General features: G+C 37.7%; 6 protein-coding genes across 7 annotated transcripts in view; 2 read left to right on the top strand and 4 right to left on the bottom strand.

Moving 5' to 3' along the window:
* LOC145772568 (ectonucleoside triphosphate diphosphohydrolase 5-like) overlaps window positions 1-10,135 on the top strand; it is a 12,092-nt gene extending 1,957 nt beyond the window's left edge. Inside the window, exons 3-5 of the mRNA XM_082584432.1 lie at window positions 5,485-5,738; window positions 6,196-6,442; window positions 7,018-10,135. Coding sequence (XP_082440558.1) covers window positions 5,485-5,738; window positions 6,196-6,442; window positions 7,018-7,423 — 907 coding nt within the window. The 3' untranslated portion in view covers window positions 7,424-10,135. The remainder of the gene's footprint in view (window positions 1-5,484; window positions 5,739-6,195; window positions 6,443-7,017) is intronic.
* A 14,783-nt stretch (window positions 10,136-24,918) lies between these two features.
* Window positions 24,919-25,611, bottom strand: LOC145764427 (baculoviral IAP repeat-containing protein 8-like). The gene has a single exon (XM_082576045.1). The coding sequence runs from the start codon at window positions 25,609-25,611 to the stop codon at window positions 24,919-24,921; it is 693 nt and encodes a 230-aa protein (XP_082432171.1).
* Window positions 25,612-25,691: 80 nt separating this feature from the next.
* Window positions 25,692-26,999, bottom strand: LOC145764421 (uncharacterized protein F54H12.2-like). The gene has a single exon (XM_082576038.1). It carries the CDS (start codon window positions 26,997-26,999, stop codon window positions 25,692-25,694), a length of 1,308 nt encoding a protein of 435 aa, XP_082432164.1.
* Window positions 27,000-29,841: 2,842 nt separating this feature from the next.
* Window positions 29,842-31,932, bottom strand: LOC145764411 (uncharacterized). The gene has a single exon (XM_082576030.1). The coding sequence runs from the start codon at window positions 31,930-31,932 to the stop codon at window positions 29,842-29,844; it is 2,091 nt and encodes a 696-aa protein (XP_082432156.1).
* Window positions 31,933-46,458: 14,526 nt separating this feature from the next.
* On the top strand, window positions 46,459-68,290 carry LOC145768708 (ATP-binding cassette subfamily G member 4-like). The gene is made up of 15 exons (XM_082580287.1): window positions 46,459-46,638; window positions 48,046-48,166; window positions 52,016-52,133; window positions 53,242-53,374; window positions 53,708-53,910; window positions 54,336-54,459; window positions 54,817-54,931; window positions 55,217-55,314; window positions 58,290-58,421; window positions 58,565-58,672; window positions 62,611-62,779; window positions 63,124-63,224; window positions 63,556-63,714; window positions 64,113-64,305; window positions 66,719-68,290. The coding sequence occupies exons 1-15, from the start codon at window positions 46,459-46,461 to the stop codon at window positions 66,877-66,879; spliced, it is 2,115 nt and encodes a 704-aa protein (XP_082436413.1). The 3' UTR covers window positions 66,880-68,290.
* A 4,020-nt stretch (window positions 68,291-72,310) lies between these two features.
* LOC145769972 (GPN-loop GTPase 1-like) lies at window positions 72,311-115,987 on the bottom strand. Of its 2 annotated transcripts, XM_082581542.1 has the most exons (9): window positions 115,786-115,987; window positions 90,863-91,063; window positions 87,864-87,980; window positions 76,455-76,595; window positions 76,087-76,233; window positions 75,726-75,808; window positions 75,436-75,530; window positions 73,717-73,797; window positions 72,311-73,401 (listed from the first exon to the last, which is right to left on the bottom strand). In XM_082581542.1, exons 1-9 carry the CDS (start codon window positions 115,882-115,884, stop codon window positions 73,334-73,336), a joined length of 1,032 nt encoding a protein of 343 aa, XP_082437668.1. In that variant the 5' UTR covers window positions 115,885-115,987; the 3' UTR covers window positions 72,311-73,333. The 2 variants fall into 2 exon arrangements, with proteins under 2 accessions (XP_082437668.1, XP_082437677.1); XM_082581551.1 differs by lacking the exon at window positions 90,863-91,063.
* Between the last annotated feature and the right edge of the window lie 28,192 nt (window positions 115,988-144,179).

Genomic DNA, 144,179 nt, shown 5'->3' with positions numbered 1-144,179 from the left:
AAGAAAAATAAATATATGCACTATGCAGTTGTACACTGTATCATACATTGTGTAGCCTACAACTTGTACATGTAATCTGTTGTCGCAAACAAACTATTGACTTTATTTTGCTTTATTTCCTATGGCAGAAATAATATTGAATTGGATTCAATGTAGGCCTAACTAGGCTACTTTAGCTGGCCTCTAAGCTCGTTTATTTTTCCGGAGACCAAGCATGGCCTACCAAAGCTTCAAGGTGGCAACTTTCCAAAAAGTACCGGTCCCATAAAAAAATTCATACTTTGAAATTGACCGGTTAGAGTCGCACTGATCAGTAGATCGTGATGTGTAGTTTCAGCTCATTTTCCAACTCAAATAGAGTAAGTAAAAGTGTTGCCAGATTGTTTGCTTTTTTGTTCTTGCATTACAAAGAATTTTGGCAATTATTTGGCATATTGATAAAACATATGGGGAGGATTTTTTAGAGATTATTTTAGAAAGAAAATAAAAAATTTATCATAGGTTTGCGGTTTTAAGAAGAGATAATATTTAGTTAAAACTAATTAAACATTTCAATTTTGTGTACTGTGTAGCAATTCTGTTTTTGCTTGACTTGTAACTAAGTTTGACTAAAGCTAAGGGTTGCCAGTTCCGTTTTTCTTTTGTTTTATTTCAAACCAAATTTCCTAGACTGCATGGAGTGCATGCCCTTATCACCAAGTTTTAATCTGTTTGTTTTGTCTACATTTTGTGCAAATTTGTCAAACTTTAGACTTTCAACACTTGTAGCAATTGGGTTACTTTTTAATGCGTAAAAACAAACTGATCTGAATAGCAATTGAGCCGAGAATTTTAAAAACATTCGGCAAACTTGTTAAAGCCTGATGACACTCAACAAATGAAACTTTCGACATGTTTTGTTAAAACACAAAGCAGTTTTTTGCTCATAATATAAAAAATAGGCTAACTTCTTTGAAACAAAATTTTGCTTAATACGGTAGAATTCGCCTATAATGGCACCTCTAGGGGATTGCAAAAACTGACGTTATAGCCGAATTGACGTTATAGACGAACTACCGCAAACTATTCCAAAACTGTCTTTTGATTAAAGAATGAGGTGTATAGTCCAGTCAGGTTTACTGTGTACCACCAAACTGACAAAAGTCACGCAGATAATACAGTAAACAAAGAAATTGTTTAAAAAAAATAACCTACAGCGAAAGGTACAGGAAATTTGCGCAATACAGCTCGTTACATACAGTAGTAGAAAAGTTCATTGTTTATTAGCAAAAAAGGCATAGGCATTGATCTTCAGCTGTTTCGGTTTTGACACAGATTTCTCTACCACATAGCGTTCAGCTTTTGCTAAATAATGTAGGATTTGCTCGCTATCGTCGTGACTTCTGAAGTATCGGTCTAGTTGTCTGATTGACTTCAGGGCTTCTACTGGGGTTGAAACGGCTTCTACAGGATCGTCGCCATCACCATCGGCCTCCTCTTGTACGACATCTTCTGCGGCAGTTTGTACATGTATGTCATGCAAAATGTCGCTCTCTGTTACTGTTTCACGAGTTATGACGTTTGCATCACTTTTGGAATACTGACCGTTCGTGGTGAAGGGGATGGCTTAAAGTGACTTTATAAACGAACAAAAGACGTCTGGGGACCAATAAAGGGTGCCGTTACATGCGAATTGACGTTATAGGCGATGCTGTTGTAGCCGAACTACAATGTACGTAAAAGATAGGAATTCTGCCGGGACCGAGCGAAATGTGACGTAATAGGCAAATTGACGTTAATAAACGAAGCCGTTATAGGCGAATTCTACTGTAGTTATCTTTTTCATTTAACCTACAAGCACATTTCAGACTAATTACTTATCACTTCATGAGTAGGGTCCGAAATTGTTACATGATGCTGTGCATATAACTTAAACGAGTGTTTTGCAATATTAAGTCTTAGTGCAAGCATCTCTTACATCTATTTTTCAACCAACTCATTCTCATTAAATAGACTAGGTCCAGCGTCCGCTTCAATCATCTACAGCAGGAAAACTTTTACTTTGCATTTGTTTCAAGCTAGAAAAATTGGGCTAGTAGGCTTACAGTATGTAAATATTTTATGTTGCATTAATTCAATGAAGTCTAATAAATTCAAAGAAGTAATCGTTCGAAGGCCTTCCCCTTTTCTTGCCAATCTAGTCGATCGTGTGTTTCTTATACCAGTTTGTGGTTCCACATTCCATAAAAACCAGGAAAAAGAATGAGGCAATGTTTGTCTTAAAAAAAGATACTGGGTTAAATGCAAAACAGCCCACTTCAACAAGGTAGTTAGCCCTCTCCTAAAAGTTTTTAAATTAAAAAAATCATCTCGAATTCAAAAGTATACCCTGGATAATCCCTGTCAACGCTTCTGGATGTCATTATTGAACATCTTTGTCGTTTGACGAGCATTTAATTTTGAACAAGTCTTATGCAATCAACCGTTGAAAGATTTTTCCAAGAAAGCGAGAGGATAGTATTTATTTCTTCAGTAAACTTCAACAAAATAGCATAGATTTACTAGTTTTGCCGATTTAAAATTTAGTCATTTCAAATGATTACCAAAAATATAAAACCTATTGATGCAGCCTTAGCTATAAAATGTCGAGTTTGAGTAGCAGTATTGTTACATTTTTTATTTAAAAGTGCGAAAAATTGCTGTACCAACTAAATATAAATATGGGTGTTCCTCTAAGCGGAGATGTGAGCATGGCCTAGTTGTTGTTATTAGCCGAAGTATATTTGTTTGAAGAAGTTAACTGTTCAAAGTTTCTGTCTATCCTACGATTTAAGGTCTCCTGTTTTCTGTATTGCGAGAGTTGAATGTCTGTTTTGTTTTTGATGGCGTTTTTCCATGCCTGGTCGACTTTCAAGCCCGTCTCGGTTAACCGAGACGAGATCTTCCAACAGAAAATCTTCTTCTGACGTTGTGAATCCAACACTTCTTAGGACGTCCTGGACCAGGGGTGACGAACCTTTTTGCTGTCGCGGGCCACTTTGTCAATTACACATGAGTTATCGGGCCACACAACTTTTTAATCGTCAAAATTCCATGACGTCATAGATTGGAATCGAACAAAATTGGTGAATAGTGTTTTCACACCTTTACACACCACACCTTTGTCCGGGAACATCGTGAATCTGGGGTGGTAAAAGGATAGACCCTCGGCCCCAGACGCTCACACGACGACGACGACACCTTTATCTTATAACTTTCCTATTTTTTAACTTTAAACCCTGAAAGTTAGTGTTTAGGGCAGTGGTTGCCAACCTTTTTTACCTGGTGGACCCTTTTGGTCGATATTCAAATCTAAATCCCCCCCCCCCCCTATAAATTTAGTTTGTTAAAAACTCGTTTACATTAATATTTTAATCTAAGTTTTGGAAGATAAACTAAACTTTCACTAGTAATAACCTTTTTAGCTGGTAATATTCCTTTTCAAACTAAAATAATTTAATTAAAGAAGAACGTAGCTGAAAAGTATTTTATTCAAAGAATAGGCATTCAAAATTCTAAGAGTCAATGCATTTAACAGTCTGTGTGAATCTTGTGATTTTTTTTCGATAACTCATGAATGTCGTGGAAGAGTACTGGAAAGAGCACAACGATTATCATTCTCCACGTCTAATATGTTTCTTTGTTTTGTTTTCATTTGCAAGAGTTGAAAAATCTGATTCGCATAGATAAGTGGAAGCAAATGGAAGGATACTTCGAGTAGCTTTCTCTGCCACTTTGGGATAGGAATTACACATCAATGGCCAAAATCCAGTGATTGATATCTTTCTGAATAAGTCTGTTGCGCAAGAATCCGTTTTGAGTTCTAAAACTTCATCCTGCAATTTATCGAGAAGTTTTTCCACCAGCAATGTGAATGAATTTTGTATTAAATCAAGCTCATCGTCATAAATTTTAGGAAAATATCGAATGAATTCCAGTTCTAATTCTAATGCTGTGAGATGTTGCAAAGTCAATTCTTTTTCCAACTCTGGAAGAACTTGTTCTTTGCCATCAACAACCAGCACCAATGATAATTCTTTAAACATGGGAACATGTTCAATTGTTCATTCTAACTTTTCTCTTTCAATTATTATCAAGCTTGCTGGTGAAAGCTTCCAAAAGCATCTTTAAATACTGAGCGGTACTGGTAGCTACTCCTGGAAGGGCCACCCAAACCAGCCTGGTCGAAATGTAGAGGCCAGACAAAACGTACTCCCCTCGCGAAGAAGACAGCAGAGCCTTCTAGTACCGACAATCTCCAAATGACGATGACATAAATCAATCACTCTCTTCCAACCTTCCTTGAACCATCATGGAAGCAGTAGCCTACAGTTTGTAAATTTCCATTGTATCAATATGTCAATGGCTCATGGATACAGATAACCCATGTTGATGAGCAATCTGCTTTAAACAGAGATGGCAATTGAATATATACCGTATATTGGTGTTTTCCCTTGCATTTTCAGATTTAGTTTATTCAATGGACCAAACATATCAACCAAATAAGAAAGGAATCTAATCCATCTGTCATCATTCAGCAATCCACAAACAAATTTCAATTTTATTTAAAAGTCAAAAAATAATTTAAGCTTGTCTATGAGCTCAAACACTCGTTTGGTTACGTTTCCTCATGAAAGCCATCCAGTATTTAAATGAAAAAGGAGTAGGCCTACGTGATGGATTGCATCCATGTCAGATTGTCAGTGCACTTAAATAATCGGGAGTTAATCTAATAATAATTTCCTCTTTAACGCTCTAATCTAGGCCAACTTACTAGGCTTAAAAGGTTTACAATCCTAAAACCAAATTCCCCCTGAAAATTTCCCCCCTAGTGGGGAATTCTCCCCCGGTTGGGAACCACTGGACTTTAGGGCAAGAAAATAGCAAAGGAAAGGTGTACCAGTGAAGGCATAAAACAGCTTTGAGATGTCTTTTGTCTTTAATGCATGAGCGATTGTCAAATTGTTTGCGAGCCGCACAAAATTCTTTGACGGGCTGCATGCGGCCCGCGGGCCGCAGGTTCGTCACCTCTGTCCTGGACGATTATATCAATGTGGATAATTGTTTATCTGTAGGAAGTGCTAGATCATTCGTCAGGCTTTCAAGGATTTCCGTTGAGTAGAACTACCATATTTGATTATTCAATTGATCGCTTAGCGTGTAATTCCATTACACTATGTCATTTTCCAAGGTTTCCTTTCGTGTTAGAGCTCGAGAGTGCGGTGACATGATGCAATTCTTGAAAAGTGACTGACTGGTATTGTGCCAATAGATGCTAGAAAACAATTTTTGGCAATCTTTAAAAAATGCCTGCAGAATCGATAACGTGGAACTTCATTTCATAAATTCAACTTCGTAATAAATTTCATTTTGTTTTGAATACAGTAATTGCATTGTAACTTATCCTATACGTTCTTGCCAACTGCATTTTTAGACACCACTAATATTGTATTATAAAATTCGCAGGTGGAGCAGTACAGTCCTTGCTCTAAAAGCCACAGCTGGGTTGCGCTTGCTCCCAAAAGAGCAAGCCGATGCTTTGTTGGATGAGGTTCGACTTCTTTTCAAAAAAAGTCCATTCAAACTTTTGCACAAACCTGTAGAGATCATGGATGGCAAAGATGAAGGAATATTTGGTTGGATGACACTTAACTACCTTCTTGGAAGGCTCGGCTCATCAGAGAATGATCAATTTACCATCGGAACGATTGATCTAGGAGGTTTGTGCCTATCGATGAGACATGTTATCTAGCTGTGTTGAATTTTCAGTAGGAAAAAAAGAAAAGAAAAAGGGTCTAGTTGTGTCAAAATGTTAAATGTCTCTCTGGTTTCTTACCCACATTATCCATCGCCAACCTAAAATACTGTACATATAAACACTATAAGCTCTTGTTTTGGAATTATTATGCTCAAGTGTTATCTCCTTAACTAGGCTATTCTACTAAATGAACTCTTGTAGTAAGCAAGATTTTTACTTATTCATTAGACATAAGTCTAAAAAAAAGAAATAAATAAAATAATAACATCTTTAGAAAATTTTAAACATGACCTTTTGCATGTTGTTGTGATGTCCCCATCGAAATCAATTAGTCTGAAATATGCTTGTAGGTTAAATGAAAAAGATAACTACTAAACAATGTGATGTCCCCAGTAAAATCACGTATCTTCCTGGATCAGGTGGATCTGTGCAACTCTCTTTTGCTCCTCATCAGAAAGAAACCGTGGATAATGCCCCTGATGGATTCACGAGTGAAATATCTGTCTTTGAAAAAAAGTTGACCCTTTACACACACAGCTATCTAGGCTTAGGTTTAATGTCGGCGAGAGAAGCCACTCTGCAAACTACGGAAGGTATAAGATCTGCTCTCCAGACTGCATGTCTACCGACAAACTACAATGGAGAATGGCAAAATGGAAAAAATAAGTGAGTTCTTGCGATTACCAGCTTGACGGTAATTTTATGCAACATTTCTTTGAAGAAAGCAATATCTTAATTTGTTTTTTTGATTTGTAACGTAGTGTACACAATACATCTATATTGCTACATGTTCTTTTTTAAAGTGATAGGCCATTTTCGAGTTCGCTATACTTACTTTCTAGCAAAACTGTGATTCACTCATTTTTAGTTGACCGATTTTGGTCAAACGGCTATATCAATTATCAAGAAAACATCTTGTATTAACTTTCAGTCTGCAAAATCCATCTGTAGAAATATTTTGTGATTTTTGATATGAATATAAAAATAAACTTAGTCAGCTGCATTATAGGCTACACGTGCAGGATGACGAAACAAAATTTTCAAATAGGCTATGCAACACAAACCTTAACGAGCAAGGCTTAATACGGATTACAAAATATGCCCTGAAGCTGAATAGCGAATACATTAGTAGTATAGACAAATTTGCGCTACAATAGGCATTATAAGATACGTATAATAAAACTAAACTTTTTAACTTGGGAGGACAAGCATCTACTTGGAAATTTGTAAACTATTTTTAGGTATGCTATTGAAGGAATTGGCGTCACTGGTTCGAGTTACGATCTTTGTCGAGAGGCAGCTCGAAGTGTCACTTCAAAGACGATGCAACATCCTTTGGAGATCAGGCACCAGAGTTTTTACATCTTTTCTTACTTTTTCGACCGTGCTGTCGATATGAAGATGATCGACAAGGAAAAAGGAGGAACTATAACTGTGCAAGATTACGTTGACGCCGCGAAGAGAGCTTGTTCTTTCAAGGATTTTGACGAAACTCAACCCTTTCTTTGCTTGGATATGTCAGTGATAACTTCTATCTTGCAAGACGGCTTTGAGTTTGCTGCGGACACTCGTCTAGTGACCAAACATACTATAAATAACAAAGAAACCAGTTGGACTTTGGGTGCGACATTTTTTTTGTTGGATTGAATCATATTACAATAAACTGTGCCTTCCCTTCAGCTGGTCACTGCGTTAGATTGTGAAGATTGGCGTGATGGTGGCATTATAGGGAAAGTTATGTTAGGTTTATTATCAAATACTCTTGATATCATCTGAGTGTAATTGATCTCCAAATGAGCTTGATTGAGAAACCACTGACGAAACAGTTTTTACGTCATCGTCGGTGCACTGTGTGCATTACTTTTGTGTTAGTCAAAGATATTCTAATTCCTAGTTCAGTGACTGGTGCAGTGCATGTAGCAGCCACACACTTAGGTTGCTCTAAAAGTAACTGTCACTGGAAATGATTTATCAGTTCTTGTGCTTCAGCTAGTAGATCTATTGTATGCCTCTAGTTATATGTCTAGTTTTTTTCATTTCAGCGTATTTTTTTGCCGATTTCACTCCAATTACTTTTTGTGTTGTTTTAACTTTGTATTATTAGGTGTTTGAGACAAACTACGTTTTTATAGTGAGATTGTAAAACATCGAAACAATCCAAGTTGTTGTTATTATTCAAGTATGATGTTATTTATAAAGATTAAAGAAATTAAACTTATACTAAACTTAATCATTTCTTGTGTGCCTGTTTTGTTTCAACTTTTAAATCGCGTTGCTGTTGGCTAAAGTCATACCAAAAAGATATCATCAACTATCGAGGAAACCCGGATGTAAACAACTTTCCACGGCATAAACTGTGTGATTTGGTATAAAATTATTGCTAGAAAAAAATATTTTTGTGGCAGGCTTTGCTTGGCACGTTGTCGTCTTAGATTAATCGTTTAGGCTACCATGTTATGTCATTAAACAATTAAACATCCAATAGTTTTGCAACTGTACTCTCTTTTGTTGAACCACTAAGCAAACTGTCCACTGTCCAGTCACTTAAGCTCGATCCCGTAATGCTGCACTTTATTTCTTCGTCGAGAACAAGTTATGTTAAACTGCCGGACGCTTCTCGCGAGGGAGCGATTTCTTGTTTTTCAATTAGTCAAACTGTCGACTGTCGTTTTTTCGCAAATGTGTGTTGCTAAATTCACCACTTCTTTAAGTTTATTCTTTTTATTTGTCTGTTCCGTGTAAGCGCAGTGGATTCCTCTTGTGCTATCTCATTTTCAACCTGACAAATCATACTGTTTTTTACGATTTGTACTGCACTTTATTCACTATTTAGTATCACACTTAGACATTTATTAACTGATTGATAACGTTTGATGATTTTATGATTATAGTCAATTTGTAAACTTTTTCCTTCATTGCAAAAGATTTTACCAGGTCAAAATATTGTATTACTTTTGTTGCAAGCTGTATGTTGTTTATATTTGGTGGATTGCCACAAGGTTTGTCTTCCAATCATGCCACCTTGGTTCGATACCACACAAATGCTACATGTTAAGAATGCTGCATGTTTCATAGAAACTATTCATCTTATCGGTATTTGCTGCACTTCTATGTTGTGTAAATCCCAAGTGTTCAGCATCCCACTAAAACACTTATTTTTACTTTTTTACGTCCATTTACCTGACATGGATTATAATCCATAATCTATGTTAGTTAAAGTAATGTCAATTATGATGACAAGGTATAGCGTTTTGTTAATTGGTGAACAGAACGTAAGTTTTTACATAAACTTACATGTCTTGTCTCATGTAAATAGTTGCACAATATTGTGTAAGAAATAGCAGTCTAATCTACACAAAATTTGCACTTGCTTTAGTGATGTTAGTTACTTAGGTTCAAGTTTCCCTTTTAATTTGTACAGAATAATACTCAATTTCTTCGTGAAACAGTCAAGGCGTCATGCACGAGAATCAAACAATGTGGTTAAAACTTAATGCCTTGCCCTGCGCTATCCGCCTGAGGCCATAACAGCAGTTTGCGCAGTGCTGACGTGGCTTTGTGCCGGTTTTCTGTACCATGGCGTTACCACTTGTTTTTATTTATACTTACCTCGTGAGGTGAATGATAGTCAATTTAATTACGACCCACTCATTTACTGTGTAATGAGCGACAATAACGATCATGACAGTTGTTCGTTTTGCGTCCCTTGCAACAGTAGCTTACAATTGCATACCCATTGTAGCTGGTGATGCAGCTGAAAACTATGGTCCGGAGCAGGATTTCCTGCTAAGGATTTTCGCTTGAACGTCCTGCTCAAAAATATCCCGGTAGTGTAGTTTATAATTACACTGGTCAACAAATTGAAACCAACTTTCTTGTGCATGAAACAAAATGATTGTTTTTAGGATAAATTTGGGTCGCTAAGTGCGAAAACGAAATCCGTTTTCGTATATCAAATCTGTTTTTGTTTTTCACTGCAGCCATCACACTCTAAAGTGTGATAGCTGTAGTGATAGAATTTTATGTTGTATTATCTTTTCAATGTGGGAAAACAATTTACATTCATCATTATAGCAAGAAATAGGCTAACACAACTTTTAAGATTTTATAGAAAAAGTAGTTAATAGCCTAATAGGCTTTGCCGACATTGCAGTAGCGAATCTAGTAGAAAGTTGGGGAAGGACTAGAGTTCAATGTAAAATTTATAAACATAAATGAACAATGCAAAACGTAATATCCGATAAATTAAAACGAAAAAGGGTGTGGGGGACTTGCCCCCCAGAAATTTTTGACAAATATAATCTTGTTTTGGTAATTTTTGATGCATTTTGAATTTTAACGGCAATAAACTTTTTTTAACAGAATGCACACTTTGTAGCCTGTATAACCAAATTCGTGAAATTAAAATTGGATTCGGGTAGAAGGTTTGATTTAAAATTTAAGTTGGCATACCATTTAAAAAAATTGGATTCGGGTAGAAGTTTTGATTTGAAATTTAAGTTGGCATATCATTCAAAAAAAAAATGTATTCACGACCATAGAAGGATTTTAATAATTTATTTCTTAAAACTTTGTATAGCCCAGTGTGGCGTAGCCTTTTAGCCGGCTAGAGCTTCGAAAATTTACCTGAGGTGCCCCCCATCACAAATAGCATTTCACTTCATAACGTATCTCGATTTACATTGGAATTTACCAATTTAATTAACTAGGTTATTTGAGTGAGCAGTGTTCACTTCGCAATATTACTTCATTTTGTTGGGTTTTTGTGGACACAAAAAACTTTTCACTTAATCACCAACTATGCTTGCCCAATATTGTCGAGATGAACGAAATATGGTTGAGCGACCAAATCGAGCGAAACAATTTTACAAAAATGGAAAATAAAGAAGTGAAATTACAAGCTGAAAAACGCTCCACGAACTAAATATGAGTGGGCCACTAGGTAGAGGTAGGCCCTCAGTCGGGAGTTTGGAAAGCAGTCACGGTCTTGCATGATTTAAGGTTTAAGATATTAATTATTATCGAGCTTCTGTAGTAATTTTTCTTAAACAGTCAAAAAACATTAGACAGACTACAATAAGTGGTCCTCCCCCAGCCGAGGGGTACGGGCGGCGGTTCACACGGCCCTGCAAGTCACCATCTGCTAAAATGCTTGAAATTGACAATTTATCTTTGTCAACCATAAAACAAAATTCATTCGTGTGACAACTGCTTGTTTTTTTAAGATACATTAAATGTTACCACACTTCCACAGTAGGCTACTCATTTTTCAATATTATGCCAAATTGAACTTTTAAAAAGTAGCAGTTAAAGGCCTACATTTTTTAAATGGTTGTCTTCGCTCTGTGGACAGAAGAAAACTTTAGTCTTGTAACAACTTTATTTAGGTAACTTATTATTACTGGCATTTCATATAATATAACTTAGATCTACAAATAACGTTAGAACCTTGGGTTTTGTGACGCGGGGTTTTATTAGGATGCCCCACTCTAGTACGGTAGTGAAATATTTCACAGAAGGAAATATGCTAGAAATGTGAAATTTCTTGACTTAGTTTTTATTTTTTGCAAATTTTCTAAGCCTAAACTGGTCATTTTTTCTACCTTCCTGTCCTTCACAATCAGCATTTCGTCTCATGTGGCTAGACATTTTTGTGCAATGCTAGTTATATATATGTTAATGTTAGTGCAATTACTTTGAAATGTAAAAACGCCTAAAAAAATCTTAATTTTATGAGCAAAAGTAATTTTTGTTAAGTTTAGCATTACTCTATGTTATAATTCAAAAATTTCAATTTTGAAGCTACCGTATTTTTGGGAAATTGAAATAAAAACCGACTTTCTGACGTTTTTTCCATCTCAAACAATTTATTTCAATAAATTTATTGGGTAAAAATTTAATTTCTTTACGTACAATACACATGGCTATTATCTTGTAAAATATTTTGGCTCTGTGGTTTTCGTAGCTCCCGTTATTAGCGATTAATTAGCACAGGGCTAAGATAGCCCGTGACGTGCTTTTTGCGTACGAAAACAGCTCGATAAAACTCTTCAGGGGCCTGGATCTTTTCAAATTGTTGCATGTTGATCAGTGCCGGATTAACCATTAGGCAAAGTAGGCACGTGCCTGCAGGCCAGTCAAAAATCCAGGCCACTTTAAAATCAGTAGAAATTTAGTCATGTTTTCAAAATAATTATTTTCTAAACTAATAAGTATTTATCTTAATAGCTCTGTTTTTCCAGATGAATTAAAGATTGCAAAAATCGTTAAAAAAAAAGACGAATCGAAACATGTTGCCACTTCAAAACAATATTTTGCAGCGCTTCAATACTAGTAGCAAATTGCTTCAAAGTTCCACTAATCCACTATCGAACTGACACCAGCCATTGGTCGGTTGAAGAGCTTGGATACATTCTCGGATGAGTGCAGAGAGAATTTTGACTGTTATGAGCAGCAGGCACGTGATCGCTGTGGCCAGAGATGGGCAAGATCACCAGTATTGGTGATCTTGAAGATCAAGATCACTTTTTGTGTACGGTACTTGAAAAAAAATGAAGTTTTTGATCAATGATGTTGCAAAAAATAATTGCTATAAGCAGCTTGGGTAAAGGTATATAGTTGGTATTGCTAACTCTTATTTTAACTACTCGATCACTGGCCTAAGAATTGTAATAAGTTAGTGACTGTTGCCAGTGTTGGGCGCGATAACTCATTTTTCAGTTAAGCGATAACGATAATCGATAAACAAAAAATGCCTAAAGCGATAACGATAAATCAAAAAAAAGTTAAGCGATAAACGATAAATTATCGCCGATGATGTCCGATAACGATAATTTTTTTTTTCTTGATTAGCGCTGCCCCATTCCATGCGGCACGAACTGTTTTCATCAACATGACGAAAAATCGAACATAATATAAGTTACTGTAGTGTAAAGGGACAAACTTTTTTAAAGTTATGCATGAATACAATCGCAACAGCGGCAGTAGGTATCGAATCTTCAACCTCTTGATCCAGAATCAAACCACTGAGTTATAAGTAACCGCCGTGCTTATAATTATACCTTCAGATACCAGTTGGATGCTTTTATCAATTGAGTTACACTGCCGCTAACGTGCAGTAGGCAAAATGAATAAATCAAATGAAAATACCATAAAAAATTTCAAACTTTGTATTTTGCTTTCTGCTCAAAGGGCTGTTTACAGCAAAGTCAGCAATAATTTAAAAAATTCCAAAAAACGCCAAATGCTTGAAAATTTATCAGTAATCTCAAGCGTTATTGGTAGTAAAAATGTGCATACTGTGAAATCCATCAAGCTTGTCAAATTAGTCGTGTTTGTTTAAGAACAATAACATAATTATTGTAATTTACTGATAATTTTTTTTTGTTTTCTTTGTGAACACCATCATTAAAGCAATGGCAGAACGTTGAGTTGTTGAGATAAGAATTACAATATAGGCACTGTATTAGTGGGAATAAAAATATTTGATTGAGGTAGGCTATGTCGCATTCGCATAAGTAAATGAGAAAGGTAATACTGTATTTAGCATAATTTTATCACGCAACTCGATGCGCCTATTGTCATGCAAAAACTACTACAAGATGCAAAAAATATGATGTCGGTCTGCATGTCAAATGCTTCAAGCAATATCATATTCCGCAATGACTTGTTTCAGTGATGTTGTGTTACTTTGCTAATTTTCATCTTCTTTGAACTTTCATTTCAATAAAATGCTCGATGACAATATTGACATGACAAAACATGAACAAGACATTTCCCATTTATCACTTTGAGCAATAAGTAAAATGTAATAACACTTAAGCATTACGCACAAGAAACTTGTGAAATTTGATAACGGATTTGCCTAGCGTCTTATATATAGGACGGCTTTTTTCTCAAAAAGTACAAACACAATTAGGAAAAAAATAATTGTGATATGTTTTTTAGGTCATAATTATGCAATATTTAAATTTTCCGAATTTATTTTTAAGTAGGCCTACTTTCACTTTCGGCACAAATGGGTTAACTTTTTAAGTTATATGGCACTTACACATTTGGTTATTATTTTTGGATTACAGTTATATCGCCAAGCTAGAAAAAAATCGATCTTACAGTCTATAACCGATCTTGTGTTGTTATTGTGTATGAATTTTGTCTTTTAAACTGAGTTTGTGACGTACACGTCTCAAGGCAAGTTCTTACGATTTTAGTTAATCTACTCATCTAAAGATTTCGTGCGCTTAAAACAGTAAGTTTCATGTTTTGACGCGAGAGATTTTATTTTTTTACGACAATTACTAAAAACTAACACTTTCAACGAAAAAAGAAAACACAAAAATAAAATAGTTGATCCTGAGGTGGCGCGAAAGACCATGTTTCCGATGTAAAAGCGGCCTCGTATTGCGACACTTTCACAAACCACTTGCCCATTTCTTTCGCTTCGCTTCAAAGGAATCTGTACCGCCATGCGCTTACATTTTAATTGTAAAATTCACTCGCGATTGCCGATTGCAGCAAAACAACAAGAGACTTGTTGCATGCATTTCATTGCATTGCAATTTGCAACCCTAAGAATTATTGTGTTGTCAGGGCCGTCGCTGCAGGGGGGCGTGTCTTCTCCCCTGACAACGACCTGTGCACACACACTTCAGGCACTGAAGAAGAACTGGTTTTAATTTTAGTATCATTAACTAGGTGGCTAGTAAAAATATTACTTTTCATGATCTTTCCACTTGTGTGTTGATCCGAAATAAAATTTATCGGCGATTAATTATCGGCGATAATCAAATATTGCCCTTGGCGATAACGATAAACGATAATTGAAAAAATAATTAAGCGATAACGATAAGCGATAAAAATTTATCGCCGATAATTATCGCCGATAATGCCCATCACTGACTGTTGCTATTAGGCCTATCAATTGCTGACGTAGTTTGCGTAGAACCGCAACGTCACACCTAAGGCCAAGGTTAATTACAGTAGTACGGTACTGAAAAAGTCGCAAAATTTGCAATAGCTTTATACTTTTTATTCATAATAAATAAAAAAAAGTTTGAACTGCATCATTTTTTACCAAATTTTTATCTGGTTCATGTGGGAGTTTTTATTCGTGTTTCTAAGTAGTTTTAAGTTTCACTTCATTATGTCAATGTTTATTGCACTATTTACTCATCTGGCAACATTGATACTGTTGTCTGCTTTCAAAAACGTTCAGAGGTTTGCGGTGAGACAAACCACTCCATACTCAGACCTTAAACAAGTCTTGGTCTAGTTAATTTGCTGCAATAAACCACTTTACATGCCAAAGTCGGCTAGAGTCCAGATTTTTTAACACCGCCATTCTAGACTTTTGAAACATCTAAAATTGAGTCAAAGAAAGCAAACATTTCTATAAAATTTACACATGGAACTTGTGAACAAAGTTAAATCATTTTTTATTATACGTCAACATAAAGTAGACTACACGAAAGTTGACTTCTTTATTATGACCAACACAGAAAACTTTTTCAATTTTGAAATGGTAACGCTGACCAGATTAGATGGTGATTTTAAATCGTCTTTTGTTGGACACATATTATATTAACAGTGGCTTAATGTTAATAGTTGCCACTAACTACTTTGCACAGTATGAGTTCTAAAAAAATGCCTCTATCTAGTAAGTAAACTTCAATTTTAAAGTGATCTTGATCTTATTGTTTTTCAAGATCAAGATCACACAAAAAAAAGTGATCTTAGATCAAAATCACCAAAAAAAAAGTGATCTTCAAGATCAAGATCACGCCCATCTCTGGCTGTGGCAACAGCATATATAAATCTCATAGTCGGCGAGCACCAAAGCGGCAGAAGCATGTCCGTGATGGATCTGCTACAGATGATGTGGAAGGAATGTCGGACCAGCAAAAATTCAAAATCAACACGTTTTATGTGATCATCGACCAACTGAACAGTGCACTACAGAAACGTATCGATGCATATTCCATGGTGCTGCAGAGGTTTGGGGTTTTCACTGAGTACGACTCCGTGTCTGTTAAAGACATCGATGTTGTTGTTGCAGGTCTGGTTGGTGTGTATTCAAAGGACCTTTCTTCCGACTTTCCATCAGAATTTCGTCAGGTTATGTGCTGGTATTAAGGACGGTACATTACGGGACGCGCAACTCCGTTGTTCCGCCAACATTAGAAGGTTCATTCGACATTTTTTCTACCCATTGCTGCTGGCTTGCTTTTAACTAAAAATCTTAAATTACTTTAAAACCAACTTCACTCTTCTTATGCAACCCATAAAAAGTACAATATTTTGCAAATTAGAAAAAATTGTAACCCTTCTAGTGTTGCGGATAAGCCAAAAGCGGATGCAGTTTCGCATCTCTGTAATCTGCAATCCCTAGCTGGTATAAAGAGCAAAGACGCGATGAAACAACAGCAACAGGAAGTGCCCAGAAGATGCTTAAAATGCTGCACACTACTGGTGTTTATAATGCATTTCCGAACACTGAAGTAGCACTTAGAATGTAGCCTACTTGTCTCTAATGGCTATGAATTGCTCGGGGAAACGCTCGTTTGCACAACTGAAACGAATTAAAGACGTTAAACGATCAACAATGTGTCAAGAACGTCTTGGTACACTGGCACTTTTGTGTATTGAAAGCGATCTACTCCGTAAGATTGACCTCCAAAAACTAGTTAACGCGTTTTCAACCGCAAAAATACGCAAAAGTTGTTATTAAGTTAGGCATATGGCCAAGTTTTTGCACGATACAGGTTGTGAGCAACAATAGACAATTGCTATTGTGAGCAACAAATACAAGTTTTACCGAATGTCTGCGACCGTGCCTGAAATTATCGTAATAATGATGTTAAACGGAAGGAGCAGATAAGAAAATTAATCTAATATGGTAACTATTCTTTTTGTTTTTCTTATTAGAATACTTTTTTAGGAATGCTGTTGGGCACACCTAGATAACCTCTGGGGCGCACCAGTGCGCCCGGGCACACCGTTTGAGAACCACTGTAGACTCTACAGTAGTATACAGGCTTTACCATGGACGATCCAGACAACATTGGGTATTGGTTGTTCCAGAAGCTCATTCGCCTTACGCGCTGAGGCAAATTGTTGTGCTCACGTCTAAGCATAATTTCTTGTAGGCCTATTCAGTTCACCCCTCACTTTATTGTTTTGCTTGGGGTTTTACCTACGTGAAAGGCGCCTTCCCAAAGGAAAAGCAAAGCTCTTTAATTTTCTTTCAGTTCAGTGTTATGTTGGATGCCATTCAGATGGCTGCAACTTGACATCAGTTTAATAATTTGATGTTCTATGACTATGTAAAACTCTAATTTTAATCTTAGTCTGGTGGCGAAAACAGAAATAAACAAGTTGGTGATGGTCTATAGGCTAGTCTTCCAAACATAATACTGGATAGGGACACTTATATGACAAGCTCCCTGAACTCAGCAAGCATCTTTCGACGACATTGATGGACGCTCCATTAGTATTAATTATGATATTTATGACGTACTTTTGACACAAAACTTCTGATAGTTCTCTAGCCTCTCCACGAATTAGTTCATGGTTAATAAGTCTACTTCTAGAATCAATGCTGTCGATAGGCACTGTTTTCAGACTTTTCCTGTTCTTGTAGTCTAAGCATTATGTTTGGGTTTTGATTCGCATCTCCAAAGATGTTCAAGAAAATGAAATATCTACTGACAGGTGTCAAACCCACAACAATGCTTGATATGAACGACTCGGTTACATGTCTTGTAATGCTTATGTATCTATTTGTATCTATATGTATCTATTTGTAATAGCTTCTTGTATCTATTTGAATAAGCTTAACTGAAGATGATCTATAGCTACTAGCTAATCGAAATCGATTTTTAGCTATTTATGATTGAACTGACTCGTGTGAGAATAAATTCTTTTGCTCCAAAGATGTTTCCTTTTTGTTACCGGAATGCTTTAACGATAGTTGGAAGAAAATTTGCAACATTTTTAAAGATTTCATAGCTTTCCTATGTAGCCTAATTGTTGTCACTTGTGCAACGCTTTGTTTTAGGCCTACACATATTTCTGGGCAGTATTTTACAACTGAAAGCGTTTAGCCTATAGGCTTATGACATAAGTTTGAATGCAGGGCTATCAAGATTAAACAAGTTTGTAAGATTCTTTAGCACTCCATGCAGTAGGTTACTAGTAAGTTACTTGGAATGCAGGTGTCAATTTAAAGTCAGCTTATGTGGTAGGCCTATCATCATCATCCATTTGTCTCTTCTTTAGTAGATGAAACCAAGCGTTTGTCCACGCAAGCAGGAGTCCGCCAGTTTTTGCAGCCCTTTGATCATGCTTTCCGGTGGTTGGAGTTAATCCTATCCAGATTCCTTGCAATGATGAGCCCCCTTAGCCCCATGCTGGATGCGCTACAGCATCAGACATAGCTTACGTTCTACACGCCCATACCATCGCAAAAGGTGGTTTTTAAGAAACTCACGGATGTTTTTTACTTGTGTCATCTCTCAAGTAGCCTACTTTTACTTCTAAGTTAATTTTATTTTTCAAGTTTTTTTTTACACATTATTCGGACCGTTCTCATTTCTGTTGCTTCCATCTAGTTCATATCTTCGATCCTCATAGCCCATCTTTCAGCTCCATAGCACATTGTACTACTTATGCATGTCTTATAAACGATGCCTCTCATTTTTCGGGAAACTACTCTTCCACACAGAATCCCGGACACATCATGGAATATTTGCCAACCAGCTCTTATTTTTGATATCATTGAATCTTGCACTCATCCATCCATACTCAGAACCAGTGGCGTATTTAGAAAGTTTGTTAGGGGGGTGGGGGGGGGGGCAAGACATTGTGTCAGTCAACACTTAGCGGCTGACTCGGCGGCTAGAGGCTAATGGGGGTTTGGGGGTAATACACACGGGTTAGTCTCAACGGTAGTACACAGAAAGCAGTGGCCGAGTGGTTAGCGCGTTGGGCTCGCAGTCGAGAGCCTGCATGTTCGACTCCAGCCACCCGCACTTGCTGTTGTTTCTCTGGGCAAGAAACTTTACGATAATTGCCTCTACCCAGTGATCGATTTCGAGTAATGGGTAGTACCAAATTTAAGTTATAAGTAGAGTAGACAACCGGAAACAGACATTGCAGTCGGCTGCAGCGTGGGTCAGGTGTACGTCGGAAGGCGTACACCTATGCATAGCGCTCAAGTCCGCTTTCCGCAATGCAGGATAAAGATAATAAAACAAAAAAAAAGCTCAAATTTGGTGAAAATGGCTGTTAATTGATTCAATTTTTTTTTATTGCTTTGATGCAAGTTGTTCTGCAACACGTATCTCAATCTTGAGATTTTGCTTGCGGCAGCTGTCATAAGGGCATCAATCTGCTCCCATAGACATACTGCAGTTCAGCGAGAGTCATTGTCAGCTACCTGTAGTCTCTTCAGGTCGTCTCAACATAAAAGGGCAACTATTTGGTCTTTATCTTCGAATGCAAAGAAGAGAGGACGTAGAGAGATCATTTTATATTCAGTGTAGTCATCATCGTCACAAAAACTTAAGATGAGACAAGGCCAATCACTGTCTATCTTACTTCTCTGTGTAGTATCAAAGTGTAGAGTTACTTTTGTTGTGGGCTTCTTATTTACAAGGGCATTTGCAGCTGCTACTTCCTGACAGAGTGCCTTTTTGTGTTTGAAGTTATTTATAGATTTAGCTGAAGGCAGAACAATTTCATACAGTTTGTAGTCTGTTGATGATCGAAATAAAAACCACCAAATAAGTTTAAAAAAGTGATTAATTTTTTCAAACTATATTATAACTCTACATGTAAAAGCTAAAGCCTATTTAGTATTGCTTAAACAGATTGCCTGATCCAGGGCCCGATTAACCATGAGGCACATGAGGCACAGGCCTCAGGCCCCCTGGTTTTGGGGGCCCCCAATTTTTTTTACATTAGTACCGGGGGCGTCAATACTTTTATAGGTTTCAAGCAGTGCCGTGTCAAAGGAGGCCCGGGCTCACCATCTCAGGGAGCCGGGCCCACCATCTCAGGACTCATCTCAGGGGGCAAATAATAGATTTTTGCGTTTCAGTAAAGTTTTTTTTGAGTTGCTAAAGTTCACTGCATGTACTTGTCCATTAATAAGATGATTTAGGCCCTTATTATACTAAAACATCTCAAATTTAGGCCCTATTATACAAATTTGGGCCCTAACTACACTGAAACATCTCTAAAAACACCGTTACTATCTGAAAGCAAAGTTAAAATGCGATAACGTTAGTAACATGATCTGCAGAAATGTATTTAACATATAACAGGTTGGATGCAATTGAATATATGAATTCAAAAAGGGCCCAATTGCCACAAAGTGTTTTTGGCACAACTATTTTAATTATCTTGGTCATTTACTTTTGTGGTGAAACTTCGATAATGATTATATGCTTAAACATACTGGTAAGAAGCATCATACCTAACAAGTTCACTCAGTGAGGATTCTGTGGAGAAACTATAGAGAAATTGAAGTGCAATTGCTCTAGTTGGGCCCATTTCAAAATCAATGGAAAAATTGATAGGATATTTTTATGTGTTTACCAATATCTTTGAAAAATTTGGCTGTTTTTTTTAAGTATCATTTAGAAGACATTGAAATAAATCGGAAAGCACAAATAGTAAAAGAAAAAAGACAAAACTGGAGGGCCCTTTTTGAATTCACATATTCAATTTCTTTTCATTGAAAGAAATCAGAAAGCACAAAAATTAAAATAAAAAAAAATGGAGTTGGGCCCTTTGTGAATTCACATATTCAATTTATTTTCATCAATAAAAGTGTTTTGTTTTAAAAAATTGTTAGCTGTAAGCAAAATAGCATTTCAGATAGTTTAACTATTATCATTTCATTTTTAACATTTACAATAGTACCGTAATTATAAATATCCTTGACTAGGCCTAGTGATGTTACGAGCAGGAAAAACCTGTCCTTTACTTTTAGCAGAAACGTTCTTCTGTATTTACTTTTTCTGAATATATGCACATGAAATTGCTCTTATCTTCAAATACCTAATAAGCCTGGCATATCACATGTTGTACGGTACAAAACAAAAATCATTCTTAACACAAGGGACCTGTTTATTCTTGCCACTAACCTAGGCTCTCTCTCTCTCTGTAGGTATCATGACTGATACAGCCCTCGATGTACAATGATGTTCCAGTTTGATCGATCTCGTGCGTCTTGCCAAATTTTAGTAGGGTTTTTGATTTGTGGTTAAAAATTGTGCAAAAATGTGAATCTTTGAGCTCCTCATGACCGTTTTCCTATTATTTTTCCACTTAAAGATAAATCTTCAAGTTCGCCTTTCCTTATGCTGTGACCCAAGAACTTCAGTTGCCGCATTTCTATAGATCTCATTATCTGCTGCTCCTGGCCCATCTGGCTCCTGAACCTAGGCTACCACACCCTAAAAACTTTAATTAACTTGAATGCCTACATAAACTTATGAAAAATTTGCCTTGGAATGAAATAATGTTGATTAAAAATAATTGAACACCTGATCCTCAAAATGCTTTACACTGCTTGTGTTTACAAATTACAGTTACAATGATTTTACCTTGGTTGACAGAACAAGTAATGTTGTCAGATAAAACATAAAAATGGTGAAAAACAATATTGTTACTAGATGACCAAATCTGAATGGAAATTAATAATTTCTAGTTTCTAGTTCTACAGTTTTGGTTTTATGCTCAGATTTTTTCTGCGCGGTACCGGGCGGCAAAGTTCAAACAGTCAAAATTTTTTACGATGGTATTACCGCGTCGTGACCGATATGTTTGATATGTTCCATTGCCAGTATTTTTTTTATTAGAAATTGTTAACACTTTTGGCTTTCATTCCGAGCAAAGGCGTAGCTAAGAAATGATAGACCTGTGTTTGCGGTTAGTAGTAAGGAAATGTAAGATCGAAGCATTGAATGTAATAACCCAATGTAGTGACGATAGCCAGAGCCAATTTTCGGCCGATTTGAGCAGGCGGTTGATTTGAATCAGGAAGTGACAAAGTGTAGTTCGGCACATATTTTCGGCTGATGACGCTATATCAAAGGTAACACATATTTTCGGCCGATTTGAGCGAGCATATTTTTGAAGTCCTCACACATTGGACATTTGAACTTCCTGCGCATTGTGAACGGATTTTTTTTTTGGGACAATATTGTGAGCACATATTTTTCGGCTGATGACGCTATATCAAAGGTAACACATATTCATAACGGTTGATTTGAACCAAGAAGTTGCAAAAACAAGTGTTCTGTATTATCGAAATGTACCACACACAAATTGTCAACAGTTTGTTTTATTGCACTGCACAAGCGAAGAAATTGTAAGCGAAGTTACACAGCAATTAAATCTTTTTTGTTGATCCAAGTGTTGAATTCAGGTGGATAACCCAACCATTTCACTTGTACTTGTTTATTCCTTCCTCGTTTTCGTTCTCCGACAATAGCTTCAATTAGATACTCATCATCATTCTTTATGATTTTTTGAAGTTCTTGAGGGTAAAAACGACCTTGGAGTTCTTCGTTGTTGTAGTCTTTTAGTGTGTAAAGAGTAGGATTTCCAATCAAGCGTTTCGAAACGGTAAAAATTTCTTCAGTAAAGTTAGGCATATAACCTTTCTCAAACAGTTGCTTCACCTTGCTGATGCGAACCTTATCTCCAACCAGAAATTTGGAACCTTTAAGGGATCGTTGCTTTCCATATAGAACCTGCCAAACTTCTTCTTGATTTTCCTTATTAACCGAGGCAGGAGTCCGTTTAATTGAGCGATGATAACTGTGATTGTAGCTCCACAATAAATCATCCAAGATATTAATGTAGGTTAGAGTGTTTTTCGCGGTGAAGTATCGCCACATCTTTGTTTTTAACGTTCTGTTGAATCTTTCTACAATGCTAGCTTTAGTCTCATTTCTTGTTGTGAAAAAATGTATGTTGTTCTCTTTTAGAAAAGCTTGAAATAGACGATTGGTGAATTCTTTCCCTTCATCGGTTTGTAGACTATCGCATTTTCGATCTTGGATGATGTGAGAGAAAGCTTCTACTAGGCTTTTTCCAGTTTTATCTTTCAAAGGGACAGCAAAGGCGTATTTTGAAAGCACATCAATACATGTTAACAAGTATTTATAATCTTTGTTGTATTTTTTCAGCTTTGATAAATCACACAGATCTGCTTGAAACTGTTGGTTGATGCTTCCAACAATCACTTGCCTTCTCTTGAATTTTCTCTTGATTGGTTTATGCAATGTGTAGGTGTCTTGTCCCATTAACCATTCTTTCACTTTCTTTATAGGCTTTTTTGAACTTTTTTGCAAAGCACTGACGCCACCAAAGCTCCCAGGGTTACGGGGATTGTAGTAAATTTCCTTTAAAGACATATTTTAATATGGTGACCAAACGAGTTGTTTCAATTTCTGTTCAGTTTTTTTTCTCCTTGATCGTCTAGGTGTTGTTTTAGGTTTGTTTTGCTTTTGTTCTCGTCCCAGAGAGCTGCTTGGCACAGAAGGGTGCATGTAGTCCCACCGTTCTTTATTTCCAACTAACGTTTGTGGGGTGTTGATCTGTTTTAAAGCGTTTCCAAATTCTCTCCAACCTATCGGTTCAAACTTTTTCTTTTTCTTAATACATCATTGATTAAATCTTGTACATTTGAACCAGAGAGTAATTTATCGTTTATTTTCACCTCGCCCAACTCATTCCAGCTTATGGTGTCAGAGCTTTTCATTAATTGAAGAAGATCTTGAGCTGATTTTCGTTTTGAATTTGGGACGCTATCCAATATTCTCAGCTCAATTGGAGGAGTGGTTGTATGGTTAGGTTTTGGTAGTTCTTCTTCAACTCGAATCCGGATTGGTTGATTTCTCTTTTCTTGGTAGGTTAAGTAACGTTGCAAAACTTGCTGATATAATTTCGCTTTTTCATCGTCCGGTGAATCACCGCTTAAGATGGCATTCATTTCCTCGTCTAAATTTGAAAGCATTTTTGAGGTGGGGCTGGAGGCAGGGTTGTTCAAAACTCGGGGATCAACCAAAACCATCTTTTTTGCATGCATCATCACTTCCTTGTGAAAAGGCTTGTTATAGCAGGAATGACAGCCCCAATGAGTGGTGCAATTAAACTTGCGAGAAAACCGCCGTTTTGTAAAATTTTCCTTTTTTTAGAAAGTGCAGTGCGTTTGCTTGCAAGAGTTCTCAAGCTGTTTCGATGACGATAGAGTTTTTGCTTCTGGTTTGGTGTGAGAGTCACGTTCCCTTTTAAAATATTGAGAGCGCACTCACAGAAAGTATTTACCAAGTCTTTGTCCGCGCTTTTGATGATTGCCTTCCGTAAACTGGGTTTCGCTTTTGTAAGAACGTGAAACGTTCCAGCGTGACGTCTAACCCTCGCTGACATCATGAGAAAATGAATCGAAAAGTGTTCACTCAGCTCTTTTTATCACTTTGGAACATAAACAGTTTGTTGCTCCCCAGAAAAAATAGACGTTCTTAATCGTAAATTATCCGGTGTGCCTTGCTTGAGGTCAACAAGTAAATATCCGTGTGGTGGAGCTGTTGCATCACAAAACGCTTCAACCATGAATTTCGACTTTGAAGGGTACATCTGGCTTGCTAAATGTCGAATCTGTGTGACATCGCGTGGGTTTTTGAAAAGAACCAAGTAATGAGCATTTAAGCTCACAGTCCTATGACCCCTTCCTTTATGAAATAAGTTTTGCACAATGTGGATTACGCTTAAGTTTTTATGGTGAGACTTCTTAGTAAAAATTTCAGAAATCGCTTCATCGTGGTTTCCCATCAAATCATCAATGATGAGCAGTGTTCTTTTAGAAGTATCAAGTCCGGACAGATCTGGAAGCCCCTCAACAAACTCCACATTCTTTATAGTTTCGTATAATGGTTGCCATTCTGAAAAGCACCATATCACTCTGTCTGGGGGAGGGTTGACTAAATGAGAAGATTCTTTAATAAATTTGCTTGTAAAGAAGGATTTTCCAGACCCACTTGGACCTGCTATTAAGCAACTGAACGGGTGCTTCCAGCGCGAATCCATTACTATAACTGTCAAAATTTTTCATAACAACACAATATAAATCACATTCGAAAGACTTTTATTTTGCGATCAATATCTTGTCTACAAATAGGACACGTTGTTAAAGCAGAACCACAAGACGTACAACAGCATAAATGAGCACATGGTAAAAATAACGTATCAACATGAGCAGTCAGACAGACACTACACTCTCCTCTGTCATGAACTTCTTCAATGTCTTCTCTCGGACTCTGTGCTCTGGAATCCGAAAGTCCCGTGGTTCTCTGTTGTGGTATGACTTGTCCTCTCATCAAAACCTCCCCAGCCGAAGTGTCCATGTGAATCAAATTCATGATTCTTCGTGTTAGATTAGAGATGTGTGGGTTTCGAATCCGCAATCGCTCTATAGAAGGAGTTTGAGAAACCACTTGGTAAACATATTCCGGGCCTTTACAGCATAGTACGTACTCGCATAAAGGAAAGTGCCTTGCATGCTCCTCCCAAGGGTTATCAGTCACAAGCCAATTCTTCAATCCTCCACTGCAATACCAACATTTTGTACGATCGCGATCTCCAGTGTAATATAAACCAGCTTCTGCGAGGGAGAGACAAGAAGGGCTAACGCCATGACTGAACCAAGCTCTTCCACCTCTATAAAATGTTTGCAAGCGATCTCCTACATGGCGCATAGACGGATAGCCGGGTTCTTGACATGCAAATACCTCTCGATTGTCGGTTTCACCAGTGCTCGTCATGATTTTATTTTTCTATACAGTTACTGCCTTTTATAGACTACCACCACCTTTTTTCTTTCATTTTATTTTTCAACACTTTATCAAGCGGAATAATCAAACATCACATTTCGATTTTTATCAACCTCCAACACATTATCAAACTCAGCATATACAATAACATTGATAGAATGGGCAAGGGCTTCAGCAAATTTAACATCCAAACGAAGTGCGCCGTGCTTCACAAGATCAAAGTGACCACCATCACTCAAATCTGGGCTTAAATCAAAAGCAAATAGAGAATAACCCTTGGCATAATCGGAGTAGTCAATACAATTGCCCAAATCTTTAAAAAAAGATCCTGTTCCAGTGAAAAGGGTGCTGTACGAACGAACATACTGTGGTGGGTCAGAGAATTTTGGAGTTAGAGGCTTTGAAGGAATCTGTTCTCCATTCAAATACAACGATAAAAAATTGATATTGAAATGTTCAAAATGAAATGGGTTTTGATCGTAAGCACCATTATAAGCCGTATTTTTAACAAACCCAATCACAACACGTTTCGGCATCTGACCCATGAAAACATTCTCATGCGTTGAACTCATATCTCCACGTGGAATACTAAACGTTTTAGTAACAACACGACGAATAGGATATTTGGCATTTGAAACTTGCAATGCTTTTGTATGTCCTGTGATGACAGCTGGGCTTAAATTCACTTGTCGAATAAAGAGAGATACTTCTTTTATGACAGTTTTAAACTCGGCATCAGCAGCTGCCATCAAATTGAAAGCATGTTTAGAACGAATGAGACGCAATTTCATATTAACACCGCTCAGTAAATATCGGTTTTGAAAGAAAACGTCCAAATGAAGTTTTCCCAGCATTCCGACTTGACGGCTAGTGGCAGTCAAGCCTTTTCTTTTTGTGAAACCGGTATTGTGCTGATCAAGATCTGACATGTGTGATGGGGTATCTTTACTCCACATTGATGCGGAGAGTTGAGAGTCTTTGGCAGCTGGTCCAAAGCTGAGTAATGTCTCGAGATAAGATCTATAGGGATAAGTGTTGTCTGAAGCTGTAATGAGTTTGTCATTGAGATAAAGATCCACTTGAGAAAACATTGAATGCATCCAATAATTTGTACCAGCCACAGCCGCCTGTGCGGCTATTTTCGTCCCATCTCCTTTAACGATTTGTGCTTTCACAAAAAGCATGGAATTGGACAAATCAAAATAAGTGTTTCCAGAGGAATTCACGTTAAGTTCAATAGAACCGCGTTCAGATATGTTGTTTAATGGTTGAAATTCTATCCATTTTCCATCTTCAACGCTTGTTTGCGTCGGATTCACACTGAAAAGATTCAACTCTGACTTCAAACACTCACAAGACAACGGATGAACTAACGCCATTTAAGAAAATATATCTCTTGCTTTCCTCTTTGCTTTCTTTGATTTGAATGTCTTTGAAGGTCGCTTGCGCTTTTTATTTGTGTGATTCATCATGGAGTGAAGAAGGCTAGAGCCAGCTTCTCTACTTCTTTTCACCACTGCCTGCTTTGCGTTTTTTCCTTCTAAAACATCTCCTAGAAACTCTGAGCCGGAACGGATTGCTTGATGGGCAATGGCTTTTCCTGTCTTTTTGAGGAAGGGCATCACCATTTTTGCAGCTGAAGAGAATATATTTGCAAGACCATGACCTCGTTGAAATTCGGCTCCATGAAACACCGGGAGACCGTTTCCCGCTTGATCAATGAAATATTTTTCATAAGATACTGGATCAGACTGATGCATCATGTTGTTTTCTGAGATGAACAATCACGACAACACGTCCTGGAAGGAATGGCATCTTTTCTCCAGTGTCTGTTCTTAAATCCAATTCTATGATATCAAAACTTTTGTGTTGTAATGGGTAGTACTGCGCTTTTTCATATTGTTGTGATGCATATTTTCCCCATTTTCGATCAAGTGGAATCACACGCAGAAGCGGGGCATAAACACCTCCAACCATGCTTGGTTTAAGCAAATCACAATAAACATACATTGAATAAAAACCCGACTTGAGGTTCACAGGGTTTTCCAGTGTGTGGTTTCCAGGTAAGAGAACATCTCCAGCGATGCCAAGTATGGTGCACAAGCGCGGAGAGAAACGAATGGTGGTTTGTTCCATGATTTCAATTGTGAGTTTTTTTGTTAATTTATCATAATGAGCTTGAAACACGTGACCTGGTTGGACGCAAAGAGCATCAATATCATCATGCGAAACGCCTCTGTCAATTGTTGACCGATAAACTTGTTGGCTTAACGCATTCAAAATCGAAACAAGCTGTTTAGGATCATAGTGTCCATCAGGGAGAGCGGGGTGAAACTGTTCACCCATGCAATTTATCACCATAGTACAGGATTTTGCAGAGATATTGTTGAAGTTGATTGGGAAGTGGATTTCTGATAAACCCATCTCCCATCCCCCCTCCGATCGCACTTGATGGGGAAGCTTTACTTTGAAGTTTGCGAGTGTGTTGTCTGGAAATTCATTCATGGAGGCATTCGAAGGGAGAGTAATATACATTTTCACTTGATGACTGGATTCGGTAATAAATAACCTAAGCAAGAGCTGAGCAGGGAAATCCAAAGATCTTTTTGTTCAACACTAGTCGAGAGATTATAAATGCTTGCTATGATGACAGCATACACAATGATAACTTGACAAATGAACACAATTTCGTTGCGTGGAACTTTTTTCCCAAACAGACCCCAAGATCTCTCAGAGGATGGACGTTCACTCTCCTCAGGATTCATTTTCTTTCTGAAGGATGAATGGTCGGGCGTTTGCTTATAAAACATGATTGAAACGTGAAGTGATAAACTTTTTTGCCAGTTCATCGTTCTTTGATAAATCATCAGAGTAAATTTTCAAGATCTCTTTCAACTTATATCCTCTTGCAGATAGCATACCGAACAGCAAAACGTGATGACCACAAGATGTCGCCATTAAACCTTGCACTGTCTGTTCATTAAACTCGGTTGAGATTGCGTTTATTCGGAGGAAGAGATAGATTTCTCGATACATTGGATGGAGTCCTAAAGGATCAAAATAAGTCGCTTTGTGGTTTTCATCAGTGAAAATCCCTACCCAATGTGAGCCAGGTTGATCGGATCTGTCAAGATTGATAACACAGAAGCTGGGGTTTTTAAAGTCAACTTCAATCAATTGATCTCTCGCGAAAACTCCTTTAAAGACTGTCCTTGCATATGGATCGGTCTGTAAAACATTTGCCAGTTGCTGAGTATCCATGATTCATTTATGATACTTACTCAAAAAAAAACACAACAACATTTCTCTTTATTAGCAAAAAAAAAAAAAAAATGAGGTTAGTCTTTTTTTCCTTTTCACTGTATAAAAAGGGAGGAATAAATGTTGTTTTTTTTAAATGCAATAGTTTGGAAAACATGGAGAAACAAATGTCACCAATCTATGTACCACAACCGTATGTGCGGGAACCACTCTATGAGGCTGAACAAGACTTAGCTAACGAATCAAACTTAAACGTGCTACAGCAAAAGTTGTTGACATCGCCAGGACTTTCAATGTGAAGCATGAAATTGGATTCAATCCTCACTTAAGACGAGCTTCATTATCTGTTCGCGTTGGAAGAAAAGCGTTTCATCCTGAACAACTATGCAAAGTCGCGAAAAAGCTAATTGTGAAACAACCGTTTTTTGCTTTCCCCTCCACCAAAAATATCTTACAAATTTTATACTGGAGCAAAGAAGAAGATTTAAATTATTGTCCTCATAGCGAGCATATCCAGCGTGTGAAAGAGGAGCTCCTACCTCAACAAATTGATTTGAATTTTACCAGTGGGAAAGTTTACGCGCCAGCTGCCTATCTCTCTTATATTATCGACGGTAAAGTGAATGTGAAGGTTTGTCATGAAGCGTATCCCTTGCCAACTCCAGAAGACCAACACCAACTAGCAGAAATTTTGAAATATTTAAAAGTCCTAAAGGATCAATCACCAAGTGCTTTTCGACCTCAAAAACGAATCAAATTAGATTCTATTCTGTGATTGTTTTGTACAATTTGTCAATAAAATATGATTGAAACTGCACTGTCTTGTTTCTTTTGTCAGTCAGCACATAAGTTTTATTAAACAACAAGATTTCCAGTAAAAAAAACACAGCAAAAAAAAAACTTAAAACACAGTAAAAAAAAATAAGTCGTAAAGCACGTACACAAAGAAACATACACAGATTATATAGATAACGGTAAAGTAGTGACATCATCACAACAAACGACACGTTTCGCATAAAAATACGCCAATCCTTTTTTAGTTTGATGATACGTGTAAATTTTGTTGTCTCTGACACGAAAGGAAACATTAACCCCTTGGCCACTTTCATGTGAACTCAATACATTTAGATAGGAATTTTTGTCAAACTTGTTTTTTGTAGTACTCAAACCTTTAGAGACTTGCTTGTCCACAGCACCAAAGCAATAATATGTTTTAGAACACAATCCCACAAAACCTGTACCGGCCCATTCTTCCTTAAACAAACCAGGAGTACGCTTATCAAATTTTTGTTGGGCAATACAACATTCCTGGGGAACAAATTCACTGCCATTACACTTCAATGAAACGAAATCTGCTCGATGTACAGGACAGGCAATAGATGGAAACCAAAGATGATAACAACTAAAAAACTCAAAACGCTTTTCGGGCTTCACGACTTGTTCCAATGATGAAGCAGATAAAGCGAAATACAACGAGTCAGTGTCCATTTCGAGACACTGAAAATCACTCCGATCAACAAATTTATCTAAGAAGTCGTAATAAAACTCTAGCATTCTGAGTTTGGCATAACCGTAGACAAAAAATCCAATTTGGAGGGGGAGGTCAAACTTGATGGATTTTTTAAAACTTTCTACTTCAAACAGATTTTCATGGACAGGGTTCAAATGGTGAAAAAAGGGTTTATTAATTTCTTTTGCCACTGTGTCACTATCACAAAACTTAATTTTCTTATGTTTTTGTTTGTTGGTGATTGTTTTACCATAAGCCGAGTTTCCCCACAATTTAAATGTATCAGCCAAGATTTTCTTGTCAGGATTAGAATCACCTCTTCGCCTTGCATCGGATACCTGGTCTGCAAATTTTTGAAAGTATTTGTTTGGTTGGAATTGAATGACTTCGTAGATTTTTTTAACAACAAGGCCGTGTTCTAAATACCATTTTACCAAGGGTGTGATCAATAAAATTTTCGAACCAAAATAACTTGAAATGAGCATGCGTCTTGGCTTGGATAAAATTTGATTTTTTTCTGCAAACTCCTGCATGTATTCGCCTATGTCTTCTCTAGAAACTTCAACGTTTTTAAAAATTGGGCAAAATTCAGAAAAATGTTTTTTTAGATTGTCAGGAGTCTCAATATCACATAAAACAAGACCGAATAATGTCCCATCTAAAATGGAAGAAAGAAATGTGTCCTGAGTCATATTGTACATCGGTTTAAGCACATTCAGAGTTTTCAAAAATTGTTTCACACTGCACACTTTTTTTTGCTCAAGCCACTCACATTCATAGATTTGCACCACACGATAACCTAGATCCTGCAAATATTTACAATTTTTTTCTGTATTTTCCCTGTGTTGTTCCATCGAAAGTCCATTACAAGAGTTTGTGTTCTTCAATAACCCAGTAGAACGATCGATGTTAAGCCGACACGAGTGTCCATGCCAAAAGCATCCTTGGAATTGGTACTCGGTTTGAGATTCTTTACAGAATCCATCCACAAAGAGTTTTCCAACTTTGATTTCCCCACCATTAAAATCATGCTGAATATGGCAACCTTCTTGAAAAGAAACAAATTCCAACCATTCCATGGCAAGGTAGCCGTACTTGTGAGAACAAATGGGTTTGAAATTCTCAACCTCCTTATAGCGGATGAATCGACCTGTTGGAGCTGGTTGAGCAATCGATCCCAAGTAAAGCGCGTTCGCATCCAGACCAAGAACACTTTGACATAATTTAGCATTGTCACCGAATTCATGCTCTCGAAGTCGCGTGACACCTTTCTCGTGGTGGCGATGAAAAATAATAGAAGGGCCACCAACAATATTACTCTTTAACAGTTCATGGAGATCCTTGTTCTTTTCGTCTATTAATGAAAAATTCACACCACGCTCGAGAGTAGAAAATAGATACTTTAGAGTTAACCCAGGAACAGAAAGTCCATCTTTAAAGAGATCTAAAGATTTTGATTTGTAAAATTGAAAGCACTTTTCAATGGCAATTAAAAACGGAACAACATCTAAATTATTATAATACACTAAAAAATCTTTCATCGTTTTCATTCCTTTTTCTTTCCAAGTTTTTTGACATAGTGAATAGTCTTCATCCGATATATTACAACCTTTCAGGTGACTGTAAAAACATTCGTGCTCTGGAAGAAACGTCTGATTTAATTGTGACAAGTCTGTTAATCACTCGTAGGGAAAAAAAAACTTGGTTTGCTCCACTCCATAAGCTTTAATAAATTTATCATAAGAAAATCCAGGCGCAATATAATTCATGATGTCAAGAAATTTAAAATTTTCAGTTTTGATACACATGTAATTATTGTTTCGCTTCACGACAAACTCAATGTCTTTCTGGATCTGGCTAAAAAATTCTCTCTTCACCAAATTCAAATCGTAGCGACCACTATTGAACCCAATAACTGGCATTTCTTTCAAGTACGAGTGAAAACGTGATGTTAATTCTTTGAAAGGTTTGTTTTTTGGGTCTTTTTCATCTGTTGAGCATCGATTTTCAAGTTCTTGAAACACATAACTAAATTTATCGACAAGAATCTGATATGCAGCAGCTGAAATTTCACCTAAATAGTCTAACTTTTTTCTCACAAGATCGTTCACATCACCTTCATCCACAAAACACACAGGATTTTCAAACCCACGTACATTACTGCACACACTCACAGAACAAGCTTTATGTTCCGCTTCCCAATGAATCGTGTCAGATTTGTTTGGTAATTGATCTTTTGAAAAAAGGCACTCGAAATCGTATGTAGCCCTATAGGGAAAATAACGTTGTGTTTTAGGAACAAAAATATTGACATCCTCTAAACGTTCAAAAATGGTTTTAGGAATGTTGTACACCCCACCTACAAATTTGTTTTTGACATTCATGTCGCATGTTTTCGCATGTCTCTCACATGAGAACCCATGGGCCCAAATTTTTTGACACTTTGGACACACAAATGTTTTGGAGTACAGCGATAAATTGCAAATATAACTAAAATGGTTATCATACAAGTTTAAATACATAGTTTCAGAAAAGCGATTGGCACTTCGTTGAACTAAAGAAGCAACAATTTGTTCTTTTTTTTCTAACTTGTATACGGAAATATTGATTTGAAATAATTTTTCGATTTTATCTAAATCAAATAATGACACACCTGAAAATTGAATCGGATCAACATTAAATTTCGAACAGTAAACATGAAACTTTTCTTTTGCTACTTTTTCTAAGTTATGAGGTAAACAACCAGCTTGCAAGGCCAAGCAACGAAACAGACACAAGTGATCAGAGTAATCCCGGCCAGACTGTTTACGTTTTACAAGTGCATTTAAACCAGAATTATTTAAAATAAAATCAGGTAATGCTAGCGAGTGACCAATGGGATGATTTGGTAACTTGTTAACATAAAAGCAAACATTGGTGACATTAACAACAGTCCAACTTGAATCAGGGCGTTGAAGTCGTGCAAATTCCAAAATATCTTGATTTATTTCGTTCTCTAGAAAATCATCGAAATCATGCGAGTTTGAAATTAAAGGAGAAATTTGTAGAACACGGTCCGCTCCGTGCGATGGGTGAAAAAACCGCAGACCACCATGAACACGGTGACGTAAAATAAACGCGAAACTATAATTAATTTTAAAAGCAGAGTTTTGTGATTGAAATATGACACGACGGAATTCGTCTCTTCGAGATAGCAAATCATTATTGTTTAATGCAAAATTAAACCGATCTTGTACTCTTTGGTGGGTGATGTGTTTGGCATGGATGCTTCCTGAATGTCGCCTCAAAAACTGTCTGTAATACAAACCCTCTTGAAAATGTTTGACAAAAAAATTAACAACTAGGCCAAGTGAAGCAGAATGTTAGACAGATTAAAATTTAACAGCAACTCACTGAATATCCTGTTCTGCAGGTGGTTGTTCAGCCCCATTTCGAGTTTCCAAATTCTGCGACCATTGTATATCTCTAAAAAATAATTTTGACTATAATTTTGACCAACATGTTGCTATTTTGTTAAAAAAAAATCATCACACAAATCAGTGAAAGAAAAGTTTTTAAAATGTCCGCTAAAACACTTATCATATTTCAACCCAATCAGACCATATAAAACAGAAAATGTTTGAAAGTCTCCCCAAACATTTGAAATGCTATTCAACCAATATGTTGCTTTTTTGTTCAAAAACATTGACAAAGATAATATGTTTTCAATCAACTTACCCCCATAAATCAGGGTTTTTCAAGTCTTGTTTGACTTCGTGTTGTGCTTCCCAATCAATGTCCCTACAAAGGAAAGTAAAGTTTCAAAAAAAAATCCTGTTTTGTAATCATTTTCACTAACTCCAAACTAAACAGTTTAGAAATAATTTTGCTTTGAATTTGTTCATTTTGTAACACTTTTAATTTACATTCTGAATTTAAAATGAGATTTTATTGCAGAATTCTTACCCCCATAAGTTTGGATTCATTAATTCCTCAATTTCATTCTCTCTGGGGACGTTTTCCCTTTCATTGTTATTGCCTTCGACCACTCTGAAATTGTAATCAGTCAGACAACTAAAATTAAACAATTACGTGATTCCCTTCAACCACTCTCAAATTATAATCAGTCAGACAACTAAAATTAACAATTTTACAATTACGTGAACAATCAAACTCACTTGTGAAACCTCCGCTCATGCCGATTTCTTGACACTACTTGCGAAAACGTCCTTGCACAAAACCTACAAGCAAAACGAGTGTCTCTGTGTTTTCGCATATGCTGACTTTTTCCATTTCTCGACTTGAATTGGGCATGACAGATTTCACAGTTATACATTTTAAAAAATATTATAACCTAATAACCTGAAACAAATAAACACAATTGAAAATGACATTACAAACAAACACCACTGTACAAATAAAAAAGAAATCACGCAAAACAAAAAAACAACAATGACGAAAAAACACAGTTAATTGACCCCCTTTGAAGTTGTCCAACTAGTTAGTGTCATACCACTGGGGTATAGACACAATTACAATTAAAAAACAAAATTGATCAGTCCAGCGTTTGCTAACGCCTCTCTCAACAGCTCCCCATACCCTAGTGGCATGACATTAACTAGTTGGACAAAGTCCACACTCCTCCACCCATCACATAAGTACAAAATAAATGTCTCTTAATGACCGCCAAGGTAGGCGGCCAGCAGCGGCGTGATTTCCCCTCGTCTTCTTGTTCTATTTTTGAAACGCTGACCTGATGGGATGAAGTTTCCTAGACAAGAAAATAAAAAACATATATAAAATTCTCGTTTAAGCTTTTTTCACGTGGTTTCAAAACATGGTTTACTTTTACAACATAGGCCTACTAAGCAAAAAATTTAACAAGTGATTTGAACAAAACAACTTCAAAGTGGTTGGAAAGAAAACTAACCAAAGTATGCCGCCATAAAAATTGGGGATACATCTATCTCCTTGAGTCTGTCCGCGGCCGCAGATAAACCCCACTCAACGTCGATGTGGTAGCTGTAAATATACATTACCTTTCATAAAAATAACCGAAAAGAATTGATAAATTTACTGTAAGCTCTAAATAAATCTATGCAGTAATATATACTTGAAAATAAAATTGAAATAATACTTACGTTGGAGCTTGACGTCTTGGTTGATGACTTTGGCTCAACTGAACTGAACTGGGACATTTTTTTTTTTTTGCTGATATAATTTAAAAATTTCTAATGAACTAAACATTAAACAGATATTAATAAACACAAAAAAATCTCATGATTTTTGTTAAAAAAAAAACATTGACAAAGATAATATGTTTCCATTCAACTTACCCCCATAAATCAGGGTTTTTCAAGTCTTGTTCGACTTCGTACTGTGCTTCCCAGTCAATGTCTCTACAAAGGAAAGTAAAGTTCCAAAAAAAATCCCTGTTTTGTAATCATTTTAACTAACTCCAAACTAAACAGTTTAGAAATAATTTTGCTTTGAATTTGTTCATTTTGTAACACTTTTAATTTACATTCTCAATTTTAAATGAGATCTCATTGCAGAATTCTTACCCCCATAAGTTTGGATTCATTAATTCCTCAATTTCATTCTCTCTGGGGACCTTTTCCCTTTCATTGTTATTACCTTCGACCACTCTGAAATTGTAATCAGTCAGATAACTAAAATTAAACAATTACGTGATTCCCTTCACCCACTCTCAAATTGTAATCAGTCAGACAACTAAAATTAACAATTTTACAATTACGTAAACAATCAAACTCACTTGTGAAACCTCCGCTCATGCCGATTTCTTGACAGTACTTGCGAAAACGTCCTTTCACAAAACCTACAAGCATAACGAATGTTTCTATGTTTTTTCATATGCAACCATCTCCCAGTCTTTGACTTGAATTGGGCATTACAGATTTCACAATTATACATTTTGCTATGTTTTTTTTTCTTATCAACCTGAAAAAATATTCAGCTCATAATCGAAATAGTAGACATAACTTTCTGCTAGTTCAAACATAAATCTCATAAATTTTCGTAAGAACTCTGACTAATCTGCAGTTAAAGCTCGTCTTGAAATACTTCACTTCTCTCAAGGCACCCAAACAGCCGGCATGAAATCTACTCGCTTTTTATAGAACTCTTTTCAAAGCTTCTTTTTGCAACTTCCTGATTCAAATCAACCGTTATGCATATGTGTTACCTTTGATATAGCGTCATCAGCCGAAATATATGTGATCACAATGCGCAGGAAGTTCAAATGCCCAATGTGTGAGGACTTCAAAAATATGCCCGCTCAAATAGGCAGAAAAATGTGCTCACAATATTGTCCTATTGCTGGTTAATACCGAGGGTTAATACATTTAAGGGTTGAGACATACTTAAGAGACTACTGCGGTTACTTACACTTGTGTTGTTTTCTAAACTGGTGAGAAAGTCTATTGAAATGAACCACATTTCCATGTCGGTTCAGTTAAAATATACATAATATTATAGGTCTGTTTGACGATAGAGGGCCCAAAATTATTCTGGCCCTGGGGCCCACAAAGGGTTTAACACAGCACTGGTTTCAAGGAACCATTAATAAACTCTGCTATAGTTCAAACTCAAGTGTAGCCATAGACATCTTATTATAACTAGACCGCGCATCGTCACTTCTCTCGTTTACGATTTTTGAAGAAAGCAGGTTCAGACGTCAGCCATTATTAGTGTACCTATTCCGCGCGTTTGCCAATGCTTTTGTAGGGACCCGTAATGAATTTTCATTGTTTTGAATTCAATTCAATTTATTTTTCCTTGTCAGAATGCAAAACAAATGATATTGTGAAAAAGAAATACAGGAACAAAACCAACAAAAGGAAAAGGTGGCAAAACTATTATGGTTTAAGACGTGCATGAACGGATTTAATATTGCGGTATATGAATCGATAAATATACAGTAGTTAAGCACGGCCACCAAACCTGATACTTTAAAACAAGTAGAAGTAGATGAATTAATTAGTTAAGAATCAGTCGCCTCCTCGTTCCTGAAACAACTGGAGCGCCAATTCTTAAAGCAATGAGAACACGACTGAACACAACTTAACTTTCTACAAAATGTAATTCTCCTATAATATTTGCGTTTCTTAAAAAACTCAGTTGTTGTGAACAAATAATTGACAAAACAAATAGTTTTCTATGCAACAACACAACCGCAGCTTTTACCAGGATTCTGTTCAATAGAGATTGATGGCTTTCGATTTTCTCCGTTGTAGCAAAACGTTGCATTATGACGTAAATTCGTGTGATTTCATCAACAATAACTTTTAAAGAAATAGCTTCAGTTTCAAGTTGCTGTGAAATAACAACTAATAAATATCTCCGCAATTCACCTAGTATGACGAAATCTTTATATGATTTCACCTTTGCTGTTCTACAATCGCAAACATATTGTTAGAATTTGTTAATTTATGCTGCCAAAATGTGCGCAAAGATAACGTTATGTGCAAGGTGCCGCTTTGAACTGAGTTCACACACTTTACCTGTTCAACCCAGCTTCTTATCATTTAAAGATAGAAGTGGACTTTTTAAACCTTCTTTCAGTGTTGTATATATTTGTGAAGAAACTGAATTATGCATTAAACGGTTACTAACTACCACAGCTGGGAGATTACCTCTTCATCCAGGCATTGTGGAAGCTATTGCGGTAGCTGTGCTTGGAAATATAAACCATTCCAAGATATTTACTAATCTCACGGATCTTGTGTTTGAATGCACCGTTACCGATAATCACATTTTTACGCTAGTCAAAACTGTGTCCAAATGTTATTTAAAAATTAGGTTTTACCACATTGGTAAGGAAACCTGCAAGCAAATACAAGGCAAATTGGTTCGTAAAACGCTTAACAAAACAGTACTTTTCAAACACCAATAAACTACTTCCTTTCGACATCACATCAGTATTGGTGAATATTTAATTTGTTTTGATTTTGTTGAGCTATAGGCCTACGTTATAGCCGCTATAATATAGCGTATCATTTGCTTAGGTTTGATGTAATACACTGTTTGTTGCTGTTTTTACAATAGGCTAATCATCAGCTCAGCTGTAACGCCAAATTGAATACGGTAAGAGTTCTGCTGAACTGCTGGAAATGATGCATTCAGTGTATCGTATACGTGCTCTCGCATCGCAGTGTTTTTGCTTTATATTATAGACTGTATGTATAATTCTGTGCAATTTAACACATGCTTTTATTCATTTCATAGATGAATAAAACCTCTATTACACCAAAGTTCTAAATTATAGTTAACAAGTTAGTTTTCTGCAGAAGCGCAACCAGCTCAGAAATGTTATCGTTAACAGCGCAGCTTTCACGCGAGTTTGAGACACTAACAATGGCCGCCGCCTTTTTTCAATTTCTTCAATCGAAATACGAGAAGCGCAGTCTAGTTATAATAAGATGTCTGTGAGTGTAGCCTATATTTTGCTAGTGTTTCCAATATTAAATTGAAATAAGCTCAATTTCCAATCTCTTAGAGAGATTTTTCATCCAATAATTTTTGTAACAAGTATAAGAGTGTTCATACTGTTAAAAAGTTGTAAGTGAATTGGCTAAATTAATATTTATAAAGTTATAGTTTTGCTTGAACTATTTGTTAGCCCATATTTCATCATTCACAGAGACTACATGGCATTGCATTGAAAGCGATTGCCAACAAGGGCCCCTAAACTTAGCCGTGCCTCGGGCTCCGTGAGCCTTAATCAGGCCCTGCTGATCTCACAAACATAAGGTAAGACACCACAACCAGGTAAAAATACCCAAAATGACCAAGTTATGTATAAAATCGTGATTTTTTGGAGAAAAAGGCGGCCATTTTGAGTTTTTGCCCTGCACACTTTTTTCTTGGAACTCAGACCAAAAATTTTTGTCATTTTATGTTGAGATAGGCTAAATGGAACACAAAAAGCTGTTCCTAAAGCAAAACAAAAAGTTGCTCATTTATAGCCAATTGCTAATCATCCTAATATTAAGTGAATTATTGTCATTATACTGTTTTGGCGGCCATCTTAAAAATGACAACTTTCCGGTGCTCTGATTCTCCTAGATTTTTAATATATTATTCTTGATGATAATACTACAAAAAAACGTTGGAAAACCTTTTGTAGGAATTTTTTGAGGTCAAACCATATATTGACCTGGCTATACTTTTTTCGCCTAGGATACGATTGTGAAATAAAATCATACACAGTTTTTAATTAAAGAAAAAAGTAGCCTATCGGCAGACAGGAACATTAAAAGAAAAAAGCCCAAAAATCCGTTGTTCAGTATCGCACTATAACAGCCACCTTTCTCATAAAGTCTTATAGATTTAATAACTTTCCTTCATGCGCTTTCCAGATGCTCAATTAGAACAAAGCGATCGCAGCGTGCAGCAAGATGAAACCAAAGCAAAGCCTGTTGAGTGTAGTAGACTGTAGCTCAGTTTTTAAGTTGGCAGAGAGGTAAAATCGATCGATTTTAACCTGACTTTCAGTCCCAGTGTTCGTCTTATTTTTAAAAGTTTGGATTCGGGGGTTTCCAGTTCGTGTTTGACAAATGATGCTTTTGAGATTAAATTTGCGGTAAGTGTTGGAAGCTGTTCGTAAATCTAAACAACAGAGTTCAAACAGTTTTGCAAGCGTCACAGTAACAAGCTGCTACAGAACTAAACTTTAAATTGAAAATTGATTCGTTTATTTCTGAGTTGAGCTAAAGTTTCAAATATGATGTTTTTCGAGTGCGGGTTTTGTTCGATGTCCCCGAAAGCACTTAATGATTTATGAAAACTTAAAGCGAACTTTAATAAACACATTTTCTTAAGTTTTGAAACTTTTATCATGCGAATTAGTTTGTTCAAGGAACCATAAAGTCCGAAAGGTTTTGTCATTTGTCATCTTGTGGAACATTCGACCTTCATGCAATTCAACATTACAGAGTTGATCAGCATGACTGTTCGCAATGAACTGCTTTGATGCCTACGAAAGTCGTCACAGAGAACCCAGACAATCACTTTATCTGATACATATCTTCACTAGATAGAGAACGAATCTGCAGATCTTCTAAAGATATGTAGCCCGCCAGATGAAGTGATTGTCAGAGAAACTTCAGTCGAAACAAAATGAATTCAAGCCAAATGATTTGGCATAGAAACAAAACAAAATCTGCCAAAATTTTAAAATAGTTTTGGCAACGTGGTATATTAACAAGTAAGCTAGCCACTTTAACAAGTAAAAGCAACTCAATTGGTTGAGCTGGCGAGCACAGCAGAGTAAAAAATAGTACCAGTGCTGTGATAGTAGGGGCAGAGAGTACACGCCTTCTGGGCCCACCATTTCAAGGGGCTGACAGATTTTAGACTTTTGTGTTTCAATATTAACTTGTTTATTTAGTTGCTGAAGTTCACTGCTTGCCTACACAACCGTGGAGAAGCACCAATGAGATAGACTACCGGGCTTACAAAACAATTACAAAATTGCCATATTTATTGGTTTAAGTGCAATAATTCTACGTAAGGCGAGTCACTGACAAATCTTAGCTAGAATTTAGACTAATAGTTCACAATTTACACCTTGCAGCAAAGCAAGCCCACATGTCACAATGAAACAAATCAACAGAAAATCGATAAACGTTAATTTAGTTTATTGTAACTGTATACTGACAAGTTTAGGTTTTTATCAGGAAAGTTATCGTTTCTAGCATTAGGTGCAACGTTCATCTGGTGAAAGTAAAAGCAAAAACATAAAAAGTTGATTTATTGCTTCACTGACGTTTCGCGCACCATCACATGCATCACAATGCGCATTCTCAAAGCGAATAGCATACAAAATAAAATTTACAAAGATATACACTGCAATGCGGTTGAAGGCAAGAGAAAAAAAATGAAAGTTTTTCTAATAATTTTTTTTTTTTCTATTAAGCCCACAGTGTCCCACACCATATGTTTCTTTAGTTTTGTTTGTTGTTTTGCAAAAAAATTTCTGTACAAAAAGTGTTCTATGACACAGAGAATATTGAAAAACACTGTTCTAGATTACAAAACAAAACGGGAGATAAACTTTAAGAAATATATCGTAAAAGAAAGGTCAACCAACTAATAAATTTTTTTCAGTTGAGACAACATAAAATAATATCATAATCATATAAACTTGTCAATATCATCCTCAACAGCATAGGCTACTTGTCAACAATAGGCTATCAACTCGCCAACAGTATAATAAAGTTATAAATTTGACTTTTCATAAAGATACTGTAATTTAAATGAATTTGAAAAACGAGAAGTCATTTCTTGAAAATGACGTTGACTTTGTCAGCTGGAAGGAAATGAACTATTGATGGCGGATGATAGGCTAGAAGAAAGTAGGCTATGGTGAAACTTTTAAAGAAAAACTGAGACCGAAGTGACCTAACAAGGATAGTGTATACAGGACTTCCAATCCTGTGTGTAGGGCAGTGTAGCCTACTATAGGTCGATAGTTGATTTTGAGTTTGAAGCATTGACCATATGAAACTAACCTGAAGTTTAATATAAGGAACTCTTCGTTTTAAAGAAATGTTTCTTGTCATTTCAGTAACCTAATTTTAATGGTATCAGCAATCATTACTGATAAGTATTAAACTACAAGGCGTAGGCAGTAGCGTTAACAGGGGATCCATAGATACTTTTGGGCTCAGCCCCGAATGATTTTAGGGGCCCGTAACATTTTCAAGGAGACCGGGAACAATGAAACCATCTTGTATTCTTTAGATATAGTGCGGTTTTTTTTAAAGTGTTTTTGTTTGGGGTCAGAAGATCTCATTGGTACCGGCCCAAAATTATCCTCTCTACGGCTCTGGGCGTAAGTAATATAATTATGTACGCTGCTTGGTAGAAAATAAGTTTTGTCATAATCGAAATATACAGTTTTTATTGCCATCACAGCATTAACTCTATACACAGCCAGCATGAGAGGATATAATTATTAGCTATAGGCTAGACCTAAATATAACAAGTAAAGCTACCTTTCATACCCTAAACCAGGGCTACTTAACTAATGTTAGCAAAGGTCCATTTTGCCAAGTTGAATATTTTTGTGGTCCGGTAAATGTTTCATATGCAACTATGAAAATTAAACAACCGCAGTAGCCTACGAGCACCGAAACACTTTACAGGTAGTATGTAACACGACTTGGATTTTTGTCTGATACAAACAAAGAAATAAAAAAGGAAAAAATCTATTGTGTTTCTTTGTAGTGTAGCTGTGTGGATCGCACATCAGAGAAGACGGCAAAGCGTTGGGGGGTCTGAGGGCGAAGCCCCCAGCTCCTTGGATAATCACAAAAAATTGCCTTTCCCTGGAAATCTGTTTAAAAAGGCCCTAAAATGTGCCAATGAGATTATTCTTCCAGAAGCCCGAGGTCCACCTTCAACACCCAGAAGGTACGGATTCGGACCGCGGTCCGCCAGTTGAGTAGCCCTGCCCTAAACAATATACATAGCAATCAAAATAATGTTTTGGATTGGACGCCACTATGCCACTGCTAATAGAATAACCGTAACGACAAGATTACCAAACACATAGCAATAGTTTATCTTTGGACAAAGTATAGTTCGAATTGGAAATAACTTGTGCCCAGGGACGTAGCCAGCACAAAATTTCGGGAGAAGGGGAGGAAAATAATTAATTAGCTTTGCGTATGTAAATGAGCCCTGCAACGAGTCACCGAAGGCGAAGCACTCGCAGGGAGTGTGGGGGACTCGTCGAGAAAAAAATTGAAAAATACCTTAAAATTGCGCGGTCTGAGAGTCCTTTCAGCCTAAATCAATAACAAAAATTTGTCAAGTGATGCTGTAACAGAGCACAGAGTGTAAAATTTTTGTATAAAATTGTTCGGAAGGGAGCAATCGCCTCTTTTGTCCCTCCTGACTACGCCTCTGCTTGTGCCATGCAATTTATTTGAAACAACAATTACACTTGCAGCCAGGGGCGGCTCGCTTGTGTGTGCTGCGGTGCTGCAGCACCCCCATAAAAGTTTTCAATAAAAGTTTCTCAAACATCTTATCTTTTTCTCAGCCCAAAATGTATTTTCTGTTTTCTGTTTACAGAATTGCTGACTGTTATAAGTGTAACTTACACTTAGAAACCCTGCGTGTAAGGAGATATTTTGCACAAGGTTACAATAAAAGAAACACTCGGTTGTGACGTCAAAGAGCCGCAAGTTTTCTTAAATTGCCTATACAAACGAATAGAAGGAACGCGAGTGTTACGTTGTGAAATTTAGGTATTACGAAATAAAGTTTGAGTGTTACGCAATAAACCAATTAGTAGTTCACACTTTCGTTGATTTGTATTACCATTGTCGCAAATAGAGAGACACTAGAAAATCTGATACTTTTTAAGATAGGTTTACTTTCCATCCTCAGAGAAAAGTGCTTGGAATTAATATGTCGTGCAATAAGCAACTTATCTACATCCGAAATATAAAGTGACATAAGCCACGGGACAATTTTTTGTCGAGTAGGTAATGAAAAAAAACAAGCGCTTTCTCTTTTACTTGTTAGAACGTGTTATTCACATTTGTTATTTGATCGTCTCCTTCAAAATATTGCACATTTGCGAAACTCAAAAATAAGCCAAGTTTTATCTTAAAGTTTTGTCACAATTTAGAGCTGAAACTACGCTCAGAATGGACCAAATCAAATGCAATTTTTCAAAAATTTTTTGGGGGAGACCTCCCAGACACCCCCGATACTGTTTTTGCTTTCGGCGAACACGCGCCCGGGCTTAGCCCGTCCGCAGCACCCCCATTTCTAGAACTCACCAGCCGCCACTTCTTGCAGTCACTGGATTGTAAAGTGTTTACCTGACAGCCTCAAGCAAAAATTTATGCAAATCTTAGGTTGCTGAGCGTAGATACAACGTTCCCCGCTTTAATAGTCCACGATAAAACTTCCTGTTGAACGGAGAGGAAGAATACAACATATGACACGAAATGAAGGTAGGCAGAAGCTTGATCCACTGTTGATATCAGTTCATGCGGAGAGAAATGTGCATTTATTGTAGAACGCAACTGTTGTTTAATTTAAATATAGCCTCATGTGAGCATGTAAATTCTAGGGAACAAGTTACTTCTTGTTTCTCGGCAGCTTGGCTTTCTGCATTTATTGTATTGGGTTAACTTAATAATGTCAGTAGGGAGTGAGGTATCTCGAAACCACTTTACAGTTTATTAAAGACGACCAGCTTCGAGTATTTAGGAAGAGTTTTGTATTAACGTTTAGAATAAATTTTATGTTTTTGATTAAACTAACAATGACTACAACCAATATTCAGAAAGCACAAGGCAATTTTTTCAGTGTTAGCAAAAAGTTGTCTAAATTTTGTCATTGGTGTGAGTATCCGTTTTATCAACGTCGTTAGACGTCAAAGCGATCTAAAAGTGGTAAATTTGGTTGGCCGAGAACGTTGTTTTCAAGGGCAGACGCGCATCGATCTGACACAAACAGCTTTCTATCAGTTTATCGCATTGACTTTTTAAAAACGCACTTGTCAGTTGCTGAGGTTGATAGCAGATAGACGAAGTTAAAAAGTGCGTTTGTTCTACACCAGCCTTTCAACTCCATTCCCAGGGCTTCAACAAAAGATACGACGTAAAAAGAAAATTGCTGCAGATTGAAAGCAGTAAAGTTGACCCAAGTTCAGTTGTATTTGTGACATTCTGGGACAGGAGAAAACATGGCAAAATCACCATTTATGTTTTCCAGGAAACGTTTAAAAGAGGCCTCGAGCTAAAAGCTTGCAAATTGTAATAATTTCTTTTATGCTGCGCAGTGCACACTGTATGTTTTGTTGATTGCTTACTGCTTAGATGTAAATATAATCAGGGTTGGAAGTAACGACTAGTTGTCACTATTCGATAGCGTTATTCGTTGCTTTCTGAATATCGAATGCTTATACCCATTCCTTTTAAAAATAAATATCGAATGCGCGTTATTCACTGCTTTTTTATGCAAGCAACGAAATCATTATTCGTTTTTCACTAGTCGATATTTAGGAGAACTGCTGAATCATTTTTTGTTGTTCACTTACTTTGTCGTCATAACGAATTTACGAAATTTGGTTTTCGGATTACTATCCGACCTAGTCCCCTTCCGGTTTTTGAACTTTAAAGGATTAAGGAAAATTTTTCGGCAACACAGTTCAGAAAAACCATGCCAGTGAGAGCCGTTAACAGTGTTGCAAACCTTGCGGTTTTCCCGCAAGTTTGGGATTGTTTTTTTTTCGAGTTTTGGTACCTTTTTTTGAGTTTGCGGGTTGCTTGTTTTTGGGCTTTTTTTTGGCCAGTCAATTTTTACTAATTGCTATTCGTTGCTTTTTTTAAGTATCGATAGCGGAAAGTCATTGCTTTTTTGGGCACTATCGAATAGTGAAATAGTCATTGCTTTTTGACTAACGACTTCCAACCCTGAATATAATTTGCTATAAAATTAAAAGTGGAGGTTTTTAAATTCTATTATTCCCAAGCATATGTGAAGCAATTACACACCACTCTATATCATTACTAAACCGTATGTTGGTGTCTTGTAGAGATGTGCATCTCTAGTATTTGGCTTGTCATGGGCTAATATCACTACGTCACTGCCGACAGCTGCTAACATTGTCAGGGCTGTTAAGAAGATATTTTGGGCCGGTACCAATGAAATCCTTGAGCCCCAAAGCTATATATTTATAAGAAAAACGCACTGCATCCAAAGAATACGCTGGGGTTTCTTCATGTTTCCGGCCTCCAATATTATCGATCCAAAAGTACCCCCTTGACCCCCCTGTCAACGTTACTGAACGTTGTAACAACCTTTAAAATGCCCTGTTGCAGACAACTTTAGGTTAGGTGGTAGCACCATGTTGAGCACTCTGTTGTAAAAGTAACATCTTAGGATTTTCTAAAAGCTTTTCTAAATAACAGACACTATTTACCTACACTTTTTGCATTGCGCAGGTATTTAAGGATTCCATTTTTGCACACAGTTTTAAGCAATTCCTTTGGTATGCTTAATTCAAGAACAACTTTTGAATGAGCAAAGTACTTAAAATGAATGATTCGAATGAACAACAAAGCCAGACCGATACGCTATCAGTTGTCGTTGCCATGACAACAAACGAAATTCCTGATGCAAAGGCAGTTGCTTTCCACAAGCACAGGGGTTCGAATCACGAGCAAGTTAACATTCCTCTGCTCAGTCAAAGAGCTCCAACAACGCTAATTAAAAAGGTATTTTTACTGCCTGTGACTTGTTTTGGGAAAGCATTGGAGAAGTAGCAAACTGGTATGCCAGATTATTGTTGTATTGTTTTAATATAGCTTTACTTCCGTGAAAATGTTATACTTTTACTTCGCCACGTAACCGGTGATGCATAACCTCAACTTATAGCCTGTACGAAAAAAAGTATAGCTTTCGTTTATAAATTGATAGGTATAACTAATGTTTACCTGTTGCATAAACATTAGAAAACTTTCAAAACACGTAAAAATAATTGTGTTATGCAACCCTTTGGCCAATAGGTCAAACTAAACTCCGTGTTGTCTTTCGATAATAATTTTCCCGGATCTCCCAATGCTTGGGTCATTCAAGCTACAGCGCTGGACCAGTTGGCAACTTACTTGTTCCATTTAGAGCTACTGGAAAATTTTTCCTTGAAACAAAACTGTTTCCAATATTTTTAGGATAAAACAAAATTTGCTTTTTACTTGTTTTAGAATTTAAGCAATTTTGCTGTAGCCTATCATACGCCTGAAACAACAACAAAACTTAAACATTGTCTTGGAACACGAAAAGTGCGTTATGGTTTAATAGGCATTACTTTGAGCCAAGCTGTTTGAAAATTTTGTAACTAAAGACTTCTGAGTGATCGAGGTCAAACTTTTGCGAAGTCATCTGTTATTCCACACAAAATTTTTTTGTCTTTATTATATGAAACTCCTTTGTTTACGTTTTACTTCGATTCATCTGGAAATAACTTTTTGATTCGATTAAATCAGCTTTGTTTCCAGCATTAGGCCCAGCTAACGTAGCCTATATTTCAGTAACTCCCAAAGATTTTCTATTTGCGTACCATTTAGCAGTTTTATACAATGTTCGCGCACCACCTATATCCAGAAAATGTCAAAAATATACAATAAAAGGCAAGAAAGTTTAACGAACATCAGCTCAGGGCTCCGAGATAAAAATATTGTTGATATTGGACTAAATATAATTAAGCTGTTTAGCTGTCGCATAATTAGATGACCAATAGGCCAAATAGGCTGCACTACTACTGCTAACCATCAGTAGCAACATTGAAAATGCTACTTGCAGATGTAGTCTAGCCACACACGTTCAACCGACAAAGTAGTGTCGATTGTTCTACTATTGTAAAGTTGTTGTGAAATAATGTTTTATATTAACTTGTTCATCATACTGCTTGACGATTGACGAGATGTCACTTTTATTGAAAGCTATCATCAAAAAGTCAGCTTTAGAAATCTCGTTAAATAGCAGCAGAAAAAAATGTTTGCCCACTCATACAAATTATTATATACTTCTTATCGTTGAAATACTCCATGCAACAATACTTCGTCCGATCTCAACAACCTGCATCAACGGCCCTGCAATGATTAATTATTTATGTTTTCTTTTAGGTTCAAAACAAACTGAGCGATAATCCCAAGTTTGGTCATTTGCCTCAAAGAAAACCGGTGGAGATCAAATTCAACAACCTCAGCTATTCGGTCCGTGAAGGTTCTATATTCAAAAACAGAGGTTGGTCCATAAGCCGACTTTTGATTGTACATTCGCAGCTACCAGCTACCACAGTTGCAATTTGAAGTATCTATTTAAAATCAAGTAATTTTTATCCCATATATTTTTACCCGTCATAACGGTTGAATGGTTGAATGCTGTTCTGAGTGTGAAAAACGCTTTCAGAAAAGAATCTTTGAATTTTGAAGTCTTGAAAATTTAACTTGTAAACAGATTTCCTAATTTTGATTTCAAAATAGAAATATCGACTGTTTAAGCTCATGCGGAAGGTTGCGAAGCACTTGGAGATTGTGAAGTAACAGTGCAGGCAGATGGAATCTCTTGTCTAGTGACCAGAGTGACGAAACGCAGCTGTTTTTTTAAAGATAGCCTGCTTATTTTTATGTCTGCAATGAGCAACTAGAAATCTAAAGCTTTGTGAGCTGCTGTGCAGACGACAATTTTTTGCATGCACAATTTCAACTTTGCAAACTGCGGTGAGGCTGAATAATCTTTTCAGGATTTTCGGATATTTGAACTTTGTACTGAAAGCTTGGTTTATTTTGAGGTAACTGTGCTCTCACGCACGAACAAACCGTTACTCTCGGTCAATGACCTAAAGTAACCTCCAGCAACGGCGGCGGTGGGATGCAACATGGGCAGATGATTTTGTTGTTTGATTTTTTTTGCTTAGTCTAATATGCATAGGCATGGCCACCTGGAGATGCGGCCTGATTTGTCACATTTTGCAGATTTTGATTACAGCTACTGCTAGTGCTTAACTGACATTTTTTGAGATGTTTTTACTTTTTGCGGTTTCCTAATGACAAAAAACTTTTTTGTTGCCTTGGGAAAGCAGTAGCAAATGAGAAAACGTAAGTTGAAAAACGCAAAATCAGACTGTTATTGAAAATTAACAGTCTGACGAAAATCTACAAAATCAAATTCTCTTTGTTTTTCAACATGTGAGGATGTTAAAACCTATTGTGTCATCTGGGGAAAAGAATAAAGAAAGCGTAAAAATCTAATTTTTAGAAAAATTTATTTAAACGTTCGCCCAAATTAGAAAAACCTGGAAATTTCTGCAAAATGTGACAAATCAGGCCGTATCTTTAGGTGGCCATGGCATAGGCTACATTTTAAAGTTCGATATAACGTAATTATAATAGCCTATACAATATTGCAAAACACCAGTTGTTGTGGAGAGCTTAATCAAACAAACATAATATGTGTTGCTCTCTAAGTATTATAGAGGCTGAAAAACATAGCAAACAGCGTGTGTTTCGTCATTGAACCAAAAAAATTTGGCATGATTGTTCCGTTCTATAAATTGCGCGTTTGTCTTATATGGTGTCCAACAGCTGTTTGGATTTTCAAAACAAAAATATTTTGCAAATGCGACGCAAAATTGTTTCTCTTGTCTTCCCACCTTTCCTTTCGACACCGAATTCATCGTCTTTGCTTTGTTTTGTTTCTTTTTGCATGAAATTCTTTGTAAATAGCTTTATTTATAATATTCAAGAAGTTTATGACGAATAGCCTACAAAATTCAAAAATACTTTTTTTAAAAACGAAACAAAATGATCACAATTTTTTTATACGAACATATGAATTTTTGGCAGACAAAATTTGTTTCGTTTCGAGCTTATTGCGCGATGAAATTTCTTGGATTTTGACATAGACAAACAACTTTTGCTTGAAATCGAAACGGAATTCCTTATAAAAAGAAGCGTTCAAAATGTTGATTGTTTATTGCACAAATTCCCATTCAAAAAAGTTGACAAAGAAAGTTTATCTTTATTGAAAACTTGCAAGACAAAAAGAGAAAAAAAATTGAAAATGGGTAGTTTAGCTTTTCAACCGGTGAAATCAGTCAACAAGACCTACTGTGGACAAATTATATAACAACTTCCATGCTCTTCTTTTATTTCCTGTTTTTTTTCGAATGTTACTTTGCAAACTTTGGAAACATTATCAGGATTCAGGATAAGTTGTTGTTTATTGTAAATTCTAAGTAAAGACATTAGTGCTCGAAAGGGCGTGAAATTTATAAAAAGCTGCTGTAACAACTGTCAACTGGGTGAGCTTGTATCAAGCAACAACGTTCCATGTCCGGGTTGAGGCATTCTGGCGATGGTGAAATCGATTTTTTCTCCATTTTCTGGTTACTTTGTGTCATGACCGATAGTAACCTACGGAACAGCTTGACTGTGTTTTGTAGACACAGGAAAGGTGTTTAATTAAGTTATTTATATATACAAATTTAAAAGGAAGTCATAAAAGAGTCATTCATTGAGTTCGCTCGGCAAAGAACGTCAATTCTTTGGATTTACTAACGATTTTCGACTGCAATGCAATGTAGCGTAAAAAAGTTAATAACTTAAGCATTGTTGTTTGTTTTTCCAGGAATTGAACACAAATTAAAACTTGAACTTTTAACTATGAATCAGTCAGTTAGGTCGGTTTTCAGTGTAAAATTTGACGATCTGTCATTTTAACATTTGTGTTACATTCCCAACATCCTGTTTGCATTCGTTTTTGGTTGGCGGCAATTGTTTGACAGATTTTAAGTGAATTTGTCACGAACCTAACGTTGTGTAATTTAAATCATTTGATGACAAATAAATCGAAAATAGAAAACTTATCCAAATGTTAAGAATATGTTATTTAACCTGGTGGAAGCCACGTTTTGCTGGGAATAAAGTTTTGATCGAAAATGCAAATTATGTTTGCATACTCTTGCAATAGAATAAGAAAATTGTTAACCAATGAGATTGCTTTTGATTGTTGGTTGGATCTTTTGGAGCAATTTCAAAATGTCAACTCTGTCATCACAGTGCGCAATTTTGGCATTTAAAGTTTTGCAACGGCGAATCAACAAAAAGATAATGTAAAGTAGGCGTCTATGCAAACTGAAACAATATTGTAGATGCATGCAAAAGTTTTGACTGAATGATACGTCATGGCCAGGTACGCCAATTTGATCAATCTCGTTGCCACCCGACTCCCATTTGCCTACCACTGTTAGTTACTTTGTCAGCGTCCTATACAAAGCTCCAACCAACTGTAGCTAGCAAAATAGTTGTTTTTACGTCATTTCAACGTCTAGCAACGCAACTTCAGCTGTCGTGAGCTGGGAAAGGGGCACTTAATTTCTCACGATCTTGCCATGTGAATAATTGATAACTTCATATATTATGCAAGGCCTGGTCTATGGTTTATTGAGGCGTTTGTCATTTGTGCGTTATCCAACGATCCAAAGAGAAATGGGGCGTACAAAGACGCAATTTTGAAAATGAAAACTGTAACAGGCTGAGCAATTTCCTCATGTGAACATAATTGGTGTTACTGTTAGTCCCTTCGTTACATAAAATGGGTTGAACATAAAACAACATTAATGCAACAGAATGTATTGCAAAATGTACCGTAGGTTGTTTAAGAGCATACAAAGCTAAAAGCAACCGTATTTCAACATAGACCCTTAACAGCTCCTCCAAACAATGTCAATTTAGTTCGTTTTTTTATGAGACAATTTTAGTGAAACAGTAGCGGCAAGTGCTATTGTTATGAAACTGTAAGTTTTTCAAAAAGGTTTCTAATGAATATTTGAAAACAACAGAACCAGAAACACATAGGCTACTGTAACTATTCCATGGGCGAAACCATAAATTGGTGATATTTAAATTCATAGTCAGGAAATTTTTTTGAGGACTTAACGAGGTTTGGTGTCAGAAAAAGATCTCATGTTAAAGTATTTGTCACGGCAACTGACATTCTTACAATATTGTGCGCAGTTAAACAGATCAAGGCTCAGCAACAATAAACAAAATATTTTCTAAATTTTAGTAAAATTATAATGTGTTGTTTCAGGTTTCAAATGCATTCTAAAATGTCTAAATGGGAAATTTTCAAGCTGCCACCTGACCGGGATTTTAGGACCATCCGGAGCAGGAAAGAGCTCACTCATGCATGTGCTGGCAGGTTACAGGTTTGTAACAGATCCTGGTCGCTTTTTGTTTGGCTGACATAACGAAGTTTTTAAAGTTAAACTTTCATAGAAATTTTTCGGTCAGCGGCACAAAAACATTAATATTGGTAAAATAAATTTCTTGCTTACATTTGTTTACATCTGCAGCAATTTCATTAATTTCTAAAAATTGAAATATTTTGTCCTCAAACTACCGTGGTAATAGAATGAGTTATTCTTGAGTCCGCCCACAGCGGCTGTTGGTTAAGCGCCCAGCTTTGTGTTTGAGGAAACTACAAAAGCTCTCGGAATGTGAGCTTGACCAAGGCATTTCACTGACTGCTTTCTAATCACCATTCCGCGACACCTAGTAAATGAAATAATTTACAGAAAACAACTCTCCAATAATCGAAACTTCTTTCTGTTAATCTCCATGACCGGGTCTGCATCAGTGGTTCAAAGTCTCAACAGCTCAATAAGCTGTGAAACTACCAAGATTAAGCTCATAAAAAAATCTTCTCAGTCCGAAGATACAGATTTCTTCTATCAATCAAACAAAACTTTACTTGCGCAAAGCTGAATCAATACCTGCCCAAGACAAAAGAGCTCATCTCCACCCGGGGTTTAATGTTACACTATCCTTCGGCAACCACAAAAAGCAGTCTGCGCAATTTCGATGATGAAACGTAATGTTGGTCACTCTATCGTAGACTCTTAATATAGTCCGAGCTAACATTGGTTTCCTGGGGGGGAGGGGCGGCAAACATGATAGACTCTTAGCCCCTTCTCTTGATACTCATGATACTTTCTGTTTAAGAGGTACAATTTTTCAGCTGTTTGTTGTTTTAGAGTGGTACTTGTTTTTAGGTGTGTACAGGGGCACAGGAGTGTTTTTGACACCGGACATTTTAACGGCCCTGAGTGTACCACAAAAATGATCAGCAAAAACAATTTAGCAATTCTAAACCTATTGATGATATCAACATATTGGGAACCATTAAAAGCATTTTTTTTTCTTACACTAAGCATGTTTTCTTGGATCATGGTCAATACATCACTGGAGGCATTCGAAACACAATTTACAACATGTGTCCACAATAACATGCTAAATAATATACATTCATTGCAGAGAATGGGGAATGAAAGGAGAAATTCTAGTAAACGGTAATCCTAGAGATTCAAGATCTTTCCGTAAGCTATCATGCTACATCATGCAAGATGACAGGCTTCTTCCTCACTTGACTGTTATGGAATCGATGATGGTAAGCTTTCCTATACTAAAATATTCAGATATAAATTTATGCTGATAATGATGACCTGCATGTTTTAGCCTACTTAGATAAACTACGTATGATAATTATCTCTGAGGCTAATACAAAACTTATTACTTGGGAAGAATAACTTTAAAATCACTGCAAAACAAAAAAGTTTTTGTTTTTTTTCACATTCCTTGCGGCTGACTTTCGACCCTTTTGTGATTACCAATGGACCGGTAGACTGGTTGAGCACACATACTTTACAACATCGAATCATGTGAGAACCTATTCAATGTTCGCATTGGTTTCGGGTGACATCTTTCATTTTAATATTTTCAGGTGTCAGCTAATTTAAAGTTAGATAGACACACTTCATCCTTGACAAAGCATGACATCGTGAACGAAATATTAAGAACATTAGGTCTGATGCCCTGCAAAAAGACAAGGACATCAAATTTATCAGGAGGTCAGAGGAAGAGACTTGCCATTGCTTTGGAGCTTGTAAATAATCCGCCAGTTATGTTCTTTGATGAACCTACAAGGTATATATGGTCGAGATGTTTTAAATGGAGTTTCTTTTTTAAGTATTAAAATGTTTTGATACTAATCACATAAAGAGGTTATCGCCTATTGATGACATTCTCTCGATACTAGCGCCGCGTGATCTTGAGTCGGGCGCGTAACTAGGCTACTAAGTTAATGGGGCTGACAAAGGGGTGGGGCTAACGAGGCGGGGCTAACACTCTCTCATACAACTAAGTAAACAATATTGTTTTACAGCCAGGATTTTAAATCTCAAGTGGAACTTTTAACTGTTGAACTTGAAGCGACATAACTGACATCAGAACAATTCTTTTTTAGTCCGAGAAAACATCTTATTATTGATCTTTGACTTATTAAGCAGGCTACCGGTACCATCAAGAGCCGCCTAAATACAATTTATTTTCATTCTTCAAATTTCTATCAGCGGCTTGGACAGTGTTTCCAGTTTTCAAGTATTGTCTTTGCTGAAGTCACTAGCAACAGGTGGAAGAACGGTGATCTGCTCAATACATCAACCTTCTGCCAAACTTTTCGAAATGTTCAACCGAGTAAGTACGTTCCGGATGCCCTGCACATACGTTTGGAAGAAATGTTACAAAAACGGAAAAAATAGTGTGTGTAAATCAAGACAACGAGCCATCAGTGCTATTAAGAAATTCACTATTGCAACAGCTTGCATAGACTAAAAGAATAGATCTGACATTGACTTTTGTGTTTTAAAGTCACATAATTTTCTCCATATTTTTAACGTCACATTATTATTTCACTTTGTTGCGCGCTCAATTTACTTGTTGATAAAAACTTGCTGCTTTTGTTTCATCCAATAACAAAACCATGCATATCACCTTCTAACCCTGGAAAGAGTAAACTGCAATATTTGATGTGATAAATACTATTGTCCTCAGTTGTATATTCTCGGTACTGGTCAATGTGTGTACCAAGGCACAGTTACCGGTCTTCTACCATTTCTACGAGACTGTGGCCTCCATTGTCCTCAATACCACAATCCAGCCGATTACAGTAAGTTTTGATTTTCATCATTTCCAGTACAACGTTTCCTTCAAACACAATTTTTTTAGAACCACTTGCTCCAAGACGTGTTTTTTTTTATGCCATTGGCTGCTACTTAGTTGAGGATTCAAGTATCTTACTTACTCCTTAAGAGTTTACTTGTCATAAACGTACCAGCGTCGCTTCTGAAAAAACATGAATGATTAAGTGTAAGTACATAAATTATATAAAAAAGCCAGCAAAGGTTTCACGAAAAGTTTTTGAGCTTTTACAAAAGATATTTTTGCTTTGCAGTAATCGAGGTAGCCTCCGGAGAATATGGTGAAGTTGTCCCTACTTTGGTTAAAGCTGTAGATTCTGGAAAGTGCGAACATTACATGGAAACGTATCAGGTAAAATAAACTCAGTTCAACCATGGCCTGGTTCAACATGCCACAAATCATCTGCTTGTTTTTCAAAAATTTGAAAACTTCAATTTGTACAGAAAAATTTCCTTCGAAAACGGTTTTTAATTTTTTTTTGTCAACCATATATGACAGCGACTTTGAAGCTGCATAACATGGCATCGAGATATGCTTCACTAGCTAATCGTAATGTCCATGCAGGATAGGACAATACCATTTCACTTTGAATTTTATCTTTGGTATTGCAGATTTATTTTAATAACTTTTGTCATCAGTAGCGATCCATGGTGAGTTGATGGTTAAATTTCCATGTTTCCCATTGAAGAAAGTTTTCCTTTCTGAGGCACCCGGTCAATGATAGTCTATGACAAAAAACACTGTGAGTGCACAGAACGGTGATAAACTGTTTTATTTTGATCAGAAACGCACGAGTAGGCTACAAAATAATTGACACGGCGAGAAGAACACAATTACCATAGACAGGCCAGAGACTTTAAAGAACCGGCTTTCACCACTCCGCGGAGGCGGGGAGCGGCATGATTTTTGGGTGGCAATGCAACCGGAAAGAAAGTCCACCAGCCTAGGTCGTGGGGGCCAAGCTGGAGAGTCTAGGTACCTGTGGAAGGAAAATGTGGATCGAAAATTTTATATGATTGGTCTGCAAAATTTAGAATGGCGAAGCGGGCTAAGGAGACAGGCTTAGCTTTTCGCAAACGCAATAACGTAGGACAAACCACCGGCCCGTCGTGTGGGGTGACTGGTACCGACAGTAGTTGTATATCGGGGAAGCGCCCATGTCGCCCATGACAAAAATTAAATTAAATCTGGACCGAAGGCTCATGTAAAAAAAAGTGGGTGGGAATATATTGTATACTTTACCTACTGGATAATCGTAGGCGTTGAACCAACGAGCACAGATGTGCACTGACCAGACGTTGGGGCAGATTCGCCCAGCTGGGTCGGGGAGACTATCGATCGAAGCGCAGACATGACAAGGCTACATTACCAAAAAATATATAGAATAGTGAGATGAACTTTGGAAGTTGCATCGAGTTAATTGGGGAATGAGCAGTGGTTCAGTGGGACGCAGTAATAGAGCAGTGGTTCAATATATGGGGACAATCTTTTCCGTTTTCCCACACGCACGACATGTGGCAGGCTTGTAAGGGCGGCCATGGCTTGGTTTGGATTTCAAGGGCAGTCGGTTTAGGCGGGCTTTGTAGGCAAATGCACGGTTTGCGTGATCCAGGAGCTCCGTGCGCCGAGTCCAAGAATTTGAAACTCCGGACATGCAATGGGCACTAATCGTCTTGCCTTGGTCAGGTTTTGATTCTCACTGTCTCTTCCACCACAAGTCATTGTGTTGGTAGAGGATCGGCACCACTTTTTTTCTTAGGGGAGAGGTGATTTTGGAGCTCCCCGTGGTCAACTCGAGACCGCCATCCGGGCGGGCGGACAAACGTACATTTAGACGACGGGTAGCCGCAGGGACGCGGCCCCACAAGCTTTCGCCTTTCGCTTTCAAGACCGGGAACCTTCAGGAGGAGAGTCCTTATTCAAGTAGCTTACCAGGTGGCTAGGCGTAAGATCTGGAATGCCCAGGCTCAGACTGGCATGACACTTAAGCTGCCCGAAAGCGACGGCAAAGACACGGTCGTCAGGAGACGTCAGCATCTTGAAGGCCTGGGGTATCGAAAGCGTATCGCTTTCACGACACAGATTCAATACACCAAACCCCCCAATGCAGGCTTACAGTAGAAGAAAGCGCTGAACTTCCACTTGAGAAGACGCCACCAACACTGCAAATATCCAACCAACACCAACCAAGCAGTCCTAACGGACTCCCCGCCCCACGAGGATACAATCGGTTTCATCGTTACCGCAGCGGACGGTGCAGGTGTTGCCGACGTATACAGTATGTCAGAGATGCACTCAATAAGATCTGTAGGAGCGTCGAAATGACTCAGGATTTCGGCTATGCATTCATGCAGGACACTGCCAAAAGCGTTTCGGATGTCCAGAAACGCAATCGACACAGGTTTTTTGCAACTGTGCATGCGAGAGAATGGTGTCGGGCATGAACATATGTTCATAGACGCCTTCTGTAGTCATGAATCCCTTTTGTTCTCGGCTGACAACATTCCCCTCCACCGCTGCAGGCACCGGACCAACACGGCGGCATAAATTTTATAAATACTTTGGCAGATGGGATGCCAGTTGCTGATGTCATGCAGATCACCATCAGGGTCTTTGCATATGAGTGCGATTCTGCTGGTCCCAATACGCGGAGTTTGATCAAGCAGGTCTCAAAAAAGCTGGTCAAGAGTCCGTCTTTTGAGTCCAGGGTCTTCCAGAAACCGTAGGACAAGCCGTAAAACCAGAGGCGGAACCGACATCTAGCGACTGGAGGACCGCCTCCACTTCCCGGGCCATAGTGATACCTCCACAGTCATTGACGAGGGGAAGGTTTACATTGCCATGCTCGTAACGATGGGTGATTATCCACTCTGGCATCTGCGAGCAACTCCCAGTGTGGCACGAAGCAGCCGAGAGTGGGAGCTCCCGATATTGGGTTGCTCAAAGAAGGCAAGTCGACCTGTGTTCTTTCAGAAACAACTTAGGTTTGTGGTAGGCTACGTACCGAAGTAAAGCAAAACCCTGAAAACAGATTTCGCTGTTTCGTGCCACAATAGGACATGTGCCACAGCATAAATCTCGAAGTCTCTACAAGAAGACTATCTATGCCTGATAAACGGTAGAAGGGATTTTCAGATTGCAGATAGCTGTAGCCTCAGTTGATCATTCTCGACACAGAAAAGAAACACAAACCAAAATTCGACAATTAGCTTTCTTTGAAACGTGATACATTTTGTCGATTGCATTGATTTATTGCATTCCATAGTTTGATTATAAAATTTATTTGCATGGATACCGTAATGTTTGGTATGATTTGTGTCTTCCAGAAAGAAACTAACAGCACGGCGGTGAGTAATTCGTCCTCTAAGGATGATGAAGAATGGATGAAACTGGAAAATGATAACGTTAATATCAACCTTCAGATTAATAAATCACCAGAGCTTGTTTGCATAAAAAATGTGAGTTATAAACACAACATTATACTAGCACTATTCATTGACATGTCATTGTATCTTCGTTAAAGTTTTAATGTATCAAATTTTGGAATATAGGCCTATGGTTTCAAATTTCAATTATAAATATTTCCTTTTTGTTATTTCAGCTCAACTCTGATCTTGAGATCAAACACTGTCGGTCCTTTGACACAAACTGCTTCACTCAGTTTGCTATTTTGTTCAAGAGAACTTTTTTGTCCATCATACGAGATCAGGTATATCAGATTGTATGGTAATATTTATAATGCTATTTTTTAGCTTCTTATGTGAAATAACGTGCAAACAGGGTTTAGTTATGAAACGTATAGGTGTAAACATCAAAAATGTGTAAATATTTAAATTGAAAATCGAAACCCGGAAAAGTGTTTCATGAAAATATTTTCTGACTTTTATTCTTAATTTCATCAACGCCTAGTAGTAAAGTCACTTGATTATTTGTAAATAATTCTTAAAAATTTGTCTCAAAGACGTTGAAAACAATATAACGGCATAACTATTAGGGCAGGTCGATTTTATACTTTTTTTGGAATATTAAAGTGAATAATGTACCGGTAGTTAGATTTAGCTGAAAAACTCACTTCTGTGAAATATCAGCCATACCGGATGAGAAACGGCTTGCGGAAATTCATTTGAATTTTTTTCGATTTTTGAAAGAAAAATACATTACCGCTAGATGGCGCAAAACCAACTTCGAAAATGGCTGCTTATTTTTCGTTTAAACTGCTTTGACTCAACCTTTCGGGAACTCAAAATGAAAACTTTTATGTTCAGGCGTACTCTTCGAAGTAAAAAATTAATAAAAATGAAACAAATATTCAGTATACGCGAACTACAGTAAGTGAAAGTTGGTTAGCTAAACCACAGCTTGGACTGCAATTCGTCGTAGGAGTGACGATAATGACCTTAAGACGGAAACGGCCGGCGCATATTTCTACTGAGAGCTTTGGCAACAATTGTTTTGTGACGATTTTCGAAACCGTAGAAAACTTGCGAAGCTTCCGAAACCAGTTTTACGCATCTCTCCACACTTTGCGAATGTGAGGTAGCCTACATCAGAAATGTTCAGTTTCCGATCGTTGTCAACAAATGATTGAAGGTCCTAATTTGAAACTTCCTGTGTCAATGGTGGGTTTGGGCTTTCAAGATCGCTGATATTTACTAACTCTTGCCACTCGTTTGCATTCCAGTTGACTAATGGAATCTTTGTTGCTGCCCTGTGCTCGCTAGAAAAATACAAAAATAAGTTAGCGACTGCTAACTTACAATTTTTACTATCTACGCCAAGAAAAAAACAGTTCAGATTTTGCTGCTGTCTGTAATTTTTCGCCGATAACTTTGGTTTTTGCTTTGGCTCGATCCAGTTTGGGCCTATTCATAATAATGTGACGGAGATCAATTTCCGGTCTCAAAAGATGTTTTATGTCATGTAATAATGCATTGCCAAGCGATGATACAGTCACTCCTCACAAGCTCTAAACGGAAAAAAAGGAAATTTTACGATGCTGTATTCGCTGGCCGGCACTCTTGCTTGTTCTAAAATAAAACATGATGACATTTAAAAAAAAGTAACTTACGGTAATAATAAATCTGTGATACAAATCAAATGTTACCGGCTTAAATTATAAACTTTCAAACATCAGAGGTTTATGGCAAACAAAGGTAGAATAGTTTCGGTATATAAACTTTTAGGTTACTTATACTCTTTGTGCACTGAGCTTATTAAATAACATCAATATGATGCACGTGTTGATTTTTTCATTGTGGTACCAATTCATATGTAGCCAATCACTTTCAATTGACTAAATAAATCGTGGTGCTTACCTTGTCTGACGCCGAACTTGACGTGCTTGAGCTACTTATCCATTCGGGTAATTCTGATGGTCCAGGTATGTCGCCTTCCTCCTCGTGGAAGTCATCGGGAAGTTTTTGTAGCCGTTTTTCATTATTTTGTGCTTTTGAAACTGCTGATCGATCAACCAATAACATTTGAAAGATACCTTTAGGACCAATTTTTAGCGTTTGATCCATCAGATACGCTCTTTCTTCCAATAGAATTTTGGCATTTGCAGAGAATACCCAGAGAATGTGCTCTTTCTTGCAATCCAAGAGCTTGCAGTTGACTCGAGTAACCCTGCATGCCACAACTTCCAGCGAACAAATACATGTCCAAATTAGCTTTTGCTCGGCCTTTTGCGTGTAGCCTATGCAGTTTATATTCTTAACTAATTTCAATAAATCTTTAATTTTTCTGTTGATTGCTTTGTCAGAAATCAAACGTAGGCGATGATTTAGCTTACTGCCTGCCAGATTGATTGATTGAATCTTTATCCTCGGACTGGGAAAGCTTCTTGCAGAGCTTATTGCAGATACTAATTAAATCCTCGCTGATGCGCAAAACAATAACCTACCCCAAATATTTTTATTAATTTTAGCATTGTTAAAGTGGTAATAATATTGATTGTAGTTGTTTAAAGTGCTAGGCTCCGTTTTGGCAAGCTCGCAAGAGCCTCCTCCATGATGCTGTTCACTTTGTCGTGTTAAACGCGGATTTTCTTTTGGCATGTTTCAATAAGAGTTTGTAAACAAGAAAGTTTATCACATACTAGCTGAAATTAAATAAGATTTAAAGACAAACTTTATTTAGATCAACTGATTCACTGGCTTGTCAAATCATTGCTCAAAACGATCTATTATATTCATAAGAAGCAGATCTCCAATGATGTAATGATAAGCTGATTAGGCTACTCAATCTAATGAATAGCCTAAGTATATAGAGACGCGTCAGGCTTATAACAAGCACTAGGCCTACAGTCTATCACTGAATTAAGTGCTTAATTTCCATTCGAGCTAAACAACAACTTTTTCACTGTTCAGGTCTCCTATTCTTATAAAATTCCGTTAACTTACTGTGATTAGGTAGGCCTACATTATCTATAAAGTATGGAGAAAGTCATCGCGCGTTTGCGGCTGTTATGACGACTTCCGCTAACGGCGCTACATATTCGCGCTTTTCAAAGAAAACGCGGGGAGCAACTTTTAAGAATTTAATCGTATTTCCGCAAGCGATCGTTGCACTTTACTTATTTTTTTTTACTTGCGAAGGATGTTTTTCACTTATTGGCAACTACCGGTACCTTATTCCATATCAAATTTTAAAATCGACCTGCCCTAATAACTATCTGTTACATATAGATTATACAGCAATAAACCGAACAAATATAAAAGTGAATAAAAAAATAACAGTTAACCTCTCAAGTACATGTAGCTCCACACAGAGTGGAATTTACATGCCTTTTGACTCTTTTTTATTTCTTTAAAAGTATTATTGACTCAAAAAGAATGTCTAAAAAGACATTACGAAAAGTAACTACGGACAAAGGCCAGTGTTTCGATCTTCCGATCTCTTCAGCGTAGTAAAGTGAAAGTAGAAAGTTGTCTTGAACTTGAAGCGTTGGTTGAGATGATGATTTGAAACTTGAGTGATTGTTGTGAGACAATAAGCCTGGATTTAAGTTTTAACTTTGGACCTCAGCGAAACGTAGTTTTACAGCCTATTAGAAGGTGTGATTTTTTAAGAGAATTTGTGCTAAGAAATGGCAGGAAACTGTTAAAAATAAAAACTAGAAAAAAAGACAAGAATTTGCAACTGAGCTAGGACAAAACAATCATCTGAGATGGATCTAAAATACAAGAAATTAGATTCTAGCGGCACATATAAGTATTAAAATTCAAAGAAAAATGAAGGGGTGTACCAGCAAACATCTATAGGATTGGCCCATGATACAAGAGAAGGATCCCCAGAGGATACAAACTGATATGAATGAATCAACAAGTGAATAAAAAAATAACAGTTAACCTCTCAAGTACATGTAGCTCCACACAGAGTGAAATTTACATGCCTTTTGACTCTTTTTTATTTCTTTAAAAGTATTATTGACTCAAAAAGAATGTCTAAAAAGACATTACGAAAGTAACTACGGACAAAGGCCAGTGTTTCGATCTTCCGATCTCTTCAGCGTAGTAAAGTGAAAGTAGAAAGTTGTCTTGAACTTGAAGCGTTGGTTGAGATGATGATTTGAAACTATAGATGTTTGCTGGTACACCCCTTCATTTTTCTTTGAAATATAAAAGTGTTTGATTTATAACTTTTCAGCTGTTGACTCACATCCGTTTCATGAGCCATGTTGTTATTGGGGTGATGATTGGACTTCTTTACCTGGACATTGGAAACGACGCACAAAAAGTCCTTAACAATGCTGGATTTCTCTTCTTTTCCATCCTCTTTATCATGTTTGCATCTCTAATGCCGACCGTACTCACCTGTAAGTCTCAGAAGATTTCTATGACTTCAAGCTACATTGTCTGATCATTTGTTTGTGGTCAAAACTTCAGACTATGGCTAATTACTGCAAAGGATGCATAATTATTATAAAAATATAATTACAACCACGTCAATAATTGGAAAGCATTAAGTTCCATTCTGTTCTGCAACGTTGTTAGACCTTTACTAAAAATTTTATAAGATCTTTCAAATCTAAAAAATGTGTAATTTGTTTGTAAACATGCTTCATTCTTTTAAAATTCTCTCCTACTCTGAAATTCCCTCTAAATCTTTAGAGTATCTCCTCCGAAAATGGCTTGAATGTTTTTTTTTGTAATTTTTCAGTTCCCATGGAGATGACAGTTTTCATGAGAGAGCACATGAACTACTGGTATTCTCTCAAGGCATACTACGTTGCAAAAACGTTAGCAGATATTCCTTTCCAGGTAACAGTTCTTGAAGAAAAAAGCCATAATTACTGACATGAGAGGCTTCGTCTCTTGGCACACCAGTATTATTTTCAAAATGTAAACGCATCAAATAATGACACTGCTGTGCATAACGTTAAGTCGTCCAAGCGTAGTGTAAAATTTTCACAATTTGATTTGTGTTTACAAAGTGTTAGACTGGCGATTACGCAACACGCATGACAGTAACATGAAACGTTGACACCGGTCAGGTCGTTGAAAGTTGTAGTAAATTATTGTTAAATTGTTTATTTAATGATGTTAATTATATTAGAAATTTACCAATCCAACTCAAATCGATATTTTGCAGGTGATATTTCCAATATTTTATTGCACTATTGTCTACTTCATGACGTCACAACCATATGACGTCACGAGATTCCTGCTGTTTCTATCTTGGTTTGTGATGACGTCCTTGGTTGCGCAATCGCTGGGTTTGTTGATTGGAGCAGCTTCCACTTCGCTGCAGGTTCAAAGTTTTTAATGTTGTTTGCAGCAATTTCTTTAATCATGAAATTCAAAATAAAGGAAGTTTTACCTTTTTACGAGCTTTTTAATACAGCATTGACACCGCTGCAACTTCACCCTGTTAATCTTTCATATGTGTCAGTTTTCTGAAGTCTTCAGACAATGGGTTTAAGCTTAAACAAAGACTTATCCAGTTTAGGAACTTAGCCTACAATTAGCTTACTACTATCTTGCACAGCAGTTACATCAAATGAAAGAAAGCCAATTTTGGCTGCAAGTCTAAAGAAGTTGTTACTTGTTTTCCATTAAATGGACGCACATTTTAATTTTACTTTATAAGGGCCTAAATTAGTTCGTTTCTTGTTGGAGCAAATGTTTTTTCAAACTTTACATTTCTAGGCAGCAACTTTTCTCGGACCAATCACTGCAATTCCGGTTCTCCTCTTCTCCGGATTCTTTGTTCGCTTGGAAACAATTCCTTGGTATCTGAAGTGGCTAAGCTACTCCTCATATGTTCGCTACGGCTTTGAAGGAATATTGATCTCGGTCTACGGATTGAACAGGACAGGATTGGAATGCAACAACAACAAAGGTACCGTAGGCTACTTTAAGTGTTGTACGTTAACGCCGTCAATTTACGGCGTCAACTTTTTGTTGACGCTGAAGCTAGCGCCGTCAGTTTATTTTTTAGTTGACGGAAGTGATAACGCTGTCATTTATTTTGTCGATTTTAAGCGTCACGAGTTATGCGTCATTTTTTTTTCATGGAAAATCTCGTTTCACAATGAGAGTTTTACAGTGTATTCTGGCCTGCGCGACTCATTCGAATTACCGACTTTCGCGTTGTTGGAATGGCTCCCTGGAATACAAGTGGAAGAAGTTCGCCGAACGGTGGTCACTCTACTCACTCATATCGTGAGCAGTACCGAAAACGAGGGATCAGAGAAAGAAAGCGAAAAATCAATGAATGTCATTGCGGAAGTTAAAGATACTTTATTTCAAGAGCTCTATGCCCCTGAAAAAAGCGATGTTGGTGCAGTGGACCTCGTTAAAAGATTTATAGCCTACTGTATATGCTAAACCAACACCGCACGCTTGGAACAGTGATACCTTTCCGAGTAAACGTTTTCACGGAACTGTATCCTTTAAATCTAGTACACAATCGCATCATTCGCTGTTTAAACTTCACCAAGATTAAGGACAGAATTCCCACCAAATCTCTTTTCAATAAAAGCAACTTGCTACAAATCGAAGACATGTTTTTAATAGAAGTATGCAAGTTTGTTTATAAAAGCAATAAAGGACATCTACCAGCAATTTTTTTTGAGTACTTTCGTCCTAGTAAGGAAACTCATAACTATAATACCAGAGGTGCTAAGAAAGATATGCTTTTCAAACCAAGAATGCGTACAAAGCTTGGTCAACGCTCAATTAAATTTCTTGGAACAAACACTTGGAACAAATTACCGGAACAGCTAAGAAAACTTCAAACAATTAGTATGTTTTCTAAAAAATTAAAACTGCACTTAATGTCTGAGTATAAGTAACTGATAGCCTATAGTACCATCAAACTGCTTCTACTTATTCTCACCGTATCTCGCTAATTACTGTATATTTGCTTTTGTCTTACCAGTATGCTGTGTTGTATGTATATTGTATATGCCATTTTGTATTTTTGCATCATTTCCAGTAGTTCTGTTTTTTTTTGTTTTTTTTGTATATTGCACTGCTAAATTTCGTATGTGTATTGTTTTTTTATATTGTATATAATATATATCTATCAATCAAATTAATCAATATATCAATCAATCAATATTTGCGTTCAACTTCGACACCGTTCCATTTTAAATAAGCCATGACACCACTCGGGTGTGGCAGACTCGATGACCAGTTCGGTCCTTCTGTCACTCCCATCGTCATCAGAAAACAACCTAGCTCACATTGTAATCTTGTATTGTTTTGTTTTTTCGCATGTGCTGATGATGCAAAATAAAAAAAAAAAGAACTTCTTCTTTCAAGACTTGTTTATGAAATACAACACACCAATACCATCCAGCGCTGGTGTGGAACGCATGTTTTCACTTGGAAAGGACATTATGCGTCCCAAATGCAGCAAATTGTCAGACAAACATTTTGAAATGCTTGCGTGTTTCCACAAGGAAATAACTAATAAGCAAAGCAGTTAATTACAATACAGTCTCAAAACATAATACCTGCTATTTATTTATAGCTATTGTTAGCCTAAACTTGGTAGGGCGAAATACTTCTGTTTTGTGAGACCCTGGCTAAAATAGCGCTAGAAATTAGCGCTGACGCTGACGCCTTCAATTTCTTTAAGAGCTGACGCAGTACTTTAGGCTACACGTAAAGTTTTGAGGCAATTTGCGCTGACGCCGTCAATTTATTTCATTGACGCGTACAACGCTGTGCCTACTTATGAAACTTAAGCAAACATGTAAGACAATTTATTTGAAAGATTAGTTCGTCTTCTGTGTGATCATCGTTGGCTGTATGTTACACTGCTGTTTATGCGTCGTATTTACTGAAATATGAGCGGTCAAACAATCTGTCAACTGATTCATATGGTTAATTCTAATCCTTGAAATTGGTAGCTTAGCCTATATTTAGTTTACGTGTAATGTTTGACTCTTATAGGATGTATGTTGAATACTTTGGTATTTCCACTTTTTTGCCCTGCTGGTAATATTTTATATTATTTTACTCATTGGTAAATCGGATTGGTTTAGCATTGCGGCCAATGAAGTTAATCGTACTTGAAAACAAAAAACATTGTGCCAGACTTGTTGGCCACCATGTGCCAATGTTATAGCCTAAATAAATTTTATTGTTGGTTATTGATCTTTAAACCTTTGAAGATACAGTAAGCTATGTGGATACAAATTTCTGTATGATTGTTCACACGAAGGAGGAACGACTGCCAAAAAGTTGTAAAAAGCAAAGTTATAAATTTGTTCGCTTAAATTCTTACTTTCCTTTTTTAACAGGAATAGGTTGCCAATTCCAAAATACCACCAGAGTTCTTCAAGAAATGGACGTAGCCGAAAATAACATGGGCTTGGACTTTGTCATATTGGGGATTTTCTTCTTTGGCTTGCGGTTCCTCGCGTATATTGTCCTTCGGATTCGTGTGAGGCTAGAAAAATAACTTAAACTGCAGAAGTTGAAAATTTTGGCTTGTTGGTTTCCACAAATATTTACTTCTCTCATTAACTAACTATCTATTCATTCTTACAGAGTTAATTAGAAATGGCTAGTTTCTTTAGTCATGTTGCCTCTAAAAGTAAAAGTATCAATAGCCTATATTTGCAGCATGGTTAGGTTTCGTTGCGTGTAGGTATGTTGCAGAATAAGCTTAGTAAGAACATTATTGCCGTCACTTCTCTTCATTACAACCTTGTAATCTCTTGTATTATATTGATGACTGTATGTTGCATTAGGCCTAAACAATCATCTTCATCTTATTAATTCATTTTTATTTTTTGTTGCAATTTGATGTAGACCGACATATTATTGCACAGATAAACAATATGATTATTGAAATCTTTGCTGCATTGTTGCAACGTCAGGCGACGAAACGATGTATAAATGGTAAATTTTGCTAGCTGGGGTAGGCCATAGTCCAAAGAGTCATCTGAGTAAGATTTCGGAAAGAATAAAAACAATCCAGTTCACAAAACAATCTTTCCAATTTTAATTTGTGGGTCAAAAAATGTTAAGAGCGTTTGAGAATAAAAAGTAAAAGTGTTTCATTTGCCTAAACAAATTTCCAGAAATGCTTTCAAAGAATGTTTTATTTAATACAGTACATCTAATCAATGTGAGTGTAACATCTGTTTTTTTGTGCAATAAGCTATGGCCGAATCAATGCAACGATTTGACATTATGTCTATAAATGTATTAATCGTACGCACTCTTCTACCTACAACTTGCTCATGTCAAGCCAAAAGAAAATTTAGTGACATCATTAATTTAGGTATTTGAAGAAGTGAAATTTTGGCAACAAAAATTAATTTCTTCAAATCTAAAATTTACATGTCTATTTAACGTTTGTCATGCTTGTCAAAGAAGACAAAAGCGACTGAAGATCCAAATCTGCAATTTTTGTTTCAAATATGCTTAAAATACTATATCAACGCTGATAAACGAAACTTCAATTCAGTTGTACAATAAATGTTTCTTTTGCCTTGTGTTGTTTGAGACTAAGGGAAGCATTGAAAATAATTGGTTAACTTTTACGAATGTTGATGTAGGGCGTAAGCTATTGTAAAATATACCATACGTATTGCTGTTGATGAATAATTTAATGAATTTTAATGCTTTTCACGTTCTTCTTGTTGAATACTTTTTATGCTGATTTAACAAAACACCAATAGAAAAAAAATTTTTAGTATTGATCTTGCTTTAACATTAACAAATTGTTAACACACAAGTCAGCAATGAAAACTTTTCAGCTGTGTAGACTACTTTCGAAAATGTCAAGAACGTTTGGCGGAAAAGAAAGTTGACAAGAGACTTTTTGACTGTCTCAGACTAAGAGCAGTGGTTCTCAACGTGTAGCGTCCTCAATTTTAACAAGGCATAAATGCTGAAGATATAATGAACCAATTTGTTGATTGATCTACCTCCGCTGTCTGATTACAAGCATTGCATTTCGTTCCAAATTAATGGAAAGCACAAAATATAAAGGCACTTGTTCATTACCAAACTTGTAGGTAGAAATGCAAAGTCTGTTCGCTTGTTTTCTGAAATATTTCCTTGTTTTTTTTTTTTACTTAATTTGCCGATAGATTATGTCGCAAACGCTGCGCTTACGTCTACTGCGCTTTTTCAACTTAACCGACTTGCCGAAGCAGCAGATCTAGGAGATCTGAGGCTGCAGAGATATGCTACGAGTGGTTGTTACGAAACCATGGGGTCCAAGAATGCAATCCTAGTTATTTTTTACTGAACATACACTTGGCCAGTGGCGTACGCAGGATTTTCTCAAGGGGGGGGGGGGGGGGGGGCATTGACAGTAGCGTAGCCAGGAATTTTGAAATGGGGGGTTTTGACGGCGTTTTCGCCGAAGACGACACCCAGCGGCGGGGGTTTGGGGGGCCTCCCCCAGAAAATTTTGAAAAATTACTTTGAATTTGGTGCATCCTGAGAGCATTTTTAACAAAAATGTGGGTATGAATATTCCTGTAAAATGGTGCTGTCAGATGGCATAGCAAAAGGATAAGATCATGTTTCCTTCGGCATTTTTCGGAAATAAAGCTAAGTCTCTATGTTTTCTTGTTGCTAATTCCTGGCTGAGATGTTTGAATGTTTGGTATTGGCAAAACTCAGTTTTGTTTAAAATTAGGCAAGTTTTTTTTAGACTGAAAGCATCATTCACAATATTGTGACATCACACGGGTGCTAAAAGGGGAGTTGTAACCCCCAAACCCCCCCTGGCTACGCCACTGGCCATTGATATCCCAGACGTCTTCATGATATCCCAGTATGGTTTTAGTTTAGACTTTATCCACTTTTTTCTCACTATAATAGGCTTACAGAACACTATGCTAGATTGGCATACCTGGGGTGGGGTAGGTAGATTGGGCCATGTATTTCGTATTGGCTTAGTCTATCAAACAACATTGTTAATTGCTTTGACAGTGCAATCCAAAACATATTAAATGCCTTAATCTACGTCGTTAACTACTAAAACATTTTTAAGGGGGGGAGCATGGCCCAATGCCCCCCCCCTGCGTACGCTAGTGCACTTGGCTAAGCCTTGTTGGTTTGTTTCTTGTTCAAATATGAGTTTAGTTTTTTCCTGCACAGTCTACGAATACATCAACCGGATGGGATATCAACCAGAAATTGTTCTGAGGCTGGCTGACTAAACCTCGATCGATTAAAACAAACTGGTAACCAGAATCAACCGCAGAGCTCCTAGTAAAAGAGCCATTAATACGCTATTAACAGAGAGTCGCGCATTTGACCAGATATCTGCATTGCATTTCACAAATTTAGGCAATAAATCTTTTAACTCTTGCCGGCGTTCAATCAGCTGACCTTTTCTGCAAAGAGTCATTCATTCAACTCCAAAACCTTCTTGCATTTTATAATCTACCTTTCCCGAACGGACATTGAAACCAAAACATTTTTATGGCTAGACGATAAACAAATCCCGTTAGTTGTGGCAGCCCAAGGATTGTTAAACGCAACCAGGCTACTTTCATTTGTCCCTGGCATAGCTCCACCGGGATAGCATTTTGCCAAGGCGCGGGTGTTGCAGCTTTTCCACTAGATCACGCACCATGTGGGAATTAATAGGTTTACCCTCCTCTTGTGTGGCGCCAAGAAACAAACTTTAAAAACAACAAAGTGTAGAAAATAAATTAAGAAAATTCTACGTGTTTTAAATTGCATTTCACAGTCAGCTGAAGTAGCACGGTAGCAGCAACTATGATAGGCTGTATGACGTGTAAAGTGGTTAGTGGGGCATTAATAACTTTTAAGGCGAAGTAACCCAGTCCTTGAATCAAAAACGTTGAGAACCACTGCTTGGGGACAACAATTATATTTTAAGCAATGTTTGTATCCTACAGTAGCTGTAGCCTACCTAGTTGTTGTCAATATTTTTTATCGTATTGTCTGCTTCAGTAATACACAAAAAGCTTCTTAGAACTGAGCGGCGTGATATATCCTGCTGCTACTGATTAAAGGTAGAGTAGCTTCGATCCCTTCCTCAGCGGAGGACATATGTCATTTGCTGATAAATGTGCAGCAGGCAACCAGCTTTCATCTCACTACACTATCATGATTTATAACCTAGGCTACATATAGCCTAGGGTAGGCTAAGGGATTAGGTAGGCCTACTGTCAGTAAAAGAACGGGTAACATTAATTAGGCTATCAATCAACTCATTTTGATTAGCCCAAGCAAAGACGTTTCAGCGCTTCCCGGAAACTACTCCATATTATAAATTCACGTTATCCTCTACGGTAATGAGATCTATTAAATTCAGAGGCGAAGTCTCCTTGCTCAACAGCCTCCATAGCCCTATTGCTTCCAGAATACCACATGACAAAGCTATTGATTATAAAGCATATTTACAGTGAACGTTTCTGTAGTCTCCTTACAGAATTCGATTTTGGAACTCTTTTTTCTCGGATTAAGAAAGCCTTTTAAGAAGCTTGATACTGGTGGTTTCGCATTCTTCCTGCAGATAACATGGCCTACCGAGTACCGATATCTTCGAAGTTAAAGTGGCCATGGCCGTTCTATAAAGTATTGGCCGTTCTATAATAATTGTATTGCTTGCGTGAGACTATAAATGGTTCGACTCTAGGGATGTGCGCTTGAGCAACGCATTCTAAGGAATACTGTCCATTCAGCGGCACCCAATGGATAGCATAATTTCCAGGCAACAAGACTTCAACAATTATAAACTTCTTTCTGTCAATCTCGGTAACCTGCTCTGCGTCAAAAGCCTCTACAAGTATGCGAAATTACCAAGAATAGGCTAACTTATCAGTCCTAGGATAAAGGTTCAAAATCCAAACCACATATAGGATACGGGACAATAATGTTTTTGCTGGTGTTACAAGGTCATATCTCTCTCATCGGACTACTACCTTAACGTGGTGAGAAAGTTTCCATGCCTCAGTGACCTTCAGAGCAGTAGCCTACTGGCGGGAGCTAACTGCTCCCAGAAGAGTCGCCCATGCCATGTTGGTGGAAATCCTCTCACACCAAACAAAACGTAGTCCAAAGTACCCAACGGCGGATAAAGTCAATCAAGCTCAACGACTGTGATGGCGGATGAAGGCTGCAGCATGTCACCAGCTCCAATCGTCTTGGCTTGCCTTTGGACAAAGCTGATGGCCAAGCCAAGACGAGTCAAGTTTATGTGTGCGCCATCAAGTCCACGTTAATCAACCCACGCACAGGCGTCTTCGCAAGACTTATTGCGAGGACCATCACCTCGAAAACGAGGGATAACCATCACCACAGGTCATATGGAATTTCTACTTTTGCCGAATATGACTAGTGTGAGTATAAAAACCATTGTCGTCGTGCGATTGAATCATTGAGTACTAAAAAGAAAGATCTTCCTCATACGACCTTCGCGACTTAGCAACGATTAAGATACGCGTCACTAGTGTCCTCTCACACTGATCGAACTTTCGCGCAAAAAGATTATTTAATTAGAGCTAGAACGCGGTGCAGCAGCGGCAAATATTTGGCGTATCTTATTCCAGTTCGGTTCCATAATTTGGATCTGATTCCAATTTGGAACTGGTTCTAAGCGATCCCTTGTTCTGAAATGGTCATCACTACTGGGCTACACTGCTGATTGTTGTGCGTGTCTGAACCGCTTCCTGGTTTCGCAATTAGACGCGAAACCTCGTTGTGGAATCAGTACAGGAACGTGAGGTCCGATGATTGGTAAGAAGATTTCGTAGTTTGTAACTAAAAAAGAATGGACGCATCCTAGGAACCTCTCTTCCCCTTTGTTAGCAATTGTAATCCCCCTTCCTTTGACTGCGGACGTCTTTTATGGACAGTCCCTAAACAAACTACTGACTGATTTGACAGCGGAAAGCTTCGTGGCATATATTGCATTACGGTACAATGGGTACAATGCTAAAGAGCGCTTCAGTTTTCAACCGCTTGCAATGTGGCCAAACTGAGCAGATTCATGAACTTGGTAAATGCATTTCTTCTTGCATCACAACTGCAACAATTACCACTCTTTAACTTAAGTCAAAGCAAGAAGAGTGGCAATGCCAACGAGGTGATCGCGGAATTATCAAACCCAGTTTTGATAACTAGCTCCCAGCATCTAAGGCTGAGCATCTCTCACATGAGCAGCACATGATTTCTTTCACTAATATTACTGAACATCAGCCTATCTTGTTTCAACGTAATTTGCCGATGCTTGACATTTGTCACATTAAGAACTGGGAAGCAGCTGACTCGATGACTGATATACTCTTTCGCTGCTTCCTGTCTGTTGTGGTATTTAGATAGCTATGGTACTATTTTATTCGTATTGTGTATAATTGTACCGTACTATTGTCGCAACAGACAAAATAAAAAGGTTTCTCTCTCTCTCTCTCTCTCTAAAACGAATGTAAACAGGAAAGTAATGAACAAGAAGAACACTCAGCTGGAACTGGTTTTGTATGTATGTGAGAACAAGATGCTAACGTCATCATAGACAAACGCACGATTTGAGATGTTGTGAAATGCTCTGAGCTGGGCAACCATTTCAGATGGCTTGCACCAGACTAGAAGTTATGGTTTCAATCAGATTTTAGACTTTAGTCCAAATACAAAAACTAGTGGTAAAAAGAACGTCTTGAATCAGAAATAGAATGGACAACTTTCAAGACTTAAAAACCCAACCAGCCATCGCTCAATTTGAGCAACAAGCAATCCTACAATGAAAAGCGTTTGTCTTGACAAGATTTAAATAAAGTCAAGTTGACTTGGCAGCAAACTTCGGTGTTGAGGGGCAGTGGCAAGAAATATCCCATCAGCTTCTTTGGCAATCTGAGTCTTCCTTATGGAAATTCTGTCTACGTCATATCTCCTCTGTGATGGAGGTCGTCTTGAGATCTTTAATTCTTTTGTTTCGCTTTCGTTAAAAACCTCTCGAAGGACTTTTCATCTTCGACTGTCTCTGACTCTATAAATAAACAATAAAGTAAGATCCAGAACACATTTTGCTTATACGAGTATATCACCTACTGCACTGCTTGCCAATGTACAGTTGTACACACACATGTTGAAAATGCAATATCAATAACCATGTGTAAACCGCTAAACCTACAAAACGTAAAATATATCAGCACTAAAAATATACGTGATTTGAGAATGTGGGACGAAAATTTAAAGCATAAAAATGTCGTTAATATTTTCTGCAAAAAATAATGAGTTCAGTTTAGTAAAGGTTTAAGGCCGGGGAGATTAACTACACTTTGAGATCACAGATAAGTTTCACCTTCGTCAATATCGCTGCTATCTTCTTCATCCGAATTGTGTGTACCTGGAGTCACCAACAGGTCGGCACCAGAAAGCAATTCTGTTCATGACAAACATTAAAAAACTTTCGTATAAAATTTAAGTGACAAAAGAAAAGGGAAAATACTTATCTATTTCGTATGTTATAAGAAGAGCAAAATTAATGCGAAATTACGAGCATCATAAAAGACTAAAATACTAGAGACTAGAGTAATAAACCCGAAGACATCTTTTGTCCGCCCCGATAGCTCAGTTGGTTAGCGCGTCACTTCTGGAACGAAAAGGTTCGACTCTCGGGGCGTGCGCTTGAGCAACGCACGTTAAGGACTGCTCTCCATTCAGCGGCATCTAATGGATGGAACAATTCCTCGGCAACAATACTTCAACAATCGGAAACTTCACTCTGTCAATTTCGGTGACCGGGCTGCGAAGTTTTTTCCCACAAACTTTTTGTTACGTCGCATAGAGTTTGTATTAATACCGTGTGAATGCAGACGTATTTCGTTGTTGTGTTTGGTTCAGTGGTTTCGTCCTTTGCCTTATGCTCGAGAGGACAACAGTTCGACGACCATCGAAGTTATTTTTATTTTTTTTAAATAATTTTTGCGGTGCACAAAATCTTTTCAAAAAAAGTAAGATTAATGGGTTAGGGTTAATTCTTAATCAATTCTGAGAATCTTACTTTTAGAGTAATCAGAATCAATTTTTTTTTCTCAACTTGACTAGACTAGGTGCGTCTCCAGGCTACGTTTTTTTTTCAAGTTTATTGTTTAGATTTGGACCTGGAGGGCATAAATTGGCTGCTGACTTTGAAAACCGCACGAAAACAATGAATCGGTAAAAACAGTTACGCGCGGTAACCAGTAATGGCTACACTTGCAGAAATATGCAAATGAGACAAAACGTTTGTGGGAAAAAAAATTTCGCGACCGGGCCTGCGTCAGTGTTTCAAAGCCTCTACTAGTATGCGAAACTGCCAGGATTAAGCTCTACAAGAAGCTTTCCCAGTCCGAAGATAAAGATTAAATCAATCAATGATGTATATTGTTTGCTATGATCATTTGGAGGCTACGGTTAGAGCCACTCTATGTATATGAAGACTGTTATTTGAGATGAAAGTTGCGTGGGCTGCATGCATTGAACCTGAAATATTTCGTAATACAAATATATCACAAGTAATCGAGATTGCCAATAATGCATTGTTGAAAGTATTATGCTAAAATTTCAAACACAATTAACCCAGCTATGGCTATCTTAAGACACAGCCTGGTTTGTCACATTTTGCAAAAACTTTCAGATTTTGCTAACTTTGGGCGAACGTTTAAATAAATTTTTCTAAAAATTATATTTTTACGCTTTTTCTACTGTTTTCTCCAGATGATACAAAAGGTTTTAACATCCTCAGATGTTGAAAAACAAAGAAAATTTGATTTCGAAGATTTAGTTAGACTGTTAATTTTTCAATAACAGTCTGATTCAGCGTTTTTCAACTTATTTTTTCTCATTTGCTACTGCTTCCCTAAGCCAACAAAAAGCTTTTATATCATTAGGAAACAGCAAAAAGTAAAAAAATCTCAGAAAATGTCAGTAAAACACTCACAGTTTAGCTGTAATCAAAATCTGCAAAATGTGACAAATCAGGCTGCATCTCCAAGTGGCCATGACCCAGCCTACAAATATCTTGCTCAGTACAAATTACCTAGGTCCTGTGGAGTGCCTTCAGCTCCACCTTTCTTCTTTTTTATTTCACGTAATTTCCGCTCTCGGAGCTTGTCGTATTGCGGCTTGTAGTCTCTGAAAAATATAACTGAAGTCATGCAATGATACTCCACATAGTTCATGTTTCAAAACATGGTTTGAAAATAATGACCTTGTGACAAACAGAGTTTTAAAGAAACAATACACTCTAAGAACGTGTAATGCTTGAACAGCGATAATCTTTAAGAAAATTTCCAAAAATTCATTTTAAAAATATTCAACATTCATTACATGAAATATTCCTCTCTAGCTTCTTCCAAAGCTTTAAAGAAATCGTCTGTCCCTTGTCCTGTGACCGCAGAAAATCCCACAAGCTGAAAAAGAAATACGTAAACTTACTTCAGCCAAGCCACCTTAGCAACGAAAATCGGTATAAGATGAAAATCAATTTCCTAAAAAAAATCTGCAAAAAAACAATCGTACATTTTTATTTATAATATTGTCAGTTGTAGTTGTGGCAAACAACACAAACACAACTGTTCCACTGCAATGCACAGCTTTAACCGTTATATATGATGCGTGCTTGTACATGTAAATGCTGAAACACAACATCTCAGAAGGTATTTCCAACAAATTCGACAATCCTGCTTACTTTTAAATTGTTGTAAAATTCGTCCAAAACAAGACTCATAGACCGCGACAGATTTGAAATGTAACTTGTTTCACCGTTCAGTGCTTCTTGGAAGGCCTCGAAGTCGCTCGTCCACTCCACAGCAAAAGTGTGATCTACAATGTCGGTCTGAAAACGAACGGAGCATTGTCAAATCTAAGGTCAGAGTAAAACGATGTTCACAAGAAAAATATTTTTAATGAATCTATTGGTATTGGTAAGACAAAATAACAACATTGTTATAAATATAACTGCATGCAATCATCAAACATTATAATGTTGCTGCATATGATAAACATTATAACTAATATAATATATCATACATCAAACACGTTCACAACAAAGTTCACCTTGTTCATGACAACAATGAACGGCAGCTTGGTTTTGTACAAAATACTGCAAGCGTACAACATGTTGGACATGAATGTGACTGGGTTAGTGCTGCGGGCTGTATCCATGACGTACACAACAACCGTAGGAAAGGAAGAAGCCTGGAATGAATTAAACGAGTCAAACATAACCGATCAAAAACTAATATCCAAAACGCAGAGGCCATACGAAGTCACTATCGGCTGGGGGTATGTCTAATGTATATAGTTTTTTTAACAGCAATGCACAATTATGCTTAAATTGTTCTCTAATTCAAGGATTCAACACTACTCCAAGTTTTACAAAGAACATTGTTACACGGCAAAAAGAAATACTTGTGTTGTTTCATCCATTTCAACGTTGTAGATTACTTGTGCCAATTACATCAATACAAACAGGGCTGCCATTTTTTCTTTCTTGTCGAACGACTAAAAATTCTGCGTTTGTTTGTCGAATAGAAATATGACATCTCAAGAGGTCAGATAAAGCGTTTGGCCGCGAATTACTGCACAAGTTGTGTGGGTGTACGTCAGAGTCACTTACTTAAGTTTTTAATCGCACGCTGGTTAAATAATTGCAAAGGAGTATCAAGAGTCCGTCCCGATAGCTCAATTGGTTAGTGCGTGACTTCTGGAACGAAGAAGCTTCAAGATCAAGCGGCGCTAGTTCGACTCTCGAGATGAGCGCTTGAGCAACGCATTCTAAGGACTGCTCTCCATTCAGCGGCATCTAATGGATGGAATAATTCCCCGGCAACAACACTTCAACAATCGGAAACTTCACTCTGTCAATCTCGGTGACCGGGCCGCGAATTTTTTTCCCACAAACTTTCTGTCTCATTTGCATATTTCTGTAAGTGTGGCCATTACTGGTTACCGCGCGGCGCGCGTAAGTGTTTTTACCGATTTTCGCCCCCATAGCAGCCGATTTTTCCCCTCCAGGTCCAAATCTAAACATTGAACTTGAAAAAAATACGTAGCCTGGAGACACACCTAGTCTAGTCAAGTTGAGAAAAGAAATTGATTGTGGTCACTAATCTCAAAGTAAGATTTTCCGAATTGATTAAGAATTTACCCTAACCCAGTGGTTCCCAACCTGGGGGTCGCAGAGCATTTTATAGGGGGTCGCGAAGCTGTTGCTAATGCAACAACAAAAGTGAATGTAAGTAGGACGAGGTACCGGTCCGCTAGTAGTATGTGCCAGGCTACGTTTACATGACGTTTCATTGCGCCCGAAATGAAAATTTTCCGTTTCGGTTAGTCTGCCAGACTCGTAGCCTACGGTAGTCTGTTTGCATGCGATGACCGAAATGAGATTCGTAGCGATCTGGATTTCATGTCGGTAGTTTCAACTGAAATGAAGCGGTTGCGGGTGATGTAAACACACCGCAATGAGATCCTAGTAACGAGATTAGCCCTAGTGCTAGTAGTTTGTGGTCTATTTAAGTATTTATTTGTAGTGTAGGAGGAAGAGAGAACTTGAGCATTACATCAGTGCAACAGCTTTGTGTTTTTGAAATCATAATGATAGATATTTTCAACTGGGACTGGAATGCTGGTTGTTTAATTTAAGTGACCAATTAGCAATTGCGAACCAGCAATACAAAGTCACTCTCTCAATTTTGGTGTGAAATGTATGATTCATACCCACAGATTTCTAAGCTGGCTTTTCAAGTATTACTGCCCTTCGCTACGACGTATCTAAGTGAGAGTGGTTTTTCCGCTCTTCTGCATATGAAAACAAAGGATAGAAATAGAATGGATGTGGAAGACGACATGAGACTGGCTCTGTCTAGCACGCAAATTCGAATTTCACGGTTAGCTGCAGACCTACAAGGTCAACCATCGCATTGATTTGTCGATAAATGCAAGAAAAACATTTTTAGTGCTACCTTTTGTTGTATTATTTGTTAATAGTATACTTGCATTTAGGAAAGAATATAAGTGGAGGTCGCGGTATCTACGAAAATTTTTAAAGGGGGTCACCAAGACAAAAAGGTTGGGAACCACTGCCCTAACCCATTAGCCCTAACCTTACTTTTTTTGAAAAGCTTTTGTGCATCGCAAAAATTGATGTAAGCCAAAAGAAAAAAAAATTGACTTTGATGGGCGTCGAACCGATGTCCTCACGATTATAAAGAAAAAGGGGAAACCACTGAACCAAACGCGCCAACTAAAAATGTTTTCATTCACACGGTATAAGTACAAGCTCTATGCGAAGTAGCAAAAAGTTCGTGGGAAAAAAAATTTCGCAACCGGGCCTGCGTCAGTGATTCAAAGCCTCTACAAGTAGGGGAAACCTGTGTAATTTGATACCATGTGTAATTTGGACCACATACGTTTTTTCGTTTCACTCTCTTTCAAATTGGTTTTTATTGGACAGCTGCAACAACCACATCACCTTACGTCATCACTAGCAACCGCTAATTTCTGAACAATGGCATTTGGCAGCAATTCAGAATTTTCAGTTTTCAGGTAGACTGATGTAATTTTCTACGGTCATGGCGCAAGAAATTGTGGAAAGGGTGTAAAATGTTTTTCAAAAAAAAAATGTGAGGATTTGTTACCCAAGGAATTGGCTACCTTGCTGTGTAAATTTTTTTTTTTTTTCATCTTAAAAGGTTTAAAAAGCGAAAATAGTAAGCCATGTGACATGTGTGCAATTTATAAATTGATTTGTGTTATATCTTTGTATCGAAAAGTAAAATTTATCTTGATTGAAATATCTACTCGAGCTGAAAGAAAAGCCAAAGGAAAATATTGCAAATGGACAGAAGAGGCGACGAAACTTGCTCTTTCTGATGTTTCAAATTAGTGCCCTCTTGTGTCAACTCTTCAGCCCTCGAAATTAGCTTCCATCTACGACGGCAAAAACATTGCCGTCGCCAAATTAACAAACCTTGGATTACGGCGGCAATTGCCGTATGCTTTAATCAAACAAAATTTTATGCGCTTCTTCTTCATCGTGTGTCACACGGCGGTAACCCAGAGCATCACAAAAGCTATTTTATGCGCTGACAATGCTCTTGTGAACTGTAAAAAGTTTGCAACCTTATAAATAGGCTACTGGCTTAATTGTTACGCAAAAGTTATTCTTTCATCGAATGCTTATTTTTTACCAGTGTCGTTGCGAATATAAAAAGTGGTACAAAATTAGATAAATGGTTTTTCGGCAGTAAAGTAATGCTTCCGATCATATGGCATCGTGCGTTCATGAACAGGCAGTTTTGCGTCTTCAAGTATTCCAGTGACGACGCGACAGCCTCTTCCTCCGGTACAGCATCCGATTTCGACTAGTTCTTTATCCAACAGACTTTGTGTTGCTCGCAGTATCCTAATTGTGCCGAAATTATGTTAGTGTATTGTATACGTAAATCGAGGCAATCTTCTATTGACTTGTTACCGGTTCCTGATTGAGCAATTAACGTTATTTCTATTAAATTAGGTTCATTTTACAAAGGGCATGTGTAATTTGGACCAGGGTACGAGTTTTTTTAAAAATCACCTTTGTGGCCATTGTGTTCAATTTCTTCCAATAATTTTTTTCATGTGTGTACCATGTCTTCAAGTTGTTAACATGTCAATTTCAAAAAAATAATTGTGTTGTAAAAAAGTGATGGCAAATCCTGCTTAAGGGGTTCAAATTACACAGGTTTCCCCTATGCGAAACTGCCAGGATTAAGCTCTACAAGAAGCTTTCCCAGTCCGAGGATAAAAATTCAATCAATCAAGCGCTAAGATGTGTACCTACCGGACGTGTATATTATTTCTTTTGCTCCAGGAAGAGAACTGTTGTAAACGCGCAACTGAGCATCGCAAAAAAAAAACCTTTAGTCCAGTGGTCTTCAACTTTTTTTTACAAAATCGCCCCTTTGTTGAAAGTGCGGGTCCAAATCGCCCCCTCAAACGAGGCCTCAAAATTAACGGCGGCCGTGGCCGCCGAAGGGTTCAGAAACGGCCACCGAAAGTAAGCTCTGCTCGGCCGCAGGTAACTCGAGAAGGATACAAGTAACTATCGAGGGCTTTGTATGCGTATTGCGAAAGCAAAACTCGTTTTCTTCTTATTACCATCGGAGATTCGGCTCGTTAACGCGAAGCGCTGAAGCAGAAAACTTACGTCAATCATAGACGTTTTTGTTGCTGGCCGCCGGAATCGCTTGCCGTTCGGCCATACTGGTTGCCGGGTGGAAAATTGTCGATTGTAGGGTGAGGCCATATTGTCCTTTGCTACCGATTGTCGAACGAAATTACCACGTGCTTGACCAGAGCACACTCAAAATCGCGCATGCACACACGCATTTGCATTGCAACAAACGACTCAAACCTGAGTTTCATGTTTGACCATGGTTTGACCTTTTTTTTACTCGTGCACAAGTCGAACAAACCAAAAAGTAGTTTAAGGATCCAGAACGATCTTGATCGATAATTGCACTCGGCCTTACCAATCGCCCCCCTAAACAGTAAAATCGCCCCCCAATTTCAAAAATTGTACAAATCGCCCCCTGGGGGGCGATATCGCCCCCGTTGAAGAACACTGCTTTAGTCTATTGTCGTCGGCGGCGGCTCTACCTCGTGTCCGAGCATTGGTTTCGCCTTCAAATCGAATTTGGCTTTGAATGGTGATGTCGTATGTGGCTTTAGAAGCCCAGTCTATGATGGGCGTGGGCAAAAGTCACATTGTATAGAGGGTGGGGGACGTGGTAGTTTTAGCTTTTCTAGTGTTTCGTTTTTCTTGGGCTTTTTGTATCCTGTTTCTTGTTTTTTCGAAAAATTTCCGCGCCTTCCCTGGTTCTTTTTCTCCAAAGTGATCTGTCACTAGCAAGTTGTTTCCAGGAATCCAGATCAATGTTTGCATGGCTGAGGGAGATTTTCAGCTGATCTTTGTATCCCATTTTTAGTTTTCCGGGGGGTCTTTTCCCTGTGTCTAGTTCATCATAAAGCATTATTTGCGGAAACCTCGTTGGGTCCACTCGAAAGACATGTCCTGTCCAGCAAAAGCAGTGTTGCAACCTGGCACGATCAAGGATTGCATCGTTGGTGAGACAATCTTCCCAACGAGTGCCTAGAATTTGGCCCAGTTTCCTCTGCTGGAAATTTTCAAGACGTTTGATGTCACGGCGATATAATGTTCAGGTTTCACAAGCATAGAGAAGGGTGGATAGAACGACTGCCCGGAAGACCATAATTTTTGCGCGGATAGATATAGCATGGTTGTTGAAAAAATGATGGTTGAGTCTTCCATAGGCACCATGCGCTGCTTTTATACGATGTTCAATATCCTTTGCACATGTTGGTGCTGTTGAAAGTATGCTATCAAGGTAGGAAAAGTAGTCCACTTAACCTAGAGGTCTTTCCTTAATATTGATCTCAGGGGAGGTGTGATCAGGTGGCGTTTGGTTGAGTATTCTAGTTTTATCAATGTTAACTTCCATTCCGAAATGCTCATAAGAGTTGTTGTATACTGCTAGTGTAACCTACTGCGAGATTTTTTCCTTTGGCATCTCTTTAGTCTCGCTTAGTACGTAAAGTCGTAAATGGTTATGCACGCACCCGCACGCAAACACAGTTAGGAACGAAATATGCTAGTTACCAAATGTTTGAGATGTGAAAAACTTTCCTAAAAAGCATCCAACAGAGTCATTTTAACAGTGCAATATTGTTAATTGGCTCATACGGCGAAATACAGACTGGCATAGACGATATCATACAACTAAAAGCAGCCTAAGTTATTTAATCTATAAAAGAAACCCATTGTGTCGAATAGCACGAAACGTGTATGGCGAAATGTTTGATGCCAGGCGTTAGAACTTTGATCAAAGCATTTTTCCGCAGAGTTCAAAATGGCGGCGCGGACGCTTTGGGAATTTCTCGCATGAAGCGTCGCTTTTAGGCCTTGCCTTGAAGTAAGTACCTGACGGAAGAAAATTTACGTAAGCCGGCACTCTTATGATTGCATCACATGATGCTCCCATCCCCCGATTGTACGTCGACCTGACTTGACGTCCTCTCTCAGCTTTTTTTCTTCTTCTTTTTAATTTTTTTTTCATAAGGCGCAGCGTTTGTCGAATAGTGACTGCGCGTGTCGAGCAAAATTGCCGCCAAGAAAGGCAAAAATCGCAGCCTTGAATATACAAATACAACAAATATGGATAATATTCTTCAACATAAATATTAAAATAAAAAGTAATAAAATAATCAAGGTTTTGTTATTGACCTAATACTAGCCGGGGTATATAAGTATATAGTAGGGTGGGTCGCGAAATTGACTTTTTCACCAAATCGAAAACCTCAAATGGTTATTTGAAAATAGGCCCAAAAAAACACTCCATGCCAAATCTGAGCTCATTTGGTCTAGGAATGGCTTGCGAAAATGCATTTGAAATTTCCCAAAAATCCTGATTTTTCGGGGAAAATGTCATTTACCATTTTTTCTCCAAAACTTGAAAAAAAAAATTCTGTCACACTATATTGATGAAATGCATGCCCTTATACAATTTAGATGTCATTGTACTCCTTTAAAGGCCAATTCAACTAGGATTATGTCTCAAAACTACTTGTTTAAAAATGTGAAAAAAACGCCAAATATGCATGATGACGAATACAATTGAAATAGCGTGTATTGTACACTGTAGTGTATTATACTGTATACTAGTGTGTATAAGCTAAAAGTAATTGATTAAATGCTTTATTGCAGCACACATTTAAAGCATTTTCTCAATTGTTCGAAGTTTTGTACCATTCAAGCTGAATTACATAGAAACATATTATGCAAAAGCATCTATGAAAGCAGTTCGGCTGCAGTCAGTCAATTCATTTATCAATCGTTGCTCCATCATAACTGCCACTTTGGTGCACAAATGAAATGAAATCCTTCTTCGAATCAGATATTGGATGAATGGCTCTTGAATTAAGCTTCGACAGAATTTGGCCCTCCCTGGTGCCTCAAGGTTGGCCTTCACATTACCAACACGACCATGTTCACTAACGTACAACCGGCAAACTCTGGAGGCCAAAGTCAACCATCGAGCATGGTTTAAGGGGCAGATATTGATGCTCTCTAGTCGGGCTGGTACAGATCCATTTCGAATAGCTGCACAAACATCATACAGTCCGATAAATCATAGACAATTTCTTGAGGTAGTTCTCGCATAGGTGGGGCATTCTTGATCGGTTGGAAATTGATATCGATAGGTAGGTATTCAGCAGACTTACAAAGTTGCCAATTAGGTCCTTTGAATGACCTATTGACCTATCACCGGTAGTTTCTCCATCAAGTTTGATAAAAAGATGCCGGAATGGCAACTCATTCAAGTGCAGCATGCATATCAGCCAGACAAGCTGATGGTCCAAAATCCAAATGCTTTTCTTATAATGCGATAACCCCGCCATGCATTCCAACGTTAACATTTGTTGAGTCACATCTGATGAACTTCAAACTGGTCGGCCAATTTTTTTCTTTTAGGACAGCCAATAAGAATTGCTGAATGTCCTTACTGTGTCCGCTTTGAGGAGTGAAGTGAGTTAGGTACCTGCCACCAGGCTGTTTCACTACAGAATAATGTTCTTCTTTGGCCACGTGCTTGCCGCTGGTTCCTGGTCGTGGAACAAGTGTTTGATCTTTACGGCCATCAAAATACACATCCTGGACCAAAGCCGGGCACACTGCGATGGAATTGCAATCCACATTTTCATTTCTAAGATATTTCTTATCTCTTTGGATTTTACTCATCAATTATTTGTGAAGTATCATCTTCCGTAACGATGCCGATATCAACTAAGAGAGCGGTACATATCACTGCTGTTGCTCGAATGGACACACCATATCTTTCACTTTCGCGTCCAGTATTTTCAAAAATCTTCTTTTGTGAAACCAATCGAGAAATTGATACGTTTTCGACATTGACAGTTCTGGCGTATCAGCAACAACATCCCTAAATAAAGACGTAACAGAGGAAACAATTGACGACGAGTCATCGGTATCATCAGTAATAGTAGAGTCTCCCTGAATGTCACTGGCAAATGTGCTGCAATGTGCAGCTGCGGATCTAGATCCTTTCTTTGCTTGTTTCCGTACTTGCTCTCTTAGTGCTGCTATCCAGTTGGATCGACACTTTGAATTTGAGAACTTGAGCGACCACTATCCCTTAACCACTGATCCCACACAAAATGCAGATCAATCAATGGTATTTGATCATCTTTTGGGCACTTGCATTTGATATGAGCTTTCATATCACATCCACAATTGTGTCCTTTTGAAGTAAAGTTAGTCCGTTTTTTCTTGGTGAGATGATTTCTTTTGAGATCTTCATATTCTTTAAGGAGCCTAATCAATTTGGTTTTCATAGTCTTGTCTGGAATTAGTGGAATATTGGTACAGATTTTGAGGTTAATTGATTTTACATCTGACATTATTTGTGAAAAGACAGCTTCTTCGTCCTCATCCCCCAGGCATCTTTCCCTAAGGAGATTCACTTTCTTCAAAATATCCTTAGATAATGGAAGTTGTGCCTAGGGTAGCTCTCTAGAAAGACCAACGATCGGGCATGCATTTTTTCTGGTTATTTTCAATTTTGACAGCATTGTAATCCGTCTACATTAACACTACCTCTCTCTTACAGTATAATTTTGTGAATGATGCAATATTGCATAATTTAGCATTTTTTTCACATTTTAAAGTAGTTTTTAACATAATCATGAGGTGAATTGTGACCTTGAAAAGGGTATAGTGGTATTTAAAATGTATAAGGAGATGGATTTCACCAATATTGGATCACAGAATAATTGTTTTTAAGTTCTGGATAAAAAAATAATAAATGCCATTTTTGCCCAAAAGTCTATATTTTTGGGAATTTCAAATGCATTTTCGCAATCTATTTCTGGTCCAAATCAGCTCAGATTTGGCATGGAGTATTTTTTCGGGCCTATTTTCACATATCCATTTGAGGTTTTCGAATTGGTGAAAAAGTCCATTTCGCGACCCACCCTAATATATAGCCCGTTTCGGTTCCGCCGAAACAGTAATCAAAACAGTAAAACAAACCAAAAAAATTACAATATTTAAAGAAAGCTTAAACATTTTTTTCTTCAAAGCACTCCCACTGCCAATGAATGCACTTTCCCATTTTACAACAGCACTGGTTGCCAGCACATGTCAACAACTTCATCAAATTAAATTGTGACAGTGAAATCATTGAACTTGAAAGTATTGTATGTGGTGTCAAAAGTTGTGACATAAAATGTTAAGGATTAGGTTTGGGAGAGTGAACTGATTGCCGATACATCTCTGTTTCTTTAAGGCGACAATACTAGGGCTAGCAACACTTTTTGATGGTGTGGATAAATAAGTCCAAATCATACAAGATGTTGTTACAACCCCAACAAGTTGTATATTTTTGAAAAGGTCTTGAAATGCTCTATAAGATAGAAACAAAAATTTCATGACATAATAACAAACAAGCTAGTCAGCTGGCTTTGAAGTCAAAAAAAAGCAAAATTAAGCAAAAATATTTAAAACCTAATGTTCACAATCAATGTGCGAGGTCTTGCGACGGGCTGCTTTGTATCCTAACGAACGTGCTGTTTTGATTGTGGAATCCTTGAGCGATGTGTTATTATCCGTTACTGACCTGTAGTGATCTCTGATTGCGAAGTCTTTATTATGTAATGTATTTCCAGAACATTCATTCAGAACAAACCTGGAATGTTCTTTTGTTTTTCACAATTGCCAAATGTCGTTTGTCATGACGTCATAAGGATGTTTATCAGTAGATCTGTCATTGCGAAATCTTTATTATGTAACATATTTTCTAGAACCTTCTACCCTACGTGAGAATCTGGAAGCTTCTTTAAACTTGCCTGTTTACGTTTAGTGCAACTTGACAGAACAATGAGTCCTTATGATGTAACATAACGTAACCTTCTCGAAGTTACTAGACCGAACAACCTTCTATAAATAGTGGTGTAATTTGCGTAATCGTTATTATTATGATGAGTTGATTATGAGAGTCGTGTTATGAGTTGTGAATTGGTAATAGGTGCAGAGATTATTGTTGATTGAGAGTTGAAGTAATTGAATACAAGTAGATGAGAATTGGTGCTGATATAAATTGTGTTTGAAATTAAAGTTATTTGAGAAGCCGTTCGTTAAAGTCCTTCAAGAATTTTCATTATCATTTCACTAGTAGAACTATTCGACATTTAATTGACTGCCTTTCGGTAATATCTCATTAAACTACGTCATTGAACCTTTCCAAGTCTCTTTCCTGGTAAAAGATAGAAAGAAATCATGACACCTAAAAACATAAATGAGGTGCACGCTATCGAGTTGAAACTTTTTTATATTGCCTTTTTTATAAACTTTTTTATATTGCCCTATTAACAAAAAAACAATGGGAGGATTTTTTCCTAACTGATCAATGACGAAAAATATTGTGTCACAAAGTATACCACTTCAAAACAAGGTATTTTTATTTGCTTTTTTTTCATTAAAGGGGTATTAGTTTGTATTTCAAAAAAAAACTGTTCCATTATTTGAATGTTCGTGCTGCTGTGAACATTTCCTGAAAATTTGAAGCAGATTGGACAAAAATTGAAGAAATAGATACATTTTTCGTTTAAAAGAACAACATTTTGAGAAAACACCACTTAAAGTTAGCAACATCATAACCAAAAATTTCCTCCTGAAATCCGCCACCTCGAAGTCTTCCATTGTATCTTCCTACTGCTAAGAGTGCTAAAAATGCCAACACTCAGCTCAAGTTAACATCTCTGACAAAGCTTGCAAAACTGATAAATCTCTAATCTAAATTGTATTTTAAAAATTGAATACTAGAAGGAACTTAGGCTACTTATCACAAGTCAATTCCACTTCAAAAATGCCAAATGATAGATTTTTTTAGAGTTCTGCAAGTGGTACTGAAGGTAAGAAAATTTTTTTTTGCACAAATGCGTTTAAAATTCAATAGAATTTTTACACATTCAAAATTTTCATTAAATTTCCTATCTTTTAGAGTTAAGAAAAAAAAAAATTATCACTAGTAATAGTATTAGTATTAAAATGATTCTGCAGACTCTAAACCTCAGTTCTGGCTTCTCGGTGTTTTGAGAATTGATAATCATGAATAATTGTAGGATCCAATTAGAAAGATTCAACCAAACGTATAATAATCAAAAAAAGACAAGCAGGTTTGGTAACTACAAAAATTTATTGGTAGAGCTTCTATTTGAATAAGAGTACTGATGAAGCCGCCTTTACGGCGGCGAAAGCTCTACCAATAAATTTTTGTAGTTACCAAACCTGCTTGTCTTTTTTTGATTAGTAATAGTATTGTCGCCTTAATGTCACAACTCACATGTTCCATTAGTATTATTTTTACATACAACTACATTTACCAAAGTTTCCGTGATGATAGCACCTGATGCAGACCAAGTGAAGACTTCAATCTGGCCTGGTGTGTCGATCAGTACGTTCTTAACATCAGCAGAGCGTTTTTGCAAAAATGACATCACCTGTAAAAAATTTAGGAGATTTATTAGTTCGGAATGGCCCGTTTCGGCTAGTTCCCTATTCAGCTACAGTCCGATTCGGCTAGTTCCCTATTCGGCTACAGTTTTAAATTGTATTTTGTATTTTATTCCACAATATCGTTTCTTTTGCATTCCGACAAAGAAAAATAAATTGAAATGAAATTTAGCGCAAAATGTTTGAACTATTAAATTGAAATGTTTGCTCACATAAAATCGACACGTATCCTATGTCACCATCTGTATGCAAACTTATAATGTATTAGAATCCTCAACTATTACAAAATTTCAAATCCAACGACGCCTTCTGTTTATTTAGAGAATTTTGTATTTTATTCCACAATATCGTTTCTAGGGTCCACGTCTTTTAGGCGCAGACAGTTAGGCGCTGGTCAAATAGGCGCGCACACTGTGGCGTCTGGATGTTTAGGTGCGGAGCACTGCGGCGCCCGTTCATTTAGGTGCTATTCCTAGTAAAGGCTGCAGATTGTATCAGCTTGACAGGTAGGGCAATGTTTTTCACATAAAGTGTTATATTGAACAGAAAAATATGTTGTTTTGTTAATGCGCGTGTGGAGATGAGGTGCGAGACAATTACGCTCTAATACTCTTGATATTAGCACATCTCCACAGGACATTTGCTATGCATCCTGAACACAGGTTGCAGCCAGATGGACCTTTACTTAATCTATTATCTTTCGCAATTACTTCTACTCGGGATGGAATGGTCGTGTGATGAGTTCGTATGAGACAACGCTCTACTACATGAATGCACTTCTATAGGGCATGTGAACCCTGGCTAGAAGTTGCAAGCATAATGGTGCGACTTTGCTCGTTGTTATACCTAGTCAGGGTTTTGACAGAAAACTAAGTTACTCTTCACTCAAGCCTACCACCCGCTTCAATATAGGCTACGGTATATTTTTTGCTGGTGTTTAGCGTACCATAGTTATTATTTGACTTAACTAAAAGTGAACTCAGTAATGTTCGGAAATTTGAATAATTTATTGATAAAACTTTTGCCGACGCAAACCTGGACTAACAACAAATAAATGCCGAACACGCGCAGTAAAATACAATATATTTTTCCGTTCAATATAACATTTTGTGTGAAAAGCATTGCCAGTTTAAGCAGCTTCACTCACGGAAGCCATGACATTTTTTTTTCAATATAACAATATAACATTTTTTTCAATATCACAAAAAGCATTGCCCTACCTGCCAAGCTGATACAATCTGCAGACTTTACTAGGAATAGCAACTAAATGGACGGGCGCCACAGTGCTCCGCACCTAAATATCCAGACGCCACAGTGTGCGCGCCTATTTGACGGGCGCCTAACTGTCTGCGCCTAAAAGACTTGCTCCTCGTTTCTATTGGATTCTTGCATTTTATCCAGTGTTTACCTTTGAGTGCCTTCCCAGACGAAAAAATCCGTCATTTTTACATTGATTCAACGTCTGCAGACTATTTGGCAACTGTCTTTTTTTCGTCAACTCGTTTTCGCTGAGACTTTGTCTCATTAACCTCTATTGTTAATCATGAAAAATGTTGTTTTGATGTAAAACACTTATTTTGAACAAACCCAGACAATAAAATTGACGGATCTTACCATCTGGGAAGGCACTCAAAGGTAAACAGTAAACACTGGATAAAACGCAAGAATGCAAAAGAAACGATATTGTGGAATAAAATACAAAATTCTCTAAATAAACAGAAGGCGTCGTTGGATTTAGAATATTTAGGTGTGGTGCCCAGTCATTTAGGTGCTATTCCCAGTAAAGTCCATTTCATTAGGTGCTTGATGGTAATATTGGAGATTATATCCACTTGGCAAATAGGGCAATGCTTTTCACACAAAATGTTATAATGAACAGAAAAATATATAGTTTGCGTCGGCGAAAGCTTTATCAACAAATTATTCCAGTTCCCAAACATGACTGAGTTAAGTTTAAGTCAAATAATAACCACACTAAACATCAGTAAAAAAACATACCGAATATTTAAGCAGTAATCAAACATTTCTGACAAATGATTATTAGTTTAATTTTACAAACCGAATAGCACCTACATGACCAGCGCCACAGTGCGCACCACCTATTTAGCAGGCACCTAACTGTCTGCACCTAAATAACGAGGATCTCTTTAGTTATGAAATTATTTTTCCTGAATCATAGAAAATGTAGGGACAGTACATTACCGGACGAGTAACTCCGTTGTTCCACCAACATTAGAAGAGTTAATTGCCAATTTGACATTTTTTACGCTTTGCAGCTGGCTTGCATTCAACTGAAAACTTGAAATTATATATATACTTTATAAACAATTTCACTCTTCTTAAAGTATATACCTTATTTTGTAAATCAAATAAAAACGTAACTAACCCTTCTAGTGTTGCGGATGCCAGATATACCAAAAACGGATGCAATTTCGTATCTCTATGAGCTACAATCCCTAAGAAAATCTTAGAATTCATGTAGTTATTTAGTGAGTGGTCTGAGACTATTTAGAGACTCCAATTCAGAGACAGCCTTTTTCGGAGATGAACAAGCGGTGCTTTCTTGAACATCCAGGAAAAAACTTTAAAAAAACACTGTTTAATGTTGCAGCAAGTGCTTGCAACAAATAAAAAACATTAAAACCTCAGAAAAAAAATAATGTAAAAATCATATCAGTTTAGAAGTTTAGCTTTTCAGAGAGCACCTTGTTTGATTAATACTGTAGATGAATGATTTAAACTTATATATAGCCTATTATTATAAATGCTATCAAATATCAAATATTATTATAAATGCAAGATAAGCTGTTATAAAGTTAGAATTTAATTTTGAAATAAACATTAAACAAGCTTAGTCATTTCAGGCTACCTGATCAAACTTGGTGGTAAATAGGTTAAGAGATGTCATTATAGCTCCATTTGGTCCCAAACCATACTGTTTCATTACTTCTTTGTATTTCACAGTGTCTTGGATGTCAATATTGACGGGAAAAGGGACTTCACTGACAGCAGGATCGAGATTGATTACATAGGGTGCACTTTCCTTGGCATGAAGATGTGCTGTCAATCTCTATAGAAAACGGGAATGGCCCGTTTCGGTGAGTCCGATTCGGTGAGTCCGATTTGGAGAGTCCGATTCGGAGAGTCCCCTATTCGGAGACAGCCTTTTTCGGAGAGTTCCCTATTCGGAGATTTTTTGAAATTTTTTTTGAAAATTATCCGGTACCGTAGCCTAATTATCATTGCCGCTTTTACATCGTTTTAACGTCGCTAAACGTTCAAATCGTGCAGAAAAAATATTTTTAAATAAAATGTTTGAACCATTAAATGAAAATTCGTCGGTATCGTAGCCTAATTATCATTGCCGCTGGTTACATCGTTTTAACGTCGCTAAACGTTCAAATCGTGCAGAAAAAATAGAAATAAAATGTTTGAATAATTAAATGAAAATTCGTCGGTACCGTAGCCTAATTATCATTGCCGCTTTTACATCGTTTTAACATCGCTAAGCGTTCAAATCGTGCAGAAAAAAATAGAAATAAAATGTTTGAACAATTAAATGAAAATTTGTCGGTACCGTAGCCTAATTATCATTGCCGCTGTTACATCGTTTTAACGTCGCTAAACGTTCAAATCAAGCAGAAAAAATAGAAATAAAATGTTTGAACAATTAAATGAAAATTTGTCGGTATCGTAGCCTAATTATCATTGCCGCTTTTACATCGTTTTAACGTTGCTAAAAGTTGAAATCGTGCAGAAAAAAATAGTCGAAGCTTTACATGAGTGGGGTTTAAACCTAACCATTGAGATCTTAAGACTAAAAAGCAAATTAAATTTATTTTTGAACTATTAATGTTTGCTCAGATAAAATTGACATGTATCCTGCGTCGCCTTCTGCATGCAAACTTAGAATAAATTATATTAGAATCCTCAACTATTACAAAATTCTAAATCCAACGACGCCTTCTGTTTATTTACAGTAGAGAATTTTGTATTTTATTCCACAATATCGTTTCTTTTATAGTTGAAATTCTCGAAGCTTTAGATAAGTGGGGTTTAGACCTAACCACTGAGATCTTAAATCATATTTATGCCACCGGAAAGACCCTAGTGATATGGTACGTTCCATATTCATAACTTTACCAAAGAAAACCGGAGCAACAGAATGCTCACTTCATATCTTAAATATCTTTGCTATGTTGACGTGTATTGTTTTTGATATGATGGTCACAAATAAAAACAATTCAACTGAACTGACATGACGAATTTTCATTTAATTGTTCAAACATTTTATTTCTATTTTTTTTCTGCACGATTTGAACGTTTAGCGACGTTAAAGCAATGTAAAAGCGGCAATGTTAATTAGGCTACGGTACCCGATAATTTTCAAAAAGAATTTCAAAAAATCTCCGAATAGGGAGCTCTCCGAAAAAGGCTGTCTCCGAATAGGGACTCTCCGAATCGGATTCTCCAAATCGGACTCACTGAAACAGGCCATTCCGACACCATACAGTAGTTGAGTAGCATAATTATTACAACAGTCAATAGTACTGTGATTGAACTGACTCGTGTGGAAATAAATTTCATTGTAATAGTCAATAGTATGTTAATTGAGTTTCAGGCAAAATTTAGGTAGGGGTCCGCAGAATTAATAATTTGTCTAAAGGGGTCTGTTACAACAAAAAGGTTGGGAGTCACTGTTCTAAAGGCATGCATGACTGGTTTTGAGTATGCTTTTACTGGCCGACGTTTATCGGCGAAAAATAGCCGATGAGTCATTCCATTATAATTCAACCAATGGTGAACAACCTCACCTCTCAGATTTTTCTTGTTTTTTGATATTTCAAAGACACAAGGAAATGATCGAGAATGTATTTTAAATTTTTTCTCTATCTTACTTGGTTTTTGAGTAATCGAATATTTAAAATTTGCATTTTTGCCACTAATGGCGCCATTGCGCAATTCAATGTTTTACAAAATTGGCCTAAAATCTACATTTCTGAGTCAAATTTTCTAAACAAAATGTCTAATTGTATGTTTTTGGGACCAAGGATCTCAAAAATGAGGTCAAAAACACCAAACAATGCTTAATTTTTTGTGTAAGGAGTCTTGAATATAAATTGGGGTACCCAACTTCAGATGCCCCCAATTTGCTCATGATTCAACATTTTTTTCCCTGGCAACTTGCAATAGTCTTATAAATGCCTGATCTCACTGGGGCTAAAATATCTTTTAAGGATGTTTTTTATACAATAAGGAATTTCACTTTTAACATTGCCCTGTAACACAGTCCAACAAAAAACAAAATTCTGATGCCGAAGATGTTTTCACCACTTCACTTTTCAGTTTTCACCAACTAGATTTTGGAATAAGTGCAACATGGAACTTCTTTGCTACTAACCACGGGAAGTCTGCTTGTGATGGAGAGGGTGGAACAGTAAAAAGAAAATTAGCAAACGAAAGTTTAACCAGAATTCGAGATAATCAAATTACAACAGCAAAAGAAGCATTTAATTTTTGTACATAATGAATCAATTCAAGGAATGAAGTTCTTCTTTTTGTCAACAAATGAGTTGGAACAAACTCGACAAATCTGCAAGCACGAAGCAGTTTTCATGTTTTTTACCCATTCGAGTTGGTGTAATTGCTTTCAAAGAACGGCTGAAGATGACGAAGCAAGTGGAAAACACCACTTCTTTCAAACAACATCACAGTTGTTGACACCAAAGCTTCAAGATTATATAGCTGCAATGTATGACAACCACTGGTGGATTGGCTTGGTAGTCGACAACACTCAAATTGGTGAAGTTAAAATTAAATTTATGGCTCCACATGGCCCTAGAACAACTTTCCACTAGCCGACAAGAGACAATGTTTGGTGGGTATCCACAAACAACATTATTCGAGTGCTGCAACCATTATCCTTGACATTGGGGTCAGGTCGAAGTTATAGTTTGGCAGCTGAAGATCTTATTGCATTGAGCAAACAATAATTTGTTTTCTGGAAAGCCTTTATTTTGATCTCCAAGTTAGAAACGCTGTTTTGATTAATGTACTTAATGCATTCCTTCTTTGAGTACCATGCCTGTTCCAAGCTTAAGCGTTCATGCACAGTTCTTTCCATTTATCCCGGTATTTAACTGAATTAACAGTAGTTGTGGTTTTAACGTGAAAGTGATTAATGATTATTGAGAAAAGTAAGGCGCTGTTTTCCACGTGCTCAATTATTGTTTATCATTGTGAACATCCCTTGGGAATTCCACCTGCTGACATTAGAGTTAGATTTTTAAGAAATCAACATCATTGTAGGCTACTAAGAAGTCTTACCCATATAATATTGTAATTGCAACATAAAATACAGCACCGGTAGTAAGGCAAACCGGGGCGTGTTGTCACAGGTTTGGGGTTTTTCGATTTGTGCTTTTGCTATATACAATGCAAGTGATTTGGTTATATCATTCGTATGCTGTCCACTTACACTTCCTTTTGCCACTAGTTAAACTTTTTAAATGCAAAAGGATTTCAAGAAAATCAAATTTTTGTAAAAAAAAAAATTGTGACAACACGCCCTGTGCTGGGGCGTGTTGTCACAACTTTTTTTTTACAACAATTTGATTTTCTTGAAATCCTTTTGCAGTTAAAAGTTTACCTAGTGGCAAAAGGAAGTGTAAGTGGACAGTGTGAGTGTACGAATGATATAACCAAATCAATTGCATTGTCCTAGCAAAAGCACAAATCGAAAAACCCCAATTACGTGGAATTTACAAGAAGTTTATTATGTGGAATTTACACATTCATAAATTCATAAACAAGTTGAAATTAATTCAACAACTGCTTTGAGTCTTGTTTCCTTGCCTTCACATATCGACCAAGGGTTTGGTAGTTTATGCCAAATTTTGCTTCTGCCTCTCGTAAGCTGTGACCATCATCACAATTGTGACAACTCGCCCCGACGTACGCAATCGGACAAAAGTTTTAATGGCGGCTAGAAAAGGCACGCTATTAATTTCTAAAGTGTCAGCTAAACTTCTAACATAATAAGCTATAAAACTGATTTCATACTTGCGGTCAGACGAAAGCGTCACACAATTTTGAAAAGTTAGTAAAATTTACATTGATGACCCAATTTTTGATAATAATTTAATTTAAGCTAAACCTGCTGTATTTTCTTGACTTTGCTAACTTCATAATGAAGATGACTCTTAAGGAAGCACGTGCTACAAAAATAGACTCGAAGCAGTCAGTGCAAGTACAAAAAAATTGCTGTGACAACACGCCCCTTGTGACAACACGCTCTGGTATGCCTTATTAAGAGCGCGAAAAGTAGCAATAAAAAAGCAATTTTTAAAGGTGTAAAATAATATTTTAGATTCATGCATTTGTTACCATGAATATATAAGTGATAGATTTATAATTGCTGGAATTTTCTCAATGTTGGCTGCAATCTTTTCAGTTTTTTGCAGTGCTTTGCTCAATATTTTGTTATTGTATTCACTGGTGTTTTCAACTATTATCATCCATCTTGTTCTATACATGTATAGTATTGTATACTGTAACAAACTAACAATATATTGTCATCCAAACTCATTATAATCATCAAAGTACAGATGCAATGCATACATAACAAGTGGCACTTTGAAAGTGATGTGACTGATATGCACAATTATTTAAAAGTATCAAAGGAGCAATGTTAAAAGTGAAATTCCTCATCGTACAAAAAACATTCTTGAAAGATATTTTAGTTCCAGTGAGATCAGGCATTTATAAGACTATTGCAAGTTGCCAGAGAAAAAAATGTTGAATCATGAGCAAATTGGGGGCATCTGAAGTTGGGTACCGCAATTTATATTCAAAACCCCTAACACAGAAAACTAAGCATTGTTTGGTGTTTTTGACCTCATTTTTGAAATCCTTGGCCCCAAAAACATACTATTAGACAATTAGACATTTTGTTTAGACAATTTGAGTCAGAAATGTAGATTTTAGGCCAATTTTATAAAACACTGAATTTGCACAATGGCGCCACTAGTGGTGAAACTGCAAATTTTAAATACGCGATTACTCAAAAATTAAACGAGATAGAGAAAAAATCTGAATTATGTCATCAATCATTTCTTTGTGTTTTCAAAGTATCCAAAAATAAAAAAAATCTGAGAGGTGAGGGTTTTCAATTTTCCTAAAATTGGTTGAATTATAATGGAATGACCCCGATACAATATATCGACTACCCCTGATATCGGATGACCGATATATCGGTCAAGCTCTATAACTTTTGATATTTTGGCATGTTTTTAATTCAATGGCAAAATCATTGCCGAGGTAAAATTACGGATTGTAAAATGGCGTCGGCAATTGCCGAAATAAAATCAAGAGACAAAATATGGTAACTGCTATTTGGAAATAATGCTTTTCCAATAAAAATAAAATCAAATTAAAAAAACGCCCATTTGTTAATTATAACTAGCAAGTTATATTGTTGTTCCAGAGGCTCATTTGTTTATTGTTTCTATGCACGCGTCATCTGATTTGTTAGCGCTTTACCTGCGAGAAGGCGCCTTCTCAAAGGTAGAGCCAGCACTGTTCACTTTACTTTCAATCATTCCAGTTTTCTGTTATTTGCCGTCCGGATGGCTAAAATCTTTTGGTGTTACTGCTTGGTATTTGTGAAAGACTATTTTTAATCCTTCAATAAGAAAATCAAATCAACTTCAAAAATTGTGTGTTAAAAGAAGTCTTAGAAAGGATAGGGAAACTTATGTTACAAGCTCTCTAAATTTAAGTCTCTGTAAACAACTTAGAGGGACGAACCAAATTAAAAATAGTAGTTCAAAGACCATCAAATTAATCTAACTTTGCAACATCAGAAGAAAGAAGAAAAGAAACCGAATGTGAAAGAATTCAATCATAAAGGGAATATATAAAGAAGCTTCAGAAGAAACAAAGAACATCCAAACAAACGAACTCTTGGCATGAAAGGTAGTTCCGAACTTTTCTCAATTGAGTAATTAATCGTAGTGTTGTATTATATTGTATTTCTTTAGCCGGTAATTAATTGTAATATTGTACTGTAATTCTTTAACCAGTAATTGTTAGGCGAATGTCTTCGTCGCCCATATCTAGTTGTATCTTTGAAGGCCTAAATGTTGGAATTGGTGATCATGGTGATGTGTTGAGGGCCACCCACCCACCGATCGTTAACTTGACTAAAGAGTGTGATGAGACAGTTCCTGAGGTTAACTACACATATAAAAAGGAGTCTCATCCCATGACAACTCGGCTTAAAGCTAAGATCGAAACTCAATCCCATCCCGCTGCTTACGAATCCCGACTTAAACTACAGCCTCGAAACTTTGACCCCGATGCAGGGCACTCTGATGCCCTTATAGAATTTAATAAACAAAGAGAAATTAATGCGCTGATAGCTAGGAATGAATTGAAAAAGGAAGAGATAAGATCTAACCTAGCCATTCAAAACTTAAGTGCCGAGTCTGAAATCAAGAAACAGCAAATTAAATTAAATGTCACTACTGGCTTGGGTGAAGATCACCGATCGTTTCCCGAGTCTAGCACTAATCTGAATACTAACGTTCCCTTTGATGACCCCACGTATCCGGAATTTAAGAGACGTGGAAGCTTTGGGGCCGCTAGAGATGACCCCACGTACCCGGAATTTAAAAGACATGTAAGCTTTGGGGCCGCTAGAGATGACCCCACCGATTCGAATTTAAATAGGAACGATAATTTAACCTGGGAAGCCTTACTTCTTGACGAAACCCCAGCGGTCTCTCGATCCCCGGAGCCTTATGTGCCCGAGTCTAAGTTTAGGGACACGTATGGGCGCCAGACGACAGGAACTCAGAACTTTGGTACGAACCATTCTCACAACCCACAAGTAATCCCAAGGCACGTAAGTACTGGTCGTTCTAACATCTATGATTCTCGGCCACCCAGGGAGTCTGAAATTAATTGTACACAACAAGATTCATTTTTTCAATATCAAAACTGTAGGGCCTATCTCGATAGAGCTACTTTGATTGCTTATAATGGGGAGAATATGCCCTTCATATTTTTCAAAAGTCGCATCAATGCTTTAATGAAAAGCTGCCCCTTCCAAGAATCTTGCCTAACTTTACTGCAAGCTGCGTGTGTCGGAACGGCTGCGCAAACTATAGCTAATCTTGTTTCTGATACCCCAGGTTTGCCTCCTGAGGCTAGGATTAAAATGTCTCTAGAACGGCTATCACAATGCTTTGGAGTACGTGGTGGCTTTTATGCAGAACCGGAAGTCAGGAAGTATCGTTACGGACTTAAGTGGCCATCGGTGTCGGCTTCTATGTGGAAAGATTACAAAGATCAATTATCACAATGTTTGCTGTACGCTCAGGCACATGACCAACGCGACAAGTTGGAAGGACGGTTTGTATTAGACTTAGCGAAACGACTGCCACTAGCAACACGATCGAAATTTTTAGACTTTCTGTTTGAGCAACATGGCAGTACTAACGAACCTGAGTTTCACAATTTACTTGATTTTGTAGTACGGGAAGAAACATGTCTATCTTCCGACTTCGCCATATTGTTGCTAGGTGATTCTGACCCTTCGGGAGCCAAAATGACGTACAGGAAATCATCTGCATGCCCAGTGAGGCAAACTTCAGCAAAGGTATTTAGTAACAGTAAATATTCCTCTACAACACGCCCTTGTCTTTGTTGTTCGGTGAATGGTGCTGAAGAACATCACCGTTTATCACAATGTACTAGATTCTTAAACATGTCTCTTGTAGAACGAAAAAACCTGATCATTAAGGCTAAAAGATGTTTGAATTGCTTGAGTAGTAACCATATTGTTGATGACTGTACCTACCGTAATACTTGTCGTGAATGCAGAGATGATCGAGTTGAAAAGCATCATTTCCTCTTACATCAACTTTATAAGTTGGTACCTCAGTGTAATTCTTCTACAAAAGTACACTACAACGGCAATAGAAATCAGGCACCTGGACGCAACAACAACTTAGAGGTACCGGTACGTAGCGTCTGTATCCGGAATGCCAAGGCGGCCTGGAATCGCGTGACTGCCGCCCGGATTGTCAATCCTATCAACGGACAGTCGAAGTTAGTTTACTGTCAACATGACCCAGGATCTCAACTAACCTTTGTGTCAAGTAAATTAGTCCGAGACCTGGGTTTATCTCCTTTCGACAATGTATCGTTTAATATGGATACAATGATTGGGAAGAAAGCAACCAATGCCGATTTAGTAGAGTTTAGCATCCAGTCATTAAGCACTGGAGAATTGTTTAACAGCATTACATCAGTAGTCAACCCCCCTTGGGGTGATGATGTTCACGCACTGCCACACAGACAGAACGTGAGTGACTATTGGAATTTTGATGATGTAGAGATTTTTTCCTTAGACAAAATGGACACGGTCGACGTACTTATACGTAACGACAATGCTCATCTCATGTTGGTCCACGAGGAGCGCCCAGGAGGAAATGTTACTGACCCACACGCAATTCTTACTCCTCTTGGTTGGCTGGCCTGTGGTGGAAGATCACCCATAGAGGCGAGCGTTACAAAAGTTGGTAAAACCAGTCTGGCTTTAGAATGTGATGTGATATCTTACCTCAAATCTCAAGTTAAAACTAAAAATCAAGAAATTAATGACCTGAAAGAGGTGATTAGAGAAATCTCGATAAATGACGAATTACCTCAGTTATCTCGTAATGATGTGATTGCAACTCCACAAGTCGAACCAAATATTAAGTTAGAAGGGGAACAATTTGAAATCCCCGTCCCTTTGATGAGTAACATCAACTTACCTAACAATTATAAGCTGGCGGTAGACAGGGCCGCGGCACTTCGGAAAAAGGCTTTGAAACAACCCGACCTTTATGAATATCTAACCGATGCGATGAAAGACTTGCAGTCGAATGGCTATATCGAGCGTATCGATGACGACTTGAGTGCAACTCATGCTACGGGTTGTACATGGTATCTGCCATATTTTGTCACTTCGCAATCTAAGAAGCGCATTGTATATGATGGGAAGTCCAAATTTAACGGCGTGTGTGTAAATGACGTAATTATGTCTGGCCCGGATCTTTTGAATCCGTTGCTACATGTGCTAACTAGGTTCAGGTTAGGGAAATTTGCCTTGATGGCCGATGTTACGAAATGTTTCTTTCAGATAAGACTGCCTGCGAGGCAGAGGAATCTCTTTCGAATACTCTGGTTTGACCAAGATGACATAGAAAACGGCAAACTAGTCCCATTTCGTTTTTGTGTCCACTAGGGTGCATCAAGCCTATATTAAAGTTGTGCTACCTCTGGAAAAAATCAATTGTGTAAAATATTACCAAATTTGGATGAACTCTACCGGGTCCACATCGAGCTTGAAAAAACGAGAAATAGGGTCATTTCACATGAAAACAGGCAATATAAAGATACCTCGAATATGATACCTCTCAGATTTGGTGAAAAGTTGTCATAACTCCATTCCCGCCTCAAAGAACATCTCAGCTCGGATAAAAGTTCAGTATTTGATCACCAACAACAATGCCAAGCAGACTTTGAATTTAAAGTTATTGGAAGAGAAAATGACGCGGTACAATTACGTTTCAAAGAGGCCATATTCATTAGCAAACAAAATCCTAAAATCAACAACCGCGCCGAAAGGGAAGAACTACGTCACCTAATCTACTAATCAACTGATCCAACAAAACCTCACAGCAATAACGCCTAACAGCACAGAAACTCAACAGTGACAAGGATGAAAATGTCCATGATCGTCCAGCAGTGAATAAAATACTTTAGTTTTGTGTTACTCTACAACAAGCAGCTGGACGACCATATGACTATAAAATGCCCACATGGTTATTTAGAGCTCTAAAAAGGGCCATTTCTGCCTGATAGGGTTTTCAGATCCTCAAAAGATCTCTGTTAATGGCACCACAACCACAACCCTCAAACTTGATTTGACAGAAACAAAGTTTCCAAGTATTACAAATAATCATGTTTTATAAAAATATTCTGATTGGTTTGGATGTCAGAAGCATTCAAAAATTGAAAAAAACACCTTTACGGGGCAAAATATTAGGATTTTAGTGACCCACCTAATAGGCCTACCCATGCATCCAGAAATGTTGTTTTTTATTGTTGAATTGTATAGTAGCCTATAGTCTATAATGACTTAGCATAGCATTATTGGTTTTCCAAATTACATTTTGCAATAGAAGTTGTGATGCACTGAAAACAGCAAAATTTGCTATATTATATGCTACCCCCACAAGTCAAAAATGAGGGTGGTTCTCGAAATTTAAATGACCGCCATGGACAAACCCTTTGAGATATTGATCTAAAACTTGGGATTCTTTCATTTGGTAGTCTAAGGCATATTATGACAACTTTTTACCAAATCTGAGAGGTATCATATTCGAGATATCTTTATATTGCCTGTTTTCATGTGAAATGACCCTATTTCTCGTTTTTTCAAGCTCGATGTGGACCTGGTAGAGTTCATCCAAATTTGGTAATATTTTACACAATTGATTTTTTCTAGAGGTAGCACAACTTTAATATACTGCCATGAGAAAATTTTTTCATGAGGGGGGCTTGATGCACCCTAGTGTCCACCATTGGCGTAATTTTTTTTTAAATTTGACGAAATTAGGGGTGCTCTAAGTTATCTTATGAAAATTGTCAATATAGGCTAATCAATTGAAAACCTGACCGATGGAAAATGTTAAAACAAATGACTCAATCTAATAGTAAATTCAACCATGTTTAGCCTACGTCATGAAACGTCGAATCAACATAAAAGAAGATAATTTTGTCGTATGTGTAATCGAATAGACTGCAGCGGTATGTCAAACGATCAGATAGAAATGATAACAAGTACCATATTTACTTGATTGTAAGCCGCGCTTGATTGTAAGCCACCCTTGATTGTAAGCCGCATGTGATAGTGTTAAAAATTTAATGTAAGCCGCAAATACTGTTATATATATGATCCATGGCCACCTGGAGATGCGGCCTGATTTGTCACATTTTGCAGATTTTGGTTACAGCTACTGCTAGTGCTTGACTGACATTTTTTGAGATGTTTTTACTTTTTGCGGTTTCCTAATGACATAAAACTTTTTCGTTGCCTTGGGGAAGCAGTAGCAAATGAGAAAAAGTAAGTTGAAAAACGCAAATTCAGACAGTGTTATTGAAAATTAACAGTCTGACTAAAATCTTCGAAATCAAATTTTCTTTGTTTTTCAACATGTGAGGATGTTAAAACCTTTTGTGTCATCTGGGGAAAAGAATAAAGAAAGCGTAAAAATCTAATTTTTAGAAAAATTTCTATAAACGTTTGCCCAAAGTTAGAAAAACCTGGAAATTTCTGCAAAATGTGACTAATCAGGCCATATCTTCAGGTGGCTATGTATGATCTTATAATTTTACAATATAATTTTGAAAACCGCAAGGTTGGCAACCCTGACCATAAATAAAACTGACAACTCCTTTTTTCTTTCGAATGTACGTCATAAATCCATGTGACAATTTAAAATGCACGTCACAACTTCACAATTGTCGGCATCAGACAACGCAGTAGGGCAAAACATCTATGGCAAAGTCGACAAGGAAAAAGAAAAAATGTAAGCCGCCCTTGAATTTAAGCCACAAACATGATGGAAAAAAAACTTTATAAGCCGCGGCTTACAATCAAGTAAATACGGTATTGCATGCAAGGCGAAAGTGATCTTACATTGAATATTGAAATATATTCGACTTTAATTTGTTCACGTCTGCCTTATAATGCGGCTTGCTATAAATTAATCACATCCAAATTTGTTTCTGCGGGTCGTTGTCTTGGAAACAACTCCGTGACAAGTTCTTCCATGTTTAATTTCTCCGCCAATTCGCGATGACTACCTATAACGGCCAAATTGTTCAGTGGTTGTTGCGTTTGAATGCTGCGAAGGTAGGTCTTCAAGCGTCGTAATAACGAAAAGGAACGTTCGGCTTCACAGGAAGAAGTCGGCATAGCAATGTAAGTTACCAAAGCTGCATATATATTTGGCATTATATCGATCATTGACGGCTGTGCAATGAATTTCTGAAGTAGCGTATTCACTGTCACAACATCACCGTCACGTTTGCAACAAGCGAACCACTGTTTGCGTTGCTGTTTGTGACGTCACAGACATCGGTGAGATTAAAAGAAGTCCGATTGCCGCAGTTTGCAGAAAAACGCTTTGATCGTACAATTTGCTCTCCCAGTCAGCAAAGCTGGTCTTTTTTACATTGATTCAACGTCTGCAGACGATAAATCAATGTAAAAAGGACCAGTTTTGCTGGCTGGAACATACTGCATAGTGTTATGTAACACAGAACTAGTAAACTCTTTAAAGTTTAACCCAGTGGTTCTAAACCTTTTTTCTATCAAGCCCCATTTCAATAATGGTCATGAGCCTCGCGCCCCCCTAGATTTTAATTAAGTATATATCATACCAAAAAAATTGCATTTTTGTCTGTTTATTGTACACATCAGTGAGATATTTGACACTGCTTCTTAGCAACTAGATTTTTAATGCGAGGTTTAACTCCAAAGAGTGAACAACGTAAGTCTCCTTCAACTCTCAACCTGTTTCTGTACTTGGTCTTGATAGCAACGAGAGCTGAAAATGCAGCTTCACAAAGATACGTGGATCCAAACATTGTTAGAATTCAAAGAACCCGAGTTGCGATAAGAGGGTAAACAGGAAGGTAATTGGCCCAGAACGTATCAAGTTCCAGTTGTTTGAAGTCTTCTTTAGCTGTGGAGTGAAATTTCATCAAAAACGCTAACAACAAAAACCCGAAAAAAGCTTGAAGCTGCAGAAATGTGGTTTTACCGAAGAATTCTCAAAATTCCATGGACAGCTTTTCGAACCAACAGAGCAGTTCTCCAACAGATGGGCCAGGAGCAGCAGATAATGAGATCTATAGAAAGGCAGCAACTGAAGTTCTTGGGTCACAGCATAAGGAAAGGCGAACTTGAAGATTTATCTTTAAGTGAAAAAACAATAGGAAAACGGTCAAGAGGAGCTCAAAGATTCACATTTTTGCACAATTTTCAACCACAAATCAAAAACCCTACTAAAATTTGGCAAGACGCACGAGATCGATCAAACTGGAACATCATTGTACATCGAGGGCTGTATCAGCCATGATACCTACAGAGAGAGAGAAATTTCATCTCAAGAAACTCCTCTTGTCCTTCTTCGAAAATATCAACTACTTCGCATTGAAACTGGTTTCTGATGAACTTCCAGGTTTCACGCTTCTCAATCCAGATCTGGAAAGTATTTGATGAACTCTGCTTTCAATTCATTAAGGTGGATTTCTATTTGTTTCTTCAACTCAGACTCAAAGTTACCATCTTTGAGAGCAGAATCCAAGTTACTGAAGCTCGCTGGATTTCCTTGTTCAATTCGACTCTTCCAGAGGTCAAGTTTGGCTATAAAAGTTAGAATGATGTCATGATGCCTAAGTAATGATGTTGATGTTTTTCCCTTGAAGCTAACGGTTGAGAGTATTCAATGCTTCGCAAATAAATACAATAAAATACAAAATATGACAAACAGCCATAGGTCCTAGGACATTAAAATAATTAAAAAAAATTGAAATTGTTGTAGAGCTCGCACCCCCCCTCAGAGAGGCTTCACGCCCACTGGGGGGGCGCGCCTCCCCGGTTAAGAACCACTGGTTTAACCAGAATTGTAAACAGTTGTAGGAAGTATCAGTTGTAATGTGCGTTGCAGCCTAGTCAGCACAGACATCTTCCCAATAATTACGCCCATTCACAAAAAACTTTTTTTTTGTAAATTGGTTAAACGAATAAATCGTATAATCCTATCAAAACGTCTGGCAAATAGGTGATTCGCTTAACCGATTTCGTCTGTAGTACAATCATGTCTGCCTTTGATGTGTGTGGCGCTGCGTGCCACACACACACATTTTGATATGCGTGCGCTACGCAAATGTAAAACACTGAAAATATTGCGCTTTGGTGAAACGACTTTCAAGAAAGAAAAAAAAACGTTATTTAGCAATGCAAATTTCCATTTGAATCGGTGTATTTTGTATGCAAATCAGGGCCCAGGGGTGCTCTCGCATTTATGTTGTTACCTCAGATTTTCATTTTGGGGTGCTCAAGCACCCTTCGCACCCCTGAAATGACGCCTATGGTGTCCACCCTTGGGGTGTGAAAAGCAGCCCGTAAGCAGCCCGCCTGTTTAGCCTTCAAGAAGATGGCTGAGCAGAATTCCAATGAGGCATGTAAGTTGACTTTAAGTAACGTTCTGCAGAATATGTACATGGATGACTTTATCTTTTCGGTTAATTGCTTGGAAGACGCAAAGAAAATCGCAGATGAATCAACTGAATTATTTCATAGTCGTGGCTTTAAACTAGTAAAGTGGAGTGCTAACAGAAGCGCTATGGATATTTTAGCTGGACTGACCAGTGAGTCCCTGGCGCCTGCTATCCGTGACCTTGATTTACATGCGGACGGGACGTATTTACCGTCTGCCAAGACTTTGGGCTGTGTGTGGCAAACAGAGTCTGATGAGTTACTCATTAAATGCTCTCTAGAACCCCTGGTTAAGTACACACGTAGAACTATGCTTAGTCAACTGGGACAAAACTTCGACCCACTTGGGTTTTGTGCCCCATTTGATCCTTCAACAACTAGCCATCGATAAACTGGATTGGGACGATGAGATCCCTGATAGCGTTGTTAAGGATTGGACCGTTTGGCTCCAGTCCTTGTCGCTCTTAAAGGAATTTTCGTTACCGAGGTGGTACTTTGTGGATGGCATAACGCCAGGCCCAACTGACGTTGTGACGTATCAGTTGCACGGGTTTTGCGACGCTTCTAATCAAGCATTCTCGTCCGTGGTATATTTACGCAGAGTCGTGAATGATATGCCGAGTGTCTCGTTTGTACTCGGAAAGTGCACAATCGTGCTAAAAAATCAGTTCTCCTGGCCTATTGCCAGAAAGGAATTAGTGGCAGCGGTAAACACGTTGGAACTTGTTAAGCAAGCAGATGCGGCTTTAGGATCTTTAAATTGTGAGAAACATTTTCGGTGTGACTCTCGTACTGTTCTGCAATGGATAAAAAATCCTGACTTGCGACTCGCTAAATTTATTGTAAGAAGGATCGATAAGATCTTGTTATGGTCCAAAGCCGGTGACTGGCGATTCTGCCCAAGCAACATGAACGCGGCGGACGTAGGCTCTCGCCCCAACCTTGTGTTGAAAAAAGAGTCGCGGTCGCTTTGGCTAAACGGCCCACTTTTCCTTCAACAGGCGGGTAAACTGACACCCGGACAAGAGACTACTGCAGTCCATGCCATTAAAGCAGATCTATCAAACACGCAGTATGGTGGAGGTTTAGATCGGCTCATAGAGAGCGCACCAACGCTATATCTGTTACAAAAAAGAACCTCTTACCTTACTGCCTTTGTTGAGTATGTTCGCGCTAAGGCCTTGAAGAGTGAATTTGCCATACCAAAGTTGAACGCCCCTTATCTTGACAACGCACTTAATAACATTGTACGGTATGTTCAGAAATCAGTGTACGGTGATGTAATACAACAGACCAAGGAGGAATCTCCAGAATCCTTTCAACATGTATTAAAGCACTGCATTGCGAATGCCGCTACTAATAAACAAGCAAACCTAAAAGAAATTACCTTTTTAAAGAAATACAGACCCTGAGTGGACAACTTAGGGGGACTCCGCATCGAGGGCCGCTTAAGCAAATCCCCTGCCATCTCATTGGAGACAAAACATCCCTTGATCCTGCCCTCCAGGCATCCGTTAACAAGACTTGTCGTGCTATTTTACCATAACCGAAATTCGCACAGCGGTTCTCAACACACATTACTTTCCTCCAGACAAAGATTTTGGATAGCCAATGGCAATGCTGCTATGCGGAAATACTTACACGCCTGCGCTGTGTGTGCTATAAATAAGGTACAACCCATCAGACAACTTATGTCTGACTTGCCACAATCTCGTACCACGGCTAACAACAAGCCCTTTTTCAATTGCGGCATCGATTATTTTGGCCCTTTGCTTTACGCAGAGGGAAGAAGTTACAAGAAAGCTTGGGGTCTCCTCTTTACATGTATGGCCTCTAAAGCGGTTCACGTAGAATTAGTGACTTCACTGGCGCTCAATGATCTTTTACTTGCATTCTCAAGGTTTTGTGATTTACGTGGGCCGGTTAAGACAGTTTACTCCGACAATGGGAGTACCTTCCAAGCTGCCCAAAAAAGTTTACCTGAAACCCTCCAGTCCAAACCATTTCAAAACTCCTTGAGAAAGGAAGGGATTGACTTTGGTTTTTATTCCACCTTATGCTCCAGCCCAAGGTGGTGCTTGGGAATCAATGGTTAAACAAATCAAGAATGTGCTATATCACATCTTGGATACGAACTCACGTAAACCAAACCTTATCGAACTAATTACTTACATAAGTAATGCTGTCCGCATCGTTAATGAACGCCCTTTGATCCCAATCAGTGATGACCCCAAAGATTTCACTGCTATCACACCTGCAACTCTTTTAACTCCATTTTTTTCTCCACTCTCCATATTAGGTCAACCCGCTGAGCGAGATCACCTTAGAAGGGACTATCGCTTCAACGTATCCTTGTCCAAACAATTTTGGGACAAATGGGTAGAATTCTACTTACCATGGCTGCAAGGCAGAAAAAAAAATGGATTAAATTACGCGAAAACTTAAAACCTGGCCAATTAGTTGTGTTGGGATCTCCAGAAGATATTGCGAAAAGAGGCAATTATCAAATGGGTAGAGTAGAGGAAGTCATTCCTCAAATGAGGAATGGTAAGCCTATTGTAAGAAGAGCTAAAATTGCCATCTCTCAATGTGATGAACATACAGGTGAAACCAAAGTGAAATTGGTCTTAAGAGACATCTCGTGCATTGCCCCAGTTGAGATGCCGTAACTTGGGCCGTAACTGGGCTCGTAACCTTGGGCCGTAACTTGGCTCGTAACCTTGGGCCCTAACTTGGCTCGTAACCTTGGGCCGTAAACTTGACTGGTAACCTTAGGCCGTAACTTTGAACCGTAACTTTGTACTTTACTGTAGCCCTTAAACCGAAGCCCCTTGACCTGCTCATCCCATAGTTCGGTAAGGCACTCGGGATCCTTGGTAATTTAGGTAGTTTACTCGATCGGTGGGTGGTGGACAACCCTGCTTCTAACGTAATTTAATATGTCTGCTAACTCTATATGTGTTGTACCTTTTGTATGTTTAACATAGCCTACGTGATGCTCTCTGTAGTGGTTTTCTTACGTATGCATTGCGTCAATTTGTGTAGCCTACCCTTACTTTGATACCCTGTGTATTAATCTCTACTTACGTGTACCATTTGCAACGCTTTGCTTTTTTTTTTGTTTTTTTTTGTTTTGTTATCTGTGCGCATCACGCCAATTTATGTCGAGTGAAAGTTGGCTTCATGTTATTCCTTGCCATTTGCGCCAGTTTGTGTAACTAAACTTCATAGTCGACGTTGTCCGGCAACTCATCACTTTGCGTTATTGTGTTAAATCCTGTGTGATTAGTGTTCGATTCAATGTATATGTATACTTACTAAATGTACTTGTATCGACTCAATGTATATGTATAGCTTACTTCTAATTGTTCTCTCCAGTCTGCTGCAGCAGGCAAGTAATAACGTACATGTTAGTAAATATTTATGTGTAGGCCTGGCAATGAACCTCTTCTTTAATCGCTTGTAATTATGTGCCATAATTAGGGGCCGCAATGTTCCAGAGGCTCATTTGTTTATTGTTTCTATGCACGCGTCATCTGATTTGTTAGCGCTTTACCTGCGAGAAGGCGCCTTCTCAAAGGTAGAGCCAGCACTGTTCACTTTACTTTCAATCATTCCAGTTTTCTGTTATTTGCCGTCCGGATGGCTAAAATCTTTTGGTGTTACTGCTTGGTATTTGTGAAAGACTATTTTTAATCCTTCAATAAGAAAATCAAATCAACTTCAAAAATTGTGTGTTAAAAGAAGTCTTAGAAAGGATAGGGAAACTTATGTTACAAGCTCTCTAAATTTAAGTCTCTGTAAACAACTTAGAGGGACGAACCAATTGTATAAGATTAGCCTACCATACTCAGCTTGCATTGACGATATTTTGTTAGTTTACACTGTTTACAGCTAGGTTACTCATCACCACACACCGATACGTTTCAAACTGATATTCACTTTGTAACATAGAAGGGAGAACTTAGAAGGGAGAACTATCACATAATCAAGTATTTCTGATCAACGATTATGAACTTAATTTGACTCACCAAATAGCACCTAATAGTCCGGGAGCGGGGATGGTTGACCCTGCATTGTTGTATTAAGTTTTTTTTACTGTTGATTTTGGTAGCCAAGGGTCTCTATTTTCAGAAACTGCTTGATGACATGTTGTCACCTTTGGGCAATTTGAGAAATTCAAGATGGCGTCCAAGATGGCCGCCATTACCTATAAATGACCATAACTCCCTATCCATTCACCTTAGAAAGGTGATTTTTGTCTCTAAACTTAGGTTGTAGGGGTCAAGCTATCCATAGAACGAAGTATTATCTTAATATTGTATTACATACAAAATGGTTATTTCCAAGATGGCGTCCAAGATGGCCGCCATTACCTATAAATGACCATAACTTCCTATCCATTCACCTTAGGAAGGTGATTTTTGTCTATACCTAGGTTTTAGGGGTCAAGCTATCCATTAGAACTAAGTATTATCTTAATATCGTATTACATACATAATGGTGATTTCCAAGATGGCGTTCAAGATGGCCGCCATTACCTATAAATGACCATAATTCCCTATCCATTCACCTTAGGAAGGTGATTTTTGTCTCTATACCTAGGTTGTAGGGGTCAAGCTATCCATTAAAACTAAGAATTATCTTAATATCGTATTACATACATAATGGTAATTTCCAAGATGGCCGCCATTACCTATAAATGAGCATAGCATAACTCCCTGTAGCCTAAATCCCATGTAACTATCATATTGTAGTAGACGGGCACTAATAATTCACTATTGTCTTTTTAGGTGCTGCCCGTCAGGGCCCGATTAACCATGATGCACAAGAGGCACAGGCCTCAGGCCCCCTGGTTTTAGGGCCCCCCATTTTTTTACATTAGTACCGTATGCGTAGGTAGTGAAAGTTGTTGTGCCAGTGTGTCCACAGTTGTTATTTTTGAGTAACAATTTCAAATTGTGTAACGATTTTGCCGTAACAGTTGAGCACTCCTGCTCTGCATTGAAAGCGATTGCCAATAGGGGCCCCTAAACTTAGTTGTGCCTCGGGCCCCCATCAGCCTTAATCAAGCCCTGCTGCCCATACCCTATAATATAGTATGACGATCACCAATAGTGAAACATGAATGGAGAACAGTGCTTTTTCGTGTCCAAATTTGGATGTGAGAATAAGGCTGAACCGTTGAAAGACACTGTTGAAAGTCCGTTGAAAGAACCGTTGAAAGTCCGTCCGTTGAAAGAACCGTTGAAAGTCCGCCCCGATAGCTCAGTGGTTACGCGCCGGGCTCAAGATCACACGGCGCTGGTTCGACTCTCGGGGTGTGCGTTTGAGCAACGCATTTCAGGACTGCTCTCCATTCAGCGGCACCTAGTGAATGGAATACAGGCCTCGAAATTCATTTTTGTTGACGGCGGACAAACGTGTCCGGTCTGAGCAGCTAGCTCGGCGGACAAATTAAGTTTCACGGCGGACACACCAATTTCAGCGTCGATCGTCATGCTTAATCACTTTATCTTGATAATTCTTCGCCATGAGCTATGGCTACAGTTTGGAAGCTTTTTAAAATTTCAGTGAAGGTTTTCATCAAACCAACGAGGTGCGCTTGGAGAGTCAAAGCGCCGCGTAGCTGCAATACGCCGCATAACTGATTAACTTCTACCAAACGAGGTCGTGTGGATTTTTGCGTCACAATGCTCTGGGCACGAGTCGGAAAACTTCTACACTGCCGCTACTATTTTCTGCTGTGCAAAGTTTCACTGGGCATTTTTCTTTAGGTATATTTTTGCGTGTTATGTGAGCGAAAATAAATTTTCCATGGGCCTTTTCTTTCTTACTGTAATACCAAAACAACAAAATTTGCTTTATCTTGCTGTAATAGCCTACTTGTATGATCTAATTTTGTAAACAACCTTGCCTTATCAATAAAACTCGGAGATCAAAGCCAGACATTGTGACGTAAGACTTGAACTAAGTTGCGCGTGCTCCCATCGATTCTTAGCAAAGAATTCGCCTTTGTTACGCTGATTCAATGTCATCAATCGTTAAAGCAACGTAAAAATTGAAAGTTTTACAGCTTGAATGGGAGCTAAGGGATACAACATTTTCTAGATGCGCGCTAGAATGCGCAGGAAGTTATATTCTCGCAATCGCAACAATAATTGTTCGTGCTACGCAATGACGATTTGTATCGCTAGTTCTTGTGTTATTTTTCGGCGGACAAATATGACCGATCTAGATGGTACTTCCCGCGGACATCACATGCTGTGACGGCGGACATGTCCGCGGTGTCCGCCGTGAATTTCGAGGCCTGGGAATAATTTCTCGGCAACAAGACTTCAACAATCGGAAAACTTCACTCTGCCAATCTCGGTAACCGGCCCTGCGTCAAGTGCCTCTACAAGTATGCGAACAAGTACCAGGAATAACCTATCAAGTCTTTGTCAGTCCGAGGATAAAGATTCAAAACCAACCAACCAACCACTGGTCCTGTCAGTATTCAAAACTTTATCAAGCATAGCAAAATCTATGGGGACAGGTATCATGAACTTCTTGAAGAAAAAGTTAGTGAAAATCCTGAATGCACAGTTAAATGTCACAAAAACTGTGCTTCAACATACACTTCAAGCCTCCAGGTTCAAAGGCATAAAAGGAAGAATCCAGAAAGTTACTCGTTTTACATTCCGCCTAAGACCAGGAGACGGTCATCACTGCCAGGGTTTATCTTCAAAGTACATTGTTTGTTTTGTGGTGAAACTTGTGTGCTTGAAAAACATCCTAAACGTTGGCGACCAGCATATTCATGTCGGGAAATAGGCAGCGCAGGTGGCAAGAAGTCACTCAAGCAAACTATACGTGAAGCCTGCGAACGGCGTCAAGATGAGCTATCAGAAGTTGTGCGACAAAGGGTAGATATCACTGTAAGTGACCTTCACGCAGCTGATGCAAGGTATCATGTGGATTGCCGAAATAGCTTCTTGTCAGAAAAAATGTGGCTTCAGCTGCAACCAAGTCTGATAGCCAAACTAACATTGATTGTGCCTTTAAACCACTTGTTGTAATGATCAAAGACTCGTCCGGCTTCCTGAATTCAGTTGAGTTGCATGAAGCATAGGCTACAAAGAATTCGGGAGTGATAGTCTCACACGTCGTTTAATTGTCCCAAACCAGATTTACGCAAAGGTGATTTGCCTGCAGGTTATTGGGCGGGACAAGGTTGTGCTTGGTCATGAACTTGCGTCAGTTTCAACATCCATGTTTGATGATACTGGAGATATGAGGGTTGTGAAATCTAAATGTACCTTAAAGAAAATTCTCCAAGTTGAGGTGTCTGATAGAGTTGCTGGCAGCGCAGAAGGTTCTACTAACCTCTTTCAAAATCAAGAAGCAACTGATAGTTGATGATTTTGTCCAGGATAAGAAGTTTCATGAGGACAACACACAACATCATAAGTTAGTGGTAACAGGAGCAGATCCGGTGCCAATCAAAATCAGTGAAGGTGGAATTGTCATCTCACGGGCAGATCTGTTAACTTCACACGAAGAAGCAGATAACGTCATTGTTCAACAGGTCTTGAGTGGTGCCTCGCAAAATGCAGAAAGCAAAATCACTGTCGTTGCCGATGACACTGACATCTTTGTACTGTTGCTGCATTATCATCACATGGCAAATCTCAAGAATGTTGTATTGATGGAGTCCCCAATCAAAGGAAGCGCGGTGCTTGATATAGGAAAAAAACTGTAGGCTACAGTCTACAGAAGCATTGTCAGGTAGTCAAATGACTACTCACGGTACATGCACTTTCTGGCTGTGACATCGTCGCCTCCTATTTCAAAATTGGGAAGGCTACTGCATTCGTAACACTTCAATAGATCAAACGAAATATGGTTGGGTAAAGGATGACCAAAACAAGTCCCTTCAACCAGTCACCCTACCTGATGAAGTCGAACTAGCCCCAGAGATGGTATACGACGTCTAATAAAATATGGATGCCACAGTACTACTCCATGCAGTTCACGTGCTTGTAGGTGCAACTCTGCTAACATGAAATGCACAATATTTTGCGCCTGCTATAATCGGGTTGCTATAACCTGACATCATAGAATAGTATGTAAGATAATTTAGTGTTACTACGGCCATGAATTTCACACAAATTGCGGTGGGATGGCGCAACGTTGTTGGCTTTCCAATTATGCAAACCTGGTTCGACTTCCGGCTTCAGCTGGTTGTTGAAAAACACCGCTCAACTCTACCCAGGGTGTAATAAATTGGGTGGGCGTAGTTGCTGAAGTAAAGGCGGCCGAGAGAAAGGAACTGGCTACCCTACTCTCCTCAGTGCCGAAGGCTTAGTACAATGAGAACCTTATCTTCTCATACCCGACACTTGAATCAAGTATGGGACCCCCCTTTACCTTTTACGGCCATCTTGGAAATTACCATTATGTATGTAATACGATATTAAGATAATACTTAGTTCTAGTGGATAGCTTGACCCCTACAACCTAGGTATAGATAAAAATCACTTTCCTTAGGTGAATGGATAGGAAGTTAAGGTCATTTATAGGTAATGGCGGCCATCTTGGACGCCATCTTGGAAATTACCATTATGTATGTAATACGATATTAAGATAATACTTCGTTCTATGGATAGCTTGACCCCTACAACCTAAGTTTAGAGACAAAAATCATCTTTCTAAGGTGAATGGATAGGGAGTTATGGTCATTTATAGGTAATGGCGGCCATCTTGGACGCCATCTTGGAAATTACCATTATGTGATACGATATTAACGTAATACTTAGTTCTAATGGATAGCTTGATCCCTACAACCTAGGTATAGAGACAAAAATCACCTTCCTAAGGTGAATGGGTAGGGAGTTATGGTCATTTATAGGTAATGGCGGCCATCTTGAACGCCATCTTGGAAATCACCATTATGTATGTAATACGATATTAAGATAATACTTAGTTCTAATGGATAGCTTGACCCCTAAAACCTAGGTATAGACAAAAATCACCTTCCTAAGGTGAATGGATAGGAAGTTATGGTCATTTATAGGTAATGGCGGCCATCTTGGACGCCATCTTGGAAATAACCATTTTGTATGTAATACGATATTAAGATAATACTTCGTTCTATGGATAGCTTGACCCCTACAACCTAAGTTTAGAGACAAAAATCACCTTTCTAAGGTGAATGGATAGGGAGTTATGGTCATTTATAGGTAATGGCGGCCATCTTGGACGCCATCTTGAATTTCTCAAATTGCCCAAAGGTGACAACATGTCATCAAGCAGTTTCTGAAAATAGAGACCCTTGGCTACCAAAATCACCAGTAAAAAAAACTTAATACCGCAATGCAAGGTTAAGGGAAAAAATGGCGTTTGGCTCCCAGACTATAAATAACCAAGCGCCACAGTGCGCTGCACCTAAATATTCTGTTGCCACAGTGAGTGCACCTATAATTTAAGTTATATAACATTTAAACTAAAATCAATGCAAAGAGCACATGAACGAATTAGGATGGGTTTAACATGGCGATACAAAAAACTAGTTTTTTTAATTACCGCACAATTAGAGTTATAATTGGGGGTCAATGTCAAGATTATGGTCTGGCAAACCTTTAAAATGTCTGCCAATCCCTGGAAATACAGACAATGCCTGGCATCGCTCAACAATTCATGGGTTACCACAGAGGTGGGCAAGCTACGGCCCGCAAGCCGCATGCGGCCCGTGACAACTTTCTGTGCGGCCCGCAAAGGCACAAACCAAATATACAATATCGTAATCCTAAAATTGCTTGAAAATTTTAATTACTACAATGACTTAATTAAACTTTTTTCGTATATTTCATCTTGATAAAGATAAATTATAGCCTTTTTGCCGCATTACTGTATATAAAATCTCCGTTTCTTTCGTCACTTTAAAAATAAATAAAAGCTGGTGTTTTGATTATTTTAGATTTGATGTTTTGGCTTATAATCTTAATTATACTATACTGCTGCCCTCGAACAAATTCAGATTCTGAATGCAGCCCTCGAAATAAAAAGTTTGCCCATCCCTGGGTTACCAGATCCGCAAAAACTTGGGTCACTTTTGTTTCTCAGCTGCGAATAATTTTTAACAGTTATGAAGTATATCATATATTGTATATCCTATATAGTTGCATCCTTTAATTTTCTATCAATTCCAATTTGGTTCAATAGAATAAATATTACTTTTAGTTAAAAACATCTGACAACACTGAAAATGTCTGACAATGGGTATTTAGAGGTACCCGTTGCAGAATACTGACCTACAGCATCATATATAATAACACAGATGCAAGGATAGCCTACCAATAAGACAATTAAAAATTATAACAGCCTGTCATACTAAAGATCACAAAAAAGTTGATCATTAAAAGGGCAGCAAAAGTAAATTATTAAGTGTGATAAAAACTTACCTGGACAAAAGTAGTTTTACCAGATCCTGCCATTCCCAACACTATCATGACAGTAGGTTGTTTCTCTGATACACTGTTAGCCGAAGTTGAAGCTGCCATTCTTTTAGGACGCTTCTTGAATGGAAAGCAGACTAGCAGATTATAAGCTAAACAGTTTTTACAAACAGTTTTTGTATATCTAAGCACTCAGTAATTATATCGCAGCAGTCTAAACAAAAACACTGAAGGTAACATCTCTGTTAGTGCCGAGGCCTGAGAGGGCCATGACCAAACAAACAGTCAGGGAAAAAATTAAACTATCAAAGTTTGAATAGGCATCTTTAAATGTCGCAAACACAAACAGTTGATTTGATTGCTATGAGGTTTTCTCACCCTACAGGCCTACCTACATGCAATAAATAAACTAAGCTGCATTGGTGATTGTGAAAGGCACATACAGGGCTACGATTTTTCTTTCTTGTCGAACAACCAAAAGTTCAGTTCAGCTTATTTTTTTGGAAGAGGCTGCATTTATGGCGCCGTAAATACAGCCGTTCAATGCCTTTTTTTTAATCTTTACATCGCTTTTACTGCGCATGCGCGCTGTTGCTGAAAAAAAAGTGCGTATATAACTTCTAAATTCAACTGTTTTTGCCAAGTGAATCAGAGGAGCATGTGATCTTTGTCTGGCTCATACTCGCAAGGACATGAGTTCGATTCCACCAAAAGGTAATTTTTTTTTAAACTCAATTCTAACCCGAAGTGACTCAATCGTTAGGCTACGTATTTTTGTGGCCGTTTAGTTTAGTTTGTTTTTAGTTCTGACCATCACAACAAAAAAACAGTGTAATAATGACAAACATAACAGAGGTATAGAAAAAGGTAGAAGCATAAAAACGCGGACGTCATAGCGTGTATGATAGCAAAACAGGACAATCAGTTTAAAATATGGCACGGCCATAACACCTAAAAATTTTGTAATCCATGTCTTTTTAGAAAAAAGTAGAAGCGACAAAACGCGGTGGTTATAGCGTGCATGATACCAAAGCAGGACAATCAGTTTGAAATATGGCACGGTCGGTCGTAACCGTGGCGTCGTCGTAACACCTTAGCAATTTTTTTTTAAATTTAAAACAGAGAAAAAAGGCTAGTGAGTTTTTTTTCTTTAACAATTAAAATGAGTAAAAAAAAAATTCTAAACCTATAAAATTTTTAGGTGTTACGACCGTGCCATATTTTAAACTGATTGTCCTGCTTTGCTATCATACACGCCATAACGTCTGCGTTTTGTCGCTTCTACCTTTTTCTATACCTCTGTTATATTTGTCATATATTGTTTTTTTGTTGTGATGGTCAGAACTAAAAACAAACTAAACTAAACCAGTGTTGCCAGATTTTTTTAAAAAAAAGAGCCCAAAAATGCGCCAAAGCAACTTAAAAGTAGCCCAATTTGCCGTCATGACGTCGGCGGTTGAGCAACGAAGGCGCAGGCTTTCTAGGGGGGTTTTTGGGCATGCCCTCAAGAGTCATGGACAAAGCAACATCTTTGTCCATTATGCTGATTGTGTAGATACAAAATACATACATTAATAGTAATACAACATACAATAAGTACAATGTTCAATATTGAATCAAGCATTGTTCAATAGAAAAAAACTTCGCTTTTTGAATAGGTACAATGTTCAATATTGAATCAAGCATTGTTCAATAGAAAAAAACTTAGACGAGCCAATGCTATACAGACTTCATACAAATTCCTATTTTCAAATTCAAGATACAAATGGTTCCATAGTAGATGCTAATGCATAGCATAAGCCCGTCAACTCAGATGAACTACCAAGCACCAACACCCAACAAAATTCTATAATCAACTGCTGAAGCTTCATTTTCATATATAGAGCTGTCATGCTTCCGCATTGATGACCGGGGATCAAACAGCATTTTTCCAATTGTTGCAGCAAAGTTCTGATCCTCACAATCGCTGACAAAAGTTGAAGTCCGATACGATTTCGCAGTTTGGTTTTGATTGCAGAAACTCTCGAAAAGGCTCGCTCAACTACCGTAATGCATTGCTGATTGGTATAGGCTACATTTTTAGTGCCAATTGAGCAACTTCTCTAAATTTATACTCCCCTGCAGCATTTCTAAACTCGTACACCTTGGTACAAAAAATACAAGAATCTATCATTGTTTTTTAATCATACAAGGAAGACCAGTTTACATTCAGTAAGTTTCTCCACTGACATTCAATTTTTCCCACTTTAATTTATAGCTTAGACACCAATAAAAGCTTCAAAAATTATGGTACGGTACTAAACCAAGATCATAACTACCCTATAATTTCCGATATTCGATACAAGTGCAATTTCGCTTTCGCCACTCGCCAGTCAGTCCTTCCATTCTCCCGGATGAAAATGAATACAGCATTGCTGTAACAACAGTCAAAGCTGCTAATGGTCAGCAGTAAAATCAATCCTTATGCCGAATCAAAAAAATAACGTCATTTTTTCCGTAATAAACCGAAACTTTACCAACATTTTCAAAGGCTGGTCGGATTCTACCAATTATTCAGTTCTGCCAACTCAAAATTCACTGTCAAACAACTTAAAATTCTGCCAAATTTAAGCGCCGTCTTGCGCCAAATCAGAGACTGAAAGTAGCCCAAAAAAGCGCAAGTCGCAAACCAACATTTTTTGGCGCCAAGCCCAACTAAAAGTAGCCCAATTGCAGATAAATCGCCCAATCTGACAACACTGAACTAAACGGCCACAAAAACATGTAGCCTAACGATTGCTAGTGAGTTTTTTTTCTTTAACAATTAAAATAGGTAGTGGCTATTTGACCGGCGCCGGTCTTTGAATCTGAAACACTGTTTGACCGGTCATGACGTCACTATATAGGCATTTTTTTCTTTTTCTCTTTCAAAGCAAAAAACGAGAAGAGTGCCTATCATTCCAGCCCAACTCAACCAACATTAATAAAAGTTCCATGGGCACCGTCTCAGATTTTGCTCAAAATTGCACCAAATGTACCTCTATGGGAGCAATGAAAAATCCCCAAGTTTCAGATGAAAATCCCAAGCAGCTTAGATTTTACGGCCGTTTAAACTTTAAGGGCCTCATCCCTTTTTCGTAACAGTGGACCGCCGCGTTCATTTTCAATGGTTTTTGAAGGCACATATCTTCATTTCTGTGCATGCAATATGCCTGAAAATTGGTATTATGGGTATTTCTGGGCTGCTCTTTCAGAATCTGCTGTCATAATTGGACTAGGGTGTGTTGATAAAAAGTTACAGGCATCTCAAAACTGGATTTTTTGAAAATAATTAGGTACTGTGCTTACTGATCATAAACATAATGCTGACACTGTTTACCATTAATATATATATGTTCAAAATGATGCTTTTTTATCTAAATTTTATCTCTACATCATAGCTTATTGATAGCAGGTGGGTACTTTTACATGGGTGAGAAGGGGTGAAAGCATCATTTTGAACATAATTTAATGGTAAACAATGTCAGCATTCCAATGTTTATGATCAGTAAGCATAGTACCTAATTATTTTCACTGTCTTCATGATAAATTATTGTTGAATTTTCTCTGACCTACATTACGGACTTCAGATTATTTGCCAAAAATTACCAAAATGTTACATTTTAAAGACATAAAATTTATAGTTAAGGAGTTTGATAATCAAAGATTTTATTTCATGAAATGAAAGAATAAATGTATGTGTTTGTCTGGTATAACTTTCAGTATGACTATAAAATGCCCATGTGGTCATTTGGGGCTCTAAACATAGGGGTAAAAAGGGCCATTTCTGCCTGATAGGGTTTTCAAACCCCCATAACATTTCTGTTAATGGCACCACAACTCTCAAATTCAAGTTGGCAGAAGAAAAGTTTCCCAATATTACAAATAATTAAGTTTTAGAGAAATACTTTGATTGGTTTGGGTAGTACAAGCATTTGAAAATTGAAAAAAGCACTTAAACGAGGCAAAAAAGCAGGATTTTGATGACCTACCCAACACTTATGCATCAAGAGATGTTGTTTTCTACTATTTAATTGTGTAGTATAGTTTATGATGAACTAGCACAGCAATTTTTAGTCTTCTACTACAATTACAATAAAAGTTATAGGGCTCTGAAAATGGCTGAAATTGCTATTCGCACCTGGTCAAAATGTGAAATTGCTATTCGCTGATGGTCAAAATGTGAAAAATTTACATTTTGACCAACAAAAATCCAGTTTTGAGATGCCTGTAACTTTTTATCAACACATCCTAGTCCAATTATGACAGCAGATTCTGAAAGAGCAGCCCAGAAATACCCATAATACCAATTTTCAGGCATATTGCATGCATAGAAATGAAGATATGTGCCTTCAAAAACCACTGAAAATGAACGCCGCGGTCCACTGTTACGAAAAAGGGATGAGGCCCTTAAAGTTTAAACGGCCGTAAAATCTAAGCTGCTTGGAATTTTCATCTGAAACTTGGGGATTTTTCATTGCTCCCATAGGGGTACATTTGATGCAATTTTGAGCAAAATCTGAGACGGTACCCATGGAAGCACTGGTTGAGTTGGGCTGGAATGACATAAGTTCTAAATTCAACACTTATGTTCAACTGATTCTGTGGCGCGTAGGATACGTATCGGGCTGATGCTCCAGAGGGAATGAGTTCGATACTACGCGGAAGCGTTCTTTTATTTTTAATTAAATTTTGACCTGAAGTGACTCTTGAAATCGTTAGGCTTCTGCATTTTTGTGGTCAATTTTTAATTTGAGTAACCTACAGCCCAATTTTTTATGTCTTCAAATATGAGTAATAAAGTTAAAGTTTTTTAATTTTCTTGCATTTAAGAATTTCTCTGGATAATTTTCCGTTTGTCATAAGAGGATCTGACCGTGTTTGCCGAACGACGCAAAAATGTAATGACGAACGGAAAATTATGACGAACGGAAAATTACCCAGATAAATTCTTAAATGCAAGAAAATTAAAAAATAAAATTCAGTAATAAAGTTAGAGGGAGAGAGAGAGAGAGAGAGAAACCTTTTATTTTGTCTGTTGCGACAATAGTAGACCTACGGTACAATTATACACAATACGAATAAAATAGTACCATAGCTATCTAAATACCACAACAGACAGGAAGCAGCGAAAGACTATATCAGTCATCGAGTCAGCTGCTTCCCAGTTCTTAATGTGACAAATGTCAAGCATCGGCAAATTACGTTGAAACAAGATAGGCTGATGTTCAGTAATATTAATGAAAGAAAAGAAATCATGTGCTGCTGCGATCCTCAAGTAAAGTCCTGTGGTTTTATTCAAATATAAACTTTATTCCAGGTGACTAAAAATAGGAAAAACTTTTGAAATCAATAAACTCTTGTAGCAAAGGCGTTTAAACTTCAGTGCAACCAAGAAAAGTTCAAGCCAATAAAATAAATAGTACAAGGCTACGAGAAAAAAAAAATTTCAGTAACAGTATTACAAAAACAAAAATAATCACAATTTAAAAAAAGGTATAGGCCTATTGTTCAATAGGCCTATAGGTCAACACAATAGGTCAATAATGTTTTCTTCAGACGAAATTTAACAAATCAAATCCAGGCAACGTATCATTACAAAGTTTGAGCCCAAAATAACAATTTATGACAATTTTTATCACTTTTCCACCGACATAAAGCAACAAAATTTAAATTCAATTAAAAAAAATCAAACACTTCGCATTGAAATAAAAGCAAGAAAAAAAAGCATTTTTGTCGATTTAAGTACAATTGATCCAAACTTGTCTGGCAGCCCTGCTTAAAAACTGACTAGGCTTGATTGCTGGCCAACGTTCGATTTTTATGTCAAAAACTAAGTAATTTATCATTAAAAACTCTTGCGCTGGTTTAATTAAATTGATTTATACAGATACAACACACACTAATCCAGAAAAGTTTAAAAAACAACTGAATTTAAAACAAAAAATTTTAGGACAAACTTTGAACCGATTTGATAATGGGCAGCAAACAAGATGTTACACAATAGAATGTAAAACAATTAATCCACATTGCTTAGCCTACTAATCGTTGTTTGATAAATTTTCTACCGTACTGTACTTCATTTGCTTCACTGGATAATAATTTACTTTCCTCATCCCTATTCTTTCAAAGCTGAGGCTGGCTATCAAGGCTTAGAGTTTTTATGTTTTTGGAATTTAAAAATTTCTCTGGGTAATTTTTTGTTTGTCATAATTTTCCGTTCGTCATTACATTTTTGCGTCGTTTGTTCAAATTAAAAATTGACCACAAAAATGCAGAAGCCTAACGATTGAGTCACTTCGGGTCAAAATTTAGTTAAAAATTTTAAAAAAAAACGCTTCCGCGTAGTATCGAACTCATTCCCTCTGGATCACCAGCCCGATACGTATCCTACGCGCCACAGAATCAGTTGAACATAAGTGTTGAATTTAGAACTTATATAAGCACTCTTCTCGTCTTTTGCTTTGAAAGAGAAAATGAAAAAAATGCCTATATAGTGACGTCATGACCGGTCAAATAGTGTTTCAGATTCAAAGACCGGCGCCGGTCAAATAGCCACTGCCATTGAAATGAGTAAAAAAAAAATTCTGAACTTATAAAATTTTTAGGTGTTACGACCGTGCCATATTTTAAACTGATTGTCCTGCTTTGCTATCATACACGCTATAACATCCGCATTTTGTCGCTTCTACCTTTTTCTATATCTCTTTTTCTATTACCTTTCGGCGGAATCAAACTCATCAGGTCTCGAAACTTAAGGCGGCCATCGCAGCCATGGCCGCGATTGACCTACAAAAACCGAAATTTTGTCCGCCAGGTCTCGCTCTTTCGTCGGCCGCAATTGTCCGCCATGAAGTTCCAAGAAAATTTTAAGCAAGCGGCCTTGTGAATAAAGTACTTTGCCACTTATAATCACAAAGGATTAGAAAGCAGTCAAAGCACCCAAACAAAATCACAATACACACTATCTATGTTTGAATTGTTAACATAATTGATTGACCAAGCAGCTGATGTCTGACATAAGCAGGATGCAAGTGACATCACAATACATATTATTAATGCGATATATTCAGTCCTCGATATTAGCGTCGGCAATTCCGGACGCAGATGCATGAATGGCGCATTAGCGTCGGCAATAAAAATGCCGAGGCCACACGAGCGCTGATAAGGTTAGGGTTAGACATTCCTCCCAGTTATTATGGCACAGCCATTAAATTTGTTCCTTAGTCAACACCCTAATGGAGCTCTACGAAACAGAAAGAGGCGTGTAGATTGGTATCAAAGCCCGAAAGCCGCAAAACGTGGACGCTTCATTGCGAACGGCGAAAACGGTGTAGATTTATAGCCAAGCGATGAGCCTCTTGATGTGTCTGATTCCAGTGATGACGCGACAACGTGCTCCGATACAGCATCTGATGATTCCGATTCTGACGGCTAGTTCTTTATTAAACAGACTTCGTGTTGTTCGCAGTATCCCAATTGTGCCGAAATTATGTTGGTGTATACGTAAATCGAGGCAATCTTCTCGCAGGAAGCTATTAATTTGTTACCGGTACCTGGTTGAGCAATTAACGTTATTTTACGATAATTCAACGTCGCTAGATGTCGATTTAATGTACAACAAACGTAAATTTCGTATTGGGCATTGTTGTTACGCAGTATAACCCGCCGGAAAATTAAATCAATTTGTGCTGACTCGAACATTGAATCAACCCAAAATTGACTTACTTTTCCCCGTGAGCTATTTAACGTGAATTACTGTAACAGCGTGCGACGTGCGTATCTTGTTGCTCACTTTATCGCTACTTTTGGTATTATTACATCACAACAAATCAAACAATGCGGTCGTGATAGACTACTCTAGTATATTTTTCGCTTCTCGTTTCACATGTTTTGGTACAATTGTTTCGTAATAAACGTTCACAGCAATTGCCGAGGCAATTTCAACTTTTGTCGTTTGGCCTCAGCAACGTTACTACCGAAGTAAAAATATGCTAATTTTCAAGACTGTATGTTGATGCGTGTCGAAGTTCCGATGGCCGCCATGTGCTTGTGATTGGCCGCCGAACAGCCTGCTTCAGTCGGACACGTTTGGCCGCCGGAAAAAAAATGTTGTTTCGAGGCCTGCTCATATCCTTGCGCGCATGAGCCAGACAAAGATCACACGCTCCTCTGATTCACTTGGCAAAACAGTTGAATTTATAAGTTAAATACGCACTTTTTTTCCAGCAACAGCGCGCATGCGCAGTAAAAGCGACTTAAAGATTTAAAAAAAGGATGGAACGGCTGTATTTACGGCGCCGTAAATGCAGCCACTTCCTATTTTTTTGTTTGTCGGCGAAAAAGAAAGAAAAAATATACAAAAACACAATAAACACAAATAATTCGCACAACAAGGATGGCAGCGAAAGACCAAAAGGTCACCAAAGTCAGCTGCCACACAAAGAAAAATTCTGCATTTGTTTGTCGAATAGTAATATGACATCACAAGAGTTAAATAAGCATTCGGCCGTGAATTACTAAACAAGTTGTGTGGATGTACGTCAGAGTCACTTACTTGAGTTTTTAATCGCATGCTGGTTAAGTGTTTGCAATGAAGTTTCCAGGGCTGAATTACTGTATGTACGGTACGGTACCTACCGGACGTGTATATTGTTTGTTTTGCTCCAGGAAGAGAACTGTTGTAAACGCAAAACTGAGGATCGCAATGCAAAAAAGCCCTTAGGCTATACCAGTAGCGTAACCTACTGCAAGATTTTTTTTCCTTTGGCATCTCTTTAGTCTTGCAGTCTCGTAAGCTGTTTTCTAGTGTGAAAAGCTTTTGTATCGGTAGCAAGTATCCAACAGAGTCATTTTAACAGTGCAATATTGTTAATTGGCTCATACGGCGAAATACAAACTCGCCTAAACATTGAAAACTAAACGTAGCCTAGATTATTTCATATGTAAAAAAAAAACGTTGTGTCGAAAAGCACGAAACGTGTGTGGCGAAATGTTTGATGCCAGGCGTTAAAACTTTGATCAAAGCATTTTTCTGCAGTGTTTAAAATGGCGGCGCGGACGCCTTGGGAATTTATCGCATGAAGCATCACTTTTAGGCCTTACCTTGAAGTACCTAGCGCAAGAATTTACGTAAGTCGGCACTCTTATGATTGTCTGCACTCCTCCCGATTCTACCTCGACCTGACTTGATGTCCTCTTTCAGTTTTTTTTTTGTAAGGCACGGCGTTTGTCGAATAGTGACGACGCGTGTCGAGCGGCATTGCTGCTGAAAAAAGCAAAAATCCCAGCCCTTGGCTCATATTGTGGCAGCATGCATAGCCTAGAGTAAACAGACTAGGCTGTAGTTATGATGTAAAAAGTTCCTATTGGGGCAGAGAGAACTTTTTGTAGATTGAAGGTAATAAAGCTAAGGTTATGCATGAGACCTCATGCCTGACCTCAGCTTTAAAAAAAATCAAAGCTGTGAGGTGGCCAATTCAACTGTGCTAGTTAGTGGCCAAGTGGCGGCAACTGGGCAAGTGCATTGTGCAAGTGTGCATCAAGTTTTGCTATGTATCAGATCAAAGTTGCCAGACCCAAATTTAAAAAATGCAAAATGCGCCTCAAAAACTGCCAAATCATAGAAGTGTCTAATGTTACTTTAAGCAAGCCAATCATTAAAAAAAATGTATCATTGTGAAATAAAATTGTTGAATGCTTTATTTCAATGCAAAAGTAACACGTAGCTTATGTAGAAGGAGCAATTGAGCATTGCAACTTGGTAATTTTAGTAATCCTCTGTTAGCTACAAGATGAAAAGTAGGTATAGCACCTAGACAAGGAAATCGCAAGGATATTCGGTGCTGCCAGTCTTTTCTGCATTCTACAGTACATGTGTTGTATTTTTGTGATTCTGCATTGTTTTTTATGCTGAAAAGACGAATAAAAAAACATCTATCAAGGGAATCAACACGGAAATCAAGGTGTGAGACAATTTACCCCAAAATATGAAAAACACGTGAAAGAAGGATACAAATTGTTCAATCAAGCAAGAGCTATCGAAGCAACATCCACGACCTAACTTTATCTCTAATGTCATTATCTTTTTTTGCATTTCTTTCATCCGTATACTCGTTTTTTCTTCTGTTTTACCTTCCTTCTTTTTTATTGTGTCAATGTGCCATAAATGCAATACTTGCTTTCGTACGGTATAACCACAGTCTCTATAATATAGAGACTGTGGTATAACTGTTTGAATGAGAGAGTGCAGACTTGACGACCTCGTACACCATCTTAGGGGTACGGTCTTTCGCACTCTCTCATTGGATGCACACTGTACTTTTTGTTGTTGTTGTTTTTAAATATACGTTTTGTTTCGCATTCAAACAAAAGTAAATAACCATCCATCCTATCTCTCTTTAACCATGTAGGCTACCAGTGTTGCCTCCATGTTTTGCCCATAACGATCACGAATAGTACCAGACTAAGGGATCTTCGACTCACAGTGCTTCCCAAATGGTGGGTCGCGATTCATTGGTGGTTCGTGAAGCTATTTCAGGTGGGTTGCAAAGCATTTCTAAATGTTACTAAATGTTAAAATTTTCTAACAAATACCGACGTTACTATGAATCTCACAAGCCGTAGTTTGGTCTTGAACAGTACTGCGCCTTCGCTATCACTAATCTTCACTTCATTTGTTGACTTTTCATGAATTACTGTATGTAAAATTCAAAGAAAATGAAGGGGTGTACCAGCAAACATCTATAGGATTGGCCCATGATACTAGAGAAGGATCCACAGAGGATACAAACTGATATGAATGAATCAACAAGTGAATAAAAAATAACAGTTAACCTCTTAAGTACATGTAGCTCCACACCATAACGCCATAACGTCTGCGTTTTGTCGCTTCTACCTTTTTCTATACCTCTGTTATATTTGTCATATATTGTTTTTTTGTTGTGATGGTCAGAACTAAAAACAAACTAAACTAAACCAGTGTTGCCAGATTTTTTTAAAAAAAAGAGCCCAAAAATGCGCCAAAGCAACTTAAAAGTAGCCCAATTTGCCGTCATGACGTCGGCGGTTGAGCAACGAAGGCGCAGGCTTTCTAGGGGGTTTTTGGGCATGCCCTCAAGAGTCATGGACAAAGCAACATCTTTGTCCATTATGCTGATTGTGTAGATACAAAATACATACATTAATAGTAATACAACATACAATAAGTACAATGTTCAATATTGAATCAAGCATTGTTCAATAGAAAAAAACTTCGCTTTTTGAATAGGTACAATGTTCAATATTGAATCAAGCATTGTTCAATAGAAAAAAACTTAGACGAGCCAATGCTATACAGACTTCATACAAATTCCTATTTTCAAATTCAAGATACAAATGGTTCCATAGTAGATGCTAATGCATAGCATAAGCCCGTCAACTCAGATGAACTACCAAGCACCAACACCCAACAAAATTCTATAATCAACTGCTGAAGCTTCATTTTCATATATAGAGCTGTCATGCTTCCGCATTGATGACCGGGGATCAAACAGCATTTTTCCAATTGTTGCAGCAAAGTTCTGATCCTCACAATCGCTGACAAAAGTTGAAGTCCGATACGATTTCGCAGTTTGGTTTTGATTGCAGAAACTCTCGAAAAGGCTCGCTCAACTACCGTAATGCATTGCTGATTGGTATAGGCTACATTTTTAGTGCCAATTGAGCAACTTCTCTAAATTTATACTCCCCTGCAGCATTTCTAAACTCGTACACCTTGGTACAAAAAATACAAGAATCTATCATTGTTTTTTAATCATACAAGGAAGACCAGTTTACATTCAGTAAGTTTCTCCACTGACATTCAATTTTTCCCACTTTAATTTATAGCTTAGACACCAATAAAAGCTTCAAAAATTATGGTACGGTACTAAACCAAGATCATAACTACCCTATAATTTCCGATATTCGATACAAGTGCAATTTCGCTTTCGCCACTCGCCAGTCAGTCCTTCCATTCTCCCGGATGAAAATGAATACAGCATTGCTGTAACAACAGTCAAAGCTGCTAATGGTCAGCAGTAAAATCAATCCTTATGCCGAATCAAAAAAATAACGTCATTTTTTCCGTAATAAACCGAAACTTTACCAACATTTTCAAAGGCTGGTCGGATTCTACCAATTATTCAGTTCTGCCAACTCAAAATTCACTGTCAAACAACTTAAAATTCTGCCAAATTTAAGCGCCGTCTTGCGCCAAATCAGAGACTGAAAGTAGCCCAAAAAAGCGCAAGTCGCAAACCAACATTTTTTGGCGCCAAGCCCAACTAAAAGTAGCCCAATTGCAGATAAATCGCCCAATCTGACAACACTGAACTAAACGGCCACAAAAACATGTAGCCTAACGATTGCTAGTGAGTTTTTTTTCTTTAACAATTAAAATAGGTAGTGGCTATTTGACCGGCGCCGGTCTTTGAATCTGAAACACTGTTTGACCGGTCATGACGTCACTATATAGGCATTTTTTTCTTTTTCTCTTTCAAAGCAAAAAACGAGAAGAGTGCCTATCATTCCAGCCCAACTCAACCAACATTAATAAAAGTTCCATGGGCACCGTCTCAGATTTTGCTCAAAATTGCACCAAATGTACCTCTATGGGAGCAATGAAAAATCCCCAAGTTTCAGATGAAAATCCCAAGCAGCTTAGATTTTACGGCCGTTTAAACTTTAAGGGCCTCATCCCTTTTTCGTAACAGTGGACCGCCGCGTTCATTTTCAATGGTTTTTGAAGGCACATATCTTCATTTCTGTGCATGCAATATGCCTGAAAATTGGTATTATGGGTATTTCTGGGCTGCTCTTTCAGAATCTGCTGTCATAATTGGACTAGGGTGTGTTGATAAAAAGTTACAGGCATCTCAAAACTGGATTTTTTGAAAATAATTAGGTACTGTGCTTACTGATCATAAACATAATGCTGACACTGTTTACCATTAATATATATATGTTCAAAATGATGCTTTTTTATCTAAATTTTATCTCTACATCATAGCTTATTGATAGCAGGTGGGTACTTTTACATGGGTGAGAAGGGGTGAAAGCATCATTTTGAACATAATTTAATGGTAAACAATGTCAGCATTCCAATGTTTATGATCAGTAAGCATAGTACCTAATTATTTTCACTGTCTTCATGATAAATTATTGTTGAATTTTCTCTGACCTACATTACGGACTTCAGATTATTTGCCAAAAATTACCAAAATGTTACATTTTAAAGACATAAAATTTATAGTTAAGGAGTTTGATAATCAAAGATTTTATTTCATGAAATGAAAGAATAAATGTATGTGTTTGTCTGGTATAACTTTCAGTATGACTATAAAATGCCCATGTGGTCATTTGGGGCTCTAAACATAGGGGTAAAAAGGGCCATTTCTGCCTGATAGGGTTTTCAAACCCCCATAACATTTCTGTTAATGGCACCACAACTCTCAAATTCAAGTTGGCAGAAGAAAAGTTTCCCAATATTACAAATAATTAAGTTTTAGAGAAATACTTTGATTGGTTTGGGTAGTACAAGCATTTGAAAATTGAAAAAAGCACTTAAACGAGGCAAAAAAGCAGGATTTTGATGACCTACCCAACACTTATGCATCAAGAGATGTTGTTTTCTACTATTTAATTGTGTAGTATAGTTTATGATGAACTAGCACAGCAATTTTTAGTCTTCTACTACAATTACAATAAAAGTTATAGGGCTCTGAAAATGGCTGAAATTGCTATTCGCACCTGGTCAAAATGTGAAATTGCTATTCGCTGATGGTCAAAATGTGAAAAATTTACATTTTGACCAACAAAAATCCAGTTTTGAGATGCCTGTAACTTTTTATCAACACATCCTAGTCCAATTATGACAGCAGATTCTGAAAGAGCAGCCCAGAAATACCCATAATACCAATACCTATTCTTTCAAAGCTGAGGCTGGCTATCAAGGCTTAGAGTTTTTATGTTTTTGGAATATAAAAATTTCTCTGGGTAATTTTTTGTTTGTCATAATTTTCCGTTCGTCATTACATTTTTGCGTCGTTTGTTCAAATTAAAAATTGACCACAAAAATGCAGAAGCCTAACGATTGAGTCACTTCGGGTCAAAATTTAGTTAAAAATTTAAAAAAAAAACGCTTCCGCGTAGTATCGAACTCATTCCCTCTGGATCACCAGCCCGATACGTATCCTACGCGCCACAGAATCAGTTGAACATAAGTGTTGAATTTAGAACTTATATAAGCACTCTTCTCGTCTTTTGCTTTGAAAGAGAAAATGAAAAAAATGCCTATATAGTGACGTCATGACCGGTCAAATAGTGTTTCAGATTCAAAGACCGGCGCCGGTCAAATAGCCACTGCCATTGAAATAAGTAAAAAAAAAATTCTGAACTTATAAAATTTTTAGGTGTTACGACCGTGCCATATTTTAAACTGATTGTCCTGCTTTGCTATCATACACGCTATAACATCCGCATTTTGTCGCTTCTACCTTTTTCTATATCTCTTTTTCTATTACCTTTCGGCGGAATCAAACTCATCAGGTCTCGAAACTTAAGGCGGCCATCGCAGCCATGGCCGCGATTGACCTACAAAAACCGAAATTTTGTCCGCCAGGTCTCGCTCTTTCGTCGGCCGCAATTGTCCGCCATGAAGTTCCAAGAAAATTTTAAGCAAGCGGCCTTGTGAATAAAGTACTTTGCCACTTATAATCACAAAGGATTAGAAAGCAGTCAAAGCACCCAAACAAAATCACAATACACACTATCTATGCTTGAATTGTTAACATAATTGATTGACCAAGCAGCTGATGTCTGACATAAGCAGGATGCAAGTGACATCACAATACATATTATTAATGCGATATATTCAGTCCTCGATATTAGCGTCGGCAATTCCGGACGCAGATGCATGAATGGCGCATTAGCGTCGGCAATAAAAATGCCGAGGCCACACGAGCGCTGATAAGGTTAGGGTTAGACATTCCTCCCAGTTATTATGGCACAGCCATTAAATTTGTTCCTTAGTCAACACCCTAATGGAGCTCTACGAAACAGAAAGAGGCGTGTAGATTGGTATCAAAGCCCGAAAGCCGCAAAACGTGGACGCTTCATTGCGAACGGCGAAAACGGTGTAGATTTATAGCCAAGCGATGAGCCTCTTGATGTGTCTGATTCCAGTGATGACGCGACAACGTGCTCCGATACAGCATCTGATGATTCCGATTCTGACGGCTAGTTCTTTATTAAACAGACTTCGTGTTGTTCGCAGTATCCCAATTGTGCCGAAATTATGTTGGTGTATACGTAAATCGAGGCAATCTTCTCGCAGGAAGCTATTAATTTGTTACCGGTACCTGGTTGAGCAATTAACGTTATTTTACGATAATTCAACGTCGCTAGATGTCGATTTAATGTACAACAAACGTAAATTTCGTATTGGGCATTGTTGTTACGCAGTATAACCCGCCGGAAAATTAAATCAATTTGTGCTGACTCGAACATTGAATCAACCCAAAATTGACTTACTTTTCCCCGTGAGCTATTTAACGTGAATTACTGTAACAGCGTGCGACGTGCGTATCTTGTTGCTCACTTTATCGCTACTTTTGGTATTATTACATCACAACAAATCAAACAATGCGGTCGTGATAGACTACTCTAGTATATTTTTCGCTTCTCGTTTCACATGTTTTGGTACAATTGTTTCGTAATAAACGTTCACAGCAATTGCCGAGGCAATTTCAACTTTTGTCGTTTGGCCTCAGCAACGTTACTACCGAAGTAAAAATATGCTAATTTTCAAGACTGTATGTTGATGCGTGTCGAAGTTCCGATGGCCGCCATGTGCTTGTGTTTCAAAGTTTTTTTTTCAAATTTAGGTAAATCTAGGTTTTTTGGTTTTTAATTAGTTGTATAGAGCTTGCACGGTATTAAGGCACTGGGATCCTCGATAAATGGTCCACACTGCAACACAAAAATGATAAGGTAATGTTTTTGCATCAGCTACTGGCCTATTGCAGTCAGTGAGGTATAGGATGCTAAAGAAATGATCCAGCTTTATGAAAATGTAGCTGACTAAAAATTGGAGTGGTACAACTATTTATGTTACTGAACATTTATTTATTGTTAATTTGAGTTATTCTTTTCGACATTATGTTCAAATGAAAAAGGCTAAGCAGGGTGTATTGCTAAGAATCAAGTTACCGTACAGTAGTTGTACACCAAATTGTAAGCACTAAGCAGGCATGATGATTCTCCTCAGCCGCAGTCTACAACTCACACAGCAAAAAGTTTAGTTCAAAAGTCAAAACTAACCTTAATGGCTAGCCTATACACTCATATATCTAGTCAGTTTTAGAAATTTTGGTTAAACACACACTGAACCTTGCTAGCTAGACGCTTTACCATAAAGGCAATTTTGAATCAAAATCTTTGCTGTGAGCCCACCTATAGGCCTACCAAGCTCTTGTTTTTGTATATAGTTATATTCCATATATATTAACTACCATACCAACATAAGCATGTATATTGTATAATTATATATACGTGTTACTATTTGTAGCTTTCTGAGGCTTCTGTGTAATAATTTAAAATGGTGCTAAAAGCACACGCAGGTTTTTTTTAACTGCTTTACCACATATTTTCTGGACCTGGGTTTTTTTGCCTCATCTGGGTTTTTTTAGCACACAATCTAAGTTTATTAGAAATTTGTCGCTGGCATCCCTGGAAGCCTATAGATACGCCGGTAGTAAACATGCCATAATAAAGATATCACATCCAGTGCTTCCACTTTGAAGGATTTTATCCCGAAATCGGGATTTTTCAACGTTTCAAGGATAAAAAAGGAAATGAAGATCGGAAGGATTTTTTAGAGATTTTTAACAATTTTACAAGAAAATTTGGTCTTAAAAAGGGAATTGTTGTTTTTAGCAATTGTAAAGAAAATTTCATTAATATTCCCTTTGAAAAGTTCTAAAAACGACTGGAATAACGATGATCAGCTGGTTTCCATCGCTACTCGCCATCCGGAACCCATTTTACTGTCTTTCCCACTCTCGCCTTTCCGTCGCTTGATTTCTATTCTCACCATTTTGGGAATTGGACGTGAGTGAGTTAGTTCTCAATTCTTTTAGTTAAAATTAGGTAATCCGTTGATTTACGATTGAACTTGAGTAGCAATGACAAAGTTCACTGAGCTTCGACGTGCAGTTAGGTATGATAAGCTTAGGCTAATGGTAGGCTATCCTACCGGTTTAGAAAAGTTAGTTTCAGCCTATGCTAACCTACCCGGTATTACGGTATGGTGTCATAATAGAGCAAGCTAGGCTGTTTAGTGTGTATACAACATGCAGTGGCGTACGCAGGGGGGGGGGGGGCCATTGGGCCATAATTTTAAACAAAACTGCATTAAAGAGCGAGTTTTGCCAATACCAAACATTCAAACATCTCAGCCAGGAATTAACAACAAGAAAACATAGAGACTTAGCTTTATTTCCGAAAAATGCCGAAGAAAACATGATCTTATCCTTTTGCTATGCCATCTGACAGCACCATTTTACAGGAATATTCATACCCACATTTTTGTTGAAAATGCTCTCAGAATGCACCAAATTCAAAGTAATTTTTCAAAATTTTCTGGGGGAGGTCCCCCAGACCCCCCGCCGCTGGGTGTCGTCTTGAGCAAAAACGCCGTCGGGCTTCGCCTGCCGGTCGTCAAAACCCCCCTTTCAAAATTCCTGTCTACGCTACTGTCAATGGCCCCCCCCCCCCCCTTGAGAAAATCCTGCGTACGCCACTGACAACATGTATAGCGTGCACAGTCAGACTGAGTCAGTATCATAAATAAGCCTAGTATCCTAAAGTTTTTCATCAGTCTCAAATGATTGTGAAGACGTTGCTGACAAGGAGAAAAAAAGATAGACCAGCCTATATTATATAGAGAGTTGAACAAGTTAGCGCATCAAGGAAAACCGCGATGAATAATTTGTTACTGGACATTTACCACCTGCACATTTTCGGTGTTAGGGATAGGTTAAGAGTTCGGGTGGGAAAGATGAGAGCGGTAATTGATGTCCAGGACTCCAGGTGGTAAATGTCTCAGAACCAACTAACTGACAAGCAGTTTTTTAGCTGGACACCATGAACGAAGGAAGTAGCCTAAACCATGTTATTGCAAAATATGTGCTGCTTCCGCCTACTGTTCTAATAAAACATTGTTGCTTCGACATACCGGTGCTACTGAAAAAAAATCGAGATTAAAATAACTTTAATTGAGATTACAATAACTTTAAAGTTGTATTAGCACCTTTTTTAACTTAAATAACGTCAAAATTAACTTCGCCTTTAAGGAAATTTTGTATGACTTCCGACTGAGAAAAAAGAGATTTTTCAGGACAAAAAAGGAAACTGAAGAGGATTTATCAATTGTCATAAGTGGAAGCACTGATCACATCTCATTGTGGGTCACACAATAAAACTTGCATTGAAAGTGGGTCGCGCAATAAAACTTGCATTAAAAGTGGGTCGCGAACTGAAAAAGGTTGGGAAGCACTGGACTAAAACACAAAAGCGACGCCATTTGCCAACAAAAGGTCATCTTTAAAAAAGGGGCGATTACTTTAAACCCGTATCAACGTAAAGTCAATCGAAGATCCGCGTAAAGAAGATACAAAAGCATCTATAAATTTGAGAAAAATGTGAACACTGCAATTATTAACGACGACCTTTCAGAGTACATGTTAAGTTAAACAGAAAATGAAGGTAATTAGGTCATACATTATAAAAGTGAAGTGACAAACATTAGGAAATTTTTGACAGTTGCATCAATAAAAAGTACGAAAATATTAAGTATTCACAGGGACGGATTAACTATAGTAGCAGCTGCTATGGACCCCGCGCTTCACAAGGCCCCGCGCTTGGCGAGTAAAATTAACTGGCAAGTAAATGTCGAACATGGCAAGTAATTTTTGGCTTGCAAACTGGAATGACATAGGAGAACATTATAATTGTAGGATCAAATTACTAGTCCCAACGTCCTGTCCCTTCCTAATTATTCTAAACTTAAAAAAACAGTACTTTCTGCTCGAGACAACTGCCTGTTCGAATGCCACTAGCCCACGATGGTAGTCCTGGCTGTTTGAAGGAACATTCTAGAGAATGGCAACTTCGCGCATTGTGTTGTCACAGGGAAGAATTTAATCGTTAGGCCACTTGAATACTTGTGTGGGATTTTAAGGTTAGTTATTTGTGTAAATAGTTTCTCTTGCATTGGAAGAGGCGAAGACATTTGATTTGAACTGGATTTAGCCTATTGCTTCTGAGAGAAAATTGTAAGTAAATTTTAACTAGCTATTTCGTGCCAACACATCAAGATGCATGCAAATCGTGGAAAGGGCAAACTTCCTACTTATCAAAAACCATTTGCGAAAAGGTTGTCAACATATTGGGAAAAGCAGCTGAAGATATAATCGTTAGTGAACTGAAAGAAGCTAAATACTTTTTCATATCACTAGATCCAACCCCGGACATTACTCACATGGACCAGCTTTGGGTGCTCTTTCACAAGACGCCCTGTTGGTCATTGTCAGGGATGCCAGCGACAAATTTCCAATAAACTTAGATTTTATGCTAAAAAAACCCAGATGAGGCGAAAAAAACCCAGGTCCAGAAAATATGTAGTAAAGCGGTAAAAAAAAACCTGCGTGTGCTTTCAGCACCATTTTAAATCATTACACAGAAGCCTCAGAAAGCTACAAATAGTAACACGTATATATAATTATACAATATACATGCTTATGTTGGTTTGGGTGTTTATTATATATGTAATATAACTATATACAAAAACAAGAGATGGTAGGCCTAGATGGGCTCACAGCAAAGATTTTGGTTCAAAATTACGTTTATGGTAAAGCGTTTAGCTAGCAAGGTTGGGTCTGCTACTATTCGGTGAGTCCGATTCGGTGAGTTCCTAACCTCCAACCCTAACCCTAACCTTAAAACGGCAATGATAATTAGGCTACGGTACCCAATAATTTTAAAAAAAAAATTGAAAAAATCAGGAAATAGGGATCGGACTCACCGAAACGGGCCATTCCGAGCAAGGTTCAGTGTGTGTTTAACCAAAATTTCTAAAACTGACTAGATGTATGAGTGTATAGGCTAGCCATTAAGGTTAGTTTTGACTTTTGAACTAAACTTTTGGCTGTGTGAGTTGTAGACTGCGGCTGAGGAGAATCATCATGCCTGCTTAGTGCTTACAGTTTGGTGTACAACTACGATAACTTGGTTCTTAGCAATAAACCCTGCTTAGCCTTTTTAATTTGAACATAATGTTGAAAAGAATAACTCAAATTCACAATAAATAAATGTTCAGTGACACAAATAGTTGTACTACTCCAATTTTTAGTCATCCACATTTTCATAAAGTTGGATCATTTCTTCAGCATCCTGTACCTCACTGACTGCAGTAGCTGATGCAAAAAACATTACCGGTACCTTATCATTTTTGTGTTGCAGTGTGGACCATTTATCGAAGATCCCAGTGCCTTAATACCGCGCAAGCTCTGTACAAAGTTAAAAACCAAAAAAACCTAGATTTACCTAAATTTGAAATAAAAAAACTTAAAACCCAGATGTGGTCAAAAAAACCCAGATCTAGGTGGAAAAACCAAGCTCTGGCATCCTTGGTCATTGTCAACCAGACAAAATGATGACGTCACACACATTGGAATGGACTATTATGAAGGAGGAAGTGCGGGGTGGAATTGCAATGAAACACACCAGAAGGAAATTGTCTCCCATTTATTCATTTGTTGTTCAATTTAAAGAAATTTGCGATCGTTGAAAAGCACAAGCATAGATCTAACCAACTAAGTTAATACCAAGTCCCAAAATACTACTAGCTCCATCTGGTGGCCACCTAAACTTGACCAAATTCAAACCATTATCAAAGGTTTATTTGCAATGATAAAAACATTAAACGACAACCAATTAAAAGAACATGTTACTGTTTATTGAAGTGCTAACTTTCATTTTTATATCTTATTTAATATGCGCGCAATCGTTGTTCGAAGACAGCCCCCCACCGAAGCTTTTGCACAACGCATTTCAATGGCGAATCGATCGTCTTCCAGTTCACGCCCTGCCTGATCACGATTCTTCTTCTTGCGTTTGAGATCACGATAATTAATTGTCTGCCATTATTCATTTCTTGCTCAATTTCAACAGATTTGCTATCGTTGAAAAGCACAAGCATAGATCTAACCAACTAAGTTAATACCAAGTCCCAAAATACTACTAGCTCCATCTGGTAGCCACTTAAACTTGACCAAATTCAAACCATTATAAAAAATTTATTTGCAATGATAAAAACATTAAACGACAACCAATTAAAAGAACATGTTACTGTTTATTGAAGGGCTAACTTTCATTTTTATACCTTATTTAATATATGAGCAATCGTTGTTCGAAGACAGCCCCCCAACGAAGCTTTTGCCCAATGCATTTCAATGGCGAATCGATCGTCTTCCAGTTCACGCCCTGCTTGATCACGATTTTTCTTCTTGCGTTTGAGATCACGATAATTAATTGTCTCCCAATTATTCATTTCTTGCTCAATTTCAACAGATTTGCTATCGTTGAAAAGCACAAGCATACATCTAATCAACTAAGTTAATACCAAGTCCCAAAATACTACTAGCTCCATCTGGTGGCCACCTAAACTTGACCAAATTCAAACCATTATCAAAAGTTTATTTGCAATGATAAACACATTAAACGACAACCAATTAAAAGAACATGTTACTGTTTATTGAAGGGCTAACTTTCATTTTTTACCTTATTTAATATATGAGCAATCGTTGTTCGAAAACAGCCCCCCAACAAAGCTTTTGGCCAATGCATTTCAATGGCGAATCGATCGTCTTCCAGTTCACGCCCTGCATGTTCACGAAAATTAATTGTCTCCCATTTATTCATTTCTTGCTCAATTTCAACAGATTTGCTATCGTTGAAAAGCACAAGCATACATCTAATCAACTAAGTTAATACCAAGTCCTAAAATACTACTAGCTTTTTCTGGTGGCCACTTAAACTTGACCAAATTCAAACCATTATCAAAAGTTTATTTGCAATGATAAAAACATTAAACGACAACCAATTAAAAGAACATGTTACTGTTTATTGAAGTGCTAACTTTCATTTTTATATCTTATTCAATATGCGCGCAATCGTTGTTCGAAGACAGCCCACCAACGAAGCTTTTGCCCAATGCATTTCAATGGCGAATCGATCGTCTTCCAGTTCACGCCCTGCCTGATCACGATTCTTCTTCTTGCGTTTGAGATCACGATAATTAATTGTCTCCCAATTATTCATTTCTTGCTCAATTTCAACAGCTTTGCTATTGTTGAAAAGCACAAGCATAGATCTAACCAGCTAAGTTAATACCAAGTCCCAAAATACTACTAGCTCCATCTGGTGGCCACCTAAACTTGACCAAATTCAAACCATTATCAAAAGTTTATTTGCAATGATAAACACATTAAACGACAACCAATTAAAAGAACATGTTACTGTTTATTGAAGTGCTAACTTTCATTTTTATATCTTATTTAATATGCGCGCAATCGTTGTTCGAAGACAGCCCCCCAACAAAGCTTTTGCCCAATGCATTTCAATGGCGAATCGATCGTCTTCCAGTTCACGCCCTGCGTGATCTGGAAGCTCAGGTATCATGTGCCGTGTGGTGCCACCCATTCTTTTAAATTTCCGTTTACAATTCAGCCACAGGTTTTCAATGTGGTTCGTATGAACCCCTGTGGCCGAAACATAATGATGGTGATGGTTGACCGTTTGGTGGCGATATCCAAAATCTAAAAAAATACGAAAGCAACTTTAAATAAATTTCAGCGTAAAATGCTTGCTGCAACGGTTTCCAAATAGAAATAACAAAAACATGTTAAATTGGTAAATTTATTTTTAATGGATGCATAATTGTTTTGACATGAGCCATCGTGCTTTTAGAAAAGGAGCTGTGCAGTTTAGTGGCGAGGTCAGTTGATTGTTTTTTCTGCTCCCAAAGTAACTTTAAATGGTTAACTGTTGTTAACAGTTTCTACACTATGAATAAGTTGTATCAAGTGTGACCTGGCATGATAGTTTAAGCCATATGGTTGGGTCTGATGCTATCACAACGGAAAAGTACACATTGTACTGTGATATGTCTTCAGACAAGCTAAACACAAACTGGTGGTTGAATGACCAATGGGACTGTGCAAGCAATCATTTAATTGGCTGTCGTTTAATGTTTTTATCATTGCAAATAAACTTTTGATAATGGTTTGAATTTGGTCAAGTTTAGGTGGCCACCAGATGGAGCTAGTAGTATTTTGGGACTTGGTATTAATTTAGTTGGTTAGATCTATGCTTGTGCTTTTCAACGATAGCAAATCTGTTGAAATTGAGCAAGAAATGAATAAATGGGAGACAATTAATTATCGTGATCTCAAACGCAAGAAGAAAAATCGTGATCAAGCAGGGCGTGAACTGGAAGACGATCGATTCGCCATTGAAATGCATTGGGCAAAAGCTTCGTTGGGGGGCTGTCTTCGAACAACGATTGCGCGCATATTGAATAAGATATAAAAATGAAAGTTAGCACTTCAATAAACAGTAACATGTTCTTTTAATTGGTTGTCGTTTAATGTTTTTATCATTGCAAATAAACTTTTGAAAATGGTTTGAATTTGGTCAAGTTTAGGTGGCCACCAGATGGAGCTAGTAGTATTTTAGGACTTGGTATTAACTTAGTTGGTTAGATCTATGCTTGTGCTTTTCAACAATAGCAAATCTGTTGAACTTGAGCAAAAAATGAATGAATGGGAGACAATTAATTATCGTGAACATGCAGGGCGTGAACTGGAAAACGATCGATTCGCCATTGAAATGCATTGGCCAAAAGCTTTGTTGGGGGGCTGTTTTCGAACAACGATTGCTCATATATTAAATAACGTATAAAAATGAAAGTTAGCCTTTCAATAAACAGTAACATGTTCTTTTAATTGGTTGTCGTTTAATGTGTTTATCATTGCAAATAAACTTTTGATAATGGTTTGAGTTTGGTCAAGTTTAGGTGGCCACCAGATGGAGCTAGTAATATTTTGGGACTTGGTATTAACTTAGTTGGTTAGATCTATGCTTGTGCTTTTCAACGATTGCAAATTTCTTTAAATTGAGCCACAAATGAATAAATGGGAGACAATTTCCTTCTGGTGTGTTTCATTGCATTTCCACCCCGCACTTCCTCCTTCATAATAGTCCATTCCAATGTGTGTGATGTTTTCATTTTGTCCTGTTGACCAACAGGGCGTCTTGTGGAAGAGCACCCCAGCTTTGTTTCAAGGTTTGTTTTTAAACGTTCATAAACGTAGTTGCACTGATGAGAATTTAATATTCGAAAACGCGTTCTGCAACACTGTTTTTGCAGCCACTGAAATTGACTAGAATGAAACCGCCAACCAATCATTCATACGCTACGGTTAAAGTGACGTAAAAAATGGCAAAAAGAAGATGATAGAAAGCAAATTAGATGATATAGTTTTTGTCGGCTAGTTGGCTTAGGGGTTAGGGTTAAGGCTAGAAAGCAGTCATTTCATTGACGCGGGTTCCATTCCCACTACTGCTATAGCTCTTTTTCTTCTGTAATTACCAAATAAAGTTCAAAACAAGCATTAACTCTCTGGATAAGTACTAGAAAGATCACAATTGGACGGTAGCCTCTTATAACATGTTCTGATTGGTTGACGGTTGCATTGTAGTCATTCGCAGTGGCAGAATTTCGACTTGTTAAAGTGGCTACCGCAATGCCCGATGCAGATTTATCTGTAGATTTCCATCACGCATTGAAGCGGTGATCTGATCATGAAATTTTCAACGGTTGGAGAAAAAGTTTTCTCTGCCTATAAAACGTTGAATGGTAGTTTTATCAAATAATTTATATTACTCCTTGCAAATAAAATATTACATTAGACTTTCGTAATTTTTGTTGCTGTAGAATGTAGATCAAATCTATAAAATATTCAATTACTTCCCGGGTATTATATGTAGGGGAAGGTGGGGTGAGTTGAGCAATGGGGTAAGTTGAGCAACCCCTAGTTCCGGGAAAACGGAAAAGCTAAAATGAATTTTTCCGCCACCAAGTTATTTTACCCATAATGCCTTTTACACCACTATATGGATCTAAACAACTGGAAGCTTTGTTTAGGAATGGTTCCACTTTTTGGAGTTTAGGTGCTTAGGAGTAAATATTTGGCAGCGGCGGAAATTTCTGTTTATTGAATTATTAGTAAAGATAGATGAAATTCGTTTTGCAATTGAGGTAGACGTTACATCTGCCTCGGCTTGTAGCCAATAATGCAATATAGTTTTCTAGCAGTCTTTGAAAAACTAAACTTTTTTTAAAAATGGTGGAGATGGGGTAAGTTGAGCAATTGTTCTTGGGGTAAGTTGAGCAGTTGCTCAACTTGTTGAGCAGTTGAGCTTGTTGAGCAGTTGCAGTTGCTCAACTTACCCCAGTAAATAACTGATAAGACAGCTGATCAGGTCAAGCCAGCTAATTATCTTGTTTTTTTCTTTCCCTTTCATGTTAAAGCTACAATTGATGTACAGGTTACCTTTTCAAATATATTGCTTGGTCAGTTAAATACAATGCCACGTATATACCAAAGAAAAACGAACAAGGGAAACATTCAAGATGCTGTGCTGAGGAGTGCAGCAGATAATTAATGTTATAAATAGAAAATCCGTAAATGCTGCTTCTATTGATCATGGTGTTAAACGGATGACGCTGACTCGTTGCATGAATCGAGTGAAGAATGCTGTCGCTGCAGATAATGTGACTTCAGTCAGTAGAGCTATGCAGAGCTAGCGGTATGGTTTTGCTAACCATACCACCCCACACATCGCATCAACTACAGCCTCTAGACAAGGCTGTGCACGGACCGTTCAAGTCGTAGGCCTACTACAGCATTACGTGATCGGTCTGCAAGAGATTTTTCCAAAAACTCCTCACTATAGCCTAACATTTAAATAGTTTATATGGTGATATATTGAAAACTGGGGCAACCACCCCCTCCCTACAGTAGATACGAAGACCAAAAACATACTCTGAGTGGTAAATCAATGGCTCAGTTGCAATAAAAACATGTATTAATACTAACTCTGCAACTTAAGAAATTAAAGTTGTCTTGATTTCTTGTTAATGTAAGCAATCAACGCCTTAATTCATTGTTGCTCAACTTACCCCATTAAAAAAAGGGTGGGGTAAGTTGAGTAACTTTTACAAAACTACTCAGATCAGATGAAATATAAGTGACAAGAAAAATATTTTTGGTTTGAAGCAAGGCCAATGAGTATACTGTACCTTTAACATCCATAACAAAAATATTCTCTGACGCCTGACACATTTTCAAGAAACGCGTGTTTATAAAACCTACTCAACTTACCCCACCTTCCCCTACATCAATTCAATCTGCTACAGGCCCCGCACTTGGTTAATCCGGCACTGAGTATTCAGCGAAGTATTTAAATGTAAACAACAAACAATGGGGTCAGTCAAGCTGACATACACCAAATGGACACTTAGAGCTCGACCGATATCACTTTTTCAGGCCGATAACGATATTTATGAAATTTTTAGGCCGATACCGATATATATCGGCCGATATATATCAATTACGAAAAATTTGTTACCAACAAGGTTATTAAGAAACAAACCAGTCCAAGAAAGTTTATGCATTGGTTGCTGTCATAGGCGCCGAATTTTCAAAATAGCTGGGCGGGCGAACACATACTGTCACGTCACGTCGTGATCACCAATAATAACGTAGAAATCCACTGTTGTTTTCCTGCCACCAAGGTCCAAGATCTAGGCTTCCTAGTTCCTACTACTATAAATTGCAAATATCTAGCGATAAACTGCGCTATTGAACCGAGCTTACATTGAATCTACAATAGAACAGTTAACGAAGGAGCTGAATTGCAACTAATGAGTGACAACCAACGGTTTCATCCGGCCAAACCAACACGTGTGCACTGTTCAGTAGTGCACAGTTTAATATCAGTGACGTAACAGACGCAACTGTGATGGTTGAGACGACAACATAGAGCATTTTAGCAGCAGAGTTAATTGATGACGTCGTTTGAGAGAAAATTACTCCTTTGAAGAACAATGCTACAGTTTTTACACCGACTTAACATCTGGCAATGTTAAAACGATGTAACAGCAGTGGAAATTGCGGTCAGACTTTTGCTGCAAATGAACCCAGACAGCAAAATCTGTCATTTTTACATTGGTTCAATGTCCGCAGACGTCACAGCAATGTAAAAATGACGGATTTTGCTGTCTGGGAAGTTCCTCACAGGTTTGCGCAATTTACTTGATTAATAGCACTGGGCTTACGAGTGGCAGAGTGGAGACAAACGGCGCAGCTGGACACTTTTGCTCGTTTAACGACGAATCAACGTTGTTTAACGTTGCATGAATGTAACATGGCAATAATTGACGAAAACTAATCGCTTAATTAGTAGGTCTAGTAGGGCCTATCATATGGCGACAAAACCTTGCGAATAAGGTAAGTAGGCTAGTAATAAAAGGTGGCAGATGGTTACAGAAATTTTTGGACTTAAAATTGAATTAATTTTTTTTTTAATTCCTGAAATGTCCGGCGGGCGCGGCCCACCCGCCCGGGACTCGGCGCAGGTGGTTGCTTGCTTAATTACGCCGCATAACTTCCACCGAAAGAGGTCGTGCGGCTTCTTGCGTCACAATGCTCTGGGCACGAATCGGAAAACTTCTATAATGACGCTACTATTTTCTTCTGTGCAAAGTTTCACTAGGCTTTTTTCTTTGGGTTTATTTTTGCAACTTCTACAATGACGCTACTATTTTCTTCTGTGCAAAGTTTCACCAGGATTTTTTCTTTATTTTTGCAACTTCTACAATGACGCTACTATTTTCTTCTGTGCAAAGTTTCACTAGGATTTTTTCTTCGGGTTTATTTTTGCGTGTCATGTGAACAAAAGTTAATTTTCCTTGGACCTTTTCTTTCTTACTGTAATACCAAAACTTGACAAATTTTGCGGCATCTTGCTGCGAACGAATCTTGCCTTATCAATATCACTCGGAGATCAAAGCCAGGCATTGTGACGTAAGACTTGAAATAAGCTGTGCGTGGTTAGTGTAGAAGTACACCCGCACTCCCAACGATTCTTAGCGAAAAATTCACCTTTGTTACACTGATTCAATGTCATCAATCGTTCTTCTTCGTCGTATGAGCTGTTCTTCTGGACTATATGTT

Source organism: Aplidium turbinatum, chromosome 1, assembly GCF_918807975.1.
Source record: "Aplidium turbinatum chromosome 1, kaAplTurb1.1, whole genome shotgun sequence".
Taxonomy (NCBI): domain Eukaryota; kingdom Metazoa; phylum Chordata; class Ascidiacea; order Aplousobranchia; family Polyclinidae; genus Aplidium; species Aplidium turbinatum.
This window is presented reverse-complemented; position numbering and strand designations above follow the sequence as displayed.

Excerpts from the sequence above, each read along its gene's own strand:
- LOC145764411 (XM_082576030.1), bottom strand. The coding sequence starts at position 31,932 with ATGAAAGATTTTTTAGTGTATTATAATAATTTAGATGTTGTTCCGTTT.
- LOC145764421 (XM_082576038.1), bottom strand. The coding sequence starts at position 26,999 with ATGGCGTTAGTTCATCCGTTGTCTTGTGAGTGTTTGAAGTCAGAGTTG.
- LOC145768708 (XM_082580287.1), top strand. The coding sequence starts at position 46,459 with ATGAATGATTCGAATGAACAACAAAGCCAGACCGATACGCTATCAGTT. Across the intron at positions 52,134-53,241 it reads CATGTGCTGGCAGGTTACAG|AGAATGGGGAATGAAAGGAG; the intron begins GTTTGTAACAGA and ends CATTCATTGCAG. Across the intron at positions 64,306-66,718 it reads GGAATGCAACAACAACAAAG|GAATAGGTTGCCAATTCCAA; the intron begins GTACCGTAGGCT and ends CTTTTTTAACAG.
- LOC145769972 (XM_082581542.1), bottom strand. The coding sequence starts at position 115,884 with ATGGCAGCTTCAACTTCGGCTAACAGTGTATCAGAGAAACAACCTACT. Across the intron at positions 87,981-90,862 it reads TTACCACCAAGTTTGATCAG|GTGATGTCATTTTTGCAAAA; the intron begins GTAGCCTGAAAT and ends AATTTTTTACAG. Across the intron at positions 73,402-73,716 it reads TAGCAGCGATATTGACGAAG|AGTCAGAGACAGTCGAAGAT; the intron begins GTGAAACTTATC and ends GTTTATTTATAG.
- LOC145764427 (XM_082576045.1), bottom strand. The coding sequence starts at position 25,611 with ATGACGAGCACTGGTGAAACCGACAATCGAGAGGTATTTGCATGTCAA.